At 39.6% G+C, this 102201-nt stretch overlaps 1 protein-coding gene across 3 annotated transcripts; it reads right to left on the reverse strand.

The window, feature by feature from the left end:
• Positions 1 to 11974: 11974 nt before the first annotated feature.
• On the reverse strand, positions 11975 to 86679 carry col18a1a (collagen type XVIII alpha 1 chain a). Of its 3 annotated transcripts, XM_061792586.1 has the most exons (42): positions 86458 to 86679; positions 86308 to 86381; positions 36327 to 36865; positions 33731 to 33814; positions 31339 to 31410; positions 26940 to 27018; positions 26322 to 26449; positions 23857 to 23883; positions 23552 to 23758; positions 22995 to 23021; positions 22821 to 22883; positions 22662 to 22739; positions 22530 to 22580; positions 22273 to 22395; positions 21107 to 21169; positions 20851 to 20895; positions 20436 to 20567; positions 20180 to 20251; positions 19254 to 19280; positions 18954 to 19052; positions 18150 to 18185; positions 17893 to 17982; positions 17750 to 17782; positions 17559 to 17594; positions 17427 to 17486; positions 17268 to 17345; positions 17136 to 17171; positions 16952 to 17005; positions 16760 to 16825; positions 16539 to 16598; positions 16433 to 16463; positions 15706 to 15759; positions 15556 to 15587; positions 15294 to 15422; positions 15049 to 15208; positions 14802 to 14866; positions 14539 to 14667; positions 14362 to 14394; positions 13954 to 14274; positions 13658 to 13855; positions 13287 to 13402; positions 11975 to 13184 (listed from the first exon to the last, which is right to left on the reverse strand). In XM_061792586.1, exons 1-42 carry the CDS (start codon positions 86466 to 86468, stop codon positions 12971 to 12973), a joined length of 4032 nt encoding a protein of 1343 aa, XP_061648570.1. In that variant the 5' UTR covers positions 86469 to 86679; the 3' UTR covers positions 11975 to 12970. The 3 variants fall into 3 exon arrangements, with proteins under 3 accessions (XP_061648570.1, XP_061648568.1, XP_061648567.1); XM_061792584.1 differs by lacking the exons at positions 86308 to 86381; positions 86458 to 86679 and adding an exon at positions 44833 to 45327; XM_061792583.1 differs by lacking the exons at positions 86308 to 86381; positions 86458 to 86679 and adding an exon at positions 43624 to 44489.
• Positions 86680 to 102201: the final 15522 nt, after the last annotated feature.

Here is a 102201-nt window from a genome sequence, read left to right on the forward strand (position 1 = left end):
ACCAAGCAGCCATTTTACTCGGACATGTCTTATTTTATTCATCCCAGTTCGATCAATGGCTTTGATAAGAGCCCCAGATTGATGAAGGATCAATGGTGAACTGTCAGGTTGAGGAACGAAGAGCACATCACCACTGAACTCCTGTTTGTTTCAGGCAAGTGAAAAAAACACACATATTTTCACATACAATGTCTAAAACTAACAAAACATCCTTATAATGTTAAATTCAGTGTCACAAGCGCACAGTTCACAAAGAATGACATCCAATGGTCAAAAATCAATCCATTCATCCAATTTCAATAGCACTTGAGAAGATGGGTACACCCAAGACTGGTTGCCATACATACAGAAAAACAGCCTGTAAAACTCACATTCACACCTATGGCTAATTCACAGTATTTTGTAACCTAACCTTGGGCTTCGGCATACAAACTCCATACAGGAGAGCCTGGGCTGAGATTTGAACACCGAACCTCTCGACTGTCATGCAGATGTTTCTAACCACTACAACCACCGTGCTGCACTGCCCTGTTTATTTTAGTTTTATGTGCAGAGATGTGGTCTTGGGACTGTCTCGTTGACATTCTGCTCTGTCAGTGTTGACACCGTAAGTAGCTTATCATCCACGCTCCCCATGAGTTACCCCCATTCTTTCTTTCATTTCTCTGAATGCTCTCGGGAATGTGATCGGCAGTAAGCCTGTATATTCACAGAATACAGTAGCTAGGCTGAAAGCATAAAGTTAGTGCAGCAGTATAGGAATATTACGTGATACTGTATATGGACTATGGAGTAGTATTGAATTACCAATAATTTGTCCAGTTGTCTTCAATACAACTTTTGTAAATAACTGAAAGGTGGTGGATAAAATATGTTTGCCTTATGCGCAAATCCGCAGTAATGGACTAGTTTTAATTTCGCGAGAGAGGGCTCTATTTTCATGACTGCCGTATATCCGGCGTGACGCGTGGTGTAACACTGTGCAGAGGCGAGTTAGACCCACTGTTGGAAATTTCGTAGACCAGTCCTGCGCACCCCAGCGTATTTAAAAGAGGGACGTCTGCTCTGCTGTGGGCGTGATCACAGCCGACTTCAATCCTGTCCAATCAAAGCAGCTCCTTTCACTCCCTTTAGATGTGGCACGCTCGAAGCGCACTGAGAGTCTTGGACATGGTGGAAGAAGAAACTAATTTACTCGTCAAAAATATATAATAATAATAATTATTATTATTATTATACCAGTTCAGGGTGTACCCTGCCTCTCGCCCAAAGATAGCTGGGATAGGCTCCAGCACCCCCGCAACCCTAGTGAGGATAAGCGGTACAGGAAATGGATGGATGGATAATAATAATAATAATAATAATAATAATAATAATAAAGCAATCAATGAATTTATTTCTACAATGATTCATAGGGTTTGATGCCTGTTGTTCACATATTTATGAATAGATTAAATCTGACATCCATCACACTTGACCTCAGAATCTGTCTGCCTGTGCCCCGATCAAATTGAATAAAATCCCCTTAGACCAGCTGCGACCAGAATTACGCGTGGTCTCAGCAGGCATAAGTTTAGACCCACTTATTTCCACCTAATTGTTTCTCTGGTGGACACATGTCAAAGGACACACCCTCGCTGCGCTGGAACGCTCAGATTTGCATAAACTGCTCCACCAAATTGATTTTTGCTTACATGAAAATCAAGATACGACAGGATTTTCATTTCGCCACGGATGTGCCATCAACAAAAACAGAGCCCGTAATGTTGAAGTGCTGCCTCCATGAGGGAAAATGTCTCGCTTTCTCTGCTTTTTGCCTGTGTGCCTTTCTCTTCAGAATCTGGGCTGGTTGAGAACAAATAGCCAGTCACCTAGTCACAATGCCCAAGAACAAGTAATTTCACATGTAGCATTAAAAGGGTATATAACTGTAAGTGTACTGTAATTCTTTATCCTTTGAGTATTTTGACCGAAAAATGTCAGAGACCTTTTATCTCGACAGTTTGAAACTAATTATACGTCTCCATGAAACTGTCTTTCCAGGCAGATTCAGAAATCAAAGTATTTTATCACTGTTATATTCCCTGCACTAAGAAGGATGGAATCTGGAAAAAACATCTTTTAGCTAATAATAATAATACTAACTAGAAGTCAAACCTTTGGCACTTGCAAAAGCTTATGTTGATCTTTTTTTTGATATTTCGATTCAAAAGCCAAACTCCTCGTTTGACTTAACATGTGCTTGGTGCAAGAACAAAGAGACCTGGAAACATTCCAAACTAATGAGTAGTCATTGATAGGTAGTTATTAAGCCCAACAGAAGCGATTCATTTTCTAGTCAGGAACTCTTGAAGCCCTTTACACCATGTGGCTTCTATGTAAATCTGTTTTTTTAGTAATATGACATTTTGTTCTCTAGAAATATTTTTCATTGATGAGCATGACTCAGGGAGTTAAAGTAGTCTAACCGGGAGTAGATAATCAAAAATAAAGATTTTTTTTTCTCGCTATTCGTTATTTATATACGATCACTTAAAAAGTACATTTTCCATGATACAGTATGTCCTCTTTAATCATTTGCTGTTGGCATCGTAGCAAGCAAAGTGATAAGAAAAGATGTCATGAAAACACAACCGTGATATTTAGCAAAGTAATTGGTATGAAAATCCATTGGTGAGGAAACATAGCAGAAGGGTCATAGCTTTTCAAAGGGTCTCTGTCATTTCCAGTAGCATAGTTTTACAGTGCAGGGCTGATACAAGCCCCATCTGTGCGTGTGAGTGCAAGAACAAGAGTCATAAAAAATTAATCAGAAGATGGAAGTAGACGTCACATCGAATATGTTGCCAGCTGCAGTGATGACTACGGGTAGTGAGCTGTGTAAGGTTAAGGAGGTGCTTCCGGATGAGGCATTGTGTAGACCCCATCAGGGTTAAATGTATATGACTATTTTCTTCATTTAGACTGCGATAGGAATACCAACCATTGTATTTTATGGCCAGTGAATAGCTGCGTCAGTAAACACTGGCTCCAAATGTGTTCTCTGTGTAACATATAGCTAAAACCAAAAGTATTCATACAATCCGCAAATTTTGAGCAAGTGAAATGCTTACCATGCATACCACCACCTGCACTCGCCGTTGAAGTAGTTTTATCAACCGCTTTATTACCAAAGTCTGGACTTCTTTTGTTCAGTCTTCTTTTAATTTTTTTTTTTTTTTTTGCCAATAACGACTGGAACAACAAATGATAAAACTCACCTCATTTGTCCCAATAGAATATAGTACATGATGCACCTGTTTTTAGACTGTTTTTAATCTTTTATTCACCATAGGCTATGATGTAATGTAATTTAAAACATGTAACTATATCACGCTGTGCAGTTTGTTGTATATAGATTTTTTATTTGCTTGTCTGCTAACTGGAAAAAAAGTGCCTTATCAAAACAAGTAAAAAATATTAAAAACAAAACATTTTGTCCCGAAAATTAGTGAAAAGAAATCTTCCAATGGAACTAGTATGAATTGATGTGATAAAATAGTTGGCACAAGTCTTTTTCCATCCATCCATCCATTTTCTGAGCCGGTTATCCTCACAAGGGTCATGGGTGGGCTGGAGCCTATCCCAGCTATCATCGGCTCACTGAAAAAAGTCAAGACGGTCTTGAAATATGGATACTAAGATGTTTTCACTAGAAATAAGAAAAATTCACCAGGTAAGATTTGCATTTTTACAGTGCTGTCTGGTTGGCAATGCAAATGAGAATTGGTTCTCAGTTGCTTTACTTGGATAAAGGTTAAATATAATAAAATGAAAATAAATGCAAGGTATCTTTTAGCTGACAAGTACAAAGGAAAGTGTCAAAAGACTGTAAGACATCCAAATAAAACAACAAAAAATGTTTTGCATATGCTTTGCATATGCACATTTTGCATATGCATATGATAGCGGCACGGTGAGCGACTGGTTAGAGCGTCTGCCGCACAGTTCTGAGGACCGGGGTTCAATCCCCGGCCCCGCATGTGTGGAGTTTGCATGTTCTCCCCGTGACTGCGTGGGTTTTCTCCGGCCACTCCGGTTTCCTCCCACTACCCAAAAACATGCATGGTAGGTTAACTGAAAACTCTAAATTGCCCGTAGGTGTGAATGTGAGTGCGAATGGTTGTTTGTTTGTATGTGCCCTGCGATTGACTGGCAGCAACCAGTTCATGGTGTACCCTGCCTCCTGCCCGATGATAGCTGAGATAGCCTCCAGTACGCCCGCGACCCTAGTGAGGACAAGCGGCTCAGAAAATGGATGGATGGATGGATATTATTCATATGGAAAAAAATATGAAAAAAATGACCATTACTAAATACAGAAAAATCAGCATTCTAAATATATCGGATCATTTATAATAATGCAAAAGATTACATTTCTTTTAGGTTAAATACATTTGGATAATGATAATCTTCAAAATGAAAAATGTTTTCATTTATAACTCAAACATAGCTTCTTACATTTTTTAGCCAATTTTGGAATTTCTAGCTAAAAGGCTTAATGGTGGTCTTCATGGTCTTAGAGGTGTATATATTTCTACCAAATCTACCAAATTTACAGTCAAAGAAGTTTCAATAACCACTCATAAACTGTACATAATACACTTTTCGGGATTTACTTGTTTTGTATTGTTATGTATCTCATTACGTTTCTTCCATTTTTTTATTATTCTGGTGTAAAGTCAATCTGTCTTCTTATTTTCTTAAAAAATATTTATATTCTTTGATATTGTATCTCAAAATATCTAAATATCTAAAATGGTATGACCCAGTATGATGAAGTGCTCATAGCCTCTCTTCACATTGCCGGTAATATCTCCTTTTTCATAACACTCTGCTCATCAAATATTTAAAGACAGGAGAGGGGAAAAAACAGACTTAAATGCCAGAAGATCACCTGGGGATTTAACGAGTGGGTGAATATTACTCATTATCTATCTAAATGTCATTGAAATATGCATGCCTCCCAGACCAAAAGCAATCCAGACACTGTCTAAACACACACAGGTCAAGTCAGAGGTCAGTTAGAAGGTCATTTGTTAAATATTATTAATGATAAGATTGCACTAAATTAAAGCAAATTCCTGTTTAAAATTAATATGTACTATATATAATATATTGTGCATAGTCAAAATAATTCCCAGGTGTCATAACATCCCAGGAAGCCTTATTTTTGTTTTGCTGAAATCAGCCTGTTTTAAGGGGGTGTGTGTATTGTCTCTTATCTGCCAGGCCAATGACGAGTATGGATTTTGCTACCATGACAACTTGGAGCAGAAGAAGGCATGGTCCCATCTTTACCACACAGTCTAAGAAAGTCAACTGCCCCGACAAAGACAGCATGGAGTGTATTTTCCATCTTGGATGCAGCACTTCATACACTAACATACCCTCGTCAATTAGTGTGCAGACCCGTGTATGTGGCGCATGCAACTGACACATCGCCAAAAACCCCGCCCCACCTCCAATGTGTCAACAACTTCATCAAACAATCATGCTGATCAGGAACTAATGCTGTTGGCTAATGCTAATCTGTGCATCCAACAAAACACAAAGCAGCTCTGCTTACCTTTTTGTTTTGACACTGACAGTGTTTCAGACAGTATAGTCCAGTCATTGCTTAAAAAAGTCAGATCTTCACCCAGCCTTGCTGTCAAGTCATGGGTGAAGAAATTCGGCATGGGGGCAGTTATTGTATAAATAAGAAGACTAGTGACATCAAAATTTGGCATTTCAGATTGCTCACAAACACATTTTCAGAGACAGACAGATACAAACTATTGACTTGGTTGGGCATGGATTCTAGAAACCCAAATATGTGTACTTAAAAAAATTTAAAACAGAATTTCCCCTAATAGCCCATCTTTAAAAAGAGTTTTGAGGTGCACCAAAGAAAATGGCTTTAGAAGAAATGGGTTCCAAGTGAGGTCATTTTTAGATTCGGGTTAGGGTGACAGTGACTCCTTTACAAAGAAGAAACACAAAGCACAGCGCTGACAACCCTGTCTTTTCCTGTCCTCCACCAGTGTAATTAACTCCCCCAATATCTGCTTGTCACCTTGTGGCTGTTGGAGGATTTTTTTCTGTACTTAGTTATTACTTAGCACCCACTAAATATAGCTTTTCCCCAGGGAAGCAGCATGATAGCTTTTCCCAGTAAACCCAGATGTGGGTGATTACTGCTCTCTAACCTCACCCAGTTAAGAAGATGTAAAGGGAAAATACGCTACTCAATAAGTGTTGTATTTCCTCAATATTTACTTAAGCGAAGACTTTAAGGAATTGAGCAGGAGCTGTGATGGGGGTTATTTCCCATAACATTGCTGTGACACTGAGCCCGCAACTCAATTAATATAAGCCATGGAGCCTTCATCGGACTGGAAGGCTGCTTGAGATGTTTGATTGACACATTTAATGAAATTGCAAACGGAAGAGATTATTATTTATTTATATAATTTATTTTGGGACATTTTGTGCTGCCAGCTTTGCCTGATTTGAAAATTATCTTTCAGTAGACGATCGCTTCAATTTCAGCTTCCTCTTTACACACTGTCTGAAACAATATCATATTGAAGCCAGGTAAGCAGAGCTCCATTGAGTTTAGTTGGATGCAGCTTTAGCCAACAGATTCTGATAAGTGGCAAATACTCATTCGGTTGATGAAGTTGTCTGCTGAATGTGAATGAAAATATATATGTGTGTCATATATGAAATCCTTTTATTGTTTTTCTGCACACTCACGCTCGGCTTTGCTCAACCCCCTAGGGCCATCCCCAGTCATGATGGTACAAAAGATCTGTACTCACCATTGGTTTCAGGACAGCCTCCTCAAAACTGGCTAAATTTCATTAGGCTTAAATAATAGGGTGCAAAGTGTACTGTAATTCTTAATCCTTTGAGTATTTTGACAAAAGCATGTCACAAATGCATTATTACGACATCAGGGTACTGTTTTAAATTGTTGAAAAACAAGAAAACATTGTCATCAGTCTGCCGTTTCTATCATGACAGACAGCCAATCTGTCAGCCAATCCTGTTCTACAAACCACAGCAATACAGCCCCTATTTAAGGCTTTGCTGATGATGTAATCAGTGTCCGAGGCCTTATCAAGTTGTGTGAGTTTCCCAGTTCTTGCTCTCTGTGAATTGTGGATTAAGATAGCAGTGAAATCTGAGCATTTCCTGTCCTTCTATCTGTGGATTATGGAACATTGGATCATTTTGGGTGATGCATCATTCCCTATCTTAAAAGCCTGACCCTCGTGACGGTGAAGTGAACTGTATCATGGCTTTGAATTGACCTATCACAGTTGATCTTCAGAATCAGAATCAGAATCAGAATCATCTTTATTTGCCAAGTATGTCCAAAACACACAAGGAATTTGTCTCTAATAATCTTAAATTGATTATTAAAATCCTTTCCAACTTTTCCAGTGGTTCAGTGTTTTGTGCTTGTGGCCTTCACCACACTCGCCGCTTGTCAAACATAGGGCAAAACAGAGAAATAATAGACTTCATTATGTTGGTCAATAAAAAACTACCCTTGTCATTCCTGCCATTGACTTCATTTGTAGTCTGTTTTCCTCCTTTTGTATATTAGAACATTTCACAACACATATTTTTTAGTTCCAACATATTGTATGCATTTGTGAGAGGTTTTATTCTATGTGTGGGGTTTCATTCTGAGAGAGAGACAGTTTTTCGAGATTTTGAGAATTTAAATATTGTCCATATGGCTATGTGCTGCATGGAGCATCTTAACTTTGAGAGAATTTTATTAGGTGTTGATGTAAATGACAACCACTGCATCGCAAAAGGTAACAAGCAGAAGAAATTCATGGATTAACGAATGTGTGTATAGTACTTTTACTCTAACACCTATTCAAACAACTCTACATGCCAGTTTAAATATATTAACTCTGCCATCACAAGTGGCTGAAGTGGGGGCTATACAGTGTTAACAAAGAAAAATGAGTTGTACTAAAAATTTATTGAATAGTTAGTGATGATGTTCCTTTTTGGTTTCTGTGTATTCATGTATTTATTGTTTGACAACGAACCATTCAGGGTGTCAATCTGACCCATGAAAATTTGCACCAAAGAAACAAAGGGCAGGGTTGAATAAATCATGAAATGAAGACATTGTGTCGCACATTTAACACATTGCTGATCCAAATGAGCCATGCTCACAAAAAGGAAAAGCATTTAACGAATGCACTGAATCAGTTACGCTCCTAAAATCACATGTAAAAACAACTCGGCTACGAGTAGGATTTAACCTGGAACAGATAGCTTGTTTTTTGAATTATATGACATAATATAAATTAGGATTTATATGATCAGGATTTTTGGATCCTAATCAGTGAGTTTAAAAAAAAAACGATAACCGATCACCGATCCGATCACAAGATTGAGCAATGTGTCTATTTAAATTTACTTTACATACTTTTGTACTGTATACTGATTCTCTCCAAAAATATTCTCTAGTCAGGTCATGTATTGTAATCAGTCTGGTCAAGCCAACATAACATCATGACAGAAATAATGGGTGCTAATTTACTGTATTTAAATTACTTTATTGCGATTAAATTATTTCACAAATAACGCCGGCATGTTTACGTACAACCGTTAGTGCTAGCACTAGCTTGCTAGGCTACATAACATTTTGTTGGCTGCTTGTGAGCCGTATCGTATTAAAAGTACATGAACATACTTCAAGCAATCTGCCCTTTCCTGTGTGGAGTTTGCATGTTTTCCCTGTGTCTGCCTGGGTTTTCTCCAGATACTCTGGTTTCCTACCACATTCCAAAAACATGCATGGTAGGTTAACTGAAGACTCTAAATTGTCCGTAGGTATGAATGTGAGTGTGAATGGTTGTTTGTCTATGTGTGCCCTGTGATCAGCTGAGTTCAGGGTGTAGCCCGCTTCTCGCCCTGAGTCAGCTAGATCGGTGCCAGCTTGCCCACGACGCTAGATAAGCGGTACGGAAAATGGGTGGCAATAACTGGCAATGACCCATGGATTTAGTTTGGAGGCAAATCCACCATGAATCCAATAAGGGCCGAAGTAGGAAACAAGGCTCACATGACAGGGAGCTTGAAATTGGAGCCTCAGCTGAGCAGAACGAGCTTGAGAGTAGAGAGATAACGTGAAATTAAAGCAGCAAGCAGCGACGGACAGGCCCCCGCACCCTCTTTTTGATGGCCAAATGATCATTAAATTTTGACACCACGCTCTCTCCACATCAAATGGCGTAGCCAAAAAAAAAAGTTCTGCAATGTCAGATATCTGCTTCAAACTAGTGTTCATTTAGCAAATTCCCTAGAAAGAGGTTTGTATGAGCCCAGGAAATGGCCTAAAATAAAGGATACCCCAAACCAAAATGGCCGACTTCCTACTCATTTTTTTGAGCGGGTCCTTGAAACGACTTGTATGTCTGTTATGCTAATGTCCACCCACATTTGTGTTGATGTGAAACTGATGTCCCTGGCTAATTTTTTCCAGCGGGCACTATAATAAGTGATATTAGGGTGTTGTAGTCAAAACCCCTAAAATTTTCAGATGATACAGAAAAGGGTGATTTATTCATTAGAATAATGATAATAATAAGTTGTGGAACATCACGTCTTCAAAGTTGTGCCTACAACATTTGGCAAATAGCCGTTTGTCTGAATTACACATGAGAGTACTTTATCTTTTTACTTCATTTGATCTTAAAGGTCCCATATTTTGGCTATTTAGACCTCCATACTACATACATTTAGACTCTCTGACATGGATTTATGTCAAAGTGTCAATTTCATCTAAAAGGGCCCCTCTGACAGCTACTTCTGTTCGACCCAGTTTTGAATCTGCTTTGTCCATAGTTGCCCCCTTTCCTCTGATTAGTTGCTTCCATAGAGAAGACCCACCTGTGAGAGCACACGTACCTGTTATGTTGACAGTGCTGGCTCGGGAGCGGAATGGTAGTCAGAGATTTTCCCTAGTTTTCAGGCCTCTTGGCAGAAAAACGTATGGAACTTAGGAACGTGTGGATGATTTTAATTCATATTTCACGTGTTTACTGAGGGACCATAGAGCCAATATTACATCCCAAACACCAGAAAAAGTTGGTCTGGTAAAATATATCCCCTTTAAGTCATCTCAGTGATTGCGTTAAAATTATATTTCCTGGCATTCCTTTCAAGAAATAATTTGGAAGTGTTTGGCTTCAAACCCAAAGTGAATCCAGTAATCACCTGAATGTGCGCTGTGACAAGCGATGTCATATTAAAGTATCCAGCAAATTAGGCCACCTCTGAATAATTCAAATTAATCTTCTTAATCAAATATGATCATCGAACTCCTACTAACTTAAAAGTGGAGATTTAAGGGGATTTTCGCCAATGACTAGTGACCTAATTCAGTTCTCTTTTAATATCCACTTTACTTTAAGACCTACAGCCTTTCTGTGAATATCAATGTAAGAGTAGGAGTGCTGTGCTGGCGTCTTTGAGAGTTAAGAGTGTATTGGTTATTTTCCCAGTACTCGATCACCATAAAACCAGTAGGCCTACATAAAATTATGTCGTACCAATTAAGCTTAGTGGAAACTGTCATATATACACAGCATACTCTACCGTGTCTTGAATTATCATGTATACAGTATATGATTGAAGTTAAATGGTTTTTTTTTGTTTTGTTTGTTTGTCTTTGGAAGGGGGGGGGGGGGGGAGGCTCTATATTGGGTGAAAACATAAGACATTTTTGTCCAATTTAGAGCACTGATGTCAATCTCAGGTTTGATAATTACCATTATTATTTTCCCAGATGAGCCGAATTCAAGAAAAATACAGACTTCCCTACATACTCATATAAGGTTCCACATTATTAACTGAGTCCGTTTTTGTGATCCTTAACTCCCATTCTGCCTTGGACATTTACATTGGTCAACTGGAATCCAACCATTTACAGCCACTGACGTATACATTAAGTACATATTTCAGGGTGTAGGTGTGGAAGAGGGTCTCACTAAGCTTGTTTGTGAATATCAAGTTTGTAAACCTCTGTAATGACAAACAGATTCCTGCACAGTATCACTTTGGATTTGAGATCAGCACAGCTTTTGAGAAGAAGATAAAGATAAGGGGGCGAATCTCAGCTTGTCACATCATTTACGAGGGCGAGAAACGCCAGCACTTTGGAAGTAGGACAGGTTTAGGAACCTGACACTCGAACAGAGTATTTATGGTATGAATAAGGTATGTGTCGCAGCAGCAGAAGACAGTAGAAAGTGTGTGTCGAGATCATGAGAAAAGATGTCAGTTCATTGACTGAATGAGAAACGCCATGTGAGCCATGTCAGCGTTTCTTATAGCACATCAGAAGACATTTCTCAATTTTGTTTTTTTTGTTTTAGTTTGAGATGTCAGAAAAACAAAAATAAAGAAAGAAAAAACAGCATCAAAATCACTGTTCTTCTTGACATTTCTTTCACAAAAAGCCTTGTTTTCTCTGCTTTTGTTCAGAAACTTGTGTTTTTGGTGAAAGCCACCCATGTTCTACTGCTGATTACTATAGAACAGAAAAAGTTAGAAATACACGTTGGGTGTAATAAGAGACTCTCCTCTTTCTTTTGATAGGTTTGGTGCTTATATTGTCACAGAACACAATATCTGTAGGTCTTGAAAGTCAAAATGCTCTAAAATGGCTAGCAGTGACTCAGTTAAAAGGATTTACATCATTACATTGTAAATCCATACACCACCTCCATGGATTAAGTTTAGTGGATGAGAGTTGTGAGGTCATATCAAAGAGAGGCTCCTATTAACATGCATTGATTGGCAGAGATTATTGATTGATTATTGATTGGCAGAGAAATTATTGGTTGGAACAGATAAAGTGCTCTAAACGACTCCCAAATCTGTGCTTAATAATGTCGAGTGGTTGTTACTGTGGCATTTGAAAAGACATTTATTCAGTGCCTTGAAGAGCAGTACAGCTCAATGCGTTATTAAGATGAAAATGAAGAAGGAAAACAACAGGTGCAGTCAAGACATCAGTTGCACTAAAGTTGGGTCATAACAAAATATTGCTCTTTAAAAAAAAAGAAGAAGACTCTCAACACAGATTAGCAACAATCACTTTCCGTACTCACTCATTTAAGTAAATCATCATTTTGGTAATCAAATCTCAGTGAAGAAAAATGGTCCTGGGTGTCATTTATGTCCATAAAATACATGCAGCGTAAAATGAAAGCAAACGCTGCATCGGAAAGCACTTGTAGCAGCATAGTACATCGTTATAATAATTAATATAAAGGAAGTGGTCCTGTGCTATATGTGTGCTTATTGAAAGAAACGCAGGCTTAAGTCTTATAATGTTACAAGGCACGGTGATGGAAATTTTTCGCCCTTTGAAAAGTATTTGGGCAAGCTGTATTTTCATTGAACTCATCTGTTTGTCCTTATATAACTTCATTTAAAAATAAATATCTTCTTTAAATTTAAAATAGTCTTTGCTGTGCCCAAAAGTAACCCACAACTAAAAAGTAAAATTGGAACAAATGTGGAAATGATCAATACATTAAAAAAAATAACAGGGTGGCTATAAGAACAATTGAAAAGGTAAAAATGGGTAACACGAACAAAAATGACAATGCAAGTAACAAACAAATTAATACAATTTGTGAAAATATTTACTGTATTTTTCTTTTTTTTATGTTTGTTCAACCCTTAGAAGAAAAAATGAGAAAAGAAACCCTCCGTCCAACCCCAATCTCTTTGGCGTTCATGGAGAGAGGAAGCATGCGACGCAAAGCCCCGCAGTCAGGCCCCCTCAAAAAAAAAAAAAAACACTGGGCAAGTTCATTGGACGCCAAGTTGAAAAAAAACCAACAACAAAAATCGTGAGAATTCAAATTATTTAAAAAAAAACATGGATGGATCCTTTTTATTTTTTGGAGTGTGATGTGAAGGCGTTCTCGATGCACAGGACAATGTGGGAGTTGGAGCAACTGCGGGAGTGTTGCTGCAGGAGGTGGCCGCTCTGTATCGCTGACGCCAGACCCGTCACGGCCTGCTCGCCTGCCCGCCATGTTTCGCAGTAGTGGTCTGTTTGCCTGTGGCCTTTGTTGCTCGACCCATGCCAGACCATTTTGTGTGGCCTGATAAAGCAGAGAAGGTACATGATGCATGTGTAGATTCATAAATAAATGGAGGACATTCATTGTTACATTGTGTAACCTTCCAAAATAACAAAGACTCACCATGCACTGTCCCTGAGAATATCCCTGCCATCGAATGAGTAAATTGGTACACTATTTCGCATTCTGCTGGCATTGTCATCAAAGATTGATTCCCAACTGTCAAACAGCACTTGATCCTGCATGGGGGGGGGACAAAAATGTAATGAGGTCATTGTATTGATAGGATTGCCAAAATAAAGGACATCATAATCAATGCAAATAAACGACAAAAGATAAAATCTCTGTATTCTCTTATGAAATAGCATTGAATGAAAAGCATCAAATAGCATTTTTATGAGTCTATATTTTTGGACTATTTTGACCTTTTTAATATGATGTGAATCTTAGCATTCGCCTTCAGGTACAGTGACTGTAAAACTGCTTTTTCTCACCTTGAGGTTGACAATGGGCAATGTGTCCCTGTCCGACCTGCGGACAATGGTGTAAAGGTCTTGGAGCTTTGAGGACAGGAAGGCTCTGAAGGTGCCCTTCAGGCCCACAGCACGGGCCTGCTGGAAACACAAGAAGTCTGCCCCCCGAATTCCTCGCATGTTACCAGTTTGAGGGGCATTGAGGGCGATGAGATGGAGCTAATGAGGAAGAAAGCGCATACAATACAGGTATTTGTACATATCTTCAAGATTAAATGAAGCATATTATTGATTTGTGGTTGCTCAACACCATTTACCCCTGATTCAGATTTGTCCCCATGCACTGCAGGTTGCAGTACAGGTGGGCTCGGTCTTCGCTGGGGAGTCACAGGATATCTGTTCTCAGCCTGTTCTGTCGCCAGTCTGCCATCCGTCTGACCCGAGTGCCTCTGGTCTGGGAATCTGGGATCATACTGTGAAGGGTATCGGGGGTCCACAGGTGGGTGTGGCGGCGGCTCGATGGGTCGAATGCCTGAAACAGTCTGAGAGTAGTGGCCGGCTCCATTGTTTTGGGACTGGTCGTGGGACTGGGGGTACAAGATCACAGGTGGAGGTTGAACCTCTGCCACCTCGTTTTCCTTGAAAAAGAAGTGTAAAAATGACCATCGAGAAACTGAAATGGTAAGCTAGTAACTTCTGTCCATTTTGTGTGGAGTGAGACTCACCAAATCTCTGAAGAAGGGGCTGTACTCGCCAAGCTGTGAAGGATAAATTATTCTCACATGTATTTCACCAATACTTTTGATTCGAACCTTTCATTGAATTTTCTCAAAACAATTTTATGCAGCATTTGCTTTTAATGAAGAGGTAACAGGTCTGCAGATGCAGCAGAATAAACATACCATTACTTGTCGCAGTCCATCGCGGACTCTTAAATAGAGGTCGGCTTTGTCGATGATGTAAATGAGGCTGCCTTCTGCCTGGCGTCTGGCAGTAGCAAGCATTGTGTCATAGGACCTGAGAACTGCAACCTGTTCAGAACCAATGAATGAGTTGGTTTGTTGGACCTCAATAAGTCAAACAAAGAGTATTGCATTGATGGATGGATGGATGGATGGATGCAAAAAATGCAGTAAAAACAAAACAAAACAGAAAAGACACCTACTCCAGATGAGAGCCCAGGACTTCCAGGTGGGCCAGGAGGACCAGGTGCTCCTGGTACATTGGCACCTTTAAATTAAAACAACTTATTTAGGATGCGGCGTTACGACATATCCATTTGTACTCACTTTCACACTTGATGTCATTGTGCTCCAAATAAAAGTACATCAAGTTAGTCTTCAGACCCTTTTTAAATGATCCCATGAATGTTTCGTTTTGATATAATGAAGCGCGGGAATAAAACCACTCACTTTGACTGGGCCAAAAGGCCCCAGGCAGAGAGGGTGACGTTGCCGGTCCTGGGGGTCCTGGTGGTCCGGGAGGACCTTGGCGACCATCGTAACCGATGCCCGGTTTGCCAGGTGGTCCCTGAGGTCCAGGGGGACCCATTACAGAATCTCCTTTTGGACCCTAACACAAAGAAAACACATTAAACGACTGAGAAATATCCAGCTTGACGATAAGTGGGACATTGATGGTTTAATTTCAAACTCACTGTTAAGCCCGTCTTGCCAGTAGGCCCTTGTGGGCCGAGAGGTCCTCCAAAACGAGGGTCATAATATCCACCAGGTTCACCCTTTTCTCCCTTCACTCCTGGGTCTCCATGCTCTCCTTTTAGGTCATTCTGTTGAAAAAAAAAAAAAAACGACTTAACATGTCATTCATGGTGTTGCCTTTGTTGGTGACCTGTTAATTGTTCCAATGTTGTTAATTGAGGTTGATGTCTTAATTCTGAAACGTTCCGTTTGTGCGCTTACCTTTAATGTATGAATATCAAAATTGAAGACTCCTGCAAATAAATATATATATATATATTTTTTTAAATACGTCATGTAACAAACGATTACAGTAGCAATATTGAAGAATATTTTCTGGTTTGTTCTGTATATTTAAAATCAAGGATTTACCAGGGGCGCCTGGAAGGCCACGTTCGCCATAGTCTCCCTTTTCTCCTTTAATTGCTGTAGTAAAGAATGACATATACACACTGCAGCATGAGACAATATTCCACAGGTAACTGACTTTGGCGTTGCTACTTCCTATCGCGACGTATTTAGTGATTTATCGGCTCGTTTCTCAAATCTAGTAAAACTTGACGGATTAATCATGCGACAACAGTGACTAAATCCCCTTCAGGCAGAGATACCTTGAAGAAGCAGAAATTAAGAACGTTTTCATCTCTACAAACTTTAAAGACTTTTAATCTCACTTCTTTGACAGGACCATTTCTTTCTAATGAAAGCGCATGCTAAATTTCAACTTCTATCCTATTGTATCTCACACGCAGTCATAACAGTAGATAGGTACACTTAAATGATACAATAACATTGCAGACAATAGAATAGCGTATAATAGTTCTGATTTTTTTTTTTTTTTAATGCCTTGTATACAAGTAATTGAATCTCTGGAGTACCTGTCCACCATCAAGTGTGAAATTAAACAACCAATAAACAATAAAATGTGCCTGTGAGCAAGCAGTTCCTACTGGGACATCACAATCTGGTTTATTTAAATAATAACCACTCTCACACCAATTTTCTCCATCCCTGATTCGGCAGCTCAGCTGGGCGAAGAACACTTTAAACTGGACCTAACGAAGTCAACTGACAACTGTTTATGGCAAAGGGTTCATACCTGGATAGTTTCTGGAAGTTCCATCATAGCCCTGTTAACAACAAAATAAAACACATTCAGACATGTTAGTCAACTTGTTATTGCTTTAAATAGTTTGATAACTCACATAGAAGCGATCTAAGGCTGGTCCCGCAGGTCCTGGTGGTCCTGGTGGGCCTGGAACTCCCTAATGAAAAAAATTATGTCCAACAACTTTTGACTAGCCTAATTGTGGCTAAATCACAGAACAACCAAAAGATGAACAAAAAATATCAATTATAACTGATAAAGCTGAAAAGGAATATTAGCTGGACAAAATTTCATGCAATGGCTTTAAAAGTAACTTACTGGGTATCCATAGCCAGAGGCTGGCTCTCCTTTCTCCCCCTTGTATCCATTTACACCGGGCCGACCCTAACGGAAGTGGAATTTGCTTTTTTTTTTTTTTACTTTATGTCTTATCAAATAACATAATCAGCTGTGTACAAATTTTATTTGAATTTCATTTCAAATTTTACACAATCTACTGTGTATACTTACAGGTCTTCCAGGCATTCCAATTTCACCCTTAATTCCAGGAGGTCCATATTGTCCCTAAATAGTAATGAAACATTACTGCATTGTAAAATAAACCTTTTGATAGTTTGGAAATAATTGTTGTAGTTATTTGAGCACTAATATAACCCCAAATCTTAAAGAAAATATAGCATGTGCAAATGCTTACAGGTGGTCCAACAGGTCCAGGAGGTCCTCGATTCCCCTGAATGCATAGCAGAAACGTAAGGAAAGCAAAGCAAATATGATGAGGTAATTCATTCTACACACAAAAGAGACTGTCAAATGCACTGATGCTCACCTTAAAACCTGTTAGACCAGCTGAAAAGAGTGGACTCCCATCAGGACCAATGACTAGACCTGGCTCACCTTTCTCGCCCTGCAGAGATAACCGCTATTAGCTCCGTTACCAAAGGTGACGCGAGGCAAAAAACAGTACAGTACTTAGCTTTGACCGTACCTTGAGGCCGTAACCTGGAGGTCCTGGTTCTCCGCTGTCACCCTTTGGACCCATAGGCCCCTAACAGGACCACAAAATTACAATTGCAATTTGTTGACATCCAACAAATATTAACTTTTAATAGTAACTTACGGGGAATCCAGCTCGACCCGGCATGCCAGGTCCTCCCTTTACAGCAAAAAAACACACAAACAAACAAAAAAAACATTTGATTGAGTAGGTAACGCACACCCTGGACTGGTCGCCAGCCCATCCCAGGGCGCATACAGACAAAAAAACATTCACAGTCACAGCTATGGACAATTTAGAGTTTGAATACACACCTGAGGACCAACACTGCCAACAGCACCGTCAAACTGAAGTGGCAAAAAAAATAGAAGCAAGAAAAGGAAATTGCAAATTTATATTTGCAAATACAATTTGGGGAATTTGACATGCAAATAAAATTTGGGGGAATTCGCTATACATTGTCAGATGGTTGGTAGACGATTTGTCCAGGTGGTCCAGGTGCGCCTGGTGGTCCAGGGACTCCAGAGGCATCTCGGCCTGGTTCCCCCTTTAACAAAGCATGCATGTGAAAACATTATGAGTTCTCCACCCAGTCAGTAAAATATGATTACAAGTCCTTCACTAGAAGAATAAAAATAATACAGTTTGTAACAGTTTGTATTTGGCATTGAACAAAAACAATACATGAATAGGATTTGGAGAAATTATATTCACCCTTTCTCCTTGGTCACCTCTGTCACCTTTTGCTCCCTGCAACGTAATGAGACAGAATACTTTAAAAAAAATAATTCCAGTTCACAGTCAAAAGGTAAGCAGAGCTACATTGTTAGCACATATTAGCATTAACTAACAGCGTTGGCTTCTGGTAACTAGCACATACTCTGATCTTCGGCGAAGATGTTGACGTTGGGGGATGCGCCATGAACATGGATCCGCATACACTAGTCTAATTCCGTGGCTTGTTGATCAAGTGCTGCCGCCTGGAGTGCAATGTGTCCGTCTTTCTTTTTTTTCTCTTTATTTTTATAATGCTTTTAATCATATAAAGCACATTGAGTTACCTTGTGTATGAAATGTGCTATATACTGTAAATAAATTTGCTTTGCTTTGGTTTTGCTAGCCTTTCTCTTCATACTCAATGCTGTGTGAGAACATGTAGCCACAGGCTTAGTCACTACACCATTGCTCTGCTCCCGGTCGTCACGGTAACAAAAGCGCTATCTGGTGGGGGAAACATGAGAACCCCCCCAACCTCCAAACCAAGTGATTTCAAGTCAAGCGTAACATATGAATGTTGAATAGGTCATGTTATTCTTCATGTATTAGGACCAAAAATGCATAATAATTATGTAATGTCAATAAAGTAAAATGTGAAAATAAGATGCACCCTGTAGGAGCAATAGCTTATAAGAGTTTGTCATTGTCTACAACGGAGGTAATTTAAATAAGAACAAAAGGACACATTTAGAAGCATGTCCATGCAGACGCTAGTACAAGACAATCAAATGTACGGAAGACCTGAACTCCAGGGAAGCCGTCCAGTCCTGGTTGCCCATCTCGTCCTTCAGGACCCGTGCTGCCCTTCTGACCTGCGAGGGCGGGCAACCCTGGTTTACCCTGCAGAGATCAATGCATAGATAGATAGATGCAGATATCAGCAAGACACTATGTTGTAATACAGTATAACTGCATGTTAACGGTGCAAAGCTGTACAAAGGGGGGGGGGGGGGGGGATATATTTTCTCCTCTATTAATGTCACATGTACATTAATACATATATGTATATATGATTACTGCATAAACTGCTTGGTTACTTACTGGAAGTCCAGGCAAGCCAGGTGGACCCTAGGAGAACACAACATTTAATTTGGTTAAAAACATTTAAAAAAAACATTCTACCTTGTGTTTACATTTTACTATTTTGTCCAATGAATAAGTTGTTTGACCATGCGTCGTGATCGTTTGCTGTTGGTGATCGTTTGCTGTTGTCGTTCAGATCTTTAGTCACTATTAGCTGTCAGATGTCCGTTTAACCCTCCTGTACATTTCTTTCCCAGGTACAGCAATGATGTTCCTGGGTCAATTTGACGTAGGCATGTTTGATTATACAAAAGTGTTGAAGATAATAAACCTGCATTGTATTTGTTGATTACACGTATTAACTCAAACAGAAGAACTTTCATACTGCAAAGCTACTTTTAACTCCTTTGGTTACACCTCCAGGAAAGTAAAAAAAAAAAAATGTGCTCGTCAGAACCGATTTCACTGATATGCAGGAAATTGTTTGGACATACCTTCCATAACAGGTCGCACCAAAAGGACCCATGCATGAAATAGAACAGGAAGTTGGCTATTTTGGATTGAAGGAGCCATTTTGAGCAAATTCTAGGGTTGAATCATAAAGTTTTTTTTTTTTTCTAGTATGGGTGGAACATTGGGTCAAAGGTTTGATGATCATTTTGAGCATTTGCCATGAAATGAGGGTGGGGAAGCCAGTTCATCGTTGCTTCCTTTTGATTGTATTTCTCTAATTTAGGTCAATTTGACCCGAAACGTGACAGGAGGGTTAAGAACCATGTTTGGATGCTCTCCTTACAACCAGTTAGCTGTCTCTTACAGCCTCCAGGGCCATTCCAACATATCTTATCTCATGCATTTATTTAGTTTTTTTACTCAAATTGGTGCCTGCCAAAAAAGTGGATTTCAATTTTGATCATTTTTTTGGAATTCACCAAATGACTAACCTGTCTTCCTTCAGGTCCTCTGACACCAGGAGGTCCATTAGAGAAAATCCCACCAGATCCCTCCATGTCATCCTTTAAACAAGAACAAAACCTTAAAACTTTCCTTCTTGTATTTGTATCATGCCTCACAGATTGTATCTTTATAATGTGGAATCACCAGTCTCCAGTGAAGTCAAATGCTTAATATATTATAGTGAATTGAATGCAGCATGTTTCATATGAATCCATGATGACGTATTGTTTGAAGATAACTTACAAATCCAACATGGTATCTTGGTCCAGGAGGCCCGGGAGGTCCTGGTGGCCCAGCTGGTCCCATTGGTCCTGGTAAACCAGCCAATCCAGGCTCCCCTGTTGGTCCAGGTAAACCAGCATCTCCTTGAGCTCCCTGTTAAATGGAAACAAAAGAAATATGTAATTATTCAGGGAAGAAAAGAATGGTAACTGAATGAATGTACAGTATGTCTCATTCACAAGTCATCAACAGCATAAAAACTTTAGATTCGCTGAAAATGGATTACACGGGCAAAGGATCGATGATGTTTAATGTCGGGATTGTGCAAGACAAACGTATTTGCTGTTGGCACGATCATTTGTCATGTGACTGGGCATACCCAGCAACCCTTATGAAAACAAATTGATTTCATTTAAAAAGAAAAAAAAATCTTCACCTTCTCTCCACCTGGTCCTGGATGACCAAGCACACCAGAATCACCCTAGAATAAGACAACAGATAATAAATAATGTTACATTGATCACTTTTCAGAGCTTCTACATGTTTTTTGTTGTTGTATTGGATGTTGAACTCAAACAAATAGGTTGGATGCAGTGGTTAACTCTTTATAGAGACAATGATAACAAAAAAGGGTCAGATGTAGCTAAATTTAGGCAGATGTACTCATCAATGTACAAAATGTGGGAAATTACCTTTTCTCCCTTAGTGCCAGGGGGTCCTGGATGGCCATCGACACCTGGTAAACCAGACAAGCCCTGCAGGCCAGAAGTTTAGATCATGGGTGGATTATCATAACCACTTAGAACGTTTAGATGGAATTAAGTGGCATCAGTCCCTTTCATATTGCCCTGGCTTTTACCCCGTGGTGTTGTTTTGTGCAAAAGGTATCGACAATGAGTAGGGGAACAAAGACGAACTGTATCAGAGTATAAGAGGCGACACCTGACACTCCCTGGTCCTGCCTTTTGTCGTTGGAAGGAACTGTCGCTGTACTGTATATACTTTATTTGATGTCACATCAGACACCTTCATGCATCTAAATATTAGTTTACGGGAAGCCGCATCACCATGTGAATGCAGTGGGTTCTGTGTGAAAGGTACAGGCGCATAATTGCTGGCTTCAATGTTCACCGTTTCTGATAAATCAATACAGTGGTGGCTTGACTTACAAGTTTAATTCATTTCATGGACACATTTGTATCTCAAAACACTTAAACCCCATTGAAATGAACGGAAATGCCATTAATCTGTTCCAGCCCTGCATTGTGCTTCTTCTGGTGTGCGCACCTTGGTTAACAGGGGGTGGGGGCAGTATGATGTAGATATCACAACAAACAAAGAAGAGTTTCACAAGTGAGTCCGTAAGCTGCAGTAATATTAGTAATTATTCGCATCAGATCAATAATATATGCCTGTTATATTGTCTGTCTACACATGTTACTGCACCATTTGTGTTCAAATATGCATTGCTTAAGGGCTTACAATGCCTCAACATTGATGCTATTCATTATCTCGTTTTGGATTGCTTGTTAGCATTAAGCTAGTAGACTGTCCGAAGTCAAAGTTATGTGGTTGTTTTAAATACTCAATGTGTAATTCTCATTGTTTTATGATTAGTTTGACAATAAACTTCAACTGGGAGTGGCAATAAACAATTTGAAACCTTGAAGAGAGTTTTGAAGAGCTGTTACCTGAAGAGCTGTTACCTGCCACCATCTGGCACTTGTATCTGAAATCTCAATTTCCCAAAAATTGTCAAAGCAAACCACTATGTCTGGTCACTCGCAAGTCAAGGTAACACTGAAGTGCAGAAACTTTGGCTATTTATTTGTTTAGCAACAAATATATTGGCACTTACAGGTTGACCAGGCGCCCCATCGTGTCCCGGTGGTCCCACTGCTCCAGAACTCGATGCTGTATTTGGTGTAGCAAGACCAGGAACACCAGGTAGACCAGGGGGGCCTGGTGGTCCTGGCAGTCCCTAAAACAAAAAGAAACGACAAATGACATTTCAATGTTGTAGAAGTGAAGAATGCCAGAAAACAGATTTTATGGGAAATAAAGCTTTTCCATTATATTTTCCTTCACATATTTTGCTGAAAACAGAACACTTGCCCGAACTGATTCCAGATCAGGGAATCCTGAGCCCTCCATATCCACAAAAGTCTGAAACGCGTCCATTAAAAATAGTTATATCCAATCAATGTTCACTTACAAGACTCAGCATAGAACACAAGATTCACTCACAGATCTGCTTCCTGGTCCTGGGGGTCCAGGAGGACCTGGTGGCCCCCTGGGGCCATTCTGACCATCGCCACGATCTCCCTGTATGCATCATTCCCATTAGATTTTGATGTTACAGTCAATTTTATGACTCCAAGTCCACTCTGCATCTGTTCATCTAACCTTCTCTCCTTTCAGTCCAGGATTGCCGGGGGTTCCTGGGAAGCCCGGGGGTCCATCAGCACCCTGAATTGAGAAGGCCAGCCATTATGTTGGGGTATTAGAAGTTGAAATGGAGTCAATACATGCAAAAACAATGCGTAAAAGGCACTGTACAAGGTGTTCCAAACAACTCACCCTTTTTCCATCTTCACCAGGATCACCCTTTACAATTACACAAAATACAGATGTGGATTAATATGCTGTACATGGATTCCTTGCCACATAAGATTTGACCTGATAAACTGAACATTAAAGGGGGGATAAGATGGAAAAATTACTTTTCAATCGCTTATAAGTTGCTGAGTTGGCAACACTGACTCACACTGGCCTCATTGCAACGCCCTAGCCCCGCCCCCTGGTCGCCTTGGATATGAAAGTCACACTCAGCGTTTGTGTATTTTGACCTAATTGTGTCAAAGACCTTTTATTAAGATACAATTGAGAAGAACAAATGCATCATAATACAGTATGTTTATTTTGAAATTGAGATGATGATATAGGATGGGTACACGGAAATCAGTGTTTCTAAACCAAACCAAAATACCACATTCTGGGCCAGAAGCTGAAGACACAACGATACAGTTTAGAGACACTTCACACAACTGCTACTGTGCATAGTTAGACTAGAATGTGGAAAGGAAGTTTTTTAACATCAAATCTCTTGAGAAGTATTCAATAAATAGCACACTAACCGGTTCTCCGTCCTCTCCTGGTGGTCCCTGAGCACCAGGGACACCTGCCGGTCCAGGTGGTCCTCGAGCACCAGGTACACAGGAAGGATCTGAACCCTCTTTGCACACTGATACCTCTGATGCCACCCCAGGGGGTCCTGGGGGCCCTGGGGGGCCTGGGGTGCCAGGGTCTCCCTTCTTTCCTTGGTAGCCAAAACCTGCATTGCCCTGAAAAACACACGAATGAAATTCAAAAAGGACTAGCAGAGAAACATGTACTACCAGGCAGCTAACAAAAAATATAATTATTGGGAGATTCAACTTACCTTTGCACCCTTTTCTCCGGGTTCTCCCTGAAAATGTGAAGAAGAAAAAAAAACAGTATTGTCATGTACACTTGTTTTTCATCTTCAGAAATGAATAATTTCAGTTGCCACCTTTAACTGAAACGTTGTTTGTCAAAAATTACTTCACTAAAACTCATACATATGTGGTTTGTCATATCTCAATGCAATTCACTAGGATGAAATTTTTTTTAAACTATCTCTAGTGGTTGACTGTGAATTTTTCTAAAATAAAATTTGAAAACCCAATGCCTCAACATTAATCAAACACTCACCATTAAACTGTGTGCATATTAAGGAGTATTGATATACACAATGGAAGAAAAAAAAACACTTTCCAAGGTCAAATTCAATCATACTTTACACATTTAAGCATTCAAATGCTATCCATCCATCCATCCATTTTCTGAGCCGCTTCTCCTCACTAGGGTCGCGGGCGTGCTGGAGCCTATCCCAGCTGTCATCGGGCAGGAAGCGGGGTACACCCTGAACTGGTTGCCAGCCAATCGCAGGGCACATAGAAACAAACAACCATTCGCACTCAGAGTCATGCCTACGGGCAATTAAGAGTCTCCAATTAATGCATGTTTTTGGGATGTGGGAGGAAACCGGAGTGCCCGGAGAAAACCCACGCAGGCACGGGGAGAACATGCAAACTCCACACGGGCGGGGCCGGGGATTGAACCCGGGTCCTCAGAACTGTGAGGCTGACGCTCTAACCAGTCGTCCACCGTGCCGCCATTCAAATGCTAGTAAATGTAAAAGCCTATGAAATGTTACATTACACCTCCATCCCTCCATTTTCTGTACAGCTTCTCCTCACTAGGGTCGCGGTTGTGCTGGAACCTATCCCAGCTATCTTCGGGCGAGAGGCGGGGTACACCCTGAACTGGTCGCCAGCCATTCGCAGGGGACATACAAACAAACAACCAGTCACACTCACATTCACACCTATGGACAATTTGGAGTCTTCAATTAACCCACCAGCATGCTTTTGGAATGTGGGAGGAAACTGCAGTACCCGGAGAAAACCCACACAGGCACAGGGATAACATGCAAACTCCAAACAGGCGGGGCTGGGATTTGAATCCCCGTCCTCAGAACCGTGAGGCAGATTTGCTAACCAGTCGTCCACTGTGCCGCCTACATTACACATTTATAAAAATATTTTGGATACATACATAAAATGTCCATTCTTCCTCATAGCAGTCAGAGTTAAGTAAATATGAATTATACACTGTATACAATATATGCATTTTTAATACTGTCCGTCACACTGGATTTCTTGACGTAAGAAAGGTTTTTCCTCAAATTAATGACAGTGCTTTTTCCTCTTCTCCTTTTGATGATGATGATTATTATTTCATTTTTTTCTGTATTAGGTTAATAGAATGCTACCTGCCTGTGTTGTATGATGAATACTCTAATATTGTACAACTGGACACATTTAATGAACTAGGCAAGGCTATTTCGAGGGGTGCATTAGTTAGAGGTTTTGTTTATGGGTGGTGGTATGCTTCGGCTGTGGGATTAAAAGAGAGCGAAATTTATGTTATGTATGTTTTTGTTTTTCTGCTTGTATCTCATGATTTAATAAATAAACAAATAAAATACATCACATTGCATCCAACACTTTTAAAACTTGAAATTGAAGCATTGTCATTATTTTGAAGCACATGAGGAAGTTGGATCATGAAACCGTACAACTGTAAGTCACAATATCAAAATAAATAATAATTAAACTCCCACTACCGGAGAGAAATTTCTTGCGTGTTTTTGACATACTTGGCAAATAAAGATTGTTCTGATTCTGATTAAAGCTAAACACAACTCCATACACTTGTAAGAAAATCGGAGCGTCAGGCATTTAGCCAGAGCCTATGAGTCACGTTTGGTCAAGCTTTGATCTTGCAGGGTTGTGTGTTATTAGATTTTTCTGAACTATTGCACTTTGTCTTGTAAACAAGGTTGAAATGTGATAGCAATAGGACAAAATCTCTCGGACAATTTTGTCTTTGAAGGACTCCTGAAAATAGCTAAAATCACCCTGAAATTGCTGCTTCAAACCAGTGTGGCCGACTTCCCGTTTGTTTTACAGCATGGGTCTGTGAGAATTTTTTGGGGGTGTATTTATGATACATCCCTACTAAAATTCATTTAGCTAACTGAAACTGACTTAAATTTACATTACATTTTAAAACATTCTGGTGGGTGTTAGAGAGTCAATTTTGGAGCTTACACCAAACAATACTTAGCAAATGTACACAATTCGTTGAGATTTAAAAAAAAATGTTTTTTTTAAGTTTGGGAAAGCCCTTGACAATGGGCATTTATTTGGCTTAAACATAAAAACAACAAGCAATTTCAAGAGGGCCTTTGCACCAGGTGCTCAGTCTCTAAATTAAAAAAATGAGAAAGAGTGGGAGACATGACCCAAGGATCCACACCTTCCCTCCTCGATCTCCTCCCTGTGAGCTAACTGCAGTGCTGTAACTGGTGTCTCCTTTTGGCCCCGTCAGACCTCTGTCCCCTTTCTCCCCTCGGTCACCTTTCTCTCCTTTGGCCCCAATTGACCCTGAAGGGACAATAACATAGGACACCATAATCACTATCACACAGAAATAGAGCAGAACACACCATGGAGTTGTTACCTAGAGATGGATAACTGCCACAAGGGAGGAAGTCAAGTGGAGTCAAAGTGTCTGTGCACCATTCATTTTTAAAGGTAATGTAAGATGAGTTTGAAATGATACTAAAGTGATTTGTATGCATATTTTGTGGAATAATTATGGTTTAAACTATTAATATAGGCAATTATAAACATTTTAGGGGTGTGTAAAGTAGTCACTGTGTCAGGGCTAGATTCCTCTCCCTGGCGGTGTTTACTATACTAAAATTCTGGAGAAAAGTTGACTTTGTGCAATAGTCCTTTTGTCCACTAGATGGAGGAATTTTACACTAAATAAGTAAGGCATGTGGTGTGTGAGTAAATGTGAGAACTGGCAAGTGATTGTGCAGCCTCAGTAATCTGGAAAACACACAATCATGTGAGGACAACGCTTCACCTGTATGTCTCAAAGTCGACGTCTCCTCTTGCCTGGCCACCGGGGGCTGCTGAATGGGCCGCAAAGATGGCGGGGCCGTCTGATGGTGGGACAATAATAATGTGATAAGTCCATCTATTTATGAATGATGATGAACAAGCCTGAACATTTTATGCTCCGCATCTGCAGATAATCGGCATCCATGCCATCTTTGTTGGTTCCCCACTACACTGAGAATCTTAGATTAGAAAGAAATTTGTGGATTCAGGCCATGGGAAAATTAATTGTTAATTTTAAACCCAAACAATCCCAACACAATGACTCGGCACTATTATGTCCAGGCAGTAGAACCAAAGCCCTGCTGCAAACAAACAACAATGTTCACCAGACTACATGCAAACTGTAGTTTGTCTTCATGTCTAACATGACCTCTCTCACAAAATGCTTCTAATGCAGAATGTTAATTCATGCCAGTTTTCTAAACACTGTGCCACGACACATTCGTGTGCAGTGAGAGGTCAGCAGATGTGCCGCGGGAAATGATGCAATTTCACTTGGTCTGAAAATTATTATCTATTTACTACAAATAATGTCATTTTGTTCATCTACTATATCTATGCCAATGAGATATAGTGACAGGCAGAACAATTAAAAGTTCTTCCACTTGATGCCATTCATACAACAGAATAATAGCTTTGTGTTCACACTGAGCAAGTCTATTTGTGAGTAAATGAGCTCAACATTATTTTAGCATATTGTGACATTTTTGTTTAATGGCATTCCGTGAGATGATTTACGTATGATAAATATGTGCCTTGGCTCAATAAAGGTTGGGAAACACAAATTTATGCTCGTTAAATTGTTCGGTGAACTTAACAGTGACATCAGGAATGTACCAAATAAAATGTATTTTCGTACATTCTCTTAGGGGTCAATAAGAAATGTTGCACTGTTTTTTCCCAACTATGATAAAATTAATCATAAATACAGTCTAGAAATTGTTAATGTTGTAAAAAAACGAAAAAAAACCCAAACAAACAAAAAAAAAACAAGACTAAGTGGCCACCGGTTAGTCAATTATCAGGTTAGCCAGTTATTTCCATACAGAATCTTAAAATTTCAGTTCACCGAGACCAAGATATGCGTACGAAGTGCTGCCCCCACGAGTGAAAATGCTTTTATGGTGTTCATGGGCACTTGCTTTTTTTTCTCCACCACTCTGGGCTCCACTTCGACAAGGAAGCCGCTCGTGTAGTCGCAATACCCTAGCTTCGTTCCTGGTTGTCATGGTAACAAAAACCAGACTGGTATTGCTGAGAAATTGGCCTAATAGAACACGGGGTGCGGTATTACAATCGCCTCTCGCATAAGGCCGGGGTGCCCCCTTAAAAATGTCAGCAAGACAAAAATAGGGTTTTGAGAGTGCACTATAAGTCTCGATTCTTGTGGGAATTTGACAGAAGCATTTCACAGACATGTTAACTGACAACTGATTAAAATGGTGAAGAAAAGTAATGTTTTCAATTGATGTAGCACACATGCCACTCCAGTAGTGACGCTGTAAATGCAGACTTTGCAGGAGAATCAAGAAAATACACAAAATGACAGTTTAAAACCATTTTTTTTCAGTCATTTTAATCCCATGTAAACAGCCCCTAAATTCACAGGAACAGACTGGCAAGTAATAGGAGCTACTTTAAGGCTTGGGGGGGGGGGGGGGGGGGGAATCAGGACTCAATCCAGCTCATTTGTGTAAATCTGGAGAGGGGAGGAAATAATGGAGTCCCCCCCTTCTTCCCAAACACACACAGTTCATTCTTTAACGATGACACACCTCGATTGCCACCTCCGAAGAATGTAAAACAGAGAGCAGCCGAAGGGGGCAAAATGAAGCCAGGTTGATAATTAACCTGTTATTTTCTTTTGAGAGGCTGCAGCCCGCTCACTGTGCCACATAGCAGATATGCTAAGAATTCCACCCGACCATTATTGACTATTGATTAACTTGACACAATTAATAACGTGAAAAAAAAGAGCCAACAACTCATTTATCCATTGATGAAAACAAGCGGCCTGATGGGTGGCAGGCTGAGATGTGCTGATAGATGTGAACCACATGACCTCCACAGTCCAAAAGGAGATATCCAGTTTCCTTGGTGACAGAAATCTCGGAGTGGGTTGGCCCAAGACCGGAGGGTGTTCAATTCATAAAGTACAGAAATGGACGTTTTGACTCTTGCTACCTTCACAGAGTGAGTCTTGTTCACCATTAAAATAGGGCATGGATGAGTATAAATTATGCAGATTGTGTTTTCCTTTTATGAACAGTTCGACCTTGGTGAAGGTTTACCCTCTATTGTTGACTTGGAGATGCTGCAGATAAAAACTACACTGACTACCACTGATACATATTTCATTCTTCCTAAATCTAAAATTAAAAAATAAAAAGAAAACTCCTTGACAGATCTAAGAGAGCATTTCCGGTTCATGAAAATAAGCCAATGGTCACCAGCTCGGAGGTTGAACGAGGCAAGGGGAAAAGGAGCCCAGAGTACGGTAATAAATCAATCAATCAATCAATCAATCAATCAATAAAGCAAGCGCCCATAAAAACACAAGCATTTTCACTCATGAAGGCAGGGCTTCACCCACTATAGTTATTTGTGCATCCAACAAAACTCAATGAAGCTTTTTGTAGCTTTTGGCTTTGACATAATGTTTCGGACTAAATTAAAAAGTCAATTTTCCACAGTATGTCCCCTTTAATGAAACAGAAATCATCACATAACATCATCAACATCACATCATGTTTAGACATATTCTCCAGAAAAAAGGGGGGGCCTTCCTCTTGAAGAGGACACTTCAGTGACATTTTCAAAGATGCCATGAGCAGCTCAAAGTCCCAACAAATTCCTGCATGACGAATGGAAAGTTTCACTTCACTACACTCTCTGCTTTGCATTTGCCCTGACTTGTTGGAGTTGCACACATAGGTTATAATGCCTGCAAACAGACATCATGTGAGAAAAATTGGTAGGTCCTCATTTGGTACCACCTGTTGTCGTCAACAGCACCTTTGCGTATTATGATGCTAATGAACACCTATTGGACAGAGGGAAATCCCACTTGTAAAGGTGACAGAGCATCAATGCAGAATCATTAATGACCAAACAGGAATATGTTTGATGGCAAGACATGCTCCGCCCACAAAGTCTCCTTGAGGGGTTTTCAAACTGAGGTTCTTGGACGTGGATATATGGAGACTGGCACACTAAGAGAACAAACACCACAAACCAAATACTTGTCCCTTATTAAGTTTTGGGTTAATTAAAATCCCTCGTTAGCCTGATAGTACATTAGGGTATATTTGGTAAATTCGGGTTCTTTTTAATCTTACTGTCCCAATAGTGATAAAAAATACCAACGTGGGTGCTATTTTTTCATAACTTTTGTGTGGCTTGTCAGTGTCCCAATTTAATCCACACAAATGGACTATTCTTGTATGTTGATGTAAAAAATTAAATAAAAATTGCTCATTGTTATTGTTTTTTTTATTCTTTTCTGAAAACGTAAAAAAAAAAAGTTTTGAGTGAACCGTTCTGAATGTCCGCCCCACTGTTACGCAACAGTGGAACTGATTTACATAATAACTCCCCCACACCGAGCTTCTCTGCCCATGACTTGACAGCTATGCTGGGTGATGAGCTGCCACTTTCAAGCCACAGCTGGAAAACAATGTCTGAAACACTATCAGTGTCAACCCAAAAGCTAAGCATAGCTCCATTATGTTTTGTTGGATACGCAAATTAGTGTTAGCTAACAGCATTTGCTTCTGAGATGTGGCAGATGATTGACTGCTCTGTGAAGTTGTTGATGCAATGGGGATTTGGGGGGTATTTGTGCTTGGCCATATGTGCACTGCAGGCACCATATGCACAGATCTGCTACAAAAATGGACACATTTATGAAATACTGCCTCCATGAGTGAAAATGCTTTTATTGTCTTTACAGGTGCTCACTTCTTTTTTCCACACTCTGGGCTTCGCTTCTGCAAGTCGAAGCCCCTTGGCTCATTCAAACCCCTCGCTCTACCTCAAGCCGTTATGGTAACAAAAGCCGTCCTCGGCATTGCCCCAGCAGTAGAGGGTTGTTATTAACATACCTGTAAACTATTTTAAATTGTGCATAAAATGCATACTATGTCTCCTTTTACTGTACACTGCTCTCAGAATGTCTGTCAAATATTTCAACAAATATTTTTTGTTCGTAAAGGACATAATATAATTGTTGTGACAGCTCTTGGAAGCTAGGGTGCTATCTTCAAAATCAGAATAAAAATTACAAGCTTTCATAGTGACTCATTTGAGGATTCAAAGCTCTTTTCATGTCTTTTTCATTACAAACCAAAATGAGTCCTTACCGTCCATGTGTGTTTTGCTACGGCTGGTTTTGATGGTCTGGTTTCCACATTGCCACTTCCCTCTCCTGAAGCCTGAGAAAAACAAGCATACAGTACGTATTTATCTTTATTTTAGCATTTTATTTTACGTCCAAGAGGCACTGCTTAATAAGCTATTCAGTAAATTATAATTTCAAAATGTTACTACCTTGGTACAGCTAAGTCATACAGCTGCATGAATACAGCAAGTCTAAAATTTTCCAAATTTTATTGTTATTCCTGTCTGTTCACTTTCTTAAAGAAATATTGAAGTCAGTGGCTAATTGCTTCTTAAAAACATTGAAGTAATGCAACAATATTTGTTTTACATTTTTAACTCTAGAAAATCATTGAGTAAAATTTGATTAGATCTTCTTCTAGCCTCAGTTTTATTCCTTTCTTATTTTGACTGTATGTGTTTTAAAATATATATATTTCTTATTTGCAAATATAACAAAATGATGGAAAGTGGATTTTTGAATAGTCACAAAAAAGTGTAAATTCTAACTGAATAGTAAATAACAGTGTTGCATGTGCCAGTTTGTTTTGTTTATTTTGTATTTATTTAATTTCTATTTATTTCTGTGTATTTTTTTTATGGTTGAACATGCAGTGGGTTAAATATGGAGTGGTTCACCTGTTGACCTATTACTATTTCTGGTGTACCAAAGAAACAAACATGTCAGGATCTACTGTACGGCCAAGCCCTGCCACTTATAACAAGTTCCATGATAGCTGCTTTTGGTTACTGTAAATCAAGCTAATATGGAAACTGCCATTGTCACTCCCAACAGCTTGTAAATACGCGTATCAGACGGCGGCAGTGCCACACTCCTATTAGACCGGAGAGAGTTTGAAAAGTCATGTCTCAAACGTTGTTTCTCCTGGAAAACAGCTGTGAGTGAGGTGATTATTTGCAATGAAAGGCACATCCTGTAATCACAACCCTATCATTTCCACTCGGAATGTGATTTCCCCCGCCATCTAATACAAACAACACGTGAAGCTTAGTTGAGAAGCCGGTGGTTAAACCTTAAACTGGGTCAGTCGGCGAGGATGAGTTTTTAGTGGCCTGTGGAGGTTTAACAGCTGTGGGATGGGGTGGCAGGGTGCAATGTTTTATCAAACAAGATCAATGGCGGCCTGCAGTGAGGCACCTGTGTTTGAATCTTGGTGGTCAACAGCGACTAGAATGCTGAAAGACTATCACAAGCTGCAGATTAATGAGAAATGATGCAATGAAAAAGGCGAATCCGGGGGTGGGAGGCAGGTTTGGACTGAAAGGGAAATACATTAATGCTACATCATTTTAATGAAGTCAAATAAATAATACAATACAGTGAACCCACCAATTTGCCTTTCATTATTCACAAATTCACAAATAAGTGCTCTTTTAGAAACACCCAAAGATGTCACAAGATGGTTCCAAAGCCCTGTCAAAATAGGAAAGTAGTAGAATAATTGGTGTCAAGTAATTACGCTGAGATTTATTGCAAATGAGGAATAAGCTTTGTATGTTGGGGAGGAGCTAAGTTTAGCCTGGGTTGCTAGCACAAGTGACAGAGAGTCTTCGCAGCATGGTCATGTGCCTTTAAGGTGCATCTTTTTTCGAAATCAAGTCATCTGCAAGCCATTTATTTTTAAGGGCAACATTGTAAGGTGAGTTTGAAATGATAATAAGTTTGTGGTTTACAGTTCACAGTATCAGTATAGGTAACTATACACATTTTTTGTGGGTTGTCAATTACTCTCATTTTTTGCTAGTAGAGAATACTGTACTGTATCCACAAAACATAATTTTTTAAACTGTGACATGATGACTGAGCAAATCTACCTGCCAAACAGGGATGCGTTAATATATCGAAACTGTATTTTGTTAGTCCGTGACAATTAAAAAAGCCAAATAAAAGTTGCCCAAAGGTATATCTATGGTATCATAAGTGGGTTGGATTAGCAAATTTCAAATAATGTATTGTTTGTTTTCCAATACTAAATGAAAGCCCGCCATCAAAACGTAGAGATTTAATGATGTCAGTCACTCGATTAATTTATGTACGTAAAACATAGTCACTGCCTCCAACATGTTTGAGACGTGATGTGGTATGCTTTGGATTATAAACTGTTCCATTCCTTCGCCATACTCCTCTCTTCCAATCACTCTGATACACCTGGGGTTTATTTATTCCCATTGTGGTGGTGTCAAAAGGCAAAAACGGTCCAAATACTTCTGGACACATCTGTACACCGGTTACTTATCATAGGATATCCGTAGAAACTGATTTGACGTGTTAAATATGATGATTGGATATGAAATACAGCATAATGTGAAATGGTAGTGTTCCTACACGAAATAGCGCACTGAGTTTATACTCACCATGTCGGAGTCATCGTTGTCCTCTTCGCAGTGCCTCTCAGCGGCACGGGGGTCTCCGACCACGCTCAGCTCGCTCATTACACCCTGGTTAGAAGACAAGATCACGGTGGGTTTGACGTTTGATGACCAAATTGCAATAGAATATCACAGATTGACTATAAATAATATAAGAACTTTTCATAAGACACTCAGTCACGCATGGGTACAATGTATGCATCTTATAATTGATGCCAAAGCTAATAATAAATATGCACCATAGAAATTTACAGAATGACTAATTATCTACAGACAAAAAAAAAAAAAAAAAAAAAAAAGGCGATTTCATGCACGGTCACATAATCACATGATGTCCATGTCATATCATTGATGCCATAGCTTCTTCGTCAATGCGCACAAAAAAAAAGAACAGATGGACTGGAAATAATCAATGGAGTGAAAAAAATTCAAACATATCCACGGCACACCCTCGGGTACAAGCACGCACAATGTACATGTCATGTAATCGAGGCCAAGTGTACCAAGTAAAAAATAAAAAAACTCCATGTCATGCATGTACGTCATACAATAAATGTGATAGTTCCTGTGCCACTGTACGCAACGTAAATAAACAGAACGACTGAACGTAGATATTATAGACTTATTATGCATACATGCTAATTCATAACATTCAGACCTTTCACTGAGCACTGTAGCAAAGTACGAATATTTTTTTCCAAAATATGTCTGCCGTCGAAGTAGTGCAATCTAAGCTCAAATGTTTTTAGGAGAAGATAAATTATGTATCTGCTGGCCAAACTTTTTAAAACCTGTTTAAAGTGCAATTGCCCCGATGGAACACACTCTTGATTGCTTTGGACATGCAAATGGGTCTTTATTTATCTTCACTCCTTCAGTAGTTAGTCTTTTAGCAGACTGAATTTTTTCCATATTTAGGAACACAGAATAAATAAAAACCCAAACGGCACGGAATCCACCAGGAATACTGATTTCAAGTAAATCCACTATTCATTTATTTCTAATATTTGACTTAAGTAAAATAAGTTGACGTTCTTTTAGCCATTAACTTTTCAGAGGAATGTGGAGCACTGAACTGAACTTGCTGGAAGTACCATGCTTTTAGTAGCCAAGGGTAAGGAAAAGTAACTCCTTAACAACATGTTCAGCAGACGTCCGGGTCAAATGAGGTGATTTGCTGCAAACGAATGAAAGACCTAAATTATATGCCCACGCTGAGGACCTCCAATTACTTGCAGACAACTTTCGGGAAGCTGCTGAGGTGATTACGAACAACTGTGTGATGGTTTGGATGGAGCTAATTTGAGCAATGAAATCAAATTAGTTATTCAGCTGCAATGTCTCGCATGCTTGATTAGGGATATAAAACAGCATTTGAGCTGCAGGAAGTCTGATTTCATCAGAAGTTGGTTCTGGTTCACGATAACAATAGACAAAGGTTTAGGGATGTGATTATAACCAGAAGACCATGGATGTTTTTACTTTATCATCAGTGAACCCCCGCCTATTTGTAGTTTGCTGTTCACAAATGTACCTATTTGTGCGTGGGTTTTTTTTCCCCTGTGGAACCTATCCTTAGCTAGTCACTGAAAAACTCACCTATGCCACAGGATGGTGCCAAAACCCTGGGGACGAGGAAAGTAGTACAGTGTTGCCTTCAGATAGAAGTTAAATTCATTCCGTGACCACGTGATTAACTAAAAACACTCGTACCTGAAATCATCTTTTCCCACTGAAATGAATAGAATAATATAAAAACATATAGTAATGACGTAATGCAATAGAATATAAAGAATTGTATAGTTTGTGCATCATGATTATTTCATTGCGTGACTTCGCCCCCTTAGTCAGTATAATACAGTCATGAAGACGGAAACAAAGAAGAATTTCACACCTACTTTAAGTGACTCAGTAAGCTGCATTAATATTTGTCATTTTTCGCAGCGGGTAAAGAATATATGCATGTGGGTATTGCTCTATAGTCTGTCAACATGTGTTAATGCATGCGTTCAAATAGCCGTTGCTTGAACTGTTACAACACCGCCACACAGATGTTATTCGTTAGGCCGTCCATCTATGGTGTTATTTTTTGTCGTTTGTTAGCATTAAGCTTAGCAGACTTTTGTAAGACAAGGTTACTGTGTTTTAGTTAATACAGTGTAAATTCTGTTTTATATTTAGTTTGACAGTAAACTTCAATTATGAGTGTCATAAAACATCTTTAAGCTTCTTTTTTGAAGAATTGGTCAATATCTGCCAAACTGCTGCTTCCTGTGACGTGAGTTGAGTTCATCCCACTATACAGAGCTTTCTAAAATTTTCCTCACAAGTCAAACCAAAGAAAAAGGCAGAACGATGGCTTGTATCTCAAAAATCTAGTAAATCCGGTCAGTCTTATCACAAGGCACCACTGTAATTGGTGTCAAGGAAGTATGTTGAAGTTATACATCTCGACTGTTCTAAGATCTTTGTATGTTGGGGAGGAGCCAAGTTTACCCCCCTATTAAAACAAATAACGACGGATTTCTGTACTTCATATTTGAATTCGAGATTGTAACATAGTTGAAGTCTTTACACATACCAAGAACTTGTCTGGATCAGAGCCTCCAGCCTGTCCAACAAAGACCCTCGCGCCAGCTTCTAACTCCATCTCATCAGGGGACCTTTCGATGCGCAGCACTAGAGGATCTATGTCACAGTTCAGGTAGAACATGACCTTGTCATCCTTTACCGCGATAGCAAAACGGGTCCAGGTGTCCCTCAAAGAGGGTACGAGGAACCTGGCGGCCTCGTATGACGTCTCTGAGTCAGGCTCTGTGTAGTATAATATGACATTCTGGTTTCCGCCCTGCACGGGTGACAGTTTGACACCCACATACATGATCTGCTGTGTGGCGTCTGTGACCGAGAAGATCACGCCACCCCTGTCAGATGTGGGTTTCAAGTTGAAGATGAGGGAAAAGTCCCGGTAGAATGGGTTCGGCAGGTAGGCGCGGGCCAACTGGCCCGTGTTTGTCATCGACCCCACCACGTAGCCGGGAGCGGAGTCAGGCCCGTAAACTCGTGTGATCTCATTTGGAGGAGCGTCCCCGATCAGCTGCAGCAGGGAGACACTGTCTTCTAAAGGGAAGGAAAAAAATGGACATGAGACCACAATTTAGAAAACACGAAGGGCTCATTAAAAGGGAGGGCAGCATGGCAGGGTACAATGTTAGAATAGGTTTCATTAGGCGTTTGGTAATGGTGTGTGTTTGTGTTTGTGTCTGACGGAACAATAGTATTTCACAATTTTACTTTTATTTTACAAACTCAACCAAACGGCATGTTTTTGGAGAAACAAGGAAAAGAGAACACAATCCAGTTCTTCACTTCAAGACCAAAATAAGGGTTGTTGTAGTAAAGGGGGAGCATAGTCCCATTTTACCCAGATTTGAATAGGCAACTAGTGTCTCCAAACCTTGCAAACTGAGCTCAGTGACCTGATAGTCTGACCACAGACACAATCATAGAAATAATAATCTAACACAAGGGTCTGTGGAGAACTATGGCAATTAATTGAACATGTATTCAATTTAAAACAAATTATAATAAAAGGCAACAAAATCTGTCCAGGATGTGTGTGACCTTTCCAATTGTGAAGTTGGATGGGTGACCCTCATTAGGGTAAGTAGTACTGCATTGGTAATGGATGATTGGTTCAGAAAAAAATACCGAAACCCTACAAACACTTGAAGAATCAGGGAACTGATAGAGTATTACATCTTCTCATTTAATGGTTCCAGGGAACCGTTGTGTTTTCCTTGCATAAAAACAAAAGTTGTTGCTAGCTTTAACAACTGAAAAATTCAAATGAAAAAGCAGACATTTCCATTTCTTTTTTTTTGTGAATTGAGATTTTTTTCTTCATTTCTGGTTCCAGGTTAATCCTAATAATTTTTATCTTGGGCATTCTAAATAATACAAATCAAAGAGGTATATTATATAATTTCATTGCAAAACCTTAACAAAAATAAATTCTTATTTCTAACCCTTGAAATGGAGAGACAGGTCACATTGATTGCACAGAGTCTGTTATCTTCTTTATTGCTGTTATCCTCAAGATCCTGTTGACCCAGTTGATTGCCACCAACATCAGCGAAGAATCAGTCACCAATCTCACCCATGAGTTTCACGACATGATCTCTCTTGGACTGTTTCAGAAAATTATCATATTTTACACTCATTTTCAAGCACAAGTGAACCTGTTTTAGGATCGAGTAAATGAGAAGTAACAGGCCCAGACATGTTTGAGGACGTATGTGACGAGTGACGGCTTTGTGATGACGTAAAGGCGTATGGGCTCGTGACTAGCTTCAATGCCCTCCAAATCCGTATGGGGCTCATCAGTTTATGTATTTATCTTCATTGAATTTTACATAGTAGTGGTTTGGTTTTGCAGGGTGCGGAAATGCAACATCAAACAATACCGTTTTAGGCAGTCTGCTAGTAGGTGTGGCGCTATTTCTGTCAAAATGGCACTTGTCCGCTTTTGTATTTGAACTATTCAACTAATTCAAACAAACACAGGACACCAAACTTATGAAAGCCAGGCTAATTTGTTCTAAAGAAAATACATCACTTTTATCTGACATCCCAGTCCATTTTTGTGAAAACACGTTGCCTCGAGACTAAAGTAAATACGTCCCCTGACTTGATGCAACATCTACTGAATGACACTGCACCATAGTTCACAGAGTCCATCAGCTGGGCCCCTAGAACGTATTACCTCATACCTCCATCTCCCTGGGTGACTGGTGACTTAGCACATAATAATTGAAGCAGGCTTAAGCAAACAAAATATTTACAGAGCATGGTGTGCATGTCTGACATCTGACTTCAGACAAACTAGAATTACTTACTACAAACAGTGATGTATCCCAGTGTTTTTACAAAAAGTACTGTTACGGGACATCCCTTGAATTTTCTCATTCTTTGAAGACAAGATTTGGTTTACCGCCCGGTGAGTCGTGTTCCAGTTTTATTGGCGGGTTCAAAGCCTCCCCGCCGCTGTGAGCGCTGGAGATCAGTGTAGCTGGCGGTTTGCTTTGTTTAGATCTTAAACACACAAGGTGTTTGGCCGAACCTGGGGTCCCGCTTTGTGCTCAACAACCCTCGACACAAGTCTGAATATTCTTGCATGCTGTTCCAAAAGCAAACCTTTGAATCGGAGCAGACAAAGAACCAAGTCAAGCCTTAACAGGACAGTAATACACTATTATTAAGTCATACCGATCCCTAAGGTACTAAAATTAGATCACATTTCCAAATATCTCTTTATAGACACAGCACCATAAAAAAAGAAAAAAAGATCATTGGTGGATATACAGCACCAGAAATGACGCATATCTAAGTCAAAACAAATATTAGCCCAATATATTTTACGCATCTTATGTTATGATTCATTTGTCATGTTTTACGTAGATTCATATTTGAATGTTTTACGCAGAATGTTTAACAGGACAGCAATACACTATGATTAAGTCATACCGATCCCTAAGGTACTAAAATTAGATCACATTTCCAAATATCTCTTTATAGACACAGCACCATAAAAAAAAAAAAAATCATTGATGGATATACAGCACCAGAAATGACGCATATCTAAGTCAAAACAAATATTAGCCCAGTATATTTTACGCATCTTATGTTCTGATTAATTTGTCATTTTTTACGTAGATTCATATTTGAATGTTTTACGCAGAACTTGTCAAGTGAGCTCATCATTCATTTCTTAATTTGAGTGTATGGTATAATGAGGCAAGCAAGGCAATTGCCTAAGGCCCCTAGCTGAAGGGGGCCCTGATGACATTGGCCCCTATCAATGACAAAGCATCACTTTAACACGACAAGACAGTTGCTGGCTGGTGGGCTCTGATATTGGGCCATGTCAACGCCACAACGGTAATCAGACTCTGCAATGACACAGTGGGATTCAGATAGCTCCTAATGTGGCCCACTACTGGCAGGCTTGTTGGATATACATGTATAGTACAACAAAATTAAGCAAACTTATCATTCAGGGCATGCAAAAAGAAAAAAAGAAAAAACAAGAATGAAGTTATGTATGTTATATGAAACAAATGCTGATTCGAGTTTGTCCCAGTTCCATCAAACATCACAAACGTTTACTGCAGATTATTAACTAACATTAGCTAAACAGCAGACTTCCTAATAAACTAGTTGAGACAAAAATATACATCTTATATCTGTTGGAATATATTTACACAGAAATGGTTTATGCTATAATAGCCATGTTGCAGGAAGTTAGTCCTGTGCAGTCGATGACAATTTCTCCTGTTAGCAGAATTTGTTGTCAAATGCTAAAACTGATTCCAACTGCAATTCTGCTGTGAGCTTGGTCTGTTCAAACTGGAAATAATTTATGTTTAGAATAGATATATATATAGCTCCTTGAATTTTCTGGTCAAGGCTAAATGCTATATGAAACTGTTAACATGTAGCATTGAAGTTTTTACTGCAAATGAACTTTGACCAATTATTCAATCCAGATCTAAAATATGTTTTACTATACCTGTCCCCATGCTAAAAAGAACAGTCTACCATGAAGAGACATGTAGTTTCAAGTTTCAAAGGAACAAGCATTTGCCAACATCCTATGTCCCTAACATAGGAAGGAAGGGATTTCCAAACTAACAGTGGAAACACTGAAAATGATTGACTTAACTTGCTGGTGATGCATGCCATCACGTCTCACAAGATGTTTTTCTGTTTTTTCTGCATTTTTCTTCTGCCAGAGAGTAGGCCACCATATAGCCTACCCTAGCCATTAGCATTTTAACTGCATTCTTACATTCTCAAGAAGCATTGTCAACCAATGACAGCCCCAAGGTCGAGCGGACAGTCACTGAATAGAGTAGTCCCGGGTTTATGCTACTCGTTTGTCTTGTCGAGAAAGCCTCTTCCTATTCCGACAGAATTCCAAGATGGAGCTCCAGTATTGTGATTCCCTGGTGAAAAAACTGTATGCAGCGTGGGAGTGTAAATGTCCAATTTTGAGATAATATGCATAATTTGCATAATTCATGGGAAAACATTTAATCATGTGAAAAGTCACAGTTTTACAGACTTTGTGGTGTCACTATTTAAAACACCCCCGGAGACCTGCTGACAAGGGCAATAATCCTTTCCTACATTATACAAAAAGCTCAGTCTCACAAAATTGGTGATTCATTGCTGTCCAATGAATGTGAGACAAAATTTAATATGTAGTGGTTGTTAACCCTTTTGATTTATAAGTTAAATAAAGGCAACTCATATACCCCAAAAAATGTGTAGTTCTCAATGTAATGGGCACAATTGGATTTCCAAGAGACCATTGCACACTGCAGTCAGAGAAATGGTTCTGTCCAAAGTCTTTTCTTAAAGACAAATATGGTTCTAGTTACCAGGTTTTGTACCTGTAACTAAAAAATAAATAAATAAAAAAAAAAAACAGAATCCCCCCCACCCCCTTTATTTGTACTACCATAAAAGGATATGATATCTTTTGGGGAGGAAAATCCTTGAGCGTAATACATACTCAGTTTTCATATGACTGCAACGCAAGCCCTTGGGTCCAATGTGTTTCTTTCAACCAAAAGGTTGGACTGCACTGTGCCCATAAGTAGTACCCCTTTAAGAGCCAATCCAAAGTGAGTACAAGGCAAACATAGACAGGGAAAGGGTTATGGACAGTTCCATCATGCGGTACAATTTCAATCTTTGTTGAAAGGAACGGTGGTGTTTTCAAATTGGTGGGAGCTCGTCCATAGTTTTATGGCTACAAAATACATGCAGACAGATACCGCCATCTCAGAATGACAATGGACAACTATAGTTTTACATTTAAGAAAGGTGAACATGTACCTTGAGACCAAGATATAAGTGACTTCCCATATTTCAAGCACACAAGTAACCATATAAAATCATGTATAAGGCTTGCATTACTTAAACATCCTGTTTTACTGCCCCCTCAGAGTGAACAGATCACGTTCACAGATTTCTCATGTCATACATATAAACATGTCTGAATGTTTTTGAGCACATAACTCTACCACATGTGCAGCCTGACTTCGTTATGTCCGTGTTGTGCTTAGCGGCCACATGATATAGTTGTTCACCCTATGGATGTAAGCATATCAGGTCACATTCATAGCCTATAATTAAGTGATGTAGTGGTAGGTGGTTATTAAGGCCCAAAGGAGAGAGTACTTTCACATCTTCACATCTCCTGATAGTAAAAAAAAAACAACAACAACAAACAAGTCTGAAGCATCTAAGGCGCTGCACGGTAGGGGTTCATTTGGAGTCACATGAAAAAAAAAACGATCCAGTCCACAAATTTGAATAGGGTTTTCTTCATCATTCCATGAATGTATGGGTTCGTCTCAGTCGTCAATGCCTTTGATAAATCTCTCTGACATCCCCAAAATTTATTGTCTAGCTTTAGCTAACATAAAGTCTGCTGAGCATCCTATTTGGCCAGTTATCTGTCCTTTAGTGTGGGTAGAAGAACTAACTGACCACTCAGTCTGTCAGCAGAGCAAGCTGCCAGGAAGATACTGGCGCTGTAAAAAGACCTCCTTGAACACTCACTGATATGAACTGAAGGGGCAGGGCAGAGCCAGGTATTTGGTCAAAGAGATTTAGAGGCACATCTGCATTATAGAAAAATATTCTATTCACAGTAGAGTGCAACACAGGATGTTTGTCAAAAGAAGTATCAGTCAAGTGGCAATAAACATTTGAATCATTGTCCTCCTCTTAATTTTAGTGAGTGGCATGCATGATTTTCATCCAGCAGGTACATTAAATTTGATTATTAAGATTATTAACGTCAATCAATTTAACAGCAAAATAGAATTTACTATAAACATTCCCATGCCAGAAAGAGCAAAGTAATTAGAATAAGTAGCCACAGATTAACTCTGACGATTGATGGGCCTATATTTTCAATGTTAACAAAGCAGGATCATTTTCAAACATCCATCCATCCATTCTCTGAACCGCTTCTCCTCACTAGGGTCGCGGTTGTGCTGGCACCTATTTCAGCTCATTTCTGGTGAGAGGCGGGGTACACCCTGAATTGGTCGCCAGCTAATCGCAGGGCACATATCAACAAACACCTATTCGCACTCACATTCACACCTATGGACAATTTAGAGTCTTCAATTAGCCCACCGGCATGCTTTTGGAATGTGGGAGGAAACTGCAGTACCCGGATAAACCCACACAGGCACAGGGATAACATGCAAACTCCACGCAGGCAAGGCCAGATTTGAACTTGGGTCCTCACAAATGTGACGCAGATGTGCTAACCAAGTCGTCTATCGTGCAGCCCATTTTCAAACAGTCACTGAATTTGTAGTACAAAAATGATATCAAACAGAGAATTGCAGATGCAAAAATCCTTACGTGTATTGACACTTTTTGTCACTACTGTACATAAAGCTACCTAGACATGCATTTGCATTATACCTTAATTCGTGGTGTGTGTGTGTGTGTGTGTGTTTGTGTGTGTGTGTGTGTGTGTGTAATGGTCCATTCACATGCAATTTAAATGGACAAGGGAACAAATACGTGCAACAAATTACAGGTTGCTAGGCACATGCTGTTATAGAACGACCAACCGATTAACAGCAACACATACTTGATTGTCTTTGGAGTAATATTTCGGTGCATGGGGATTCCCATTGGGGTGAGGGTGGGGGTGGGACTGTAGTCATTTAGGAAGTGTGTGGATATTGGTTTGGTATTGCAGACGAACTGGGAAGGTAGGGGTTTTAAGAACTGGTACAAAATAAATGTCAAAATTGGTATTAATTTAAACCAATCATTACCTTTCAGATTAAAAACCGACAAGCACTGATACCGATCATCCTCCTCTTCTGGAAGTTGGTGGCACTCCAAAGGGAGGCGTCCCTCGTCCAGAAGCGTCCAGCAACTGTCCCTTAAACCTTCACAAAAGCTTCGGCAAGGCAACACCGTCATTGGAGAGCCACACTTTGGTAGCAGCAGAGGACAGAAGAACATCTCCAAACCACGGTGGCACTTTGACCTCAACAACCAAGCCCAGTCATGTAGGAGTACTTGGATTTCTTCCAAGCTGGTCTGGTTTAGATGATTGGGCACAACAAATCTTTTGCCAGTCATGGATGAGCAGAACTGAAGAGCAGTATCCAGCATTAAGCAATGTGGGGGTTTTCTATTAAGATATGGTTTTGGAAATTCTTTCTCATCTTTTGCTGGTGTATAGCTCTCTGCAACTGTATATGTAGCTACAAACTGACTGACAAATTGGCTGTGTTTTGACTGACTGTCTGATGTTTGTGTTAAGGTATGGCTAGGAGTCACTGCCTGGCTAGTAGGTAATGCCTGATTATTGATTTGATGCTGCATAGAAAGGGCTAATACTGTTCCGTCCGATTTTGTGTCATCTATATCTGATTGTGTCTGAAATCTGTAGGGAGTTTCTAATGGTAACTTCTGGTGATTGTTGTTAAATGAATTTTGGTCAACTTCAGAGGCACGTTCATGAGATAGATAAATGTCCACTTGTTGTTTGTCCTCAGGTCCCCAGCTAGTTCCCAAAGAATTGTTATCAACGATCTTGTTTTGTAAATATGCAAGTGTAGCCGATTCATGAGAAAGATCTGTCAAACTGTCAGACTGATTTGTACTCAAACTAAATCCACCTCCTACAAGATTATTGGTTTCTTCAGTTCCACTACCACTACTACTACTACGACTACTACCATTCCTGCTACTACTACCGTTACTACTAGCATTCATTTGAATCTTCAGATTGTTCACTTCAGAAAGTACATTGCCCTCACTGTCAAACCCGTGAAGGTTACTGTGCACTAACAACTTTTTGGGGTTTCCCACAAAAGGTTCTGGGCTTTCAGATCCAGATTCTTCATTAAATTCATCTTTTTTTGCTAATTCAGATTTAGGCAATAGCCCCGAATTAGAGTGTCCAAATGTAGACCCAACTTTTGAAACATTTCCTGCAAAACCTTCATGATTAAATCCCCCATGACTCATACCTTTTAGTGAAGATGTTTCATTACCAAGTTTACTTGTGCTTGGTGAAATCTCTGTTGTGCCTTTGGCTGATGTATGCTCAATCTCCACTGAAGGTGTAACTGTAAGCAGTTGAAGAGCTTCGGTAGTGTCCTGCCCAGTCCACTCGACACTTTGCTGACCACGTCTGTCTTCGATGACCTCTGCTCCAGTACTGGCAATACTCTCTGTTGGTATTTCTCCACTACCTGTGGGGCTGCCAGACCCCTCGAGATCCGCTAATGGGCCCAGAGTAGTGGTTCCAGTCCAGGACCAAAACCAAGCATCAGAGTAGACCGCACACAGGGTCAAAAAAAGCAAAATTTCACAATGGGTCCTCATCTTGGGGACAATGTTGAGCACATCCACCTGTTTGATTATTCGACTCCCTGAGTGTACTGTGACATGTCCTGGCAGCCGCTACCCTCGACACACACACAAACCACATGCACATGCACACACCCCGCAGTGTCTCTTCACACACGTTTCTGCAGAGAAGACAAGTGAAGAGAGCACCCCATTCAAAATAGTCAAGGAGGGAGAGAGCAGGAGGAGCTGTGTGCATCATTGGCTGCCCAGACCATATTTCCTCTCTCAACTCCTCCTTCTTTTGTCAAGGCAATGAAAAGTGAGCTCTTCTGCTGACCTATACCTTAGAAGTATGGCAGCCTTTTCTTTGTACAATACCGACACTTTCAGGGTTTAAAGCAAATGGGGAATCTGATCCCCTAGACTCACTGTCTTAAAAAATAAGAAACTACAAAAAAGACAACACTCACTTAAATGGACAGTCATTGTTCAGTTATTTTAGATTTCTTGTTTTCCTACTGTTGTAGGTGTACACAATATAGTCAAGGGGTCTAACATGAACTGGTGCCATTCATGTTTGAAGTGTTCTGATGTCACATACTAACTTAGGCCTCACTTTCTTGTCCAGACTGGTTTCCTCATACAGCCATTGGGATGATTTGACAGAGACCCTCAACATCAGCTACAGGCAGTTTTTGCTGATTTAAGCCACTATTTTCATGAAATAGCCTACCTGTGACCCAAGTGAGGATAAGCGGTACAGAGAATGGATATTTACTTTACTACAGTGCATTCCAACTTATATATAAATTTGGGATACTTCGCAACCGTACGAATAGAACTCCGCTGTAAACCAACCACCTCATGTACTGTCATTGTCACAGGTCTGGACATTAATGCTGGAATAAAAAAAATGTCTGTCTGTCCTTTAGATCATGATCTAGGGTAATTCATGATCCAAATGACTTAAGATTGGCAACTGCAATACGGCATTGTTGAAAGTGGAGAAGAAACTGAATGCTTGGCAAGCAAAGAACAGAACACGTTGTTAAACACGAGGCCAGGCATTTTTTATTCTATTCGGATGGTTGAAAGGAATCATAACACAACTTCATACTGAGCAAAAATGATTAAGGGACTCGTGATAGCTTTTTTCTGTGTCTGCATATTTCAAGGAAACACTTGTTTGATCTTAAATCAACAAAAACAAAACAAAAAAAATCCACCAAAACGTCTGTGGCATTTTTTGACAAAATTTGATTTGCAGTTGAAAATAGATTAGAGATGAGCCACATGTAGGGATAACCAAGCCATTGTTTACTCCAAAACTCTCAAAGTTTGTATTTTAAGTCATATTAACAACAGCAACCTGCAACATAGAAACTTAAAGGTTGTCTGGAAGCAAGCGGCCACACATTGTAACATAATCCACTAATAAAACCACAAAAGTGTGTAAATCACTTTGTATTAAAGATACATTATCTTGAAATGTTAAGAAAGTTCAATTTTCTTTCAAATAAGAATATGACGTCAAGGTGGGAAAACCTTGTGGTTAATAAACCGCAAATAAGGTGGTTACATTGAAACATTGCAGTAATAAATACTGTATACTGCCTGGTTGGTAATGATTAGCCAAAAAGTCATGAAACTCCCTGAATTCCTTTGGCTTACATGAATACTATACAGCTTTGCATAGCATTAAAATGAACACATTTAAAGGAGAAATTAGGGGCAAATCCAGATAACTTTTCTCTCTCTCTCTCTCTCTCTCTCTCTCTCTCTCGCTCTCTCTCTCTGTATAGCTTAAATATTTTTTAAGGAAGATGTAGTCTCAATAGTTTGTCTTATTTTTAAGAAAATGCAACATCAATAGTTTGTTTTCTTTTTGGTAAAGTGCAACAACAATAGTTTGTCTTCTTTTTTGAAACAAACTATGCAGACAAGTGACTGTAATAGATTTCATTGTCTGAAATATTATGCAATAAAAACTCATACTGAGTGTCCTGATCTGTTTATTTAACAAACATCTTAATGTGCAGATAAAATCGTACGAAGGAAATATCCTTTTCTTTTTTTTTTTTTAGCACTGCTTGGAAAACACCTAAAGATTGTTATAAAAGATCCAATATCTCTTTCAAGTCTACCACTGAGTACAAAGTACCGGTGTAATTACAACAACACAAGCTGAGGATTTCCTGTTTTCGAGAGTGGCATTTGGGTTTGAAAGAGGTTAATTGCAGTCGAAACACATGACACATTCTCTGTGTGTCAGAGCTAGAACGAGACAATGTTTTACTGTCCTCCGTCGCAGATTAAGACTTCCCCCCCGTTCCTTGAAAACATTAAACAGGGGGTTGTCATGGCTCAGTGAGAGTTAGGATGAAATGTAATTGGTTCATGTACCAGCAAGCTGCATGTACATGACACTCCTGTTCAGCTCAATAATTAGTTATTTACCATGGACTTCTTGAAATTGAGTTCAAATGCTGACCGCCGGCAGAGAGTGGGACACCTGCTCTTTCAAGGGGCGAGCAAACATAAACAGACACAAAGTTTTTCCTTTTATAACTGAAGGACTCCATATTGTCTCAGTAATATCAGCCGCTTTTAACATATTACCGCCTCATGTTGTTTACATGAAATGTCTGAAGTTCTAAGTGCTGAGAGCCCTCGAGATGTTGGCGCAAAGGATAAAGTGAAATTCCAAGCCTCCCCGGTGTCTGTCCACACAATACACAGACAAAAGAATGAAACTTAAGACCTGGAATGAGTCTGCCGGCTCAGACCATCAATGGGAATGAATGACTGGCTAATTACAACAAACAACAGAACCTCACAGACATAATCCACCATGGGTCAAGGACACCATCTCACCTGACAGTTTATCCCATACTGCCATTTAGGTTTCACATTTCATATACAGAGTCCACATTTAAATAGCTCAAATGTGGTAAATCTTTAAGTGAGGGGACATATTATTTTTAATTGTTTGCATTTAAATAGTTGGGTCTCTGGAGTGCCTGCCCACCCACAAGCATGAAGTTAAACAACAATGTATATCTTTTGTTATCTGCCTATTTCTGAAAATGTGTTTGTGACCGAGAAGTTCTGAATTCTAACTACACTGGTGCCTAGAAACAACGTTTAACTCAAATCATCTTTCACCATTGAAATGAATGGAAGTTACATTAAATCTGTTCCAGCTTCCCTAAACACCCAGGATTGTACAATCTTGTTGTTGTTTTTTTAATCAGAAAATAGTGCACTATATTTGAATAGAATGTAAAGAATTAAACAATTTGTGCATCATGATTAATTCACTGAAACTCGTTCTGGTGTTTGTGATTTGGCCACCGGGGGCAGTGCAACACAGTCATACAGACAAACAGAGAAGAGTTAAACATACTCTAAGTGACTTGGTAAGCTGCAGTCATGTTACTTATTTTTTACAGAAAAATAGAAAGAGAACGAATATATGCCTGTGAGTATATTGTTATATTGTCTGTCTACATGCGTTGCGGTACCGTTTGTGTTCAAAAAAACGTCGCTTAAACCGTTAAAAAAGGACACATGCCGCAGATGCTATTGGTTAGTCGGTCTGAGACATTTCTCATGTGTTATCATGAAGCTAAAAATATTAAGGCAAAGCTATGTGTTTGTTTAAACACAGAACGTGTAATTATCTTTCTTTGATGTTTAATTTGACAAGTTTAGATGTTTAATTAAACTTCAACTGGAAATGCCATTATTAACAGCTTGAACACCCTTTTTTTTTTTTTTTTAAATAATTGTTCATTCTGCTTGTTAAGTGAGTTGAGTCCACTGCCACCATACAGGCCTCGTATCTCAAATGTTTGCTTGTTAAGTCAAAGCAAGAAAATCAACGACAGTCACTTGTATCTCAAAGGTGGGGGTACACTCCGTTCAGGCATTGCAGCTGTAAAGTGTTCAATTGGGGTTTTGCCCTTAGCAAGTGTAACTGCTGTCAAAACAGAGACGCATGAACCAGAATGGAGCCTAAGCAGATTGAAAATACAAAAATGTTGGTGTCATCTGGGGCATTTTGACCATCCACAAAGCTTTAGGGCAATCCCCCGACCCTCCTGCGACGTCACCGGTGTTATTTCAGCAAGCGAGGATCATCAACCTCTTGCTGTGAGTCACCATCTTTAGCGGTTTTATTAGCTCTAAACCAATCGTTTTGAAATGAACAAAAGTCAAGCTACAGCCACACAGCATGTCACAGTTGAGGCACAGAATAAACACTTACGCACATACATAAGCTTTTTGGACCACCTGCCTGGACTACTACAGTACTTGTTCCAAAATTGTAGATTTTTGTAAGTATGTCTTCAGTGCAAAAATAAAGGCACATTTGTAAATGATCCACGTCTCTCTTAGATAAACCCTTTTCATCTGACTCAAAAATATTGACAGGATCAGTAAAACACTTTGAAGCAACCTGTTGTGAATCTTTAGAATAGAGGATACAATCACCGTGATGGCTCTTTTTAAAAAGCACAATTGCTATTACTGTTGTCATACTGTGCAATTTAATAATAATATGACATGTCATGGATCAGAATGTTCTTTTTCTTAAAAAAGGAGTGGCATCCATGTGTGTGATTTATACAGTGTACATACAACTATAATGGCAATAAGTACAGTATATACTGCAATTCTAAGCTCCTTGTGTCACGGCTGGGTCAATATATTGAATTCATTCACTGCCAGCTGTTTTCAAAGCAGACTTCCCCATATTGTCAGCCATTTCAGAGCATTTGGCCTTATCTTTCAAGACCCACAGAATATTGTGTGCCTTGCCAATATAAACACCAAACCTACCAATAGAAAGACTTGACCCTTTTCTATTCCCAGAAAATGTTTGTTTCTACACTGAAAAAAAAGTCCTTTGACCATGCACTTTGGTTGGACATAATTAAAATACGGAAAACTAATTTATTTCCGAGAAGAGTGGACAATTGTACTCATGTGCAACCTATTTACATGATCCAATTTAGAACTTTTTTTCCGTGTAGTTTTTTTTTCCCTTCTTTAGTAATCAGCACTAGAACATGGATTGGTTTCAACAAAAACACTGGTTTCTTACCAAAACAGGAGAATATGAGCTTTTTATGAAAAGAAGCATATCAAACATCCATCCATCCATTTTCTACCGCTTATCCGAGGTCGGGTCGCGGGGGCAATAGCTTTAGCAGGGACGCCCAGACTTCCCTCTCCCCAGCCACTTCATCCAGCTCTTCCGGGGGGACCCCGAGGCGTTCCCAGGCCAGCCAAAAGATGTAGTCTCGCCAGCGTGTCCTGTGTCATCCCCGGGGTCTCCTCACGGTGGGACGTGACCGGAACACATCACCAGGGAAGCGTCCGGGAGGCATCCAAATTAGATGCCCCAGCCACCTCATCTGGCTCCTCTCGATGTGGAGGAGCAGCGGCTCTACTCTGAGATCCTCCCGGATGACCGAGCTTCTCACCCTATCTCTAAGGGAGAGCCCGGACACCCTGCGGAGGAAACTCATTTCGGCTGCTTGTATCCGGGATCTTGTTCTTTCGGTCACGACCCACAGCTCGTGACCATAGATATCAAACATGTCCCAAAAAAATTTTGACGCTAATATGATTTTACTTTTGTGATACCTCAACAGTAAAACAATAAAAACTAGACTGAAAAAGGGCTTTTGATGGCAAAATATTTATTTGCAGATATACAACTAAGACGCCTGATAAATGCTGACTCAAGTTGAAAGTCAGTCACTTTTTTAGCTGGTGTTCGCCATTCACTCCATGAACTGCATCTTCTTTTCTCACGATCATAACACACACCTTCTACTAACTACAGTGAAAACATACTCTGTGTACTCCAATGGGTTGGCATTTGTCTCACTCATAATTAACGTGACAAGCCAGATTCACCCCCTAATCTTTATCTTCAACTCAAAAGTTGTGCTGATCTAAATTTAAAAGCCATGCAACACCACCATCTACATGGATCTGTTTGTCATTACTGTGGTTTAATAACCTGAATTTCCCAAACTAGCTGGGTGAGACCTTCTTCCATGCGTAGCCATTGAAAAAAGCACTCACAAATTTATTCATTGGTGGCAGTGAACAGTTGGATTCCAGATGACGAATATAAACACATATGGCAGTGAATGAGTTAACATACCTTGTAGATGAGCAAAGTAAAAATAAAAAATAAGATTTTTTTTTTTTTTCTGGAGATTTCACACTTTAAAATGGGTCATTTTGACCCAAAACATACCATGAGGGTGCGTCAGACACTGGGTCGATTTAAGCAGGCATACAATAAGCAGCAGTCCTTTAGTGCCATCCAGCAGTGGCCCAACCAAGCATCTAAATGAAGTGTATAAGGCCTCCAGCGAGTGAATGTGTGTCACAATGAGAGGTAGTGGGGGGTTGGGCAGGAGAATGGAGTTCAGCGGGTCACAGCTATCAGACTGGGAAAGGAAGGAGGTTCCTCACAGAGGCTTTTCACAGTCCTGGTGAGAGTGCATGCATCATGCTCTAACACACTTTAAACAAGACTGTATCCAACACTAAGTAGAAAGGCGACATATATTATCATGGGGTCCATTTTTTAATGTCAAAAAGATGGGCAAGCTTTATAGATAATGTGACAATCATACTTGTGATTGAAAGGAATATTTGTAAATTAGTAGAATTAGTCAAAAGTTCCAAAAACCACATGCGATTACCTTACAGTACAACCTTGGTTTCAAAAACCGAGGTAATGTTTCTCATTTAAATGAGTGGAAATGCGAGTAATCCATTCCAGCCCCAGAACAAATTATATATTATTTTCATCGTGCTGTGTTGCTTTGTGGGATGTGGCGGCCCTTTTGTGCTAGCGGTATCCATGGTGAACATAAACAAGGATGTGTAGTCACGCAGCGTGAAAGACGGCATGTGATTTACAGGCAAAGTTTAGATCAGGCAAGGCTTGAGGTTACCTTTTTTGTTAACTTTAGCAAGTGCCTTAAAACCTTCGCATGCCCATGGCAAATTTCAGCTTGCCCTGTTCGGTCAAGTGCACTCAAATGTTTGCTGTCTCACGGTTCGGTTTTATCACGGGATTACTCTCATGGTACGATAATTTTATTGCGGTATTCTGGGAAAGGTCATGGCATTGCAGAAAGGTTGAGAGTACAGGTGGGGCGAAGAGGTGAAAGTAGTCATACCAAAAAATCTCCCTTTTTCTTGCTGGCCGAGTCCTTCTCAATAGGGTTGAGCAGTTTCTGTGCATTTCCCCACAGGTTTTTTTAAAAAAGACATCTTTTTTAATATCATATATTACAGTGCACTTCTATCCCCATCCTTCCAATGTTTACATTTGTATACAGTACCTCCAAAACGCTATTATTGATGCAGCAATAATCCTGCCATGCTCACAATAACAAAGTCCATTGCCCATTGAGCAATTGTCTGTTCACTAATTCAACAGAATTTCTTGTCATGGGGGGGGGGGGGGGGGGGGAATGGGGGGGGGGGGGGGGGTAACTCACGGGTTTTTTTTTTTTCAAAAGTAATATGATTGGGCTTTCACTATCTTTGGAGCCATACTGAGGATCAATTAGAGCAAAAAATATTTACAAAATAAAAAAAAAAAACACAATACCAGCAATGTGTGACACAGCAATTGATGTTTACGGAGCATGACTAAAAGACTGTACGTGAACAGAAAATAGTGCGTGAATCAAGGAAATTTTTCTTCAAACATTTTGTTCGCAAACCGAATAGTTGGTTAACTGGGTTGTTTGTAAAATGATGTTCCAAAACGTTGTTTTCTTGAATGGGTACTTTAACCCTCCTTTTATGTTGCTGTTCAAATTGACCCAAGTTAAAGAAACAATTAAAAGCCTTAAGTACCTATCCTTTTTTTTCCTGTATGAAAGCTGTTAACAAAGTACAAACAATGTTTATTGGAATTATTTTCATTTCTGACACCTTTGGAGAGTTAAGCATTCATGGGTTCAAAATAACCCAGGAAGATTATAAACAAGGTTAGTTAATAAACGTTATTAACAGAAGCGGAAAGACTTGAAACACTTGATTTTAAACCTTCTGTTATTAACAGAAGGGTTAAAATATTTTTTTTAATGAGAGGAACAAAAGTAATGAGTAGTTTGCACTAATTGGTGAATAAAAATTTCTTGCAGACAGATGACACATTACTCATGAGCAAGTGCCCTGGGGCATTGCCCTTGGAAACCACTAAACTGAGGCTTTCAGGCTATTTCACTGAATAATCAACCATCCTGTTAGAAGGAGACTGAGCCCCTCAGGGTTCCCCCACAGTCCTGCTCAGACAAGCAGCAACAGCTTGGCTGTCAGTGTGAATAAGACACATTCCACAACAACAGGGGAATATGCGGCATGTGGTGCCCGAACAGTGCTTACAGTATAGCGAGGAGGAAGGGGTGCTGTGTGGGAGTCGAAGGGAGAAAATATTCACTGCGAGTATTTTGAGGATTTGGGGAAGGGGGAAATAATATGAAAAATGTATTTTATAAATTTCTTATTGGCAAATAGTTGGGTCTCTGGAGAATCTGGCCATCTCTCGAGGGTGAAATTAGAAAGCCAAGCAAATGTTTTGCTAAATATCTATTTCTGAAAATCTTTGAATTTTGCCGAAATGCTAAGTCACAATTTGGCCAATTTATATTATAAGCTTCTCCACGGTGATTTCTGGGTGTACCCCACCTCTTGCCCAGAGTCAGCTGGGTTTGGCTCCGGCACACCCGCAACCCTAGTGAGGATAAGTAGTTCAGAGAATGGATGGATGGATGCCTTTTACAGACATCGTGTGAGGCTAGTTTACCTTGAAGTGTGAATAGATTTTGCCGCTTAAAATGTGAAGAAACTGTCTCCCTGGTATAACCTGCCATCTATGCATTAGTACATGACACGATTTCCCAAAAAATGACAGTCTGTCAAAGTTCGGCTGAAGTCTGCAATGTCCACTTCAACTGACTACAACGTACCAAGAATTTTGAAAAATCGGGTGATGGATTCCAGAGAAATTTAGGGGTTGTTTTGGTGGAACAAAAATTATTTTTGGGGAACATTTTTGTGTGATATCGCATGTAGAACATTTGGTCAAAAACACCTGCATTTGCAGTAAAACCATAAAACATAATTATTCCTCCACATAAAGTATCTCCTTGACGCTTTCCTTCTGTCTGCTACTCAGAGAACTCCTTCTTTGATTGGCTGACAAGTTTCAGTTTAAAATAGCCACTAGTAAGCGTGTACCGGCAAAAATTCCGAGGGGTTCTCCAAGTCAACACGTTAAAATTACTGTGATGTTTCAAACAGTGTCACTTGCCCTAAAAACTCGACTTAAATTGCGCAAACGGAACATTATTTGTGTGGCCAGTAAAATAGGTCATGTACTTTAGTAATCAATTGTTTTTGAAGTATGTGCCCTGCGATTGACTGGCGACCAATTCCGGCCGTAGTCCGCCTTTCGCCCGAAGTCAGCCGGGATAGGCTCCGGCGCCCCGCGACCCTAACCAGGATAAGCGGTGTTGGAAATGGATGGATGGATGTTTTTGAAGTAAAGTTATTTGTTATGGAGGATTTTAGACTATGTTGGAAGTGCTCATTCCATGTAAACGTGGCGGCCACTTATCACATGGCTACACGCTTGCACGAGAGGAAGAACATATTTCCTATTTTAAAACCAAATCACTCACTTCATTCATACATGAAGATAGTGGCGCTGGTTTAAATGGCATTGGCAAAAATATCCACGCCATTCCGACTGAGTCTGTCAATGGCAGCTGAAGACAAAAGTTGACTGAGTGAAGTATGTAACATGACAAGAGGATGTTTGCCCAAGCAACGCCTGCTGGCTTTGAGGGCGATGACGGACAACCATGTGGTATTAGTCTGAGCTCTTGCAGTGTTAACAGCTGTTTTCTAGTCATGTTGGAAAGGAAAGAATAATTCCTCAGAGGCCCACAGTGATCAACCTGTGTGGAAAACTAGCATTGTAAATAGCATGTAGACATTATGGTTGACAGAAATGCTTTCAAGGGCAGGATTGAACCAAGTATGGCAGTATCTGTGACATTAATTTGGCCCTTTATTTATTTATTTCATTGATCTAATTAAAGAATGCGGCGCGGTGGACGACTGGTTAGAGCGTCAGCCTCACAGTTCTGAGGACCCGGGTTCAATCCCCGGCCCCGCCTGTGTGGAGTTTGCATGTTCTCCCCGTGCCTGCATGGGTTTTCTCCGGGCACTCCGGTTTCCTCCCACATCCCAAAAAACATGCATGAATTGGAGACTCTAAATTGCCCGTAGGCATGACTGTGAGTGCGAATGGTTGTTTGTTCCTATGTGCCCTGCGATTGGCTGGCAACCAGTTCAGGGTGTACCCCGCCTCCTGCCCGATGACAGCTGGGATAGGCTCCAGCACGCCCGCAACCCTAGTGAGGAGAAGCGGCTCAGAAAATGGATGGATGGATAATTAAATAACTGGTTAAATGGTATAAATAAATCAAAAAAAAGCACATAATTAATTTTTAGAAAAGTATTAACTACTGAGTTAATTAATTGTAAATAAATTATACAAATACAATGTTTTATTGTATTATTTAAATGAACAATTGTATATGCTTTAGATACACATTGTAACTTATTTCTTTTTCTTTATAAATAACCGAGCCAATTTTTCTGTTTTAGAAATCAAACGTGCCTCTTGAGCACAAACTTTGCGCACCTAGAGCAGTGATTACCAACCACATTAGTATGCTGATAATTATCCAATTTCTGTTGCCATTCATTCAAAAGAATAATAGCTTTGTTCCATTAAAAAGGCCAAGATTTTTCACCTGGAGTAAGTACATTTTGGGAGTAAATTGAGATGAGATCATAATTTCAGTATATACACTTTTTGTGACATTATTGTTTTGGGAGATTATGCACCATTAGATTTTTGAAGTCTAAAATATAAAATATGTGATTGGGAATCGCTGGTCGGGTAGCAATTGAAACCCCTGAGGCAAGTCAATTCTTGCAGTGCTGTGGGGAAATGCCTCCCTCTGCTGTCCACAACCATCCTTCCTCAGACACAGCATCAGAAATATTAGATTGATCTAAATGATCAATACAGTAGCTCCCCGCTATTTGCAAGGGATAGAGACAGAGCCCTACTGCAAATAGCAAAAAAACAAAAACAAAAAATAAAATGAAAAAAATTGGTACACCCCTAAAAATTTTTATACTTGCCTTATTACATGTTGTAGAAAGAGCACAAAATTTTGACGAAAACCGCAAATAGCCAGCAATAGGCTCCAAAGGGGAAAAAATGTGAATAAGAAAATTCTTGCATGGGAACAGGCAGGGGATTACTAGATTCTTTTTTTTTTTTTTTAAACACAACCAGTGGGATTTTACAACATAAAAAGCCTCTGTCTGCTTCATGTTAGTATTTGTGGTAGTAAGGTGTGACAAATTGAAATAGCAGCAATTGCATACGCTACATTACCTCATGCTATCGCACATCTTTGCTGTTCACTGCACGTCAAGGACAAAATTTATACAGGTGGTGGTCTCCAAACAAAAACACACCTGGGTAAAATCAAACACGACATCCAAAAAAGGCCTGTCAACACCAAGCAGCAGCTCATGGGAGATAAAGCACTTTATCGAAATCATGATAAGATACAAAACGACATTATGCGTATGTGTGTGGTGTGTTGAGAGGAAAGTTCAGAGGAAATGTACAAAATACGCAAAATCGCTCTGTTAGTGATGATCGCCTAGATAAATAGATGACACTGTATGTAGTCTCATTATGGTGGTGAGGGTGTCAGCTTGCACCTGCACGTTGATGTCACGGCACAAAGGAAACAGCAAACACGTGTGCCGCAGGTATTAGGTTTCCTTAAATGACAGGATTTGACAGGTTAAGTCCTTAAATGTCCTTACTCTCAGACATTCGGTATCATATGAAATCTTCTTTTCAAAATCAACAATTTCAGTTACTCTAAATTGTAATGTATAATAGTGTTAGTTACATTTATGCAATACAGTTGTACTCAGTTGCCAACTTCTGTCAGCATAGCCTACATTTGTCTCCTGAAAAAAAAAAAAAAAAAAAAAAGAACTTTCCAAAATCAACAATTTTAAATTATGTCCTAAATTTCAATGTCTAAAATTAGTGTGGCGGGGGCGGGCGGGGGAAATCTGAATGGAATCCAACTTACCTATATTTAAACTCAAGAATTGTACAGGTCCCATTTCTTCTAAATCCAAGGTTCCTAAATTGTCACAACAATAAACTGTAAACGTTCAAGGACACCAAACTCCTGACTATGCCTGAATGTGTGTCCTGAAGGAAAAAATAATAATCTTACATTGTTAAAAAGGTGAAAATAAAAAAAAATAAATGATGGCTGCTCTGCGGTTCACTCTTCGATCAGTAGAGGGAGACCAAATCAACAATAGGTGTGCTTAGACCAGTGATTTCCGACCTTTTTGGAGCCAAGGCACATATTTTACAATAGAAAAATCTCACGGCACACCAACAAACAAAAATGTCACAAAAAGCTTCCTGCCATCGAAGAGAAGAGCTTTTTTTTTTGTTCTGTCTGTCAGTATGCCTCACTGGCATAAATAGATGTACGAAGACACATCATTCATTCATTTTCCATTATTTCTAAATACTAAATATATACTAATAAATACTTAATTTTTTTTTAGCAATTACATAAAATTTTATAATTTCCCACAGCACACCTGAAGAGCGCTCATGGCACACTAATGGCACACTGGTTGAGAATCACTGGCTTAGACCCCCATATATATATATATATATATATATATATATATATATATATATATATATATATATTATTTTTAATTTTTTTCCAATATTGGAATTTGACCCCTTTTATTCCCTTCATTCATGGGGGGTGGGTTGTTTGCAAATTCAAGAGCAAGAGTAATATTAAAAACAAAACAAAACAAAAAATTGCCAGAAGATTTATCCCACTAAAAAGCTATATATTTAAAATAAAACATTATACACACAGCATAACAGGAAGTTTAAAGACCCACCAAAGCCCAAAGATTGAGCAGTTGATTCAAACCCTTAAGAAAGATTCAAAGTGGAGATGAGATGAGATACACTTGGCTTCAGCATCTTCCACTTATGTTTAACAGAACGAAGGCCTGACGTATGTATGTTGCGGCGCTCTCAATATCATGCACATTGCACCCATCTACACACGCAAACACAGGTACACTACACAAAACCTTTTCACTTTGGCTACTCAGGTTGCTATCTTGTTATATCGTAGCATGTGCTAGCATTTTTTTTCCCAATTCACAATATAAAAATACCATTGGAATACAGAGCAAGATAAAAATCCTCATCAATCTGCCTTTTTGTTTTCTGTATTCATGTTGATGTCTTATTATCGGTCAGCATTTCATCAATTCTCATTACAAATAGCGAATGATCACGCGGCGTGTGGTAAAATCTTTATCGCTCTGCTATCTTGCTACTTCAGCTTACTAACTGTTAGCCTGTTAGCATTTTATCAATTCCCATTTTAAATCGAGCCAAACATCAAGGCAAGATGTAACATTTTTATCTAACTGCTTTCGTGCTTTTTCTTTTTAGGTTTCTATTTTGCTATGTGTTAGCATGTCAGCATTTTACCAACTCCGTTACAAATTGTGCCCGACTACATGGAAAGATGTAAAATCTTAATCGATCTACTTTAGGGCTTTTGCTACTCAGGTTGCTATCTTGCTATGTGTTAGCATGTGAATTATTATCAATATAATAGTACTATAATTGTACTTATTTATTTTTCAGTCTCACATTTCCTACATTTCACTTAATTTTACAGCATTTCAGTTCTGCGATAGTACTTCAGCATTAACACTTCGTGTTCTTTTGTTACATTTAACATTCTACTCCAATTTCCATGCTTATTTTTGCCCAACATTTGTAAATATGTTCCTTCAATATCTAGGTTTTATCATGCGTGCTGGAAATTCTTTTCAAATCAGTCTGACATCTGAGTATTTTAACTCTAGCGCTAAGGGTTATGCCGCTTTGACAAATCATTTACCTGCTTTTCCAACCCACAGAGTGGGACTCTCCTACAGCTGGAATCCAGACACTCAGTCTTATAAGTGCAAGCTTAGGGGATCATTGGGTTGGAATCGACCCACTCAAGTTTGCTCCAATTGAGCAGCAAAAAGTGAGAGTAGTTTTGGAATTCAAGGTTTTCTCCATCCATCAATTCAGTTTCTATATTACTTCTTTTTCTTCAGGTTGTGGATGAGCTGGACACCCTGGACTCATCACCGGTCAATCACAGAGCACATATAGACCATGTTTTCTCTATTTGATTCGAATTGTGGTAGATAACTGAATGCTTAGCTGAAACCAGCTGGCTGCAGGTCAAAGAAAGGTGCCTTTTGACCGGTGGGTCACCAGTTGGACTCGGAAGACCAGATGGGAAAAGTCTGGAGGGGAATAAATGACTGACAGGAAATTATTGCCTTTGACAAAGTAAAAGTTAATTGTGCTTGAAATTAAGTAGATAAACAAAGTAAAAGACTTAGTGTATTTCAGTGGATCATTCTTGCCAAGATCCTGGCTCAGTATTTGTCAGTGTGACATACATAGACTCAGCGTCATCAAGTTCAAGTGAGGTTAGTCGATGAACTGCGCAAAGCAGCTGTGGGTTCCCGAGAGCACCTGACAGACAAGTCTAAACCTTTTCCTTTTGCAGACATGAAAGAGGCCACGGGGTTCTCGTTTGAGGGCCAAATGCCATGCCCTGTATGTCCATGCCCTTTCAGCTAGTGTTGTGTTTGGTCAGCCGCTGATGACAATGCTGTCATTCTCACTTCCCCAAAGTGAAGTGTGGCGATCGGAAGTTCAGCATTACAAACTGTTGACTTCGGGGGATTAGCACGAGTAACCGCAAGGGCTGGAGAAAGCCCCAAAACGATTGACTTGTCTGTGAAGTGTTTACCAAAATTCCTTGAGGATCGAAAACTACAACAAACTTTATACCCTATTATTTCAGCATCCCAGAACTTGTACTGTTTTGAGGGCGTAGTCCCTCGACTGCAGAATCAATTTCAAGTACGTCTTTTGCTGGTTTGAACGAGGCAGGTGGCTTCTACTTCCGGCAGAAGAGCCAAGAGTGCAGGGGGAAAAAAACAAGCAGCCGTAAGACAAATAAAAGCCTTTTTCTTGTGGCAGAAGCACTTCATATACTATACTTCATACACTTAACTAGTCTGCAGATCCGTCCGCTAATTTATGCATTCAACACGATACAGTGAAGAATAACACTATTCAGGCTGCATAGTCTGATCATGGCTTGAAAGTGGCAAATCTTCACCCAACTTAAGAGCCAAGTCATGGGCGGAAAAACATGTTGTTGGCGGGGTGGTTATTATTTACACAATTAGGTCGCTCACAGACACATTTTCAGAAATAGGCAGCTAACAAAAGATTTCCTTTTCTTTGTGAAATTTTAGACTTGATGGGTAAGCAAGCGGTTCAGAGACACAACTATCTGTGTACAAGAAATTAAAAAGACAGTTTTCCATTTTGTGTCCCGTTTAATAATTCCCTGAACTTGTTCCTTGACCTTAAAAAAGGCAGTTGGTAACTGCTTCATGGCATTTACTGTATTTGTCTCCAGAGTCATGAACGTATTTATTTTTAAACCCTAGTTTCCCATTGAGACACTCTCAGGGGAGAAACAGCATGAGAAATATGGTCCATGCCAGATTATTTTAGGGTACATTAGAGACAGTGTTTATTAAAAATCCCCCTTTCATTTCAAGACCAGACCCCTGTATGACTAGTAAGATAACTTTGCGGTCTTGGCTTGCAACTTGAGCGGTGTAATTAACACGATAAAGCATCAAAAGGTTGGAGTCGGCTTCTCTTATGTGGGGTCTGACTTGTTTTGTGTTTAACTTTTGTAAGATTCTTCGAGAAAGGGGGTAATTGTGCTCACCACCCACATGATAGAGAATTTCCTGTCACACACATTGAAGGTCTTTGGCCTTTTTTTCAAATGTTTCAAAACCATGTACAAAAACAGTCAAAGTAGACAGGCTGGGAATGTTGGCTTCAGTACAAACCGGCATCCGTTTGTCAAGACTGGAGTTAACACCTTAACGCCTATAGAGGGATTTATCTTTATGGCTCTGAATTGAAATGCCTCGAGACCCAAGAAAGATTTGCACAAAGCTTTTATCGTTTCATTACAGGCAAAATTGATGTCCCAAAATCTCAGACAGAGTTTATTTCTGTACTGTGACGCATGCCAAGATGAGTAACATGTTGCTCTCCAGTTTAATAGCATGAATCAGCAACAGCAGAGATAAATAGGAAATTTCTCCCAACTGGCAAACAGATGGAGGGAAAATCCAGATGTTGCATTAGGTGGACTAACGCTGGAGAATGACGTTCGTGCTGAGGGGGATTTGCATATATTTCCACTTTTCCTTCCTATCTTGCATCGAGACTCATTTTCATTCAAAGGGAATGCCACAATATGTTGCCCTTTGAAAGTTATGTGTACGAAGCGGAGATGACTCTTGAAAAGCTGATTTTTTTTACATTGAAAAAAAGGGAACAATGCATTCATTCAACCAAGCCTTGTTTTGAGGTTAAGCCGCAGACATTACTTAACATTTCCCCGACATGATTTTCAATTCCAGAGAAACATGTGAAGGCAAGATGTTCAATTCAGAGCCCTGAGGTGCACAGAACAAATGGAACAGGATTTCCCCCCCCCCCCCAAAAAAAAAACTTCAAAGGGAATTGTTCTACGAGTTCAGCAGGTTTTGGAGGAAGAGCATTGATTACCGAGACGAAATGATGTGCCGTTGGTTGCCCACCGGAACTTTATCGACATGACCCATTGTAAGAAAATGCAAATGCCATCATCTTGTTGACATGTGCCTTTTGCCATTTAACACCAAAACAGGACAAGAAACAAAGGACGTGTAAACTAAATTGCTGCTACCCTTTCCGTTAATGAAACAAAAACCCAATGGTTACTGAAAACGTCCATCCATCTATTTTCTATCAGACGTGTCCTCATTAGAATCATGGGTAAGCGGGAGCCTATCCCAGTTGACTTTGGGCGAGAGAGGTGAGGTTTTCCCTGGACTGGTCGTCAGTCAATCGCCGGGCACTCACATCACAACACCTACCTAAAATTGAGACTCTTCAATTAACCTAACATTGATGTTTTTGAAATAAGGGAAGCCGTAGTACCGGGAGATAACCCACGCAAGCACAGGGAGAATCTGCAAACTCCATACAGAAGAGCTTGAGCTGGTTTTCAAACCCAGAACCTCTCAACTGTGAGGCAGATGTGCTAACCAAGTCCTTTGCTACTCTATTTTGGCCTACTTTTTTGTGAGCAAACTGGTCCAGCTCTTCACAGATATACAACAGGATATTGTGTAAACCAGGTCTCATCAGAATAGCCCAATCTTTTATTCTTTGCTCTTCTTTGGTGTTTGTAGCTGTGTATTTGGTTTTTTTTGTCGTGTAGGGGGACCCGTCACCTGTAGCTGAGACCAATTAGCAGCCCATTGTGCTCCAAAATTCCCCCGATAGTCTTGAGATTTCGTTGTACGCTGCACAGATTCAACATAGCCGCTGCTAGATAGAGCGAAGCAGCCCCAGAACATAACCAAGACCAAAATGTATGATATTGGGTAGCACGTTTTGCTCCAGAACTCCTTGATAGTCTTGAACTTTCATTGTATCCTGCACAGATTCAGGACATCCTATGCTAGATGTAGCAAAGCAGCCAGAGAACATAACTGAGGATCCTCCGTATTTTAAACCCGGTACAGTCTTCTTATCTTTTTAGTTTGTACATTCACTGGCACGGGCAATACTCCTCGATGTAATATCCTTCTGTTAAAGAAAGAAAAACTGCATCTTCTCACATCAGCTCTCAAACACTATAGTGTGACTTGTTCATTATCAGGTGCAGTCAAGTTTCACTTCAAGTTATTTCAGTGATCATTGTCTTTTTGTCTTCTTTTAACATAAGGGTACCAAGGATTTAACCTACGTGCGTATGCTGTCAGAATCAGAATCAGAATCATCTTTATTTGCCAACCATGTCCAAAAACACACAAGGAATTTGTCTCCGGTAGTTGGAGCCGCTCTAGTACGACAACAGACAGTCAATTGACAGAGAACACTGTCAGGCTAATTTAGGGTAGGTATCAGACATTTGTCCAAATAAATGTAACCAGGGACATTTTTGCTCATCAACTCAACAGAAAGGAACATTCAGAAAAAAAATAAATAAAACAAATGATTCCTGTGGGTTTTTAACAAAGGAAAAAGGCATTTTGAAGGGGGTGTGATTGACTTCACATCTGTAAACTTGCATGACGCACTCAAAATATCATAGCTGAGAGTGTAGGAGGAGAGCAAGATAAATTGTGATAGCACCTGTCATCTACAAGCAAGTGGCCACCACAAGGCCATAATATTTTAAACAGACATTGGTGGATTTCCTGCATCTTTGCTTGGAGCGTGGTGAGTTTTACTGCAAGGAAAACAATGTCTGAGAAATGAGGACAAGGGATCCTATCAACAGCAACAAAACATTTTTTTAAATAATGAGACCTTGCTCTGAGAAGTTCTTATTTTGCTGTCAAGCCAAAATTTTGTAGAACCAAGTTAGACACGTAAAGACGCATTAAAAGGACACTTCACAGTCATTTTTAAAACTGGCCAAAACAAAACATTCCTTACAACATCATCAGAAACATACAAAGCAGCGGTGAAAAAAAACCCCAAAAAAACAAGAAGCGACCTTGAGGACCATGTCAAGTCGGCACAATGCCACCCTTTAAAGTGTGGGTGGGGCGTCCATGTCTGGACATCTGAATACCTGTTCTCGTTACGTGTACTCATTATTTGTCTTTCTGTCCCGTGCAAGTTAGCGTTTATGACCGTGTCTGGGGAGAAAATGCGAGGTTTGAGGGGTGTGGAAGGATACTTAAACATACACGGCGCAACCTTGTAGATGAATGACAAGATGAGAGTGCCTGCATCCTTTCATCCTTTCACATCAAACATAACAGAACTTTGAGTCCAAAGTGCAGACCCACAAATACTGAAGTGAATTATGTAGCAGCAGTGAACCACACGAGCAAGGAAATTGCTACCTATAACCTCCCATCTCCAGTGCATCCGGAAATTGTGAACAGTGCTTCACTTTTTCCACATTTTGTGATGTGTACGCATGGGCCGGAATCAAATTCTGATGCCATGATAAGCTTGAGCAAAATTATTGCATTTTCACAGTATCACGGTATTGCAATGACAGCTCTAAAATGTACAATTTTCAAATGTTTCAGTAAATAACAGCAAACATTTTCCGTTGAACACAATCTATTTTAGTTTTAAACAACTGATATATTATTTTGGTACATTAAGCAATCAAAACCTTTATTGAACCAGAAAATAAAATCCCCTTGAGACTGAGGTCTCTTTTTCAAGGGTGATCTGATCTGATTAGTAAACGTAAAAACAAAATAATTATTTTTTTTCTGAAAGTAATGATTTCTCAGAAAATAGATAGCTACTACTCACTTTGTAAAGTAACGTCAGAGTGGAAACAAGCTAATGTTAGTCATGCTATTTAGTGAATTAGATAATTGTCTGCCTCGAGACCAAGTCTATAGTATTTATTTCACCAGTAGTAGACACACGATTGCTCGTAGCTAGTTGCAAACGATTTCAAGACAGCGTTTTATTAATATACAGTATTAACGTTGCATTCAAATTGTCAGAGTGATGGGTGGCACTCTCGTGAATTTTATAAAGTAGTTATAAGCAGCCACTTTTCATGAGCACGTTTCACATGTCCTTCCTCAAGCAAGTCGCGGTACCCCAAAAAAAATTCACAAATGAGATGATTTTTTTTCAACAAGGGGAAAAGTCATCGGGCTCACTGACCATTCATATTGCTGATCGAAAGATGTAATGGTTTTGAAACTGTGACTTCTTAAAACTGCTATACCTTGAAACAGATAACAGGGCCATGTCCAGTTATGTTACAGCTTTATTTCAAAATGGACCGAATGCATTTTTCCCTCGCAATTCTACACACAAAATGCCATAATGACAACATGAAAAAAAGTTGAGATTTTTAGAAATGTATTCAAATAAATGAATAAAAAAGCAGCCTAAAGTCTTTTTGAATATGCCACAAGGCTTCGCACACCTCGCTTTGTGCAGTTTCACCTATTCCTCTTCCTGTATGGGGATCATTTTCAGATTCTGTAAATACTTTCCGGATGAACTTTATAATAATACAGGAAGCAATGGCGTTCTGTTCTTGAAACATCCACCCATCACCCAGTATTGCGAGGATGAATCGTTTCCAATCGTTTAAAGAAATTCTGACAGTTAGCAGTACCACTTCAAATGTTAGTTATCGTCACTATCATGTTAAGTGTCAGGGTGGTAGTTATTTTTTGTCTTCTCCCATGCCACAGTAAACAAATAAAGAAATAATCCGCAAACGGTAAAAGAACAAGAAGAGAGTGTGACTCGGACAGCAAAGACGCATCGATAATCAAATCTTAAGGTGGCGAGAGAGTCCCAGAGCATACAGTTGAGCTCTTTAGGCCAGCTAGACAGACATTCACAGCAGTGACCATGGCATCTCAGTGTTCTCACAGAAATGGTCACTCAGATATATGTCACTTGTGAAAAAATCTGCCTGTGGCACTTTGACAAGATGGCAAAACAAAGAAGATCTGAGTTTATCTGTGTTTAATTTGGCTTGTAAGTAAGAAGGGCTATACAGCTATTGTCTGCACAGGAGCATTCTCCACAAGCTGCAACTATTCACCAAGGCGACTTCGCTGTCTGTGTGTGTTTGTGTATGTGACCGACAACCCCCCTCATTTTAACTTCAGCCACTGAGTTTAGGGCCAGTTAGATTAGTGATGGGTTGTGTCAAGTCAGAACTTGATGACAGGGAGAAGTAAGCCACACACTACGTTTGCATCCACAAATGAATCTGGTTTACTGAAAACTAGATACTTTGTTATCTCATATTTCTCTGTGAAATCCCATTATACAGTACATCCAAACTTTAAAGACCCTGTAAAGGGAGGTCAGAGATTTGTTTCTAAATATATTAGCCTATGTTTGTAGTTTCTGAATACGTGCAAAGACTGATAAATATATAGTACTGAATTGTGAGGCTACGGCATTAAACCGTTTTTCACTATTTCAGTTTTTAAATTTTTTTGCGGTGTAGCTAAAACAGTGAGGCACCTCGGTGCCGATATGAGTCACCCCTCCCCCATTATATAAGAACTTGAGCGCATCAGCAGTTACCGGGAGCAATTGCAATGTGCAGTTTGCTAGTTAGCGGTGCCTACACCCCAAAAATAGATATTTCCTTTGAATAGTCTGCTGGCGTGGTCGCTTTAGAGCGCCTCATTGTTGGCTGTGATTGTGCGCAGGTCATGGGGAGAAGGAAAAAGAGCAAGGGGGGGGAAAGTCAGAATTGACAGACACAGCATTTTAAACAGTCTTGTTTCAGTTGATTCAATGCAATACTTTCTTTGGTGAATGCAAACGTACTGACGCCTTCTTTTTGATGACCCAAGCGCCATTTTATTGGGAAGAAATGGAAATGCAGCAACTCCAAGTTCTCACATATCAATATGCCAAGGATGAAATACATCAGTCATTTAAAATAAATAAAATGAAAGCTGTGAGCAGCAATGAACTTGCCCTTGTACACCCTTTTTCATGGTGAATGATAATTAAACTATGGCAATATCCTCCACCCACATGAGAGGATGTAGGCTAAAATGTGTCATAATTTAGCGTCAGCCATCTTTCTAGGATATATTCTTCTGACTGAGGATTCGTTGGGCCCAAATGATAAATAATGTGCCCCAAATGGCTGCTTCCAACCTAAATGTCTGACTTTCTGGCTCTAACATAAATCTTATTGCGGTGGTAGGCATTTTTCCTCTTGGTGTGAAAATAAACATTCCCAAAGAGTCTTCAAAGTGATATTAAAAGACATAGAATGCAGAGTCGTACCCAACGCAAAAGAAAAAAAAGTATTTATCCATCTTTAATATCAATCAGTTGTGCCCTGCGATTGGCTGGCAACCAGTTCAGGGTGTATCCCGCCTCCTGCCCGATGACAGCTGGGATAGGCTCCAGCACGCCCGCGACCCTAGTGAGGAGAAGCGGCTCAGAAAATGGATGGATGAATATCAATCAGTGCTTTCCAGTCCAGATCTGATTAGGTAACAGTGCAGAAACCTGGCGGTGCTGCTCAGCTGTAAAGACTGAGGGGTGGAATGCACATCCGGAATGCGCTGGATAAAGAGGTAAACCACAGTATAAACATCGAATGAAAAGCAACTACTGCACACCTCACATGGAACAATTCTGTGTTTTGACGGCAAAGCTCTCGCCCCTCCGTTTTGTCATATTAAAGCCCTCACTCAGTTTATCAAGGAGCAATTTGATGCAAGTGTACTTTACGCCCGACTAAGAAATTTCAAAAATGTAAGCTCTTGATAAGTGACTACCCTGGGGGTCTGCGACCCCCGATACCCACCCACAGACACACTTGTGCAACGCACTATTTTTAAATTGGTCAATTTTTTTAAGGATTTATTTGGGTGTTGATTTTTTTCGGCATGAGACAGACAGGAGCCTTGAGGCCAAAACTCGAGTTTTAGAGGGTGGGGATGTGAGAGATTTTCCTTGCCCTCGGGCTAAGCATGTCACTGTGGTACGGAGAGTACCATACTACAATGGAGCTCTTCCCATTATAGTCTATAACTTCAAATAACCTAACAACTGGAGATCTCTTTGTGACTCCAAATTAACTTTAATTACTATTTACTACTTTAAAAAAATATTTGCATTTACCATCATTTACTGCAATCACCACAAGAAAACATACATTACAAGGATGGTAAACCATATGAGCTTGCTCATCAAGGCATGCGTGTAACCTGCAGCAGTCGAGTTTTTAAAACACACAGTGACACTGCAAAGGCTTTTCTGAAGGTGGGAACAAGCCCAAGCCCGTAAACTGAAAGAGGAGGGATGTATACCTCAAGACCGATACTGGACTCGATTCTGTGGTCCAATTGCTCATCAGGAGGGTCTGAACTGAATATTGGTGGCAACTATGTGCATAGGAGCTCCCTCAAATCATTCACTGCCAGGCCGTTTTCAAAGCAGAGTTTCCCATCTTGCCAGCGGTTTCGGAGGATTTTGACTGATCTTTCAAGAGCCACAGAATATTGTTTTCTGCGAAAATATAAGCACCAGACCTACCAAAAATAAAGAGTGGACTCTCTTGTTTCACCAGAAAAAAAAATGTTCTAGCTTTTTTCTTGTCTTCAGTAATTATTAGTTAATAATTAGCCATTAACTTCAGGTTGGTTCAGATGATATTCAATGCACCATAGTTTATCGGGGTTTTAATAATCTGTAATGAGACAGAAACAAATATGGGTCTCAATTAAGAAGTACGTGGGTGCTTTAGTTTTATAATCTCTCCTCTGCTTGACCCAACTAAGAACAAAACAACTTTTGGCCCATGCCACACCTGGCACAAGTCCAACCCAGCATTTTTTGTGTGTGTATTACAACTAAAAGCCAAACAAGCCAACAGTGCTGAGAAAACTGTAAATTCGCTGACAGAGGTAAAAAGTTCACACAACTGACAAGTTTACTGATGCAATTCTTTGGCATGCTTAGGTGGCAATTTTATAACAATCATAAACGTGTCAATCAAAAATCAGTGGGAGATTCGTAAAGGTGATCTAGGAACGTTGTATTGAGTGGCCAGTTGTATTTTGGGGATCACTTCCAAACCAAGCTGAATTTGTCAAAGACTATTCAGGAAAAGAAAGATTAAGAAGAACCACAGAACAAAAACAAAAATGAGACCAGTAGAGTCACAGTAAAAACAAAATCAATCAACATCCCTGGAAGACTTCTTGACAGCCTCAGTAAGTGCTGACCTCCTCCTATCAGTTAAAGAGGAAAACTGACTGAATTGCTAGTTTACAAACGCTTGTGTGTCTGTAGTGCTTGTCCATCTGAAATTAAACAACCAAGTAATACTGTATCTGACTATTTCCGAAAATGTGTCTTGTGGCCAAGCCATTTTGGACTTTGCTAATTGGGACGTCACAATATAGCTTATTCACATAATAACCGCCCCCATATCAAGTTTCGCTGGTCATGACTTCGCACCAAGGCTGGGCTAAGATTCTCCGTTGTCATTGCACTAATCACACTGAAATAACTGACAAAGTGGAATTGGTGGCTTGATTATCGTTACTCGCTTTATGAGGGCATATGGTGAAATTAGCCAGTGTTGCTCTTGCATAAGTGCGATTCATTTGCAATTCATTCATATGTGCGCAAATATAGTGAAAGATCTAGACTTCTTATTGCCTGTATAGGTAAAGGTGATAAACATAGACAAATCATCAAATAACCAAAAAACTAAAAGACAATATTTTGACTTGAAGCCCACCACGTGTCACAGATTACAAAAGGTTATGAGGAGTCCTCGACATGCTGCAGCTTGTTAGCTTCATAAATCAAAAGGCACATCTTGGTCACATTCCAAGACGTGCTCATATCTAATAAAATAGAGGCCCGCCACTTTGCCATGTAGAATGTCCACTGACAAACTTCCCAGGCTATCAACATTCTTTAGATTCTCCTGCCACTCAGTCAGGACAATATATTGACTGACCAGCGGAAAAAGACCTTGTGGCTATATGTGAAAGAAAAGGGTTACACTTTCACAATGCTCATTTGATCTGATAATTGAAGCTTAGCCTACAAATTAAGTATTTAAGTATGTCTCAGATTGCTTTCACATTTATGAGACTCTGTGATGTGCTTTGGCAGCTTTAGTTGTATGCGGTGCAGTGGAAAGCTGCTAAGCCATGTTGAACTCTGAGACATAAAGCGCAACCTGCTGAGGTAGCACCGTGGTGTCAAAGTAAAGCAACTATCTGTAATTTCCGTCTCCTGTCTCGTTTTGATTAGCCCCTTTTCTGACCTTTGAGTGTGCTCTCCTATACTTACGTACGTTCAAACCGGTGTTTGTAACAGTTAAGAAGCACCAAATCCTTGATTGAAAGGAGAACCTTTTCCACATGTATTCAAATATGACTTTCAATAAGAAGATGACAAGTACATTTTATTGCCATATGAACTCACTATCTCACTCATATATTTACGGTATGACACACCCATCCATGAATGCACACATTTTGCCTGTCTCCACAGGTTGAAGATTTTGCGAAGGAGCTTAGAAGGTGCAAAATCTTCAAATGGGTATGGCCATCCACTCAGGATTCAGCCTATGCAAACAATGCAATCCACTTGAAGAAATATCAATGCAGACAGATGGCTGGGGTTTTGCAAAGACAAGGAATGATAGACCAGAACATTTGACATTTGAAGCAGCTCAGTTGTAAATCTATAGTGAGTACAAGTCTCTATCCTGTGAAGGGCTGTTGAAATTGGTGCAAAGTCCTTACAATGAGAACAATATTATACAAAATGTACTTTTTAGTTCATTGCATATTGTTCATTGTATAAAAATAGTCAGGTATATCGATGGTATAAATTTGGCCTACAGCATAGACTAGGAATCAACAGACCAATCATGATAACGTTTTTGGATGACATCTCCGTATCTGCCTGTGTGTGAAAATGGCTTCAAACACATCCGACAACAGTGCTGGAAGCACGGTTATTTATCCAGTTGAGCTAATAAAGACAACAGCATGTCCATATCAAACAGTCACACATCCTCCCTGCTTTCCTGGTTGCTCCTGAACTTCATGGGGAATGCTAGGCGCTAAGCGAATATACTCCGAGTCCCTACCGTGTTATTAGGAATCCCACTTTTCCATCAGCCCCTTTGCAACATGATTGGCTCCTGCATCACTGAAAGGGCAAGATGTAACAAGCTGATCATTCCAAATGTGTATCAAATTTTTACAAAATTAAAACAATCAAGTTTGTTATGGCTAGTTTTAGGGCTAAGGTTGGGGTTAGAAGTGGGCTACTGTAGGTCAGGGTTAGGATTAGGGTGGGCACGGTTAGTGGGATTCATATAAACGCCACCACACTGAAGTCTGGATAAAGCAAGCACTTATTTTGCAGCGGCGCATGTCCTGTAGCCAATCATACTGGACCAGGGCGTGTCGTGCCTAGAACATGAGTGGGATTCCTAATGACATGTCCCTACTAGTTACTAGCTGTGGCTAGGTAGCTAGTGCGGCTAAACTCTGTTGTTTTTGTTGTTTTGCTAACGGACTATAACATTAATTCAGAAATACTTCCATTACAATTTTTAGTTTTCAACAAGTTTAAAATCTCCATATTTACCATTACCGTGAAGCGATTCAATTTATACTGTGATATGAATTTTAGGCCACATCACCAACACCCGGCACGGTGGACGACTGGTTAGAGCGTCTGCCTCACAGTTCTGAGGACTGGGGTTCAATCCCCGGCCCCGCCTGTGTGGAGTTTGCATGTTCTCCCCGTGCCTGCGTGGGTTTTCTCCGGGCACTTCGGTTTCCTCCCACATCCCAAAAACATGCATGGTAGGTTAATTGACAACTCTAAATTGCCCGTAGGTGTGAATGTGAGTGCGAATGGTTGTTTGTTTGTATGTGCCCTGTGATTGGCTGGCATCCAGTTCAGGGTGTACCCCGCCTCTTGCCCGATGATAGCTGGGATAGGCTCCAGCACGCCCGCGACCCTTGTGAGGAGAAGTGGCTCGGAAAATGGATGGATGGATCACCAACACCTACTGCCCACCAATCAAGTGTGACATTAAACAACCAAGTAAATTTTTCATCTGACTATTTCTCCAAAATAGTCTGTGAGCAAGCCATACTGAATTTTGACATTACAATTCAGCTTATAGACATAAAAACGACCCCTACACCGAGTTTCTCCGCCCATGATCGGGCAGCTAGGCTGGGCGAGACCATCTTCCACGCCCACCCCTTGAAAATTGTACTTGACGTATATACGTCGGTGGCAGTAAACAGTTGAATTCCAGTTGACGAACATAAACATTGAAGGCAGTGAATGAGTTAAGAAACCTCAAAACCATTTTAAACTGTGAAAAAAAATGCATAATAAGGCTCCTTTAAGACATTCACCAGTATAGCCTGCCAGTTAATTTGAGTTGACACTTTAATCTCCTTTAATAAATTGAAACAATGACGGCGAGAGGCTGAAGTTTTGCCGATGGCTATATCAGAGGCCCCCAGAAGATGAAGAGAAGCGAGTGTGACAAAGAGGCCTTTCATCCACAAGACAATATCAGGGCCGTCAATTAGTACAGGGAAGATTAGAGTCCAGGGTGCCGGCATTCATTGTCCCCCCTCTTTTGGGCACAAAAAGAAAAGAAAAAAAATCAAATCATACTCTTCCTCTGTTTCAGATTAAACCAAGCACAGGCATGTTATAATCCACGTGATGGAGCTTTAGGGGGCTGGTGCAGCAACCTGATTTCAATTGAACTTAGTGAACCAACTGAAAAACCTCACAGCCCAACGTGGGGACGTCGGAGGCTGGTATTTTAAAAACATATAGTAACAGTGACAACGCATAACGCCGCAGCTTAAAAAGTAACAGCATTGCACGTTGCTGTGTAAATATGGTTCACGGGTCCAAAGTAAACTTGGTCAAAGCGCTGCCACTTCTTGAGACACTGAAGTGGAAGAGCTCCACCCAAGCAAGCATCTATAGGTATTCCTTCCCTCAGGCATTAATGGACTAGCAACCTCATCATACTTTCAGAGTTCACAGATGGAACAATGATAAGGGAGCCAGAGGCTAAGGGCATGAGTGTTTCTTAGCTTTGGAAATAGACAGGAATAACATGCGACCACAATTGAAAGCAGAAATCTGTTACGTTTCTATGATTCTTTATTTATTTACACAAAAACAACAGCTACTCATTTACTCTCAAAAAGGCCAATGTGGCAGCCAGCAGCTCTTGGTGAGTTCACTCTAACAGAAATGTGTGGTGTAATTTTACAACAAAATGGATGAGGGGGATGTGAAGTGACGTGATCTAACAAGAGTCTTTCGAGCAGAGTTGGGGAGGCTTGAGTAAGACTTAAGTTGCCAATTTTAGGACTTGGGACTTGCTTGGCGAAAACTTATTAAAGACTTGACTTTGACATTGATTTGAACTACTGTATGACTTGCCTAGTCTTGCCTTTTCTACATTTGAAAATCTGGACTTTCAAGATAGTCTGCCATTTGTTTTGTTTACGAAAGAAAAGTCTTTTTTTTTTTTTTGTGTAGTGCACGCAAACCTGCCCACCAACCAATATGCTATGATGCAGAGTACAGAGTCCACCTCATGCAGGAAGTACCATTGAAAATGATGATGTCTGGTTTCAAGGATTATGGATTTGACAAAATCAGGAAAAATAGAATGACAACATGCAAGGTTTGCAACTCAAAGATAAGAGACAACAACTCTGACAGCTAACTTCATCTGTCTGAATAAAACCCACAAAGACAAGGTCGGTTAACTTCACAGTTTAGCTCACCGATAGATGGTCGAACATGAAATAAACTTCATGTTGGTTATGCGTTTTGTTGAGAAGACACTAAGCAATAGACAATACAGAGCCTGGTTAGGGACCATTAAAAAAGTGAATTGCATTAGTACAAATGCGTTACGACAACAAACTAATGTAGCTAATGTGCAAATATAAGTTGTGAAGATTGTATGGCTTGATTTATGACTTCCTTAACCTAAGTAATGACTTGACTCAACTTGCTTGAAAATCAGTGGGGCCTCCACTTGACTTGCTTGATTTTTGCCGCAGTAACTTGTGACTTTGTTGCACCTTTAAGGTTAAGACGTGAGACTAAGTCGCACATCAGCATTCTAGGTGATATTAAGTAATGTTAAGTAAAGCTTCTCATCTGTGTAATTACTAGTGCTCAGATAGATAAAAATAAAAATTACACCCAGGACAGGTTACGAGCTAATTGCACATGAGAGGAATCCATCCATCTATTTTCGATGACACTTGATCTCATTAGGGTCACGGGTGAGCTGGAGCCCATTCTAGCTGACTGTGTGAGAGAAGCAGGTTACACTTTGGACTGGTCACCAGTCAATTGCACATGAGAGGAATCAAAACTGTCAAAATCCCAAATTTACAACTGAGTAATATTTGTCTGCCTGACAGTCGAGAGTTTATTGGTTAGAGTCTCAGCTCAAGCCTTCCTGTGGGGGTTTCAGTTGGGATAGGGATTTTTTTTTTATTCACATAGAATAGTAAATGTATTGACTCAGCAGTGACACAAGAGGCTAAATGTGGCAGATTTGGCTCTTTTTTTTGTTTTGTTTTGTTTTTTTGTTTGTTTGTTTGTTTGTTTGTTTTGAGATTAAACATCTGGTCCCAATGAACCATGAACATTTTTGGGTGTACCAAAGGAATAAATGGGAGTCTTAGCAGGCTAAAAATGAAAATTGTCATATATATATTGTAATGACAAGCATACACAAAAAGAAGTGCAAAGGCATGAAAAAGTCAAACACACAAAAGTTCAAAGTGACACCAACAGATGAATTTTAAAGTTAGAAATTAGTGTTGCAGTCTTCTGTTCTGCTTTCTACATTCAGGACAGGAAACAAGTTGCAATAAATCTACATGGCAGTCTTGCTGAGACCAAATAGTAAACTCAAGCTATGAAACCACGGGGTTGAGTTGAGCATGACAGTAACAGAGTTTCATGGGGACTTTCCATCTCTCAAATGTTCAGTGAAGGAGAGAATTCACTGCAGCCTTACGAACCCACCTTGTAATAAAGTACTTTCAGCAGATGAATGTGCCCCGCAAATCTTTCACTGGACCTTTAAATATTTAACATCCTCATGGCTGACCCATGACCCCCCTCCCTCGATCTAAACCTCTCAATGGATGGCACCGTGCCACCTGGCCCAAAGCAACCGCAGAGTGAATAGAGGGCACCCTTTATTGTCTGCAAACTCACGATTCACACAATTACAAGTTATGAGCAACTGAGATATTCATTTGAGGGTGATAAATGAAGACTCTATAAACCACAACCACCTTGGAAATTATCCTTCCTAACTTGCTGGTGCAGTAAAAAAGGCAAACGTTTGGGGTACAGGGACCCCTTACAGGGGAGAAATGTTTCCAAAGACACCCTCAAAATCCTAACACCAATTTAAATACAATATAGGTTAGGTATAGGTATTGGTATAGGTCAAAGGTTGCCTATTTTTGAGGAAAAAAAGCCATAAAGTGCGGATTTTATGAGAATAATATTTTTTCAAAACAAAAACGTCTTTGTACAGAGGAATCCTCAAACCTTTTGTGTCCAGGGACTCCATTTTTCCAAGAACCCCCTCGTAATCCTAAAGCCAATTAAAATAAAAGAATACTGCCATGCGGTGCTCTTTCATGCCACAGTAATTAAAAAGTTGCCTATTTTTGAGAAAAAAATATGTAATGTTACGATAAAAAATATTAATACCTTTTAGAGAAAAACATTTGAAATGTTATGAAAAGTCTCATTTTTTTTCAAAGAAACCTGATGTAATCTTGACATGGACATGGCCATATTTTGTTGGGATTAAAAATTGTCATTGTACGAGAATAAGGTTGTATTTTTCCAAGATAAAGTCGATATTAAATTCTAAGTTTAACAAGGAAAGAAAGATGTTTAAACATTTAGAAAAAGACTTTATTCTTGTAATATTATGCATTTTATACTGGAAAAGACACCTTTAATTTCCATTAAAAAAGTATTTATAAAAAAAATTAAAAAAACAACAATGCTGTGGTTTTCTGTTGTTGAAAAAATAAGACTTGGATGTTGGATTGAAGTGATGACACTTCACAATCATATCAGAGCTTTTATTAGGGAGACATAATTGGTTTATTGTGATTGTTTTATTGCCGCACTTGTTGTCTTATGTAGGTATGCACTTTTTTAAAAATGACACAACATATTGTAATAATTAATTGCAAATCATTTTGCACAACCCAAGCTACGAATTGCTTCCCCACAAGGGTTCGGGGACCCCAGTTTGAGATCCATCGTATGCATCCTACCTATTATTTTACTTCTAATGTGACCATACCCAAGGAGGAAATCTCAGCAAATCCCCCTTTTGTCACAAGAGCCTGAGACTTGATGATAATCTGCCCGGCCGATGGGATTCTCTTCAATTCACACCCCCATGGTGTGAGATTTGGGAAGGGGTGAAAAAAAAAAGAGAAGTGCCTCACAGACGTAGCAACTCTTGAGGGACGGGTGAATGACCGGAATCCGCAGACGCTTTGAAAGGCAGTCTGCGAATCGCAAGAGTCAATCAGAAGATAAGACGACGCGGAGAGCAAAAGGAGGGATACATAACAGCGAGTGAAGTTTGAAACGCACAATGGCATTCCCAGGAGGGGCCTCATGAAATCTTGAATGGTCCATTCACTCATTTTTAAAATGCATTGAGTGCATTACCGTTGCTTCTATTGACCAGCGTTCACATCTGGCACTTAAAATATGCTTAAACTCACGCGTAAATCTGTGAAAAAGCTCATGGAATTTCATTCAAGTCTCACTAAATATATCCTAAAAAGGAAAATTTGGTGACATAGAGTTCTCAAGAACATGTAAAAGAGTAGAGGGGTGGTCTCCTGTTTCATGTCATGTGTTCAGCAGGCTGTCGGTAAGGATAAGAGAACACTCCCTAAAGCGAGAGAGGGACAAAGTGCCAGGTAGAGGGATCCGGTTTCCTTCCGCAAAGGCCAAGTGTGTTCTTGTGGTGGAAAAGTATGCACCTGATAGCTAAGGGGACGAACCGACCACACACCCTAACAATAAATTAAAATTCATCTTTGTCAAAGTAGTCTAGGCTACGTATTGATCTGTACCACCTCAATATTGAGACATGACAGTTGAAGGTGTTCACCCATGACAGTTCTTTGCGGGGGTTGGGGGGGGGGGGGGGGGGGGGGGGTTATCAAGCTTGCAGTCCTGTCAAATATTGTCAAATCATTTCCATGGATCATGAAAGTCTTTGTTCTTGGAGTAAAGGCAAGTCAAGGGAGACATATTATGTGTCTTAGTAACCTGTGACATGCTTTCATACTGAAATTAGCCCATTTTGTGGGGGCAGGCCCAGTCTCATCCAAGTGAGCAACTGTGTACCCCGCTCTACATACTGCGAGGCTAAAAACAAGTCCAGCTTTTGTTCCCATAACGACTGGGGGGTTTGGGGACTAGAGCGGCTTCTACTTGAGCCCAGAGTGTGGCAATAAACGTAATGACAATAAAAACATGTTCACTTGTGGAAGCAGCACTTCAGATACTACATTACATGCACTTGACAATTAGTGTGGATAGAGATCACAATGACAACTTGACCAACCAATCAAGTATATGCTCCGTATCAGAAGCTAAGGCTGTTAGCTAAAGCTAATCTGTGCAACCCAAAAAAACTGATTGCAGCTCGGCTGATGATTTGCCTTTGACATGATAAAGTTTCAAATCATGACGCATCAGAAGGGATTGCTCACACACACATCTTCATAAATAGGCAGCTCACAAAAGATTAACTTGGTTGTTTAATTTCTCACTTGATGGGTGGGCAGGCACTTCAGAGATCCAACTATTTGTGTACAAGCAATTAATTCATTCACTTCAAGTCATTTGGAAGCAGAATTCCCCATATTGCCATGCTGTTTGAGAGTGCTTTGACTGCAAGACACACAGCATATTGTTTTCTGTGACAATATAAGCACTGAACCTGCCAAAAGAAAGAATATTCTTTCTTTCACTTGTTGTTAGCGTTTTCCGTTCATTAGTAATCAGTAGTAGAACATGGGTTGGTTTCACCAAAAATCCGTGTTTCTGACCAAAGAAAAATGAAGAAAACAAGCTTTTTGTGAAAACAAACCTGTCAAGCAGAATAGTGTTTTGATGCTAATTTCTTTCACTTTTGTGACACCTCAATCTATAAAACAAGAAAACCATGACTGAGAAAGAGCTTTTAATGGCAAAATAATAATTGATTTACAGATATACAACTATGAATAACGTGTGGCTGTTTTTTTTTTACATGCCGTTCATCATTCACTCCATGAACTGCGTCATCTTTTGTCACACTTTGTACTACCTATCCCGACACATACTCTGATTATACCATACACATACATACTATGTTCTAGTTTGAGGTGCCTAAACTTGTCCTTGAGCCGAGATTCACCACCTAATCTTTATCTTCTACTCAAAAACTGTGCTGATCTCAAATCCAAAGTGATGCAAGGCCACCATCTACAGGTATCTGTTAGTCTTTACAGTTGTTTACAAACTTGAATTTCACAGCCAAGACCCTCTTCTATGCCTACTCATTGAACACCGTACTTGATAAATATATACGTTGGTGGCAGTAAACGGTTGGATTCTAGTTGATGAACATACTTTAAAGGTCCGTAGGAGTGAATGGGTTAAAAAGTAACATTTTCCACAATATGGCCCCTTTAAATCAAACTTTTGTACAAATTTTACAAGTAAGAGGTATCTTTGAATATAAGCAGATGAAGTAACGAAAAAGTCGGCTTGCTTTGCTTCTTGGACCACTTTTTTTTTTCAGCAAAACATGCATAAAACGAAGGTGTCACACCTCCAAGAAGCGTGAATCGAGTTGAAGCTGGGAAAGACAACCAGATAAGTGAGGGTTTGCCACAAACAGGAAAGAGGTGCTGAGAGCTGAGAGAGCACTCAGTGTGCCATTAGTGCTGGAGACAGTTGGTCGTACTGAACAAGTGGCCATGTAGACCCTCTGCTTTTGCAAAACAAGTAACAATTATGGTATAGCTCTGTATTTTGACACTGCCAAACTGGCATTTTGACATAAGGGTCCACATGAGGGACAAGAAGGCGAGAGCATTTGAAACTGACGTGGAAGCACATAAAAATACAAATAACAGCTGTTGGTTATTGAAGGAGACATATTATGTATTTTTTCACAATTTGAAAAAAATGACATGTCTGTGAAATGCTCTTGTCAAAATACCCCAAGGTACGTCCCATTTTTATGCAAATGAGGAACTGCTCATCCTGCCACATACAATGCTGTGCCAACGGCGAGTATGGATTTTGTTAACAACTAGGGGCGGAGCCAAGGGTGGCTGCACTGGGAGCCCCCCAATCTAAAAAAGCTACTGTGAAGTGCACGCAAGCCCCCACAAAGACAGCACGGATTGGATGTACACTTGTGCCTTGAGATACGAGTGATCTAACTTCCGAATCTTTTGTGGTTCAGACCATTTTTGGCTTTGAAACCGTTCAACCCCTGAAGCAATGGATATTGGAACACAAGAGGTGGAGCACCATATGTAGACAGACAATATAATAGTACTCACAGGGATATATTTTCTTTATCCTCTGCGAAGAACGACTAATAGTAGTGCAGCTTACGAAATACTGACTCGTCTTCAGGTATATCCGGATGTCTGTATTATACTGCCACCATGTGGCCAAGGCGCGCACGCATGAAGGAACAGCACGATGTCCATTGAATTGAAGCAAAAAGTGTGAGAACAACTGCTTCATTCTTTACATTCTATTTATTTATCATTACTGTATGTTTTTATAAAGGACAATATATCTAATTGAAAAACACTACATATTTTTGGGTGAAGGCTAGAACAGATTAATAGCATTTCCATTAATTTCAATGGGGAAAGATGATTTGAGACAATTTGAGATACAAGTGTTTGCAGTTACAAGCATGGTCACGGAATGAATTAAACTAATATCTCAAGGCACCACTGTATTTTCCCTCATGGAGCCAGCATTTCATTACAAAGCCGCTGAATTACTCTCGTCAATTAGTGTAACAGATCAATATATGTGGCACATAGAGCGGAAAAATAAGCAAAACACAAAAACGAAACTCCCATGTTGACTACTTCATCGAGTAATCACTTATGTGCTGCTTGTCAGAAGCTAACAATGCTGGTTAACGCTAATCTGTGCATATAACAAAACTCAATGCAACTCTGCTAAAAGAAAGTGCAGAAAGTGGTGAATCTTCACACAGCCTTCCTGTCAGGTCAAAGGCAAAGAAACTCAGTATGGGAGTGCTTATTATATAAACTAGCCCCATCTGGGCTTTGCTTGGTTGTGTAATTTAACGCTTGATGGATGGGCAGGAGCTCCAGAGACGTCACTATTTGTATACAAGCAATTAAAAATGTCACATTTCCAAATTTTGTCCCCTGTGAAGGTTATGCCATATGTGCTATCTTTTTAAAAAAATCAGCAGTTGGAAATGACTAACTAGTAAAAAGAAAACTCAATGACAAACAACTCAAACCTTTCCCTAAATGTTTCCACCACGTACGTGGACTAATTTAAACAGTGTGTGTGAGTGTGTGTGCGTGTGTGTGTGCGTGCAGGCAGGGAGGTTTTGAAACTAGGCCATGTTTTTCAATGTCCTGAGCAGATATGGAGATTTGCAACGAAATCCAGATGGGTCAATCGAAGTAACCAAAGCAGGATGTGTTCACAAAAACACATCCAACTCAAGGTAAACTACACCAAATAGATCGAATTTCTCAAAGAGGGCTTATCCTACCAAGATATGTTGTGTTTGTAACTTGTGTTATTGTGTGGTCCCGTCTGCGGCGCAAGTTTTTTTATTTTTTTTATTTTTACAAGAGACCCGACAAAGCCTATAAACAAAGAAGAATGTGCAACCTTCCGAACCGTGTAGAGTTAACCAACTTCGATCTTGGTGAGTGACACACACCTACATACAAAAAAGTGGTCTTGGATTGGACTGAGCACATGGAAACAGGGAGTGTTAATCCCTCGCGTCAAGGTTGTACAAATGCGAAGAAAACTGAGCCAATAAGGGAGGTGCACACCAATTTGATTGACCCCCCCACCTCATTCTGCAAGTATAAACCTGGCTACCCTGACGCTCCGAGATAGAACCCATCTTCCTAGACAGAAGAGTCTTAATGACCTTTCAAAATACATGCGACGGAGATGGCGCCTCTGAGCCTCGATGCGCGGCACCTCATGGGGGTGGTCGATCATGAATAAGTGTGTTTACTGACCAGTAAATCCATGGATTAGACATCACAAGGTTCAGTGAGTCAACAGAATCTGTGCACAGCCGGCCCATTTATTTCATTTGTGGGTTACAATGATCTAAAAAGTGTTGTTATATCCCCATTTAAAATATGCCGCAAACTGCAGTTCCATTCCAAAATGTCGCTTTAAACCTTTTGTTTTTTGGAGGGCAGCAGTGGAAACAATCGAACATGGCAGCACGCTTTCATGGTGCGAGACCTGCTCCATATGTTAAGTGCCTTGAGATCAATTATGCTGTTTCGTTGACTTGACTACCCATAATGCATTGCGTTTTGATCACATACTTTCACAAACGCAAGAAATTCTTGATGTTGCAGCAAATCCACAGGTTTGTTTGAAAAGGATGTAAAAAAACAAACTTTACGCCGATCTGATCTGTGTTATCGGTATCGGCCGATAATTAGCATTTTCTGCTGATCGGCTTTCATGTCATAATTCGGCGATCCGATCAATGACGTCATTAATCGGCTCCACACAAGACATTTAACTCCGCGCCGCCGTTGCATATGAATCCAAAAGCTAGTTTATTTTTAGCTTTGTCGCATGTCTTTTGGCGCAGTACTGTAACTATCTGACAATCAATAAAGTGTTTTTCCATCTTGTCGGTTAAAAACACGTCATCGGTGTGGGACTATTTTGCGGTGTCTCAGACAAACAACACGTAAGTTATTTGCCGTCTGTGCATAACTGAAGTATGTTGTGGGGAACGTCATCTAAATGCTTCAACACAAATTTGATCGGGCACCTGAAGAATGTACACAAGGAGGAGCATGCCACGTTCAAGCAACACAGCGTTGAAAAAAAAAAAAAAAGGAAAAAAAAAGGAAAAGCCAAACGTACGCAAACTCTGGACAACACCCTTCCATATAGCTGGGACAGTGAGAAAGTTAGAGTAAGCATGTCATTAACAGTATTTATTAAAGTAATTAATAGTTAGATAGGCTCCAGCGTCCCGTGACCCTAACCAGGATAAGCGGTGTTGAAAATGGATGGAATTTAATTGCAAAAAAGTAATTTAATTACAGTAAGTTAGCACCCATTATTTCTGTCATGTTGTAATGTTGATCTGACCTAAACTTATGTCAGTGGCCAATCATTGAATGCCCCCTAGAGGTCATTGATGTTTTAACCTTTGTCTAAAATGCTAGAGAATAATTTGAGCTGGGACGGACGGCGAGGGTAGCGGGCGGGCGGTACAGAAATGGATGGATGGATGGCTATAGTACTCAGTATACAGTACACAATAAAAGTATATACAATAAATGAACAAGTCATGTAAATGGACACATTGCTCCATCTTGTGATCAGATCGGTGATCGGTTATCGTTTTTTAAACTTGCTGATTGGTGATCGGCCCCAAAAATCCTGATCGTGTAAAGCCTAGTTTCGGCCATTTTAGTTGTTCTTGTTGAAGTAATTTTCACCCAACCCACTCCTAGAGGAGATGACACAATGCTGACTAAGTCTATCAGCTCCTTTAATATCTGGGTGTATTTTTCAGTATTATATTTTTTTTATATTTCGTGAATGCCCGCACAGGTGTGGGTTTCTTCTGCCACAGTTTGTCAGGAGAGGAACACTTCTTAAAAAATATGTCTTTTATAACAAAATACAACACTACTGTAGATTGATACTCAGTAGAGCCCAGATTCCGCGAAGCTATAACATGTTAACCTCAAGTGAATACATTTACATGCACAAATGAATATGTTTACTGACATAGTTGGGTCTCTCCACTTTGTCCAGCTTCCATGTGAAGCCCCAGTTTACATGCACTAAAGCAGATTTGCAGATTTCTTAACAAGGAAGTGGTTGCTTGTTGCTACTTCCTAACTGGTATGAGCGGAAAGGTAAATGGATAACTGTATAACTCTTGTTCTAACTCTAATGTTCTTTTTTGCACAAAGGAGATCTGACTCTCGGTTATGGTGGAGCATAAAGACAGAGAAAACAAATTACAGATCTATAAATAAAGTATGAAATAAGATATATAAATAATATTTAGTTAACCTGATACACTAATACGTTTTGTGGACGGTCTTAACACTCATGTATAATTTTTCATTCGGGATGCTATTATGCTATTATTTATTTTCATTTTTAATTTGTTAGTGAAGAGAAAAATGCTGTTTTGGTGTCACATGGGATAGCTCGCCTGTGTTCTTGCAGCTCAAAAAGGAGACCCCCAAAGCCAACTGTGATTTTTAATGTGGCATCTAATTCAGCCATTAAATGGCACAGCGGGGTGTCCCCTTGCAAGCGCTACGCCCTCCGCCCCCCTTCCTCATCCTGCTACCCTTTAGGCAAAACCACCGCTGGGTGCATGTCAAAGATCACATGACAATAGGGATTCCTGACCCAGCCGGGGACTGGGAATGAATTAGACCCTAATTCAAGCATTTCGCATGCAGCACTGCGGCCTGGGACAGAATGGAAGGATTTGCAATCAGGACACGCACACACACACTGGAGACTATGTCATGTTGTCTAAGAGTTACATTTATGATTTAATAGCACACGAAGGATCACTGGTGGGCGCTTAAACATAGAAGACGCAACATAAATGAGTGGCCAAAGCCAAGAGCTGTCTGACTTTATCAATAAGTACCTGAGCCACTCAACTCAATTTCACTCACTTTTTTACTGCCCATTACTCAAATTAGCCTAAATGATGGCAAATGTACGATTAACTTTTGGAGAAGGTTGCCTTGAATATTCTTATTCATTCGTGTCACTTCATTCTCAGGGCACTAGATCAATCGCAACTGGACATCCAGAGCAGTCCAGTTGCGATCGACTCAATGCCATGAGCACTTTTGAAGGAAGACAATTTGTCATAAAGTGGTACTTCTACGGAAACATCACTGAAGACAATTAAAAAGACAGTTTTACAGGAGTCCAACAACGTAGTATTGCTTGCATCAGAGATAAGTTTGAAGCAAATGGAACTGTTCAAGATGTCTGTCAGCAATGTTCTGGAAGACCTCCAACATCCAACAGCCCTCCAAGTGACGAACGATTGGTGAACGAACTTGTCCTCTGAACCCCAAAGAAATCCATACAACAATCAGGTTGTGAAAGAGGAATCCCAAAATCGTCTTTATCGCACGTTGTAGTGCGACTGGAAATGAGTAATGGCCAGGACGCTGAGTACATTTTTGGGGGACACCCTGTTCTGACCTTTACAATAATCTGCGTTTATGCGGTAAATCCATGGAGGTCTAAAACTCAGACCGAACTCACCCACGACTCATCTGTGACTTTTCCGTATCTTCCCCCATAAGCCTGAGGGGTCTGATCACTTATCAATCAAATATTAATCAAGATCCTCTCAATTTCATGTCCCTATCAACTGACAGTGCAACAAAACATTGGCGAGATTAAGTACGTACCACCAATTAATTATTGAACAACAGAAGAGATTTGTTTCATTCATTAATACTTTGTGTGTCCTTGTTGGTTTCAACGCCAGGCGTAGGAAGCCTGTGGTTCGGGCAAAAAACACAAGAAGCAACATTTTGTGGTCATATTAAGAAAATGAATGAAAACTAGACTTTGGACCGGCGGCACGGTGGGTGACTGGTTAGAGCATCTTCCTCACAGTTCTGAGGACTGGGGTTCAATCCCCAGCCCCGCCTGTGTGGAGTTTGCATGTTCTCCTTGTGCCTGTGTGGGTTTTCTCCGGGCTCTCCGGTTTCCTCCCACACCCCAAAAACATGCATGCAGGTTAATTGAAGACTCTAAATTGCCCGTAGGTGTGAATGTGAGTGCGAATGGTTGTTTGTTTATATGTGCCCTGCGATTGGCTGGCAACCGGTTCAGCACTCCCGAGACCCTTGTGAGGATAAGTGGCTCGGAAAATGGATGGATGGATAGACTTTGGACCACAAGGAAATGTGTGTATGTTGGAAATACAACTCTGGCCTTGAACAAATAGAACTTCTGTTGACTTGTCATGTCTAAATCTACTAATGTGGTATTGCAGCTTTGTGATACACGGAATCTGCGATTTAGGCTGGCTTCACACTCTCAAGTGGCATAACTCGGATATGCATCACGTCATCGTCAATAGAAAATAAATGAACAGTATATCCTCAGATCGCATTCAGCACTTTTCCAAATAGAATATCGGCCAATGAGCCTACAGACACAGATCGTATATACTCTGTCAATGGCTGCATGACATCGTCGAAATACACCAATCGCTGATGCATATACTCCGAAGTCTGCGCAACTAACACAAATAAACACGTATAAAAAAACGCTGTAAATCAAAACTACGTAGAGCTGCGATTCCCAAACCTTTTTACATCATTATGCAGTTTAAACATTAACACTGTGTTGAAATCTAGGAAAATGTAAAAAATAATAATAATTCAATTCAAATGTAACGCAGACAAAAGACAAAATAAGCGTTTGATAACAAACAGATCTAAAATACGAAATGTTGAACTTAGAAGTCAAATACAACTGAACTGTACTTAGCACCACTAGATGGAGCCTTCGGGAAATAGAATCATACCCCAGAATCCTAAAAATCTCATCTCGTAATTTACAAGGGAATTGGGCACTTTGACCTGCAACGTAACCCATCCTAAATCAATGTCGAATGGGAAATGGCACTCATAACTTATTGTGATTACAGATGTATTTATTAATATCTATCTATCTATCTATCTATCTATCTATCTATCTATCTATCATGTAAAACTGGCCACTACATTCCATAATCACACAAAGGGGAGTATCCAAGTATTTCATTGGGGGGGGGGGGGGGGGGGGGTCATTCGTCTACTTTTGACAATGCACAAAACAAGTGCTAAAAGTCTAAAAGTCTTACTGTACTTCTTACCTGTCCATTGCGTTGCAGCCCGGCTTGCAAAAACGAGAAGGTAGCACAAAAAACGCTCCAGCCCTGAGGTACACCTGCAAGAAGAAAAAAAAATACCTCAACTTTCGTATAGAGAAGCTGCAAACATTGAGAGGAATAACGTGGATGTACCTCATCGTCATCTTTCTTGCGCCGCACTCGAGCCAAGAAGCAACATGGATTTTTGACGGTGCACAAATGTCCACTCGTTCCCGGCCGGCGGCGTCGCTCCTCCAGCTGATGCACACACAGACACCGCAAGAAGTGAGTAGAGTGTGGGGTCGACTGGTGGACCCGCTCGCAGCGCCCACCGGGGACTTCCGCCAGGTCCTAAAGGAGGAACTGTTTCCTGCGCGGGGGCTCCTAGGTGTGTCTTGCCCCCACTTTCCCCACTGCTTTTGGAGAAAATCCGTCGCAATTTCATATTTCACAAGTGCAAGGAGTACTCACTCTTCGTACCTGCGTAGAAGTATAGATACTTGCTTCCAGGAGTCTAAATCTTGTGTTTAAAAAAAGAAAAGAAAAGACTAGTAATAGTAATGATTCAACTCCTAAAAGGAAGACAAGTACAGACTGAAATGTAGGAGACTTGATCCAAAAATAAAAATTAATAAAACAAAAATCATTAGATTGCCACGAAAATGTTTTTTTTTTATAGAAAAAAAAGTCAGAATCATAGTAGCATAGAGTTGTCGTTTTTCAAAAAAAAGTAAAAAGTACCAGCATTAAGTTGTTGTATTTTGAGGAAAAAGTAATAAGCGGGTGAGCATAAATTTGGAATATTGCTGGTTGGATTTGTTTTATGGGTGAAAAATAAGTTATAGTATTAAAGACCGATAAAAGTTAATTCAGTGATTTGTTTGTAAATACTGTACATTAAATATGTTTGAAGTGCTGAAAACAAAGACTGACAACTATGTAGTCCTCATTTTGAAGACATAGCAATAAACTCTTATTAGCCATTTCAGTTATCCAGATTTTTTGGGTGTGACTAAAACCAAACCCAAGTGTGCACTTGGGCTTTTCTGTCATTAGTCGGCTCGCCCCTACTATACGTATACCAGGGGTGTCAAACTCAAATTTACGGAGGGCCAAAATTCAAAATTGGGACAACGTCGCGGGCCAAATTCAATATTTAATGAAAAATCACTGCGATGTGCATATGTTTCCCTTCTCTGCAGAAATGTAGCGTAAGTTTATCATATGACAACAAACTTAAATTTTGCTTAAACACTGAATCTCGAATAAAAAAAACTTTAATATTATGAACACATGAGAAATCAAATTTGCGATAAAAGACATCAGTGGTATTTTTTGTTTTTATTTAAATAGATAACATGAATTCTTCTGTCTCTCTATCTTCATCTATCTCCAACTACCTTTCTTTTTGATGTCAATCTTTTTTCAAAGGCCAACAACAAAACAACCCAAAAAAAATAAGAAAATAAAAAGCCAAACTTCAAACTATCAATAGTCCCTGCCTCGGAGTTGATAAAGGGCATTAAAAAATACATTAATTAAATTATGTTATATTCTTTGCTACAGCCACATTGCTACGCACATGACAAACAGGTCTCTCTTTTACTTTAGTGAACAGATAATCTGCCTCCCACCTGTCTTGGAAGTTAACTGTTTTCCATCTTTCGTTTGGCCATTTTTGGGAAGGGGAAGTGTAAATTTGCTCGAGGAGACTGGTAGCATAGTTGCTAACGACAGCAACAGAAAGCGAAGGGGCACTCGCCTGTCTAGAATTATGGGCCAATACACTAGCAAAGCATTCTGGGATTTGTAATATTAGTGGCGCATGTGCTATATACTGACAGACCAGCTCTAATAGACATTTGATATGGTCTTGCGGGCCAAATATAATTACATCATGGGCCAGATTTGGCCCCCGGGCCTGAGTTTGACTTATATGTCTTATATTGTAAGTCCATCAGTGTCTATTTGGTGCAATTGCCAGTTACTTAGTAACAATAATTTGGCCATTTTTACAACAACAGCATGCAGTTAGTCCGTGGACGGGGACCTGCGTTGTCCAAAAAGTCCGCGCCTCACTTGGTTTTGTGTCGTGAGATACTTCAGGGAAACTAACTGTTTTTTAAACACAGCAGCACGTTATTCACCCTGTGGCTCACACTACAGATGTTTGAGCACATACCGCAAGAACGTAATTGAGTGACAGGTGAAAGCCGAGCGGGGCATGTCTTCAGTGCATTTAGCAGACACGCCCACAGCGTCCAAGAGCTGGGAGCAGGTCTCTATTTTTCACAATTTTGGAGCCTCATTGTATATATATGTCGATGTTTTTATTCATTTAAATTTGTCAGGCTTGTTAGCAACACTCTCTTCTGTGGTATTTCAAAACTATAAGACATTTTTGTTTTCACTGTACAGGGACTTTTCAGTTATTTTGCACTGTAGCGTCAGATGAGCAAAAGCTGTGCTGCTTCCTGATTGGCTGACTGATGATTGACAGGGGCTGGTCAATTGCCTTGCAATAAACAATACAATAACCATTTGGACAACAACGGTAAAAAAAAATATTTTCCCATAAAATAGTTTTCCTTTTTTATTAACTTACATACAGGAGTCCTCACATGAGAAGGAGATGGAAAATAATCCCTTTACAAGTCACATGGTGTTGTTTAACAACTAGCTGGCGTTGGCTCGACTGTAATGCTTTCAAAACGTGTTCCCATAGCCTTGCTCATGTTGTAAACTGACAAAAAAAAAAAAAAAGATGGTAACATCTAAAAAAATACACCTTACCTGTATGTGTTTTCTCAGATTTGAATTTTTGGAACATCAGAAGCTGGTGTTTTTTAGACTGACACAAGATACAACACATTTTTAGGGCCGGAAAGCTCAAACGATTCTCTTAAAATAACGCCATGGATGGGGAATATCTTGCTCCTCCGAATCGCTGTTCATGTTTCCTGGTTCAGGTTCCTCCATTCCGCTGCTGCCCCTGTTTATTCCACCATATATCGCCAAGATATCAATCAAGGTGTCAACTGCAGTTGACTTTACCTCTCTAGTCACATCTTTTTTTACCTTGTGTCATCATCCGCATAGATTGAAAAAGGTAATAAGCCTATTCTGACAGCAGAAACTACAGATATCTGTTTTCAAAAACTTGGGGAAAAAAAGTAAAAAGTCTCCAAATAAATAAATGCTTAAGCACACCACCACTGCAAAATTCTAAAGTGAAACAAGAAAATGGAATTTCTGTAGTCATTGCGTGTGAATGTCAAAGAGCTGACGCTGAAATGAAATGCTGTAAAGTGAATTACAAATGTAAAAAATTGGAGAATGTGAGACTTAGCGGGGGGGGTGACCTGCAGAATACGACTATTATTAGCACATTTACATCTATCTATCTATCTATCTATCTATCTATCTATCTATCTATCTATCTATCTATCTATCTATCTATCTATCTATGAAGAAGCAGAATGATAAGAACAATAAATTTAAAGAATTCTGATGCTCTTCATCATTCATACAGTTACATTTATAATTGTCACCCATTTAGATGACACTTAGTTGGTGGCATGAATATAAACTAACATGGTTTGTGTTCTTCATTGTCATTGGCTGGAGTGGGTGTGAACAGTGGGGGGTAAAGAGTACACGAGCTGTGTAAACGCATGTTTTTTCACCGGAAAATCTCTGTCATTCATGCTGGAGGTCATTAACCTCCTTGTGCTCACGGGAGAGGTCTTGGCAAGAGCATAAGTCTTGGGTAAAAGGCTTATTTGCTTTGCTTTATTTTGCATGGAAGCAAGAGAAATATAAATGAGGCCATTTAAATATAACTGGCACTAATAAGTTCTTTTTCTTCTTCTTCAAACAATTACGCTGGATCAAATAATTCACCCTCATGGGTATAATAGTGTAAATTGTACATTTAGAAACAGAACAGGATTCCTTCTGTTCCCCTATTTCTGAAATCAGATTGAATGAACAAAAACAAAAAACAAAGAAAGAATCACAATTTATTGTTGCCCATTTGTCCCCAGTAAGGACTTCTTGACTCCAGTAGGTCAATACAAGCCCTGGAATTTGCCTCAAATGGCTGTTTCAAACCAAAATAAACAACTTTGGACATGGGTCCTTGAGACTTTTTGTACCTCCAGCTATGGTAGACCTTTACACCAAATGTTATGTCTTTTGGTGAAAGTGGTGTCAGGGGATAATTTTTTTTCTAGCTTTCCAGAAGGTGCTACTGAGTGGGTTTTGAGGGGTGGTGAGTTGGGGACCTCTGAGTTACATACATACATTAATTTTCACCATGAACATCAATAATTGGTGAATTTTCAAGCATGCTGATACCAAAAAGGTCTTACATTTGTCAGAAGAAGAATTCTGAGTTCTGATTCCTTTTTAATGCTGCACTTACACAAAATGGCCACCAGAGGAGAATGTTGCTATTATTTTCAAGATTTGTTAAAGGGACAAAAAAAAAAGAAAGACTTGTGGTGCCTTATTTGTGTGCATATTTCCATGAGATCTACGGAACCCCAGAAATGACATGGACAAAAAATTTAATATGGCAACGACATAGCTATAATGTGCATGGCACATTTGCTATGGAAGCAAAAGAACAGATGATGAAAATAGACTGCCCACCCTCCTCTTTGGCCTCAGCTGGCAGAAGGAAAGAGAGATGTTTATTAAGGCAGCACGTGAGAAAAAGTGGCTGTTTGGACTTGTAGCACTGGTTTGTAAAATTCATGAACCACGTTGCCTTCTTCAAGTAATACTGCCATAAACCTAGCAGCCTCCTGTGGGACTGATTTGCCTCCACGGATTCTGTCCTGCAGCACGTGCATTCGACATTGCTGTCTTCTTCCAAGCCTCCATGCTCCAGGTCTGAACACGTCAGAATCCCTGTGATTGTCTGTTTTGCTCACATTCCAGTGTCACGGAGAAGAGAAGGTAAAAATGTCAGTAAAAGGTAAAGCGGCATCCAGAGTGACCTTAACAGAGATCAGGGTGGAACTTCTACATGTATTGCATATGCCAGTGGTGATCAAACTGGGGACCGTGAGACCGTGGTCAGCAAGAGACCGTGGTCAGCAAGATTGTGATGTATCACGTAAATCTGTCATTTCTTTCAGTCTAGTTGTACATATGATGGAAGGTAACCTCGGCAAAGTATTGGTGGCTTGGACGGACCTACCTCGGGTTAAAAGTTTACAACATGTGGACAGATCCCTGCATTTAAAACGTGTAAACGGACACCAGGTCTTTGGTAATGTTCAGTCCTATTGACTCTGTGATTGCCATCCACCAGATTCCTTTCTTGTCATCCTCAAAACTGTGTGAAAATGATTCTGCTCATGTTGTGTTTGTTTTAAAGTCACCTTTTTGAAAAAGAGCCTTTAGAGGGGCTGCAAAAGTTGCAAAGTTGACAACACTGACTGTCCTTTTGTAAAATAGCACCTCTCTGTTTGCAGCCCTGTTGTTAGTGGAGTTAATGCATGTCAGCCAGCAATGATAGAGAAATACGTATCTGATTGTATTTAATTTAATTTGGTTAAGTTCCTCTGTACTAAACAGGTCGTGAAAATTATGTTGGAAATTTTCAAAAACAAAATAATTTCGATGGTGTTTAAGGGTGCACATGGTAGTTATGCTTAATTGGCGTTAGGAATAGGCGTTTAGTTTTGTTCAATGTTTTCCTGTGTTCCATGTTTGTCGTGTGCTCATTAGGTTGTTGTGTCCACCTGTTCTCGTCTACTTTGTGTCGACCAATCAGCTCTCTCTAGCCACTCGTCTTGTCCAGGTGTTCCTCGTTGTCTCGTCAATTTGTTTGTATTTAGTTCCCTGGTTTCTTTCAGTTCTTGTCGGTTCATTGTCGTTGTCACGTCTTTGCCATGTCATAGTCGTCAGTTGTATTTATCATTGTGGTATGTCATTGTCAGGTGTCATTTTCCCTATCTATTCCACGTCTTACTCACAGGTCATAGTTTGTTTCCAGTTTTAGATATTCAAGTGTTTCTTTGTTACTTTGGTTTGATTATCTGTTGTGGGACTTCGTTCAGTTTTGCTTTATCCAAATTCCCTTTTTGAATATCAAATATTATTTTGAGACTCCCACATTCCTGCCTTGCCTCCCTGCTTCCCTGCAACTGGGTCCACCATGTTCTTGCCTTGCGTTACTCTCCTTCGCCCTAACCATGTACGTGACACCTATGAATGAGTCCTTGGATAAAATTCGGGCTTCTAAGGGGTCCCTGGATGCCAAAAGTTTGATAAACTTTGGACAACAGTATATACTACTGCGGAACTGTATCACAATAATAATTGTGCATATTAGGGCCCGAGCACAATGCATAGTGAAGGTCCTCTTGGAATTGTTCTGTTTCCGAAGAAATGGTCTTTTCACAGAAACTCACCAATTTTTTGCAAGCGTGGACTGTATATCGTAAAAATATACATATTTTAGCATTCCCAAGAATGACCCGTGCATGAATTTAAACAGGAAGTGGGACATTAGGTTTGAAGCTGCCATTTTGGGCAAATTCATGGGATTGTACTTTACAAACTCTGAAACTTTTACAAACTCTGAAACTGAAAAAGAAGTCAGTCATATTGGGTTAAAGCTTCAAATTCCATTGCTCGTACTTGGTAGCTTGCCCAAATGAGCACCAATCGGAAGTAGGTATCGTAGACATACTAAATTGCAAAGCTTTTTTTTTTTTTTTTTGCCTATGACCATCAAAGGTGCGCTGAACATGGCGTCAAAGTTTGATGATCATTTCAAGGATTCACCATTAAAATCAGGTTGTAATGCCCTATTTATCACTGCTTGCAGTTTTAACTATTGTTATTGCTGCAACAAAAGGAAAAAACACCTTCCACATCCAAGTAATTTAACAATAAAAATATACATTGAAAAATGGTTTGCATGTTTTTTTTCAATTATGAAAAGGTAAGATCTTATTAAGTTGTTATACACCTTAACAAAGCGACATAAATGCCAATAAACAACAACTTTCTGACAACTATTTTGATGTTGGTAAAATGAAACCTTTCACAGAATTCAGTAGGTTGTATAAACAGTTAAATAACCCCTCATAAGTTAACAAAATACAGTTTCATAGCACATTCATATTTAATAAACGTTGACATTTCTACTCCGGCACAAAGCATTTCATAACCAGCTCCATGGGTCTGAGTTATATCAGATTACGTCCAACAGCTGAAATCAGCCAGGAGGTTGTGTGGAGCCACTAAACAGCTGAAGGGACTCGGCAGCCAACAACAGCCGTTAACGTTAAAAACATTTAATGCACTGTAGTGATTTGGGGTTTTTTTGTGTATGGATTACCTAAATACATATTTGTAGGTGTGAATGTGAGTGTGCATGGTTGTTTGTTTGTATGTGCCCTGCAATTGGCTGGCAACCAGTTCAGGGTGTACCGCGCCTCCTGCCCGATGAGAGCTTGGATAGGCTCCAGCACGCCCGCGACCCTAGTGAGGAGAAGCGGCTCAGAAAATGGATGGATGGATAAATAATAACAACCCACCCACCACAGAGATTGTGCAGTGAAAATCATGTTGTTGAAAAACAGTCCACCACATATACAAACCTACTGTATTTAAGTATTAGGACAGTGATGGAAATAACTTTATTGTTACCTGAAAACGTTTAGGTTTGACATTAACAGATGCATATGAGACAAGATATCAATATTTCAGCTTTTATTTTACATGTGGATCTGATACCCAAGTTAGAAGAAAAGCATTATTTGTAACGACCACATTTTTAGTTGAGCAAAAGTACAATAGAACAGATTTTACTCACTCTTTAGCAGATAAAATGAATGCTACATAGGGTTTAAGTCTGGTGATAGCCATGGTTAGTATAAAACTTCCCACTTCTTACCCCTGACAAACTCCTCTGTTGTTTGGATAGTTGGCAGATTGGCAGATAAAATGTTTCTGCTGTATAGACATGTATGTTCACTTTACCACTGCCATCATGTTTTTTTTTCTTTTTTTTCATCACTGAAGATTAATGATGAGCCCATCCCTGAAGAAGCCATCGAACCCCAAGCATTCCAACAGGCTCATTTATCATCTTTGTCTCATCAGTCCATTAAACTTTGTGCCAGAATCTTTTAGGCTCGTCTCTCTACTTCTTGTCAAATTCCGTCTGGGCTTTCCTACTCTTCTTCCTGATGAGTTGTTTGCATTTTCTGGTTCTAGCCTCTGGACTTTTGTTCATGAAGTCTTCTCCAACACTAGATTTTGATACATTCACTCCTGAGCTCTGGAGTTTCTTGCTGACGTCACTAACAGTTGTTTCTTTCTCACAATGTTTCTATCATCAACTGCTGTTTTTTTTTTTTGGTCTACCTATTCAGCATTGGTTACTTTCTTCTTCAGGACATTCCAAATGGTTCTATTGCTGTCGAAAGTTGTTTTCCCAAAGGCTCTTCTTGATTTTGCATCATCTTTCAGCTCTCTCTTGTGAGAGTTCGGGCTCTATTTTCGTGACTAGCGCAAATCCAGCAATACGATTGGTGTAATTCTGTGAGGTGTCAAGTCAAGTTTATTTGTATAGCCCTTAATCACAAAAGAGTTTCAAAGGACTTCACAGGCCCACAGTTGACAAAGATTGACAACATTCCCTAATCTGTATTTTAATCCTCAAGCAACAACTCTCAGATGAAAAGAGTATCAAGTGGTTATAATAAAGACCAAATCCCAGCCATGTCAAACTCGCAGCCTGGGGGTCACATCCGACCCGGTACATCATTTTATGTGGCCGTCAAAAGCAAATCATCTGTGTCAATGTTGGATTTATCTTACCCAACATTATAAAAAATAGACACAAAAGGAATGAAGACACTGGTTTCTTTTTCTCATGAGGAGGGCGTATGGGAGATTGTTCAGATCACAGCCTCTCAACACGCTCTAAACAATCCCCCCCCCCCCCCTCGCTCCTGCATTTATTTGAAATAGGAGGGATTTACAAATCATAATGTTCTAAGCAATAAGACACAACACAAAATATTTGATAATAAGAGGGTTTTTCCCAGACATAGTATTCTAAGCAATAAGACACAACACAAAATATTTGATAATAAGAGGTTTTTTTTCCAGACATAGTATTCTAAGCAATAAGACACAACACATAATATTGGACCAACACCTGTCACGACCCGACCACATCCGATCACGTCCTTGGTCCAGGCGCCCTTCCATCGGATGATGCTGAGTCTTCTTTTTGAAGGCGAGACATCTAAAATTGTCCATTATACTAATGCAAGCTAAGCAAATAAATGATAACTTCTATAATATATTTAACATTTCCCTCCTGTTTATCATGTATTTGCACAAATTCTCATATCATCTTACAGTCACTTCATTTCGATTTTTAACTGTAGAATCATTTTTATGAAACAAATAGATTTACACTCAGAGTAAACTTGTCATATATGAATGTTGTATTTTAAACATCGTAATCATCTGTATCAGGAAACAAATCAGTTAAAGCAAAATCATCATTATCATCATAATCATCATTATCATCATACAGTAATGGATACATCAGCTCCATACGATTTCTCCATGGGGGTTATGGCTGTGGTGATTAATTTACTGATTAATGCCTGAATGCATGGGATACAACAACATCCACATAATGACAGAATGGCTGCAAAAACAGCAATTGATATCAATATTGGTGAAATTAGGGTTTTATATTTACCAAAAACGTCCATCCAGCTGTCCCACAAAGAGGTGTCCACCCCAGAGTGGTTCTTCATCTTGTGATTGAGGGTCCGTAGACCATCGATGGCTCTGGTCAAGCTGCCATCCGAAGCAGTAGTTTGGAATGTATATACAACATTGTTCTCCAAACATACCGCAAACACCTCCCTCTCTTGCGAGGAGCATGTCGACAGCTATGCGGTTCTGGAACGTCATTAAAGAGGTAGCCTTGAGCTGCTCATGCACAGCTTCCAACCCACTCTGAGTCCAATTTCCTAATCTCTGTACATTGAAGTGGATGTAGTTTATCCTATCAACATTTTTATTAATTGTACACCACCAGCATATGAAAGACTCAAATCCTCCTGCCACTTGGTCAGCCAATTTGTGTTGATTCGGCACCCCACGAGGAACACCTATGGCGTCGATGTATGTTGGATTATTTTGCCCCTGCCAGGACAAATCTCTTTTTTGTCTATGTTCTAGATTGGACAAAAACATTGGTGTCCTTTCCATTAAATCTTGAACAGGCATAGGGTATACTGACACATGCAATATCAAAGTAATAATAGCGCATAATCCAGATATATCTTTAGGTAATCTATCAAACAGTCTATCATCTCCGCACCAGATGTCGCTCCGTGATATTGGCACAAAATTTGGTTTGACTTTTAAGATTACTTTACACTGTGTGTCGTTCAGTGGTCCTAATTTTTTCCCTTTATTAATCATGTTTATACAAGTGAAATTATTTGGTGCTACTAAAGTAGAAAACATTGGTTTGTGTTTATCTGCTTCTGTTACGGCATATATAGGATCCCATGATTTACACCTCTTAGTTGGTATAGTAGCGTTCATTAATGGAATAATACAATCTTGTGATAATTGTGCCGGAACTATGTGCAACAAAGGCCTGGGACCCATGCAAACTACACAATCTTTTCTTGTTACATTTGCTGCTTGTTCCACGAATAGTAACCAATTATTATTTTGTCCTGAAACTCCTGTGACAACAAGGAACCAATCATCAGTAGTTATGTTGTTAACCATTAAAATTTGTCCACCTTTCTTTGAAGTTTTCAATGGCATTTTTGGTTTAACACGGTTCCTATAACACAATACTACTTGGAAGTGGGGATCTTTTCCACCAGAATATGCCCACAAGCTCACTATCAAACACATTGGGTGACTTGATTTGTATTTCAATATTAAACTATGGGCCGTTTTTCTTAGGTTAAACTTCTTTCTATGTTCTTTTGCTGTTTTTTTTTGACCAACTGGACCAATCATAACCTGTTTCACCAATGAGGTGTTCCCATCCAAAGCCTATAGTTGCATACCAGTCATATCCAAATCCCCAATTCTGCCCATTCTCTTGAGCATCATTGGTGAGAGCCGCATATGGAATTATGATTAAAGCAGCTTGATTTTGGGGGCACAAAATATTAAACCGTTTTGCCGCATTTGGAGGCCATGCCCACAATTTTGATCATCAGCTGTACTCCTTTTGATACGAGTTAATGATTCAAAAAAATTTTTTATTATTGGGTTCGTCATATTGGTCCAGTTGGTAGGTGATTTTCTATCTAAAAAATGGGTTTTATCATTGAGAGTGGGACGTCCCATGTACCACAAAAACAAAACCAACATCATAGTAGCCAAAGTTGCTACGTAACAACTTAACGAATCTCATAACCAACGTGGGTGTGCCTTTCTGCTGAGTTCTCACTAAAAGGGTTGGTGTCTTTTTTATTCACTGACCAGCAAGCGTTTTTTTTTTTTTTATTATTATTATTTATTTATTTTTTCTTTCTTTAGGGCAGTCACGTGCAATGTGGCCTTTGTTTCCACAGCACCAACAGATGGTATTATCATAATAATTTCGATTTCTATAATTTCTTACTCTCCAACGGCGTCTGCCGCGTCCTCTAAAATTATCTCTCTCTCTGCCTTGATAGTATATTTCTGCTCTTTCGTCGAGGAAGACATCTATTTTTTTTTTCTTTTTGTCTAACACTCTTTCTGCGTGGAGGGCATGATTAACATATTCCTCCAGAGGGCCAGTTGCTAGGTTTATCCAATGTTTATCTACCCATCTGTTAATGTGTTCTTTCGAATTCGCATGTAAATCATTTTTTAACTGTTGTTGATAAGGTGTGATGCCGGCTACGGCCTTTTTCACATCCTCATTAGTCCAGGTCCTATAGACCAAAATAGTTTCTTTCTGGTCCTCTTGTATATTTGGATTTGCCACCTCAATTATTGGATATAAATCCATGTCTCCCTCGTCTGAGGTTATATTAGTTATTTTGGGAATGGGAGAAAATGTTTCTACCATAGTTTTAGACCAATTCATTTGTACCCCTCCTGATCGTAAAATTCGTTGTGTTTGTGCCTCTTGAGTTGGAGGAAGTTCATGAGGTGGCAAAACCGGGTACAAGGGTGCTGATGCTTTTGTTTCCTTATTTTTTTTACAACTTTCTTCAATTATCTTTTTCTCGCTAATTCTTATTATTGGTCCTGTCTCGTCATCTTCCTGTCTTTGAAACAACATATTTTTATGTCTACCTTCCTGCTCTTTTTGTTCATTTGTTAAGTGTTTCTTATTCTCCCTTCCTTTTTCTCTTTTAGACGCCATGTTTAACCAGAAGAGTAAGTCGTCAAATCCATCTTTTTGTATTTGTGATATATAATTTTTGTGTCAACACTTTCGTTTTGAAGTTGAACTATTTTTTGCGAATTTAGCTGGCCAGCGAAATCGTATTTGGTTATCCACGTGTTTAAATGTTCTATTTTGGAGTTGAACATATTTCCAATCTTTACATGTTAGGCCTATTTTTGGATCTGGTTTACTGTTGTTATTTCCCATTTTTGTGAATTTGGAAGTCAGTTCATTTGCACCTAGAGTGACCTAAATACTGACTTTATTCAAAAATGACAGGGTGACAATAAATGTCTGAGTTCTGGCAATTCTCAAGCTTCTACCCCAATTGGGGCGGAGAATTCTTGCCTTTGCTTCCAAACCCAGTTGTCACTTACAATCCAGTCTTATACATTCATACTTTTACACATACACACGATATTAATAAAGTTTTTATAAACACACGAAAACACAGAAACACAGAAATACGGAATTTAAGTACGTTCAGGGCCCCGCCGTCCTCACGGAATTTATCGGACTCCGTCATCCATCTTGACCACTTGCCAGTGACTAGTATTACACAAGGTTTATTCTGCCGCAGACTTCTTCGTCGCGCAATTCATTCACTCTTTTAATCCTTTTTCCTAAAAAAAATTTAAAATTTAACTCACCAAAGTCGTCTTCAATCCTGTGGATTGTCGTCAACCTTCAGATCCCAGTTGAGAAGTACGAAGACCAGTCCCGGAAAGGGTCTCAAATGCCGTGGCCACGGTCTCTTAACTGGATGTCGGCTCCACAACTGGAATCTTCGGGTGTGTTGACATCCGGCTCGAAGGACCAATTTAATGTTGGATTTATCTTACCCAACATTATAAAAAATAGACACAAAAGGAATGAAGACACTGGTTTCTTTTTCTCATGAGGAGGGCGTATGGGAGATTGTTCAGATCACAGCCTCTCAACACGCTCTAAACAATCCCCCCCCCCCCCCCCCGCCCCCCCGCGCTCCTGCATTTATTTGAAATAGGAGGGATTTACAAATCATAATGTTCTAAGCAATAAGACACAACACAAAATATTTGATAATAAGAGGGTTTTTCCCAGACATAGTATTCTAAGTAATAAGACACAACACAAAATATTTGATAATAAGAGGGTTTTTTCCAGACATAGTATTCTAAGCAATAAGACACAACACATAATATTGGACCAACACCTGTCACGACCCGACCACATCCGATCACGTCCTTGGTCCAGGCGCCCTTCCATCGGATGATGCTGAGTCTTCTTTTTGAAGGCGAGACACCTAAAATTGTCCATTATACTAATGCAAGCTAAGCAAATAAATGATAACTTCTATAATATATTTAACAGTCAACTTCCATAATTCTTGCTAAAATCTTTACCAAAATTTCACATTGTAATATGTAATAAATAATCACGTTGAGATATTGAAAGCATTTTTTTTTGGTTACCAAATCCCTTTTTAAAGTAACTTGAACAATAGTTGAACAAACTATTATGCTTTTAAAAATAGTTAGCCATCATTTTGTTGTTTATATATACAACCCCAATTCCAATAAAGTTGGGACGTTGTATTAATCATAAATAAAAACAAAATACAATGATTTGCAAATCACGTTCAATCTATATTTAATTTAATACACTACAAAGACAAGATATTTAATGTTCAAACTGATAAACTTGATTGGCTTTAGCAAATAATCATTAACTTAGAATTTTATGGCTGCAACACGTAAAAAAGCTGGGACAGGTGGCAAAAAAGACCGAGAAAGTTGAGGAATGCTCATCAAACACCTGTTTGGAACATCCCACAGGTGAACAGGCTAATTGGGAACTGGTGGGTGCCATGATTGGGTATAAAAGGAGCTTCCCTGCATTGCTCAGTCATTCACAAGCAAAGATGGGGCGAGGTTCCCCTCTTTGTGAACAAGTGCGTGAGAAAACTGTTTTGGACGCAAAGTTCAAAAGCAAGCATCTGTGATGGTATGGGGCTGTGTTAGTGCCAATGGCATGGGTAACTTACACATCTGTGAAGGCACCATTAATGCTGAAAGGTACATAAAGGTTTTAGAGAAACATATGCTGCCATCCAAGCGTCTTTTTCATGGACACCTCTGCTTATTTCAGTAAGACAATGCCAAACCACATTCTGCCCGTGTTACAAGAGCGTGGCTTCGTAGTAAAAGAGTGCGGGTACTAGACTGCAGTTCAGACCTGTCTCCCATTGAAAATGTGTGGTGCATTATGAAGCGTAAAATACGACAACGGAGATCCCGGACTGTTGAACAGCTTAAACTGTACATCAAGCAAGAATGGGAAAGAATTCCACCTCTAAAACTGCAACAATTATTGTCCTCAGTTCCCAAACGTTTATTGAATGTTGTTAAAAGAAAAGGTGATGTAACACTGTGGTAAACATGACCCTGTCCCAGCTTTTTTGAAATGTGTTGCAGCCATACAATTCTAAGTTAATAATTATTTGCTAAAAACAATAAAGTTGATCAGTTTGAACATTAAATATCTTGTCTTTGTAGTGTATTCAATTAAATATAGGTTGAACATGATTTGCAAATCATTGTATTCTGTTTTTATTTATGTTTATCACAACATCCCAACTTCATTGGAATTGGGGTTGTAATACAATGATCAGGTGATGAAACATTTATACGGTTTCACGGTCATAATGACCCTCTAAGGGAAACTATACCAACAATGTGTTTGACACCCCTTATTTAGAGGGTTTGATGCCCGCTGTTCACATATTTATGAATTAAATATGTCTGGTCCACCACACGTCTGCAAAGCTTGCATATCTGTCTGCCTGCACCACGATCAAATTCAACAAAATCTCATTAGTCTCACTTTGATAAATGTTAGACATGGTCTGAGTAGGTCTTAGTAATCAAGATACACCACCATTTGGACCTCGGTGCACGTTGCACAGAATCAGAATAGTCTTTATTTGCCAAGTATGTAAAACAACACACAAGGAATTTTTCTTCGGTTGTTACAGCCACTCTAGTATGACAACAGAGAGCCACCGTTACAAAATATTCTTTAAGTACATAAAAACACACTAGAGAGTCTACAAAAAAAAAGAGCCCTTGATGTTAAAAATGAGATGTACGGTGAGTGCACAGATTACCTCCTCCTTAGTAGTCATTGAAATTAAGGAACTGTTTAAAGAGTGTTTTATTGTTCTTAACAGATTAATGGACTGATTAATACTGACTGGTTACCGTCTGCTAATACAGTTAACTTGTATGCCATTAATGTTAAGTTGTGACTCAAATCAGTGCCTTCCATTTAGTAAAGATATATATATATATATATATATATATATATATATATATATATATATATATATATATATATATATATATATATATATATATATATATATATATATATATATATATATATATATATATATATATATATATATATATATATATATATATATATATATATATATATAT

The sequence above is a fragment of the Phyllopteryx taeniolatus genome, chromosome 12, assembly GCF_024500385.1.
Source record: "Phyllopteryx taeniolatus isolate TA_2022b chromosome 12, UOR_Ptae_1.2, whole genome shotgun sequence".
Classification (NCBI taxonomy): domain Eukaryota; kingdom Metazoa; phylum Chordata; class Actinopteri; order Syngnathiformes; family Syngnathidae; genus Phyllopteryx; species Phyllopteryx taeniolatus.

Bases quoted from the DNA above. Each gene is read 5' to 3' on its own strand.
- col18a1a (XM_061792583.1), bottom strand. From the start codon at position 44,182: ATGCAGCATCAAATCAATAATCAGGCATTACCTACTAGCCAGGCAGTG. The intron at 17,346-17,426 runs GTACGGTCAAAG...TTATCTCTGCAG, and splicing joins CTCCAGGTTACGGCCTCAAG to GGCGAGAAAGGTGAGCCAGG. The intron at 15,423-15,555 runs GTAAGCGCACAA...TTTTTTCAACAG, and splicing joins TTGATATTCATACATTAAAG to AATGACCTAAAAGGAGAGCA.